Genomic DNA, 144,179 nt, shown 5'->3' on the forward strand with positions numbered 1-144,179 from the left:
GAGAGGAGGTTGCAGTCTCTGCCTACCCCTCCAAACGCTGGCATATCCCATTAAAGCAGTGGTTCTCAACCTGTGGGTCCCCAGATGTTGTTGGACTACAACTCCCATCATCCCTGAGCTCTGGCCTTGCTAGCTAGGGGTGATGGGAGTTGTAGTCCCAAAACATAAGAGGACCCACACGTTGAGAAAGGCTGTGTTAAAGGGATCTGGTGGGAGTAGTCATGTCTGCGTGCCGAAGCAGGGTCAGGGCCAAAGGCACTCCCCCAGATGGTGGTCTTCGTGGGGGTCACCCTATTTGATGTAAGTCTTAGGGACCCCCCCCCCCCACCTGGATTGACTATGTGGGTGGGCTGGAAGTATTTTGATTTTCCCATGCTCAAGCCAAACCTCTTTCATCTGTATTCAATAAAGTTGTGGCCTGTTTGATTCAAACCAGTCTTATTGGTCTCTTATTTATGTGGGTTGGGGTATGGGGAGCACAATGCTTGGACCTGCAAGTGCTTTAGTGCTTATAGGTTGTCCTCTAGCACCATTTTTGCCCCTCAAAGATGGTAAATTTAAGTTTCCACTGACATACACCTGTTCTGGATGTTGTTTTGACTTTAATGAGTTTGAGGAGGTTTATATCTCTGTACTGAGCAACCTCTATCACTTTGACATTTACTTTTTTTCTCTTTTATAAATGTCTTATAAAAAGAGAATCATTCAGCATCTGTTACTATTTCTACCAACATCTGTCTCAGTCAGACATTGTTAAATATATGAATAATATATTAAAATTCAGTATACTTTTCGGGGGAATTTTCTGAAGTCACAGCTTGATTACTCATGCTATAGTGAGAATCTGATAGTGGTTCATTAACTCATTTAGAGACCTATACATTGTACCATTGTCACATCTTTGCTATTTTCCTACAAGTAGCTCCTGAATGACAAATGTAGCATGTAAATCACAAAATGTTATAGCTGGGACCCAATTTCGTAGGCCATTTCCATGGAATTGGCATGTGTCCCATCTCTCAGCAGAGTGCAGATTCTGTTATCCATGGACCCAAGTGATGAGCCTATTTAGAATCATCTAACTATTACCCCAGCTGCATTGGGAACTGCTGGGAGAAAACAGGTGTTGCACACAACCCCAATCTTTGATTCCAGGGGTTTCAAGCACTTACTCATGGTTTGTGTTTCCTTTGGAATGATGGAAAGTGGAGACTGTAGTGTCTTTATGATATATGGTTTACATACTTACCGTATTTTTTGCTCTATAAGACGCACCAGACTACAAGACACACCTAGTTTTTGGAGGAGGAAAACAAGAAAAAAAATATTCTGAATCTCAGAAGCCAGAACAGCAAGAGGGATTGCTGGGCAGTGAAAGCAGCAATCCCTCTTGCTGTTCTGGCTTCTGGGATAGCTGCACAGCCTGCATTCACTCCATAAGATGCACACACATTTCCCCTTACTTTTTAGGAGGGAAAAAGTGAGTCTTATAGGGCAAAAAATACGGTGTATATACAAATAGTCTGTGAGTTAGTGGTAGGGCCCCTACCCATTTCTTGTCTGGCATGGCACTTCCTTTGTTCCCTTAATGGCTCATTATCCAGGCTATCACCTCACCAGAAGGGTAGCCTGGCTATTCCAAGAAGCAGAAGGGGGCCAAGGCATTCAGCCTAATTCCCCCAAAAACTCATAACAGTTTCTACATGGATAATATATTGTTGAAGAGACCCTATAGAATCTATTTCCTAGGGAAACATATTTGCTAAGCAAAAGAAGCAAAAGAAAAGCAAACATCTTTTAATTTGTTAGTCCTAATTGCTTTAACATATTTCACACACAATATTGCACTAACCCCCTCTGCTCACAATAGAACCAACAAAACCTGCTTGTTGGGAGGTGAATGTTGGGAGTTGTAGTTAACAATACCAACCCCCTCTCTTATCCTGCAAGGTTATATAGACATTTCAGATATGTGCCCTAAAAATGTAGCGTTTTAGTAATGCATCATTAAGGCTAAGAAATGAGTAAGTGTACTGATGGAACTGAAGTCTGTAGCAAACTCTGCATGCTCCAAATCTAGAATTGCTTTTAGAATTTCTCTTTGTTTAGAAATGCCAGAAGAATGTTATGGAAGGCAAAGAAGCAATAAAAGGACAGAATGGGGTAAAACACCCCATTTCAATTGTTAAACTGCAGTGATGTGGCATTTGACAAGGTAGGTTTTATGCTAAATCAGGGATTTGGAACTGCAGGTCTCTGATTTCCCATCATCTCTGACTATTGACCAGACTTGTTGGTGTTGATGGGAGTTAGGAGTCCAACAACATCTGAAGGACCACATGTTTCCCATCCCTGTGCTAAACAGTAATAGAGACCCAATCTATGATATATATTTTTCAGAATATCTGGAAAAAGCATTTGCTCTGAATTAAACTGAAGTATGAAAGCTATTTCATCTGATGTAGTTAAATAAAGGAGCAATTAGGAGAGTGAAGGCAGACCTCCATTCATAGCCTGAGTTATGTAACTCTCAATCTAGCAGGATCTATGGTCAAAGATTTCATCATTTTAGAGCACCAAAATGAAATATTGATTGACTAGCATTAGCATTATGTGGTAAATTTCTAAAGGCTATAGTTGATGAGAAATGGGGGGCACTTTGTGCTTATTGCTCTCATTGTTGAATTTTTTCCCTAGCATCCTTGCAGTTTTAATTTACAAGAGTTTCATTTTTGTAATCTTGTTGGCAGCACTGAATGAAATACCATGGGATAATATGGTGCAAAATGTCCCTTCATTTTTCTTTTCTCTCTTTACAAAGTATCCTTTCTCTCCCCCCCCCCCTTCATTAAATCTGTGGGTCTTGCAGATTTTTTCTGTCTGTGGAAGCAAGATTGACAGCTAAGATCCAAGGTCCTGGGTGCATCACAAAATATACACATTGGATTTAAAATGTATCACCTTGTGGGGCCAGTCCTTTTTAGCTATGCAGGGGATCTACTGCCCAGTGACAAGACAAGGCTAAATTATCTTTCTCAAACAACCAGTTGCAGCATGTAGGAATCTGGAAATGGGACAAGTATCTAATGCATTTGTCTCTTGGAAGAAAATCAAACGCTACACATTCTATATTGTTTACATGAATCCTTAGAGTTTTCTAATATGATTTTTTTTAAAGTTAAAAACCATGCAGAAAAAGGATTCAAGTGCACCAGTTGAAATCTATCTGAAGCTAAATTCAGCATTCCCATACCCAAAAAGTGATTTTTATTGCGTTGTTTATTAAACCTTGACTTGTCTATACATACTGCCAACCACAATTCCAGCTACTAATACTAGAAAGTTATGATTATATACATTTCTCTCATTTGCTTCAAGACTGGATTAGCTGATCCATGTGCTGATTTTAAGATGATAGACACCAGACACAAGGCTTACTCTGAACAGGAAAGGTAATCATTCCAATAACTATTATATGTGATGTATTTCAAAGCTGTTTGGCTTCTGTCAAGACATGTTAGAAGAGAATGTTTTGTCGCTATAATGAATAGTTTTCTTTATACATTTGACCTTTTTGTCCTAGTGTGTCCTTCAGGATCTGTGTCTTTATTGAAACTTCTATAAAATAATTATGGGCTCCCAGCTCATTTGATTTTAACTACTTTTCTACTCTGGTGAAAGATTTACTACTGCCAACTCTAGCACTTTCCAGAAGCAAATTACCTAGTTCTTCACAAATAATAATAAAAAAGCTACAACAGAAGTATAAAACTGAATCCATAAATAAACATTTGTTGATCCAGTCTAAGTTATTACCACCCGATGATAGACAAGCTGAAGATGCAGAAGAGAGGAACTAGATGGGCATCTTGTTTGCTACCAAGTGCTATTCAGCCTCAGCACTATAGGAAAAGATTGTAGCTCAGTGACAAAACATCTGCTTTGCATACAAAAGGTCTGATGTTCAGGTTAAAATTGCAGCACCCCCAGTAAAGCTGTGAGTGATCTCTGTCTGAAATTCTAGATAGCTGCTGACAATAAGTGTCGAAAATACCGAACTAGATGGACCAGTGTTCTGTCTCAGGATAAGGCTGCTTCCTTATAGGAATTTATGTTGTTGTTATATTTCCACTAGATTACCACCACGCAGCCCAGAGTGGAGGATTTTTAGTGCCATGTGACAATATAGGACTTGCATGATTGCCATGGTAAGGGAAGGGAGGAGAACAAAAAGCTGCTCCATGGCCCATGGCTGATGACAGCCATGTCCAATATTGCCCACTTTGGGAATTGAGAGTAACCAAAAAGGGAAAGGAGGTGTGGAACTCTCTCTGTGGGAGGGCTGAACCCTCCAGTGCTCCTGTCAGGCTTTGGAGAAATGGCTTCCTCCCTTCCTTTAGCTGTGGATGAGCAGAGCAAAGCGAAAATAGTCTTACCAGTTAGAGATATTTAATGTTCACAGCGAAAGAACAAAGACTCCATTCTCAGAGGAAAGGTGCTCCTAATTAAGGTTTCCACCCACTCCCTCCCCCGAGCCACCCCCATCACTTCCTGGTCTGGTAACCTGATCTCGCAACCATTTGGTCTTCTGTGTAGCTACCTTATCTGCTCTCCTTGACCTTGGACTGAGCCCTGGGACACTTTCCAGCGAAAGGGAGTCTGTTAATTCTCTCTCCTCCTGTTCTTCTTCTCCTAGCTGTTCCCCACTCAGTTCTGCCCAGCTGTTGTCTTCCAAACTATGTCACTCTGCAAACCACTGCTCCAAATCTATACTGCTCCACTGCTCCTGGGCAGGATTCTGGTCAGGAGCAGGGGGAGGGGGAGGCCCCACCATTCCTCAACAGAGTAGCTCTCCTCAGCCTGGTCTCTGACAGCTCCTATCTCTGATAAAAATGAAATATGGCCAAGGATTATGGAAGGTTAAAGGGCAACCCAACCTCTTACTGTATGCTTCCTGTCACCTGCATCTACATATGCAGAGGCTCATGGGAGGGCAATGTGTGCTCAACGCTACACACAAGGGAGAGACCATATTGGGCACTTGCTTTCGATTTCACATGGTTTCATCCTTTTTCCTGTGCAGGTTTGTATTTATCATGAGAAACTACAGGGAACTGTCGACTTTCACTGCTTCCTTTATAATACGTTGGGCAATTGGTCCCTCTAGTGCAACATTATCTGCACCGATTGGCAACATCCAAGATTTCAGAGGCAGGTCTCTCCCAGCATGGACAAATACAAGGCAAATTTAAATTGCATAGAAAGCAAAGCTAGCCATTAGTGTCTCTGTGAGCTTGAGAATGCAAGTTGCTGTTTTTTGATTCCTGTGTGAGCCAGATATAATCCATCATAGCTAAATATAAGGGCCTAATGTTCTCCCTTGAAAGGTCCTTCAAAAATTGACCGCACATAGGTATACAATTATTTTAATGTAAAAGGCAGTACCTTTTGTATCACCCCCGAATACACTGCATATTTGTACTTTATGAAAGCATGACAGAGAAGGCAAATAACCATTTTTTGTTATTTTTTATAAAGAAAAGGAACTGTGGTGAAGTACCATACGTCATTAAAATATGTACAGTTATTGAATATGTGTATTTCAGCAGAGCTTATTTTCTTAAAGCTTTCAGTTTAAACCTCTCAACTCAATGTTCCTGGTGTGTTATCTTTGATGAGCCCATGAAACTTCTTTCTCATTCCCTGGGGTTTCTTGTTACATCTCACAATTTAAGATTGGAACAATGAACAACTTAGAGAACCAACAAGTTAGAGAACCAAAAATTGATAGATTTGTCAATCACGAAGAGGGGAAAAAGGCTACAGCTCCAAACGGCTTAATTGAGGGTTTTTGTTTTGTTTTTTAAGCTGAAGGTTGAGTATCAGAGGTGGACATCCTAGAGCTCCAGAAGATGCCAAAACAAGCATTTATGTGGTGCTGGTTCTGTCTCAGTGGATAACTGTCATTATATGGAAGCAATTTGCTTGGATACAGTGAGAATGTTTGGCTTTAGGTAAATTGTTGGGCAAGGTTCATCACTTCACTGAGATATATGCACTAGAAATAAAATTAGCAACTCTAGAGCACTTAATAAGACTGGATAGCATCCAAATAGCTACTCTAAATATTCCCATGGAATTGTATGTACCCAGCTGGATTCTTTGAGCAGCAGGCACTCGTGCTATATTGCAAGCTATTCCTGAAACTGTTGGTGGCAAGGAAAAATAGGTATATAAGAGAATTCCTGGATGCAAAGACCCAAGTTGGGTAAGTACTCTTTGGTGAGAGAACCCCAACAGAGATTTAAATGTAGAGATTGAAATAAGCAGCGAAGTAAAGTGTGGAAACATAGATCTTTAAAATATGCCCTTTTAAGTTCCTTCCAAAGTTTCCCTCTTCCCTTAGCATAGTAAAAGCCCACACATTTGATAAGTTAGAAATAGTTTACTAACAAACTCTCCAAAGGTCAAATTCATGTGCTTTTCCATACAGTATTCAGAAAAGGTTGCACACACAGTAAAATTTGGCTTTAGCTTCAGTGGTGAGTTCCTAAATTATTGGTATGGGAACACATGCAACTGTAGGAACCATGAAGTGTGATCTGCATCAACATGCTCAAAACCTCTTTACATGTTGAGCTTCTTTGGTAGGCAGTGGCTGGATCAAAGAAGCATTTTAGTTAAATGTGTTGTAAACTTTGTATAAGAAATCATATTGGCAAAAATGGAACTCCACAGCACCATCTGGTGTCACAGTGTTATAATGCACATACTACACATATAAAGCACTTTTTCTTCACCAGTGTAACTGACTCCTAGGAGGAGAACAAAGGCTTGATTACCAAGTCCCTCCCAAGGTGAGGTAAACCTGGCAGGATCTTAACCTATGGTCTTAACCCCTTCATTCATTAATTAGACTTAAGCATGTTGGTTTTATTTGGCTGGTTATCCCACAGAAACTATTTTGCTCAAATGTCATTTAATTATGTACAATGGAAGGCTAACCTTTGAGAATCAATAGATTCAAATAACTTCCAATGTGAAACTGCCACCTATGCATGGAAACCTCTGGTATGTTAAGAGAGCATTGCTGTCGCCTTGGCACTCCATAGACATTGGAATACATGTAGCAAGACCTCCCCTGTTCTGCACTATGGTAGCATCAAGGCTCCAAGATGCTTAGAGAGTGGTGGGATTACTGCCTGCCCTATGTGGCAGAGATTCGGAGGTTGCACTAGCCCTCTCTATTCCTGCCCAAAGAGGTTTATGGTATATATTTCAGATTCTAAGTCTATGTCAGGCTTTTGACAGACTTGAATTTATATATTTAGGAGTAAAAGGTAAAGGACCCCTGGACGGTTAAGTCCAGTCAAAGGCGACTATGGGGTTGTGGCACTCATCTTGCTTTCACTCCGAGGGAGCCAGCGTTTGTCCACAGACAGTTTTCCGGGTCATGTGGCCAGCATGAATAAACTGCTTCTGGCACAATGGAACACCGTGATGAGTGCCAGAGAGCATGGAAACACTGTTTACCTTCCTGCCGCAGCGGTACCTATTTATCTACTTGCATTGGTGTGCTTTTGAACTGCTAGGTTGGCAGTAGGTCGCACAGAGCAACGGGAGCTCACCCCGTTGTGGGGATTTGAACCACCAACCTTCCGATTGGCAAGCCCAAGAGGCTCAGTGGTTTAGACCACAGCGCCACCCGTGTCCCTATGTTTAGGAGTGCAACACAGTGGTCCCATTTTCCCATGCTTTATCCTTAAATAACAGTTCAGCAAAGTACATGGCAGCAGGTTGACAAGAAACTGAGGGGCGAACTTCTGTATCTACCCTTTCAACTATAAGAAATAGATTCTAATTATGCTCAAAGGGAGCTCTATTCATAACCAATCATCACATTCTCAGAATAGTCTTCCTACTTCTTCACCTCTTCCCTTTCCCCCCTCAACTACTGGATGCTGTTAAAGACACACTGCTTAAAACTAAAACTCAAGGTTAACAGAATACAACGCAAAAGAAGAGTGACTTTGTGCACCAGGTTGATATGATTTTCTGATATTCTTGTGGCCACCACTCCCTACATCCTTGCAGTGAAGGAATTCTTTACAACCAATGCAGGCAAAGTGAAAACTGTGGGTGGAAACACATTGAACAAACACTTGCTGAAACCTGCATGCTGTTTTGAAGTGGGAGCCTGAGAGATAGACATCAGATTAATTCTTTATTTAAAATTAGATTTTGTTATCAGCAACTTATTATAATACACTTGGAAATGTTAATTAATAAAAAGTGCATTTCTATTAGCAAGTTTGTTTTTTCCCTTTACCAAACACTATAGCTTGCAAAGTGAATGCATTAGGATTCATAAATACCACTGACTTCATGCATCTTAACTGTACTAATGGAAAAACATTAATAATTGTCATCTGCATTACTAAGATACCCAGTTAATCCATTTGCATAAATTCTGCCTCAGAGTGTTAGACATTTGTAAATCATTTGCCAAGTAATTTCAAATTAATGCACCATTCAGTTGATTTATGAATGCAAAATAACATTAAAACTTAAAATAACTATTTTAATCAGTCCTTTAGAAGGAAAAAAGGCAAATAAAGCATAAGCTCAACCAGTATATATAATCTAGATTTCCCAGTCACAAGTGGGCAAGTGGTGATTGGAACAGCTCATACTTTGTGAGATTCCATGAACTACAAATGATATCTCTTGTATTTCCCGTATGGGGAAAATGCAGAAGTGTGACTCTTGCTTTCCATACTTCTTTCTTTCTTTCTTTCTTTCTTTCTTTCTTTCTTTCTTTCTTTCTTTCTTTCTTTCTTTCTTATTTGAACACTGCATGGATTCCAAGAAGCATATTTGACCAGCAATGGAAGTTATTCCGTTGGTGATTTTCCTAGTAAGGCTGGGCAGATGTCTGCTATTGATGGTTTAGGTTCAAGACATCCCACTGCAGAGCATACTGTTAGCTTAGATGACTAATTGAATCACTTGCCTATAATACTTTATTAAAGGAGGCAAGTGCTCTTCAGCAATCTGCTGGGTTGTTGTATCACAGGTATCACAAAGTAAATGACAGTAGAATCCTGACTTTTTGGGGTTTCTGGCTCTGCTATCTGTTAGTTCCTAGGAATTTTAAAGGTACATTGTGATGATTCAGATGGTAGATGGATCATCTCAGTGGTATCTTTGCTGATGTTTCCTTTGATTGTTACATTTTTTCTCAAACGTTAATGTATATTTCTTTGCAGACAGACTCTCGTGATTATTGTGGCAGAAGTCATATTCATCATGTTAAGTGAGTTATGGGGAAACGTCTCTCAGTTCCATTAAATGTATAGATTAATATGGGCAGTCTATATGTGCAAATACATATTTAAATGAGATAGATGACTATAAACCATGTGCAAAGGGCAGAGAGGATGTGAAACTATTGAGTTGTAGATGATGTGAATTGTCCTCCAAACTCTGACAGTATCATACCTCTTTAAACAGCCATAGCTTCCCTCAAATAATCCTGGGATTTGTAGTTTGTTAAGGATTATGAGAGTTGTTAAGTGAGAAACATTTCCCTCTAAGAGCTACAATGACAGAATTCTCTGGGAAGAGGAATTGACTGTTAAACCACTCTGATAATTGTAGCTCTGTGAGGGAAATATGGGTGTCCTAACAACTCCCATGCTCTTAATAATCTGCAATTCCCAGGGTTTTGGAGGGTAGTCAAGACTGATTCTCCTTTAAATGTCTAGTTCTGATGGAGTCTTAGTATCTTGGCTACTGTGATGGCTTCCAGAACCCAATTTTGTTGTCTGTCTGTTAGTCCGCAAACCACAGGGATATAATTGAAAAGTAATTTAACTATAAATGCCATGTTAAATCAAACCGTCTCCTTTATTTTTTGACCTGGCTACAAAGGGACTACAAAGTGGTGCCCCACAAGACGAATGCCTCGCAAGACGAAAAACCCGCTAGACAAAAGGGTTTTCCGTTTTTGAACTGCTTCGCAAGACGATTTTCCCTATGGGCTTGCTTTGCAAGACGAAAACGTCTTGCGAGTGTTCCGATTTTTCCCCGCTTCCCCCACCTTTTTCTAAGCCGCTAATCCGCTAATCCACTAAGCCTTTAATAGCCACTAAACCTTTAATAGCCGCTAAGCCTTTAATAGCCACTAAACCGCTAATAGCGCTAATCCGCTAATCCGCTAATAGGGTTGCTTCGCAAGACGAAAAAACCGCTAGACGAAGAGACTCGCGGAACGGATTAATTTCATCTTGCGAGGCACCACTGTATCCTTCTGATGGACTGCCATGGGCATTGGATTAGTCTCTGTGATGACAGAAACCTACTTCATCAAGTTTAGTGAATGTTCTAGTTCTGGAAAAAAATATGCTCAAAGCATTTCAGATCTTAGATTTGAGAAATTTCATCTATGTCTGTTAACTGTATTCAAATTAACTCGGCCCACGTGGTTTTGTTTTCACATATGCAACATTCCCTTCCTTTGAAGAAATATGAAAGTTAATCAATGTATATTGGTTTCCTACAGTGATTTAATCAAGTGGAAAAAATGCTCTTAGCTTGCCAGAATTTGAAGAGGCAGAAGCTGCCTTTTGCCCATTATGTTTTAAATTCACAATGCTGTAAAAATGATTCAAAATGAGAGCTATTTAGTCTGTTGAAGTTTATCCATTTTAATACATCATTTCCTTCTAATTGCTTCTTGATTACATTTCTGCATTTGCTTCAACAAGCTTGCCCATTAGGCCATTTCAAAAGTGTATGGTGTTTTTTTTAAAAGTGCTTCTTAAATATCATTTTTGTATTAGTTGCTTTCATATTTTAAAATATTTCACCACTCTTGCAGCTTCAGTTTTCTCACTGAGTCAAAATTAAAATATTTAGGTTCACATGTATTTTTCATTTCAGTGTTAATCTAGCTACATTTTACGCTTTCATCAAGTCTATGAAATATATTTGAAAACCAGGTCTGCTCTTACCCCTTAGAGAGCCAAGGCAGATGCCTAGGGCAGACACATTATAAAGAATGCTAGCTTTGGTCTTCAAATGTTTGATCATTTGTCTGAATTTCCAAATGTTTGGCTCTATAAAGTCAAATGTATGTTGTTTGTCAGGAGGCCTTACATCTAAAAAAGAAGAAAGAAATTACATAAAAAGTATATTTTTCAGACAAAGTAACTGATCTACTAAAATGCTGTTTCTCCAATTTCTACACTGTTTGGAAATTGCTAACAAATTATACCATGGAAGTTACCGTATTTTAAATTTCAGTTGGCTCTTAACTGTTAATAAAGACTCTCCTCCCTGGAAGAGAGGGGAGTGGTTGTGGGCGGGAGAACGAGCTCCGCCCCTGGTAGGGGGCATTAGCCCCCTCCCCTCCTTACCTAGCTGGCGCCCACGCCCACTGGAGGTAGCCAACCAGGTGCCTCCGGGGGGCGTGTGTAGCAGCTTAATGCTGTGGTGCCAGCTCCGCCTCCTCCTCATTCATCGTCGTCCCTCAGCGAGTCACTTTGAGGCTCGGGTGGCGGTTAGGCATTGGATTCATGTGTTGTGCTGTGTCAAGGGCTAGGTGTGGCCATCGCCTATGCTATCTACCGTGGGTTATTCCGTTAAAGGAATCTGGCGGTCGTGTATTCTGTCCGATGCCTGCTTGGCGGGAGGCCATGGCATGACCCTCGGTGACATCAGGGGGTGAGCCTATAGTTGGATGAGCATCAACAGGCTCCACCTACTGTTGAATAAACCCACCACCTATAGTCATCCAATGCCTAAGCCAATACCTTTTCACTGCTGTAATCAATAAAGTTGTGGCCTTTTCTTGCCCATTAACCTTATATCACGTGTCCTTGTGTATTTATTTCACATAGCGGGGTCGGGCCCTCGATCCACAAAGACTCTCCTCCCTGGAAGAGAGGGGAGTGGTTGTGGGCGGGAGACCGAGCTCCGCCCCTGGTAGGGGGCATTAGCCCCCTCCCCTCCTTACCTGGCTGGCGCCCACGCCCACCGGAGGTAGCCAACCAGGTGCCTCCGGGGGGCGTGTGTAGCAGCTTAATGCTGTGGTGCCAGCTCCGCCTCCTCCTCATTCGTCGTCGTCCCTCAGCGAGTCACCCACCCTCCACTCCCATTTAGCTCAGGGTATAGGTTTTTGGCCTTGCTATGGACCTTAGGTTGGTCGCCCTGGTTGGCTGGGGGGCCTGGTAGGAATTTTTCCATTAGGCATTAGGCCTTCTGGTTTTTTTGCCTACCTCGTAGCAATCGTCACAACTTTTGTGGTATTGGTGGGTAGGTTAGGCATTGGATTCATGTGTTGTGCTGTGTCAAGGGCTAGGTGTGGCCATCGCCTATGCTATCTACCGTGGGTTATTCCGTTAAAGGAATCTGGCGGTCGTGTATTCCGTCCGATGCCTGCTTGGCGGGAGGCCATAGCACGACCCTCGGTGACATCAGGGGGTGAGCCTATAGTTGGATGAGCATCAATAGGCTCCACCTACTGTTGAATAAACCCACCACCTATAGTCATCCAATGCCTAAGCCAATACCTTTTCACTGCTGTGATCAATAAAGTTGTGGCCTTTTCTTGCCCATTAACCTTACATCACGTGTCCTTGTGTATTTATTTCACATAGCGGGGTCGGGCCCTTGATCCACAACTTGTGTGAAAAAAGATTTTTTTTTCATTCGTGAATACTACATTCATTTTGTGTGTGCATCAGAAAGCCAGACTGTGCTTACTACATTTATAATCATCAAAATGCCTGTTGCTCAGGTACAACACATGTTTTTGCATGCAACAGTTTCCACGTTCAGTCCCTAGCATCTCTAGGTAGGCCTGAGAATGTCTTCTGTTTAAAACCCTGGAAAATCTGGGTTGTATCCAATAAGATTTTCTTAGCATAGACATGTTTAATTTAATGGATCTAAGTTAATTTCATATAACCCTGTCATAATACATTTGCAAATGGGTGGTGATGGTTTCAGGATTGAGTTTTACAGGGGGGAAGTAGAAGAGCTGAGCACCACTCCTGTCTACCGCTTTTGTCCTTCGTATTTTTCTTCCTCACTGTTTTGGATTAGGGAAGTAGATGCCCATATCTGCCACTGATAATTTTGTTCCATTCCAAATAGATATTCACAGGAAAATGTTGAAGGGTCTAAGGCTGCCATCACTGTTGTTATTTCCTAACCTTTGTGACTTGATATATATATCAATACATGGGCTTTCATCTATGTTTTGTAAAGATGGCTTGTTTTGCAATGTACAGTATTTGTGTTTTTACTGTTTCAATTTGTTCTTGACATACAGCATTCTGACCTTTTGTACTATTATCTAAGAGGAGCTCCACAATTTTGTCAAGTGACTAATCTTATTCTTTCACCTCAAGCGAATAAATAACTACTGGTGACATTTGCTATTTTCGGACAATCATTTTAATCCCACAAGTATCTAACACACACACGCATATGTATATATGTTATGTGATACTGTTGGATAAAGAATTTCTTGTAATAGAACCATAATTTATTATTCATGCTGTATCGTAAAGAGAATTCAAGTTTCCATGGGCAAATTTAGGCTGTACAGTGGTACCTCGGGTTACAAGCACCTTGGGTTACAAACTCTTTAGGTTACAGACTCTGCTAACCTGGAGGTAGTACCTCGGGTTAAGAACTTTACCTCAGGATGAGAACGGAAATTGTGCAGTGGCGGTGCAGCAGCAGCGGGAGGCCCCATTAGTTAGTGGTACCTCAGGTTAAGAACGGTTTCAGGTTAAGAACAGACCTCTGGAACAAATTAAGGTCGTAACCAGAGGTATCACTGTATGTCCAGACTTTTTGTAGGCAAGTGAAATGTTCACCATATGGAGGGCTCCTCCAGATTACCAAACATTCATCCTGAATTCTGCCTTTTATGATCTAGTTGAGATTCCTTCATTGCAGGCGGCTGGACTAGATGACCATTAGTGTCCCACCAAACTCTACAATTCTATGAATATCCTGCACAAAGTCTTTATTGGGCATTTGTTTGTAGGGAGGTTATATGAGGAGATGAATGAGCATAAGCATTCATCCTGATTTGACAGATCCAGTACATTTGTGTGCAGCCTTGTCATCTTTGTTGTTTTAACAAGGTATAAGTTAGGGATGGGCCCAGCATACATTTTATTCAGCTCACTTGGGCGAAGCTCACATTTAAAAATGAATCTAGCCACTTTACCCTTTTCTGCCTGTACCAGTATGTGAACTGAAGCACAGTCATCCTTCAAAACTTACATTTCTCTGAATTTTGCAGTTCAATTCTCCAGCCCACTAGTGTGTGCAAGAATGCAGAGTATATAAACAGTGCATGAAAGGCACATATTAGTGAAAGTTTGTGTACGTTAGGGAAATCTGCACATTGTGTATATTAGGAGAAAAATGTGTACTAAAATGCTGATAAATTTTCACGAGGACTTTAAAAAAAAGAATTCACAAATTGGTGTGGGAGTCGGGTAAATGAGAAACCGAGAGTCAGATTCAACTACTGAAGTCTTGTAGCAGAAGCCACCTTAAAGACTTTAGCTAATGCAAAATGGGACTTTGCTCACTCCTCCTTCTGTGCCCCCTGCACTGCCCTCAAATCTGGAGATTCAGGAGATTTCCCCAAAACAGTGTGCAAGGAGAGGGGAGGGGAGAATTCTACCCTTAGAGAAACCGAAATTGATGCATTTGCCTATCCATCTATAATACCCTTCTTGATAAATATTAGTTCTTGGAAATAAACTTGTAATGAAACTGTATATGAAAGGTTGACACATAATGGAAATACAGAGTGACTTCATAGCCAAGAGATTCACTCTGAAAACAGAAATATATAGCCAACCATACATACCAGCTTTAAAATTGAAATGGTCTCTTATTGACCAGCAAAGCCTAGGGTTAAGCAAGTTTGCAGAATCGTAGCTCTCAGATATAATATAGAGCAGCTTGCAAACTGTGAATGCGTAGAAGTGAAACTACTTTATTGATTTTCATTATCCTAGTTGAAAGAAAAGTCAAAGATAAACAAAGTACGGTGAGTGACAGATACATTAGTGTGTGTGTGTGTGTGTGTGTGTGTGTTTTGCCTTCTTATTCTATCTTAAAGATGCCAGTACAGGATCACGAAGCTTCTTTGAAAAGCAAGGAAGAGAAACCAAACCTCAACATCTTTTCTGAGGTACTTGAAATTCAAGAATTAAGCAATTAAAGCCCAGACTGTGCAAACATATTTGTGTCATTGTACATTTTTTTTCATAACATGTGAACAGAGTGGAAGAAAAACTGAAATGTTTCTCCTGCTGGTGACATTAGGTACAATGGAATGAAAAAATAAACTGGCGTTGACTACTGTCATGATGTCAGTAACTAAATGACTTGATTTGACAATTGTAAGTATGTAATCTCTGACAGGTACACTCTCATTTCACTGCCAGGGCACTAAGTACTATAATAAACATGTCACCTGACATCAGGTTATTACTGATTGAAGACAACCCTTTGTGTGTATTCTTAACCATTCTCATTTAGTGAAACCTTTCTTCCTTTATCCATTTTTATGTACAGTCTATAATGAACAAACAGTCAGCAATGGAGTGTTAAGAGCTATTCCTGTTGCTTTGCAAAAAATCATAGAACAAACTTTCCTTGTTTTGTTTTGTTTTTCTTAAACAAAGGGAAAAGAAGGGCACCTGAATTAATAACAAGAAGCACAAAGTCAGTTCATTTTATTCATACGTGCAATCCATAGAGTCATGGGCAGCTGGATACAAATAAGCATATCTTGAGAACAGAAAATTTGAGGGAAATGAGTCTGCCTCAAATGGAGTTAGTTTTGGTTTGTGGATACATATTTGTTCTATGGTACCTGGGAAGATTTCTCAGGGGGTGTAGGATCATTTGGCTTTTCCCTTTCTGTGGGCAGAGAGAGGTTGTGCCTAATAGAGGTAAACCGAACATAACAAGCCTCCTTTGTGAGGCTATAGAAAGGTCAACTGACACTATCGTTCCAACCTTGGCAAGGGCAAAAAGGAGATCTAGTCCATGGGACTGTGCCAGGCCTGAATTATTTAAAACTGGGCTAGTCCATCTGGCTCCAATTTTAATCAGCTGATGTTAGTCCTAAATGATTTATAATTATTAATTATTATTATTAATTATCCACCTTTCACTCTAAAGGTCACCAGGTTTGTTACAGCATCTTTAGAAACTGAAAACAGTTTAAAACAACTTATAAGAAAGTGGGTCCTAAAATTATACACCTCAAGTGTAAAGACAAGGTTGGGACCATTCCATTCTACCAACCAATCCTCTTCAGAGGCATGTCCTACTCCATGTGTCACCACCAAGTCAAGTGAAACCTTTGTCTGCAGACAAATGGTGGCACCTACATTATGAAAGATGCATTGTCCCTTCTGTGGGTTCTTTTCAGAACCAGTTGATGGTGTCTCTCACCCCAAGCCTTTAAACTTGTCTTTTGAAACAAATCTGATACCTTCCCTGTTTTCATGTTGAGCAAGAGAGATAGGAAGCAATCCTGTTTCATCATTAGTCCCATAATTGTTTCCATTGCATCTGTTCTACACGAGAACCACTATTTAAGCCTCAGCTTGTTTTTTTCCCTCCCTGTCATTTTTTCCTGTTATGTTGAACCTTTTGGGTTGTAAGCTTGTGGGCAGTGGTGGCTTTCTTTTAATTTATTGGTTTTCATATAACCCAAATCTAAGAACCCTTTTGGCTGCTAACTGCTATTACTGATGTAACTAATGAATGAATGGATGAATGTGTTAAGTTTGGTGGTGATAGTGATTCCAAAAGTGGGTTATGAAACCACAGAGGGGACATGCTTTGGGGTATAGAGTGAAACATCAACATAGGCATACAAAGGAAAAGCAAAGCATATGATTTGTGATTGAAGGTTCCAATCGCTGCACAATTTGTGTTACCCTGATTGCTGTCTTGTTAATTCCAAACTTACTTATAGTATCAATATGCAAATGTGATTTTCCTTGCGTTTGCTTGGTAATGTAATATTAATAATGCAAGTCCTGTAAAGTTATTTATAATCTGCTTTACATTTCCACCCATTAGAAGCTAACTTTCATATGCAACACTTGTGTGGCATGACAGAACTGAAACAAATGATATGCGTTTGACTTCACTCAGCTTGACAGTAAAAAGTGGTGTTTCAATTAGATGTAGCCTAGGCATCAGGGGCATACTACTGCAGCAATATTACACTGTCAGAACAGAAGAATGATTTGCTTAGAACTGAAAACGTTTATTTTAGGTTTGTCTCTCCAGTCTTATAAGCACAAAGAATAGTTGAGGCTTTTAATGTACATATGAAGTTATAGGAAACATTTACTTGTACACAGTATGGGCAGTGAAAAAATATTTTTAATGTGTGGTACACTGGAGGGGGGTAGCCGTTTTTTGTCCAAGGGCTAAATTCAACATTTGCCACTTCCCGGCAGTGAATGTGGTCCCCACACACAGTCATATGCACATATCCAGTGCATATATATCCCCTACACAAAAAATTAACATCAATAACAGCAACAATACCTCCCATAAAAAACCCTAAGCCAGAGCTTTTCAAACTGTGTTGCGGCATGTTAGTGTGTTGACTGTCGTGTGTAGGTGTGTCATGCGAATGCTTCCTGCACTCCTCCTGGGGCTGGAAAGGGGTTAGTTTAATATCTGGCTTGCTAGTAAAACTGAAATACTGTGTTACGAAATGATGCATGTCTAAAAAATGTGTCACCAACATGAAAAGTCTGGAAAGCTCTGCCCTAAGCAATACCCCAGGACAAAAGTCTGTTCAACAGCCTTAGCTTTTGTAGCTAGAATCAGTCAGGCCCTGCCCTCCCAGGTCAGATGCGAAAAGGCCTGCAAAGCAGGGAGTGTGTCCTTCAAGCCTCATAGCCAAGATGGTCTGCCCAGGGCTGGTGGGAGTTGTAGTCCAAAACGAATACTCATCCTCAACAGAAATATTGGCTTCATGACTCAACAAGGAACAATTTGTTCTTTGTTACCCTTCCCATTTGTTCTCTTTCTCCATTTGCTTGTCACATTTTCCTAAGTCTTCCTTCCTCCTCCCCCGTATGTCACCAGTAGTGTCAACAAATAGGTTGCAAGCTCCTTGGAGCTTACCTGATTTCACTCTGTAAAGCACTCTGTATACTGATAGCATAACAACAAGAGCAACTTGAATAGCTCATGTTGGGAAGGCATAGAAGCCATCTGTGCAACAAAGGCACCAGGAATCAGTCTTACAATCTGTGTATGCTGGGGAGGTGATGAAAATAATTGAGAATAACAACTTGGGGAAACTGAGACATGTTACTGGCAGATGTGAAGGGACCTTGAATTTCTTTCCAGCACAACCAATGAATTGCTAGTGGATTTAACCATATGTTAGTTTAGCACTGGGTCATATTTGCTGAGACACACTGAATTTAGCTGATTTGCTCTAGAATGAAAGTAACTTCATATGTCCCTTCTACTCCCACAAAAGAGCTGTCTGGTCTTTGACCGCGATAATGATTGATTGATTTCCCACAAGAGAGTTCTGGGGTCAGGTGGGGGTCTGGATTTTGAACTATCTCACCTGAGAATGACCCACAAGACATTCCAATTAGTTGCACCTGCCTCCTTGATGTTAGCCAACTATTTGGAGTAACTGGACCATGCCTCCCAGGTTTATGAAGTGGTCTGTACCTCATCTTCCAGCTTCTTGTATTGAAAGAGGATAAATGCTAAGAGTAGGGTTTTTTAGCTGTCTACTCATAGCTGTCTGAAAGATGTATGATACCTGGCTTGCAGACATTTGTTTTGCCACTTTCCCAGTAAAATGACTCATGCATTCTCCATGTAGGCAGGCACTGTTTAGGCAAGGCTTCTAACAGAGTGCAATCCCTGTGGAGATCCATTGGGTGTGCAAGGAAATGAAAAAAACCCCCAACCATTCTAATAAAATTGTCAATACTAACTTTCAGTGTCATGAATACTCCTCACAGCTGCTTTGACATCCGGGTTCTTTTATTCAGTTAATCAAGCAGGTGGGACCTGGCAGGTTCGAGGTTAGGGAAGCCTTGTAGATTGGATCAGAATATGGATTATAGTCCAAATTCCTGTTCTAGGTTTCTTTGCGAATTTTTGATTTTGTCCAGACATCAGAGCAGAAGAGGCTCACCTGGCAGGGTAGAGTTGCTACATTCCTGTTCCTATAGGTGGGTTGCTGCTGCTTACCATGAGGGACAGGAGTGAGACAGTGGAGAGGTCAGCAGGGTCAAACACACTGGCAAGAACTCTGGATTGATTCAGCTGGTACATTTGCACCATGCCAAGCTCCCCACAACTTGTCCCCTCTTTCTTTCCCTCCTGGAAAGCAGTAACAAATTCACCTGCCAGCCCAGTCCTATCTGCTTCCATATCAGAATATATGGTATTTATTCACAGCAGTTTTTCACATGTGCAGCACATTCCCAGTATGGATTTTCTACTTCTGCCTTCTTGCCCTTCCACAGTTAGGTTATATCATAGTATTGCAAAAATGCGGAGCTGTTTCTAGCCTACATTCTCTGAATTCACATTTATTTCCTGAAGCGTTACTCAGCAGCCAGCTTTTTATATTGTGTTCTGTGTCCATGGGGCAACTGACGTTGTTCCTGTCAGCAACCAAAAACACTGGTCATTTGAAGGCTTAAAATTTATCGTCATTGATACATTGATGGCAGTCACCCAGATTTTTATTTTGGCACCCCCCTTTTTATTTAGTGATAAAGCTGTATCCTACTTTGATTAACAATGCCATTTGGAAAAACATTCTAGTTATTTTCCATTGACTTCACCTGACAGACTAGTTCTAGAAAGCAAGTATGAAGTTTTCTTCCAAGAAATACCATTTTTAAACTAAGCATCGGCAAGTGCACAGATGCAGGACAAAATTTATTGGGGGGTGGGAATGTAAGATTATTGTGTGTGCTGATTCATGTTATATCAAAGTTGATAAGAGGAGTCAGAAGCAGGATGTTTTAAGGTAGGAATTTATGATGCTATATATTTCTAGTATAAATCTGTTAGTTGTATTATAGTCAGGAAAATACAAATCTCAGGAAAGATTTATCTATTCATGCCAGGCATTAGAAAAAAAAAGTTGCCTTTGCATAGTTATTAAGCTAAAATTTGAAACAACTAGATAGGTGCACTAAGACAATGCTGAACATGTGAAATACTTTTTATTCCAAGTTTCTAATTTGAGACGCAAGCTTGAAATTTTATAATGTTGCATGTTAGGGATCCTGGGAGATTGAGCTACATCTTGTGACAGGAAACCTCTTGTGACAGGAAACCTCTTTGAGGTTTTTTCTACAGTCAAGCCGTATGTAAATTTTATGAAATAAATAGGAAAGCAGAGCACTGTGCCAGAAATTGAGAGTTGTGTGAACTGGGGAACAATATTTTATACCTCAGAAGAAGATAATGTTCCCAAGACCAGCCTTCAACAACCTGGTTCCTTCCACATGTTTTGGAATTTGCAACTCTCATCAGTCCCTGCCAGCATGGCCAATAGCAAGGGAGGATCATCATCATCATCATTTTAAATTTGTATACCGTCTTTCTATCTTACATACTCAAGGCGGTTTACAAGCTGATATATCTAAACTATAATCAATAAAACAATGGCAAGCCACAGTAGGTAAATCAATACAATACACATTGAGAAGCAGAGACTAGAGGGTAGAGCAAGGCAGGTGGAAAGAGGCCTTGCTTGATGGAATCTCTCCCCTTACAATTCTTCCTTCAGGACCAGCTCCCTTATGAGTAGTCCTAGGGTCCCATCCTAGGACGGGAGCTGTAGTGAGAAAAATCTGGAGTATATCAGGTTGGAGAAGGCTGAAGTAGGCTTTAGTCATTTTCAGGTATTTATTAGTGTGGAACAGGCTTCCTCAACCTCAGCCCTCTAGATCTTTTTGGCCTACAACTCCCATGATCCCTAGCTAGCATGGCCAGTGGTCGGGGATGATGGGAATTGTAGTTTCAAAACATCTGGAGGGCCAAGGTTGAGGAAGCCTGGTGTAGAACAAGAGTCTATGAAGGAAGCTGCTCAATGCAGCACTTAGGTTGGATATGGTCTATTTTGTGGTCATGTTGATACTATACATTTTAAATGCCATTATACCACTTTAAACAATCTTTACTTGCTCAAAACAATATGGGAGCTAGGGTGTTGAGAGTTGTTAAGGGACCCCCATTACTCTCACACAGAGCTACAATTCTCATAGTTCCTTGTGAAGAGACCTAGACTGTTAAGGCACTCTATAAACTGTAGCTCTGTGAAGGGAATTGGGAGTCTCTTTAAAATTCCCAGGAGTCAGGTCCCTTAACAAACTACAGTTCCCATAATTATTTGGGGGAACCCATGACTGTTTAAAGTGGTATGATACTGCTTTAAAGATATGGTGCAAATGTGGCACCTCTCTATTTCAGCATTTGCCCACCTTAGGGGCAGGAGTCAGGGAATTGGGACATTCTGAAATAGGGATGAGAAGCAGAATGAAGCCATTTCAGAGAGAAGGGGGAAGTGCTTATAATTGTAAAAGATGTAGACGTCTTCTTCCTCTCCCCCCCAACCCATTATAAACATCACTCCCAAACCACTTTGGGCAGCGAATATAATAACTACCCCAATTCACTACAAACAAATGGGTTGGCTAATTGGGACATCTCTTTTGATCTTCTTCTAAACTAGAGTCCAGTCACTAGTGCATGTAAGTACCGTCTATTTGGAGAGCTTTCAATGCACATTATAATGAGCATGCCAAGCTTCAGCTAGACCTGCACCCATAGTGTTCATCACCATTGTTATCATCATCAGTACTAATTATATTTTATTATATTAATTACATGCATGCCAAAATGGCTTCCGGGTGGTTTACACATATAAAGTCAATTGTAACAACATACATGATTGAAATACACAATAAAGCAATTGCATCAAAGCATTAAAAAGAGCCATAATTAAAACCTACCAGCATCCTAAATAGCTGAGTAGAACATATGCAAATTGCAAGGTATTATTAGTGACAGAGCACTTCTTCATTTGAGGACACGTTATTATTTGTGATTGGCACCTAGTGAGCATTTTACTCACTTCTCCCCTACCTGTAACTCGCCTGTAATCAGTGTGATGGCACTTTAGGACCCCTGATAGCACCATGACTTTACTTCAGAAGCTTGCCATTTATCTTGTGTTTTTAAAGTCCATTAACTGCATTTATATGGAAACACAATGTATTCAGTACCCAGGACAAATTGCAAGGGGATGATTCAAGCTGGTTTCTTTAACAGCAGAAAGGGCAATTTGTCTCCGTGACCTTATAAAACAAACAAGTTGCTGTTTTTCGCTTCTTAAAGAAAAAGAAAAAATCCCATTTGTTTCTGCCGAAAACAAGGAAAAGTAGTGGGAGGAACTCTTGATCTTTTAAGATTTTTACTCTTTAACTATTCTAAATTTTGAAAATATTACCCAAATCAAATTCGCCTCTCCCAATATTTTTAGTGGGGTGTGGGTGGGGTAGAACTCATAATCAAAACTTTCAGAATAAAAATGATAATGTATCTATATGCTGTATGTGTATGTCTCACTTTGTCATCTTTTTATGACTTCATTGTTATGGTTTTAATTTTCTCCTTTTCTTGCTTCAGATTATAAATATTTTGAAATTTGTTTTGTTTTTATTCTGTTATAAGACTATTTGGGCAAGGTTTGTCACCTTATGTGTAAAAACAGTGCATTTGGTGAATATTTGGAAACAACAGGGTCTTGACCTAACCCACTGACAAAACACAATTGGATTGCCCTTAATCAGTTGCCCCTATTCACTGGAAATGTACGTGAAGAGTGCTTTATCAGGGATAATCCATTTGCCAGCATGGTTCTTTGTACTGCAGAAACCCTGTTCATCATGCCTGGCTCCTGATAGCATGGAAATTGACATGTGAACAGCTGTTCACTTGTAGACTTTGCCAATGTAGATGTGTATGCCAATGTATGGCTATCTATAGAGGGGGTCAGCCACATATTCCCATTCCCTCAAAATTGTATAAAGCACACTTCCTGTGATTAAAGACTGATGGCACCTCCCTTGTTCTGAATCAAGTCCAGCTTCATGATTCACTAGACTCTATCTTTTGTAGAAATATGTAGTGGAAAGAGCTATCAGCACATGCAAAAGCCATTGGTTACATCTAGTGACCAGGGATGGCCCATCCCGCTTCACTGCCCGGGGTGAAACAGGAAAGTGCCATCAGTCTGCTACTGCCCTCCCCACTGGGAAACCTCTGTAGACCCACTAAAATCACTAGCCCTAAGTCATCACCATTAATTTAAATGGATTTACACTGAGTAAAAGTCAGTTGACTACAACATCATCATTATTGTCACCACTGATGTGTAATGCCCAGTGCTTTTTTTCTTTAAAAAAATGTTTAGAGGTACTATCATTTTCCTACTCATATTGAAATACTGCCCCTCAATGAAGCCAAACTTAGATTCAAAAATATTTAGGGGTATGCGTACCCTTGCGTACCCCCAGAAAATAGCACTGGTAATGTCTAATGTAAAATATTCAAAATACATTTTAAACAATATTCCATCAATATCAAAGAACATTTAATAACGAGTATTATGACATTAGGAGATCATTTTCAACACAAATAAATTGGATTACAAATCACAAAGTCGCCATCTTCTATTACCTTTTAAAGTGAGCCAACTTATTGAAATAGGAGTTATGCTTTAATTAAAAGTAAAATGAAATGTAGATATTCATGACTTTGATTCAGAGAAGACTTGTGCAGATACTTAATTAGAACTCAGCGAGCATTCTTAACTTTTGTAAAATAGACCTGAAAACAATTAACATCGAAGTATTATGAGATGGACTTTCCTAGGTGAATATTAGAGTACAGATCTTCAAGGTTAGGTTTTCCAGCCTAAATTCAAATTAAGGTGGTAACAGAATCAGAAGCCTACAAATATGGCGTTGTGTCATACCTTTGTTGATCTACAATGCATTTGGAATTAGATTCAATTCCTTATTAAATGTTTGGTGTCTTTGGATATTGGTTGACATAATACTTAACAGTAATCTGGAATTGGGAGGGGACAGGGTCAGCCACCACCACCATCATCATCATCATCATCATCATCATCCCTTCTTCCCAAAGGAACCTAGGTCAACAAACATACTTACAAAACAGAAAAACAATTTAAATCCATCAAAAAATATTTAGAAAACCTAAAAACATTTAAAAGCAGAAACATACCCTCACAGTGGATAATTTTAAGGTTCCTATGACCAGTATCAGGCATCAGATGCCTGGGTGCTGCTGAAATTTGAGAGCCTAAAGTCCACCATTGGCCCTAATTAAACACTATACAGTACTATCTGTGCTCAAGTGTTGCAGAACTGGCCATGAGTAGTCAAGTATTGGAACAAGGGCAAAGATTCAGGAAGAGTTGAGTATATCTCATTTAGGACTTTTCTGCATGGTTAACTCAAGGAAGTGTCGATTTGAAATTGCTGCAGAAATGACACGAGAGCACATTTGATTCTTTTGCTATGTTTCTGACTCCTGTCAGGAGGCAAAGGAATCTTTCAATTCTCCCAATTCTCTTCTTCTCTGACACATACTTATTCTGATATGCTATATCTATGATTTGGCTTAGTGGAAGGCAAGTTCTCTTGGGGAAATTTCACTGTTAAGACAAACTCCCTGCTTCCAGTTTCTACTGACAAAATTGATTTCCGATGGGAAGTCTTACATGGGTGGGTGAAATATTGCCCATGGGCCACTTTCCCCCTTGCTTTGTCTTGGAGAAGTTTAGGTGTTGGGCTAGAGTAAGCTCTAAAGAGAAACCAAATAATTATAAGAGACTGCATGCTGAATAGTATTTTGCTTGCCATGGAAATTGATTCAGGGGAGAATGAGACCCTAAGGGGTCTATTGCAGGAGCTTGTTAGAGAGTAGTTTTTTCCTCTTGTGAAAGAGAGACAGAAGGAGCCTGCCATTACACATCTTGGAATAAAAACTGATATGGCAGGAAATGCCTGTAGGTTATGTGGAGAGAATTAGAATGCAGGGGTTAAGAAGATGGTAGTAAATTGGTAGGCCATTTGAACAGGGTTCTTGGAACTTGCAGCCCTTCGTGTCTGGTTTGAGGGTTTGATGCAATACTGTTGGGTGACCATATGCTTGTATGAATATATTCTGCACTTAAAAACAATCCCAACATAAGAAGATCCTGCTGAATCAGGCCAATGGCCTATCTAGTCCAGAATCCTGTGGCTAGCCAGATGTCTGTCGGAAACCCTCACACAGAATCCGAGCATAAGAGCACTCCACATTCCTGTAGCCTCCAGCAACTAGTATTCAGAAGCATTGCTATGTACAGCTGTGGTGACAGAGCGTAGCCATCATGGCTACTGCCACTGGTAGCCTTATCCTCCATGAATTTGCCCAATCCACTTTTAATGCCACCCAGATTGATGGCCATCATGGCCTCCTGTGGGAGAGAGTTCAATCATTTAATGTGCACTCTGTGAAAACTACTTCAACTTTTGTTTCCTGAATCTTGCAACATGCAATAGCAATGGGTATCCATCAGTTCTAGTGTTACAAGAGAGATGTGGGGTTAAAAAAAACCTTTTCTCTATCCACTTTTTCAATTCCATACATAAATTTATAATCACTTCCTGTTGAAAGCAGATACTTGATTCTAGATGGGTGTGTTTAGTTACTACCTGAAAGGTCACATGAGAGCTACATAAGACTCTCATCAACTCAATGTAAAGTGGTACAATGTTGTCTGGACTGAATTATGAAGAAGGAATATTGCTTTTATGCCTTCAGGAGGTCCTTGGCTGGCGTTATTGGCTGGCCATTTCAGTGGAAGTGTTGACTAGATCTGCAAAGGATATGCTGTCCTAATAGGTTAGCACTTGCTAGTGCAAATTTCAAGTCAAAGGTAACAGTGAGAGGACAATTCTGGTAAAGGAAAGGAGGCTAGGCTGCTTGATGCAAATGGAAGAAGAGAAAACTAATTATAGAACAAGATTTTCAGGATGAGATGGCAGACCCGTAGGGAACTCTTGGTGTTTAGACTTAAAACTTTCAGCAGAAACTGAAATGAATACTGAATCCCTGTATCACTTTAACCTGGATATATTCACAGAGAGACTCTGTAATAAGAAAATATTTATTACAAGGAACACATGCTTTATAGGAAAGATCCTAGTTCTGTATAACTCAGTTGGAGATGCCTTGAACTTTGCTTGTTTCTGCATCTCAGTGGGAGATACAAAAAAAAAAAGAAAAGTCTCCTCTTCCAAGATGAGGATGAAGATGAAAAGAATAAGAAAAGAGGTCAGCAACCCTAAGAGATTACCCAAAGGAATGTTGGCATAGGTTAGGTCAGAAAGGGCAGGCCAGGAAACTTGGAGGTTCCTCTATCTACCCTTTCTAATGCAGACACATTAGCCTCCAGTGCAAGTTGCGCTGCATCCCAACATTCCAGAAGAAAGAAACCTCAATATTTGTGGTGTTACTTCTTACGATTGGGTTTCTTTTCTGTTTCCAGGTATCTTCTCATCTTCATTTTCCACTATGCATTTTTGGATTTTAAGTTTTAATAGCACCTATTGCTACTGATCTATGATTGAGTGCAACCATTTCCTTCTGTGTGCCTTTTATATACTTAGACCATTGTCAATAGGGGTTGGAAGAATCTTACTTCCAGCATCTGTATTCTAAGAAGCTTTGGCTCCTAATGTGCAAAACAGAAATAAGTTTTGTAATGATTTCTGACAAATAGTCCCTACATTCGTACAGCAAGGGATAATAAATTTCCCCTTTTCTACTGAAGCCTCAGAACATATCTATATGTTTTCCTACAGAGTCACATTTACGACAAAGCACACCCTTCTTTCTGGGTGATGGGATCTATAATTATCCCCAAAGTGAGAGCAGAGGTTATATATTTGCTTCCATTTCTTTTTCTTCCTACCCAATTCATGCCATTTCCCTATCAAGCCTCTTTCAACTGAGGTCTTAAGCTCCTGCAGACTAAGTGGCATTTCTTTCTTTCAAACCCAGTTTATGTCATGGTTTGATGACCTTAGCCCAGTTGTACCGATATTTCCCTCTCATTATCTACCTGACAGCTGCCTTTGCTGCTAGGTCCAGATTTTAACCTAGGTGGCAAATTACAAGACTAAAATTAGATTGTAAAGGTTCTTTGCAGTCCAGATGAATTTGCTGCAGTTTCACATACTTGACCAAGAACTAGGGAGAGGCAGTTATTTTATTCCTTTGTTTGGTTTGCATCGCTTCCAAAACAGGGCCCTTTGAGACCCTATATAGATTCTGGATCAAAATCATCACTACCCTGGACATATTCTGATTCTCAATTTGATAATGCTAATGTTACAATGCAGATGAACCCGAAAATTACTTACATAGCTCCAGATCCCACAAATCAACATTTGATCCACAGTGCCCCAAAGCATGAAAGGTAAAACCACATACTTGCCTTACTAGAAAAGGCAGAAAACCAAATCTGAAGAATGTGATCCCTGACCAAACACTAAACACAGATAAACAAACTGAAGTATAGCTCATAGAATCATAGATTTGTAGAGTTGGAAGGGATCTCAAGGGTCATCTAGTCCAACTCCCTGCAATGCAGGAATCTCAACTAAAGCATTCACGACATATGGCCATACAACCTCTGCTTTAAAATCTCCAGCGAGGGAGAGCCCACCACCACCCGAGAGAGACCATTCCACTGTCTAACAGCTCTTACTGTCAGAAAGTTCTTCCTGGTGTTCAGTCAGAATCTCCTTTCTTGTAACTTGAAACCATTGGTCCAGATCCCAGGCTCTGGGGCAGGAGAAAACAAGCTTGTTCCCTCTTCCATGTGACAGCCCTTTAGATATTTGAAGATGGCTATCATATCTCCTATCAGTCTCCTCTTTCCCAGACTAAACATACCAACTCCCTGAACTCTTCCTCATAAGGCTTGCTTCCCAGAAACAAGAATCTCAGGGTCTCAAATGCCGTTGATGCCCCGTGTCATACCAAAATTCAGCACCTGCCTCTCACCTTCTATTATGGATCATAGTTGTGATTCCCCCTAGGTTCTGTGCCCAGGGCAACCAAACCAGTCATACTCCCCTAAATGCACCATTTTGATACTCCAAAATCATCACTTGGGGGAGAAATGAGAGTCTGTCTCCATGGGAAGATTATTTATCATATATGATTATTTTCTGTATTGTTGCATATTACTTGCCTGCTGCAGGACAGTAAAGTGCCATCTGCTATCAATCTATAAGTCTTTCAAGGGAGACAGGCTCATTGAATTTCTTCAAAGTCCACATGCATAATTTCTAACTCTATCTGGTTTGTATTCTCAGCAGTAGGGAAGGGGAAAGTTTGCCAATGAGGATCACAGTTAGCATTCAAATGTCATTTAGAGAAGATGGCAGTGATTTCCTGTGTGGCTAAAGCTAGTTTTATTTACTATAAACAGAAAGCTGAGCTGAATGACTTTCAGGACTAGTGCGATAAACATGGTCTTAGTGGTAATAAGCCTTTATCAGCTAATTGCATTATAACTAAATAAACACAGAAATATTATTCACATATTGACAAAAATGGTGTAAATATGTTGGAGAATGTATTAGCTCAGATTACATGGGAAAATGAATCCTACATGTGCCCTTTAAGGAGAAGGCATTCCAGGATATGCCATACTTGCAGAATATCAGAAGCAAGGTGACATGTGAAAACTTGGATTTTTAAAAAGTCATTGTAAGCATATATGTACAAATTTCTACCACTACATTTGCGTGATTTTAGTCCATTTAATAACACATCACTTGAAATCTAACATGGAGGAAACAGAACTATTTATTTTTTGAAGCATGTTTCTATAAAGATGCACATGGGTGGGTGTGGGTGTGGGTGTGGGTGTGTGGGTGTGGGTGTGGGTGTGGGTGTGGGTGTTTTAATCCTGGTACACTGACGTCTTATAGCCTCAAGCCAAAACAAACAACACCAACACTAACAAGAATTGCAATGCAAATCTAAACATTCTTACTCTAAGTAATCAGCACAATTCTTACCATATCTACTCATTTTTAACGACTATGGGATTCACTGAGGCTTAGGACTGCAACCTTCATCAACCTATGTTCAAAGACACAGCACTGGCAGAAACCTTAACCTTTTGTACCATATTTTTCCTAGGACTGATTCTAAGACCCAGAATAAATCACTGCATAATAAACAGAAAAAAGCATCCACTCTCTTTCAATAGTGATAGAAAGGAATGTGCGTACAGGCTGATCAAGCTCAGTGTCTCAGAATACCTACAATAATCTTCCAGTTCTGCTCCATCGTGGTGTTACCACTAGAAGGGTTGCTTTCTTCTTCCATTCTTTTGTTTGTGGCTTTTTGCGCTTCGAGGCCTCCAAGACCCTCCCCTGTAAATAACTTTACATGGATACATATTTTAGTTTAAGTTATTGGGCAAAATTTTAGGCCCCTATTTTATTGATTACAGCAAAGTGAGTGGTATTGGCTTAGGCATTGGCAACAGACTATAACTCTCTGACTGGTAGTCTGAAAGGGTAAACACCAAACGAGGGACATCGATGAAGACCAACCGAAGCTCACCCTGGGGTTCCTGTGGTCCTGGCATGGTCCTAGCCCCTCAAGCGGACTTCGGACGAGATCCAAGACTCCCAGATTCCTTTACCGGAATACCCTATTCCTGGAGGGGCAGGTGATGACTGCACCTCCTCTCCCCCACATTTCAATAAGCCAATGCCTAACAGCCATACCTTACAAAGTTGTGACAATTGCTGAGGGGGTAGGCGAAAACCAAGTGGCTATAGCCAATCTGCCAAATGGAAAAATTCCTACCCAGCCCATGTTCCAAAACAGGCAACCCAATGCAAAGCAAGGCCAAAGCAGCAACACCTAACATTAAGGAGGGAGGACGAGTGCCCAGCAGTGCGAAGCAAGTGCCCCAAATTATGTCACGCTGTCGCTTTTATAGACCCCGGGAATCATGCTGCCTCACCTAATTGGTCCAAACAGCCTGGCGTGATCTCGTTGCCAAAATGCTAAGTCTTAGGCTACACCCCTAAATAATTAACCCTGCAGGGGTGTCCTAGGGGCCCGCACGCAACCAGGACCCTCAATAAGGAGGATCCCATTTATCTCTCAAGTCCTTATCCATGCTCTGGTCAACACTCAGACTCTTCTATGTGCTGTTTTCTCTCCCAATGGTCTTCTTAGTTAACGCAGGATTCATTGACTAGACTCAATTTTCTCTTCCATTGGGTAAGCCCATCAGTCTCCTTTTCAGTCCCTATGATTCTAAGCAGGACCAGCCCAAGACATTTTGCTGCCTGAGAAAAAGAACAAGATATTGAGTCAATGTGCCCTCTTTTTTCATGACATATCCTCTTTTTCAAGGGTAAAATTTGAGTCAAATTGCATTTATTTGCTTTGAATGGCCATCATAGCGTCCTCTTTTTTGCTCTGCAAAATATGGCAACCCTAATGTTCAGAAACTAACCAATCTGGCAATTGAATCCTTTTTTTACACTGGCTAAAGGGAACAGTATCCTCAAATCCACCTAAGAGCAGCAATCTAGCACAAAGGGTACAGGCCAGGCCATGTAGCACACACAGCTCTATTCCTCACCCCTCAGCATTTGCTGCCAGAGGTGCCTGACTCCTCTGTCTTACAGTAGGGCCATCCATGATTCTTAGAGCTTTGAAGATAGAAGGTACCACCACAAATAATATCCCTAACATAGGGAGCCTCATTTGCCACACCATTAATTTTTTAACCCAGTGTGTGACTCACAGGAAAGACAGCTGCTATTCAGAAAAATAAAATTATGTTGGATGTGAGCCAGCCTAGAGGAACACTCTGGTTTGTGAGCCCCATCATTCCTTTATTCTATTGCTCTAAACAAGTCAATTTACTATAATTCAGTGCTGCTACCCTCTCCCACTTACATCCTTGAGTGTTCATGCATTGTGTGGTTTCCTGCACCTAGAACAGTTTGTCTTTCTTTTTGTTGATCAAGTCACTTCCTTCATGTTCTTTCCATTCCTTTCAGAATACATTATTATGGGAACAGACAAAGGAAATCTGGGACTACTTACTAAAACGTTAGAAAAGAACTGGAGTGGATATGTTTTAGTCAATAATTTTATAACAGAGAGTGACTATGTAAAAGCATTCATAAGAACTTGGTGTGTCAGACCATTTCCTTCAACAAATTAGAAGATATGGGAAAGGTAAAAGAGGAAGAAAAGGGGAACTGCAGCTCTAGCTTTGTGTGTGTGTCAACTTGAAGAAGGGCAGGCTGTTCTTGCTATTTTGAAGGCCAAATAACTCCGCTCAACAACAAATAGCAATCAGAATGTATTATTTTGTATGATGTATCACAATTCCGGACTTATGAAAAGAGTGTTATTAAAAATGTATGCAGCAACTGTGCATCTTTCAATTAAGATTTAACTAAGCCAAGTCTTCACAAGTTAGGAGACATTAGGCAGAAATGTGAAGTATCATTTGTAAAAACCAATCCGCAAAACAAAACAAAGGCATCTTTGCACTTAGTCCCCTGGTGAGGAAAAAGAATGGCTAGCTGAGTAAATTGGTGAGCCCAGTTAAAGAAAAATCAGAGTAAGACGATATACAATTATATTCCAAGACTTTTTATTCTGCATTCAACTTGGCAGCCACTTCCCCACCCAGAATACAATGTGAGTTAAACTGGTTTCTGCCACATAGCTGTTATTGTTTTTACTGACAGACCAAGTACGGTTTTATGGCTGCTGGTGAAGGAGGTTTTATTTATGCTACAATGACCTGCTGGTCCTCCTGGTTAAAGATTGGTTGTCACAGCTGTATAGGCTGGCTGATGCAGTATATGTCCAACAGAAATGAAGAGAATCCTCAGGTAAGCACCCTTAAGCAAGTGCTAAGGTGAAGGAAAACTTCTTCAGATCTGCCCCATCAAAGTTATGAGATTAGAAGGGCCTTCCTGGCTCATTCATGCAAAGCTGTGAGACTCATGTGGTGGTGGTGAGGGCTTTGAAGGGGCATATATAGGACAAAGGTGAACTACTAAGCCAGGGGGGCTCTATCCTCCCCAAAAATGCTGCAAAAGAAGGAAAACACTTTCATCTATGTTCAATTTCAATAAAGTTCTTGTTCATTCAAACTCAAGCTATAAGCCCCATCTCTACACTTGGGAGTCAAAACCTTCTTGTTATATATGATAGTTTGCATCTATTAGCTTACATACACACACACTGAAATAAATGAGTATATTAATTCCTAACTTTCTTTGAAACAATGACAATTGAAAACCATTGGAATGGAGAAACTTTAGACTCGGACCTCAATTATGCCTTAGATCACTGCTCTGGAAGCAGCTTGAACATCAAGATCACTGGGAAATGAGTTTAAACGCACACACACACCCCAATAATTTTTATTGTTTTTTAAACAAATACAAGAATCATTAAACACTTATCCAGCAATACATCTAGTGACATTTGTTCCATCCATTGACTTTAGACTAGTGGCGTAGCGTGGGGGGTGCCAGGGGTGCCGGCCGCACCGGTCGCAACATGGGCGGGGCGCGCGCTTGCACTAGCAGCTCTCTGCCCCTACTAAAATCCACGGGTTAGGGAGCCCACACTCGCTCGGCTTGGCGAGGAGGTCGCGGAAGGGGGAGAGCGAAGCCTTCTGCCGCGGGCAAAAAAAGGAGTGGAAGCCGGGCGGGCGGGCTGGCTGGCTGGCGGGGGTCTGGCTGCGCCTGCTGCTGCCAGGCTTTGACAGCTTGGCGAAGTGGAGGGAGAGGAGCTTTATGGTAATTGCGGCTCTCTCCCCACTGGCCGCCTGACTAGTGAGCCGAGCCGAGCAGGGAGTCTGGCGAGGGGGCGGGAAGAGACTTTTCCACCTCGCCTGGTCAAAAAGGAGAGCGGAGTCTCCTCAGGGCGCTCTCAGGCAGGGCAGGGCAAGGCAAGCAGAGCGAGGAGGAGAGAGGGGGGAAGGGGGGGAAGCAGCCAGGAAACGCTGCGGTGTGGAGGAGGAATCAATTAAGGAGAGAAAGCAAAAAGCCTTGGAGAAGGGGAAAAAAAGAAAGAAAAGAGGCAGCTCCAGGAGAGCGCGGGGGAAAGAGAAGCCTCGCTGCTGCTGCTGCTTGGGAGAGTAAATTACTGTACTTGCCTTGCTCCGGGTTAGGGGGCGCAAATTAATTGCCTTGCCCCGGGTTAGGGGGCACAAATTACTTGCCTTGCCCCGGGTGCTGATAACCCACGCTACGCCGCTGCTTTAGACATAAGCTTACACATGCAGTGTTCAAGTATATTACGTAACGTAACTTTTCCACTGAGAAGTGGTTGGCATTGCAAGATATTTTCCAAGAAATGTGGACACTGAGGTTTCCACAGAATCCGATATCCTCATTAGGGATCACAGGAGTCCTGCGAGCTATGTTTCCCTTGCCTCATGGCACTTGAAATGTAGATGTACATGCTTTTGACAGTGCCCCAGGAACTTAGAAATGTATCCTAATGTCTGTATAGTAAGACTATTCCCTAGGGATTCTGGTAATGGGATGCTGCTGAAACAACCTTGTAGGGCTGCATGATCCCTCTATAAAGTCAATGCATTGTAAGGTTTGATTAGAAATGTTTGCACAGTAGTAGGGTGGGTGGACATTGCTAGGTGACCCCATTGCAGCTAAACATGGCACTTAGATTGTTTGGCTCCAGTCTGAAGGCTTGGAAAGGTGGAAGATGTGCATGCTCATTCCAAGCCCCTGCTTTGAAATCTGATGCTGCCAATAGCTTGAATCAGTTCGTGCCTATGACCTTAGTCAAACGTGTGCAAATATATGCCTTCATAGCCTGTAGATTTTTTTTAAGTACAACAACTTTTGTTTTGCAGAGAACTTAATGAACTGTTGTACCTTTGTCTTGTACTTTTCATCGACACATCTGCATTAAGTTTAATGACTCGCTCAGCTGTGCTTCTCTTTGGAGTATTTCTTTATGACTTTTCAAAGTACAAACTTCTCGTTGCTTGACTGATTAACCCATTATGCTGCCGCTTAGCGAGGTTATTATCTAATTCCAGAGGGCTGATGTCTATTGAGTTTTTAACAGATGGAAAACAATAGGATATAGGAAACAAATATAGATGAACTACAGGGTAATCTGCTCTTTACTCTTTCATGCCGGATGTTTCTACTTCCTAGAATAAATTGGAAGCAAAAGCTAGTCTTCCCATGGTGCGCGCATAATGAAGTTCTCCAGAGATGCAAGGATGAAGTAGCACTCCCACTAAGGTGGCGCATCTTGCATTTGCTTAAAAAAAGCCTTCTCTGTTAAAAGCACACAGGGCACTGGTATGCAGGGACGTCTTTCTGTCAGTCTATCTATTGCCTATCAATCATCTATCCATCTATCTATCTATCTATCTATCTATCTATCTATCTATTTATCATCTATCTATCTAATCTATCATCTATCCAATCTTTTACTTCAGCTTTCCCCACCATTTGATGTTCAGTTCCTTGGATTTATTTATTTTTTTCTTTCCAGGGTAGGAAGTAGGGAAAATAAGACAGGAACTGCCATTGAATTTCTCTGAAATAGAAGTTTTGCTTGGTCAAAATACTGAAGAAATATCAAGGGAAACAAAAAGAATTACCTCTACCCCCGCCCCCCCAAAAAAAACCACTAGTGGAATTTGTTAGAAGATGTATTCCCCTAAGCTTCCAACATTTGCTACAAAGTTCTGTCTACAGTGAAATTGGATATTTTCAAACTTCTGCTTGGAAGAAACATGTAAGAAGATTTGATCATCCAATTAAAAATATTATAGCACTGCTGGTCACTTGACCTCCAATTGGTTGCATTGGTAAGGGGTGAGGCAGGGCTGTGAAGTGCAAATGCACCAGTGGAGCCAATTTCTTGTTCCATACCAACCTCACCATCACCTTTCCCCTTGTCCTCTGTCTGCTGGCTCATTAATTCAAATAGGTCTACACTGAGTAAAAGTAAGTTGAGTACCACTCAATGCATTTTACAGTCCATACCAATACTTTATTTCTGTGGCAGTAAATCTTAGGGTTGGGCTATGGGTTCATCTATAACACAACAAATTCTGAAAAGGAAAAATAAAATAAAAAGTGTTGCATAGCATAACCTTCCAACTTCTTTGTGCTTTTTTTAATTGTTAGGACTTATTTTAGTAACTAACCTCTGTATTATGCAAATACTTAATTCATTAGATTATAGTGCTTATTCTATTTGGTTATTCCTGTTCTTGCATTGTTAATAATTCTGTTTAAAGGATAAAATGAACAAATTGTCCTTAAAAATGCTTATTTGCAGTTTTTGTTTTTTTAAAAAAAGTCCTCTGACTGTTTCAACTATTTTACTAAAACATTGGAGGAGGAGGGATTTTTAGAGTTTCTAAATGAACTGGCTAAACGAAGATCATGATGAGAGATTTTGTTAACCAGGGTGAGCTAAATCTCCCTTCATAATTCTCATTTAGAATTTTTTTTTCATTATTTAAATGTCTAAGCTGGTTTAAAATTAATTTACTGAAAAAGTCAAATCTATTTTGTCTAAATCCCTTCTGCATGTGATCAGCATTCCAAGGGCCAGAAATGAACAGTTAAGTGGAACAGGCGATTTGTACTCAAGGTCAAATGGCATTTCATTTGTTTTTGTATTTACAGTCATGTTAAAATGAGTAGAGCAATCCTAAAGCACACATAGCTAATGGTTTCTACTGAATGCTACATTACACATTTAAATGCTTTCTTAAACAAGTGATTAAATGAAAATGACATCTAAATGAAATACGAGAGAGAGAGAGAGAGAGAGAGAGAGAGAGAGAGAGAGAGAGATATCCACCTGCTTGATCAAAAGCCTTTCCTGGATAAGGTGCCATCATGGGTACTGTAGCTGATGTTGGTTTTAGTTTACCTGCACAAGTTGACAAGCTCAGTATATTTCAGCTTTCTTCATTGTGAGATGCACACAATAAGAAAAGCAAGAGACGATCCATTAGTTTAGATCCAAACTTTGCTCCTGAACGTGATCAGGACCAGGGACCAGTGGACAATACCACTAGTGGCCAAGGGGGCTTTTTGCCCACTTCCCCTCCTGTAACTCACTGGGCTGCTACACCCAATTCTTCTTGAGGGTTGGCAGATCCCCTCACCCAGAAGTATCTATTTGCTGGATCAAAAGCCTTTCGTGGATAAAAGTGCCATCCACACAGAAGGTGTCATTCTGGCTTTGCTGTTCCTGGGGGCTTAATGTTGTTTCTAAACATCATTTTGAAGTTATCTTGCAAAAGCTTTGGAATGGAAGCTCAGTCTGGCTTTGAAAACTGAGATTGAATGGATAATACTTTGCCTTATCAATGCTCAACTTTCTTTTAAAATGGAAATCTCAGCAAAATACCTTTAAGTGCCCATCTCCAAGATCCAAGCTGTGATGCAGGTATGCCTTCATATTACAGTGCCCTGTTTTCATCGAAACTTATGAAAACATACACAGTGAGATATAGCTGAGCAATAGCAAGGCGCAGCATATGGAAAGCCATGTTTTTGTCATCTTATGCATGAAAGCATTTGATAGACTGTCAGTTAACCTGGCTGTGGAGGCTGCTGTCTTTAACATGCACAAGTGATGTACATACATGATCACTTGGCTGTGACTACACACCGTAACCATCTGTTAGGATGGCATACTTCCTGCTTGCAAGATGATGCACTAATTTAACTTGATCACAGGTGCCAACTGAGCTGCTTGGCAGCTATAGACCCTTCAGATAGCAGAATGTTCAAGGCAAATTACTGTAAATGTGTAACACTTCACCTGAGTCGGAAATGAAGCTCAAAACTTGCGTGCACTCAACTTGAGTGGCTGGGGAAAGAGTCAAGGGAGGAAGACGGGATAATTTCACTTTGAGACTAAAAGGCTGGCAAACAAATTCATAGCAAAGATTTTAATAAACCAATTTACTCAGAGGTGAGAGTTAATATGTGAAGAACTGGTGCTCTTTATTGAAACAGGGTGGAAATTATCCTGCTAAACCTGTTTATTTGACTTCAAAGGAAAATGGGACAATTAGAAATAAAAGCAGGAAAGCAAGTACCAAGTAGACTGATGAGTGCATAATTGTAGGAGATGATGGAGTAATGTAAGGCAATTAAACTAGAAGTGATTTTGGGGGGCGGGGATGAACCCACCTAATAAACCAAAAGGCAGCTATCCTTCAAAATTTGCACTTCTACAAATGTGATAATGTATTTTTCCAACAAAATGATTTATAGAAAAATGTAGATATTGTGTGAAATTGTTCATAAAAATGCACACATCTGCGAGAATAGCAGTAAAAATGCAAAAATGCTTGCAGAATGGTATATTATAATAATAATAATAATAATAAATTTTATTTATATCCCGCCCTCCCCAGCCAAGCCGGGCTCAGGGCGGCTAACAACAGTCAAATAAACAATCAAATAATAACACATTCTAAAAATATTTCATTATAAAAATTAGTTAAAATCAAATAGATGGCAACCGATTAAACAAAATTCTGTGCAGGTTGCCAGAGGAGGGAGTCAGGCTGCGCCCTGACCAAAGGCCTGGCGGAACAACTCTGTCTTGCAGGCCCTGCGGAAGGATGTCAGGTCCCGCAGGGCCCTAGTCTCTTGTGACAGAGCGTTCCACCAGGTTGGAGCTGCAGCCGAGAAGGCCCTGGCTCTAGTTGAGGCCAGCCTAACCTCTCTGAGGCCTGGGACCTTGAGGGTGTTATTAGGAGAATGCACACTAAAATGCTGATGAATTTCCACAAGGATGGCATAAAAATGCGAACGGATGTGAAAATGTGAACCCGAGTTAAAATTGGAAAAGTTAGACTGAGAGGAATGGAAGTTGTCAGATTCACCCACCTCCCGAATCAATTCAAGCCCTGTTTAGGTGTTGTTCATGAACAGAGAAAGGCAGCGTGACTAGGGAGGTGCACAGTAGCCCTGTTCTTGAGCAAGGAGGTCAGGTTAGGCCTTCTAAACACATTCAGGTTTACAAGCTTAGAACCCTGCTCACTGTAAAATCTTGCTAATATTAAAAGCAGTTGGCTGCAACATCTGGAGAGTCACAAATTAGCACCCCCCCCCCACACACTGTAGAGAATACATGGTGGTATTCAAGTTTTACTCAGAGTAAACCCATTGTAATTAATGAACATGAATAAGTTAGGTCCATTAATTTCATCAGGTTCACTCTGAATTAAACTTAGTTGAATACCACCCACAGCCTAGAAAAAAAGCATTTTAAAATTAAGTAAAAATGGTTTTTGATTAGGTAAAACAGGTCAATTTAAGATGGTGCCAAGCTCTTCAGAATGGTTGAGTTTTAATTAATACACAACACCAGAACACTGCCACAAGAGAATGCAATTGGAAATTTGAGTAGAAGCATCTTGAAAGGAAATATTTGTGCTCCACATTATTTGTGGAATTACCTTGTTTAGAAACAAAATATTTTGCATACAGGGTATTTTATCAGCATCCTCAGAACTGATTCAGCACTACATTTAGTTCTTCTGGAGTGATTTTTCTTTTCTTTTCTTTTCTACTGCTTATAGACAACATGCATATATTCATTGCTGACCTTGTCATTTTACTGAGAAAGAGCCCTTCCCCATAAATCTAGTTAAGGTGTTCCATGGGAATCATCATGGAGATATATGATACTGCACAAATATTGCTCAATTGCAGCAGAAGCCAATTGACATCAAGGAGATAAAGCTGCTCAGTGGGTCAATTGGCAGCTTGTGACTGATCCATCAACCTGAAAGCTTATGGAAATTAGACATGAAACACCAATTGTGTGACACTGAAGTAATGCCTTACTTTATTTAGAATCTGTCTGTGTCTAAAGGCCCAGTCCTCATGAGTTATTCTGTAATGGTGTACAATGGCTTGTGGGATCCTGCATACATTTTCCAGCACCCAACCCCTTGGCTTACATTGAGGGTAGCCATCAGTGCCAGATTGCCAAGCCTGACTTTCCCTCTTGATAGAACACTGCTATGCTATGCAAGCATTGATCCATGGCATGGAAAGTTGAAGGGATGTGGGAGGTTGGGTTCTTTCTAGCTACCTGCCTTTCCTGCTCATAGGATATATGGATAATTATGCAAAGGACTGGCAATGATTGAAGTTGTATATTGCTTGTCAAACAGTGTAGAGGTAGCCATTCTACCCCTGCATGTGAGGCACCCACTTGAATTTTAGAGAAACCTTTGGCAATGAGTTTTGGGTCTGGCTCCTCACACAATAATGCACAAGGTCAGTGCCTCATACAATATTTTGTACTAGGGGAATGATGTCAGAGTACAGCTGCAAATCTTGCTCCCTTTTCAATTCACAGAAGCAATGACTGGAAAAGAATTTGGTCACCACTTCCATCTGTAATTTTACTGATAATCTATTTTTATTTTCTTATGCCTTTGAACAGTCCCATTTCATTCAGGGGTAGTCAACACGGTGATCTTTGGATGTTGTTGGAATACAACTCCCATAATCCTTCACTATTCAGCATGCTAGCTGGGGCTGATGGGAGTTGTAGTCCAATGACATTTGGAGGGCACCACATTGACTATCGGGGGACGCGGGTGGCGCTGTGGGTAAAACCTCAGTGCCTAGGACTTGCCGATCATATGGTCGGCGATTTGAATCCCCGCGGCGGGGTGAGCTCCCGTCGTCGGTCCCAGCTCCTGCCCACCTAGCAGTTCGAAAGCACCCTTAAGTGCAAGTAGATAAATAGGTACCGCTTTATAGCGGGAAGGTAAACGGCGTTTCCGTGTGCTGCGCTGGTGCAGGCTCGCCAGAGCAGCTTCGTCACGCTGGCCACGTGAACTGGAAGTGTCTCCGGACAGCGCTGGCTCCCGGTCTCTTAAGCGAGATCGGTGCGCAACCCCAGAGTTGGACACGACTGGCCTGTATGGGCAGGGGTATCTTTACATTTTTACCTTTACATTGACTATCACTGCTACACAGAAAATATGAGGAATTTAAGAATCTACTTTGGAAACTTTCCTAATGAGACATAGTAGCTGGAACAATTTAAATGCCCATGCCTGTCTTCCTATGGTTTCACATGTTATACCTTCTTTTGATGGCAATAAAAATAGCATTCTCCGATGGTGTATTGAAACATTATGCCTCTAAGAAAAAATATTCAAATGAATTATGCAAAGCTCCATTTAAAATTGACAGAAACTGAAATACAGATGTGGATATATTTTGTTTATAAAAACTCTTTGGATGATAGATGTTGCTTCAAGGAATGTATTTTCTTACCATGGAATAGATAAACCAAATTTAATGAAGCTTGGAAAATTAAAAGAGGAGGAAGGAAAATCTTATTTTGCATTTCTTTTCCTCCTGTAGTTGATGGATATGACACAAATTTCACAAAAACTAAGTTATTCTTTTTAAAAAAATCAAAAGTTTTCAAAAATAAACATGCAAGTAGAAACTGGATAATTAAGTACAATTGTGAAAGAAAATGAACAGTGTCTTTCATTGGTCTTTCTTCTAGTCAGAGTGGCAGCTACACTACCTCTGATTCAGAACTTCACATTATCTAATTCAGGGCCATACTACCATTAGAATTGGGCAGCTGCCTTAGGCAGCAGATTATGAGTTTCTGGTAAGGACAACAACGTGTTCATTATTCAAGAGCCAGTGTGGTGTAGTGGTTAAGAGCGGTAGTCTCGTAATCTGGGGAACCGGGTTTGTGTCTCTGCTCCTCCACATGCAGCTGCTGGGTGACCTTGGGCCAGTCACACTTCTCTGAAGTCTCTCAGCCCCACTCACCTCACAGAGTGTTTGTTGTGGGGGAGGAAGGGAAAGGAGAATGTTAGCCGCTTTGAGACTCCTTAAAGGGAGTGAAAGGCGGGATATCAAATCCAAACTCCTCCTCCTCCTCCTCCTCCTCCTCCTCCTCCTCCTCCTCCTCCTCCTCTTCTTCTTCTTCTTCTTCTTCTTCTTCTTCTTCTTCTTCTATTTGTTGTTACTGTATTTTATGCTGGCATGGGAAAGCATATCTGCGATTTTCAGGGGTCATAATAAATTGAATAGTTAGTACTATATACCTTAACTTGGCAGTGGTATAACGTTTACTGCTTCACCTTGGACAGCAAGCTGCATAGATTGGCCCTTGGTGATACTGTTTATTACCAATACCAATCTGGTGTGCCTTGCTGCATTTCAGTTCTAAAAGAATGTTGACAAACCAGATTGGATGAAACTGGAAACTTTGCACTGACTAGTAAAAGTAAGAGATAAGTCATATGCTCACTTCTACAACATTTAAAAGAAAATCGAATTGTATTTTAAAATGGAAACTGACCAATGGAAAATGTAACTTGAAAAAAGAGACATTGTGCATACCTTTGTAAACCAAGAAATCTTTAATAAAAAAAGAAAAAAAGAGACAAGTTTTCCCTCATAAAAAACAAAAAACAAATGGATCCACAGTTGTGGCTGAAACTATTTATCCTGTCAACAAGCAGCAAAATTCAGGAAACCATTTTGCTGAATGCAATCTCGCATAGGGTGCAGGTGGGAGCACAACCAAATATTCTCCTTTTTCATGTAGGAGCTTTAAAAAAGGAAATTGAGAAATCTATCAGAAAAATCTTTTCTGGGAAATATTACCCTAGCCCTATTTTATTCCCACTCTTTCACATAAATTGCCTTCTAGAAGGCATGTGTGGAATAAGTCAGAGAATTAACTTTACATATGGTCTAGCAAAAGTATTGTGGAAACCAAGAAGGGACTTATTCTGGCCCCCACTCACACATTTCCTCTCCCAAGCTCAGCAATACAGTAGTTTGTAAAATCAATTTCCAGCTGCTCAAGTGAGTGGAGTCCCCAGCCTGGCATGCCTACTTTGCAGCTGATGCTTGGGCCAATTAACATACCACCCTTATAGAATACCATAAACATGTAAGGTAAAGGGACCCCTGACCATTAGGTCCAGTTGTGGCTGACTCTGGGGTTGCGGCGCTCATCTCGCTTTATTGGCCGAGGGAGCCAGCGTACAGTTTCCAGGTCATGTGGCCAGCATGACTAAGCTGCTTCTGGTGAACCAGAGCAGCGCACAGAAACGCTGTTTACCTTCCTGCCGGAGTGGTACTTATTTATCTACTTGCACTTTGACATGCTTTCGAACTGCTAGGTTGGCAGGAGCAGGGACCGAGCAACAGGAGCTCACCCCGTCACGGGGATTCAAACCGCCGACCTTCTGATCGGCAAGCCCTAGGCTCTGTGGTTTAGACCACGGCGCCACCTGCGTCCCAAGAAATAAACATATTAGACAACTAACAAAACAAAACAAAAAACCACCTCTTTCAATTTTGACCATCAGGGCAACAGATGCCTGTGTCAGAAAAAAAGGCTGGACGGGGACTTGTCAAGGGATGTTTTAAAAATAGGCACAGATTATAATACAGTACTCAGTCTTAAAAGGTTTATATGAACTGAAGACAGATTCTGCTGTTTTTCTGCCTTCTCCAGCAGGATGTTTCATTTTTGCACACTTTTGTTGCAGTTTTGCAGCACTTGGATTCAATAATATGTACATTGCTTTCTGGAAGTAGCCACAACTTCACTGTCTCAAGTATTCGAGAGTGAGTTTAGGCTAAAAAGAGAAGATGAGATAAGTTAAGTGCAGTTTCATATTCTACCAGTCTCAGTTTTTGCTCTGAGATCCCCAGACTGTCACAGATCAATAGTTCTTATTTAAGAATTGCATTGTTTTAGACTGTAGTGTCTTCAACTGATTGTGCTGTTCCTGTAGTGTAATGCATAACAACTCGAAATTGTGGGTCTGTGAAATAAGGGTGGATTGACAGGGACATATCCATAACTTCACTTCTGAAAATGTTACCTTTGGATTATTATTTTTTTCATTTGATGATTTGTGATTTGTTCTTTTTTAAATAAAGCACTGTTAGGAAAATTACAGCCCAGTAATTCCTGGTAAAACTTTGGAAAATTGCATGCACAGCCTATTTAAAAAGTCTTACCAATTTAAATGGCAATCCTAACCACACTTACCTCGAAGAAAGCCCCATTAAATTCAACAGGGCATACAACTGAGTAGATATGGTTAGGATTGCATGGTAAGTATAGTTTGAAAAATACAAACCATTATATTCTCTATTTTGAAAAGATGGTTTAATTCTATCCACAATAGATCAGAAATGAAGTACTTAAGATTCAGTCAAATCTCACTAAAGGTCTACAGTCCATAGAAGGACACAGGGTGTCTGGGTATTAAGCCACCTCTCATTTCAATTACCCACAGTGCTCGAATGTAAATTGCTCTGGGCATAGTACATCATTTAAAGGGTGGGTGGTCCATAGGTTCCTGTTTCAGACTGTAGTGTTGCTGCCCCCTCCTACCAACAGGTAAGCCCAGCTGGGGACCAAAAATATAGGTAGATGCTCAGCAGAAAGCACTTTGCTGCTGTTCCTCAAAACTAGATTAACATGCCCATCATCAGTTCACAGATGAAATATGGTAGTACTTTACTGAACTATCAAGGAAAAAAATGATATATGAATTTGGCTTAGGGTTCACTTTCCCCCTTACAATTTAGGCATGCTCCTCAAGTCTTTAAAAACTGAGCTACTTTGTCACTATGGAGATATGTCCTGCTATGAGAAATATAGGAGGGGACCTAGATTAGTGGTCACACACATATTTTCATGTAGGAGATCACAGATGCAAACTGTACTACGTCCAGTTAAAGGTTTCCAGTGGCTGGTTTGGGAAAGAGCTTTGTGGAGCTGCTGCCAGTCATAGCAGGCCTAATTCAGTATAAGACACTTCCATAGTCAAACTCTGTCACTTGTGCCCTGTTCTCATAGCCAATACTGAGAGGAAAAGGATGACCAATGTGTTTACTTCAATGTTCCTCCTCCAAATCATTGCGACTGGAGTGCACTGGGAAAACAATCAACTGTGATTAAAATGAAAGAACTTCCCCCACCACCTCTCTATGGTTACCAGACGTCCCCATTTCCCGGGGACAGTCCCCAGATTTACAAATCTGTCCCTGGACAAAATCCGTCCCTAGAATGTCCCCGGATTTCATTGAATGTCCCAGGATTTATATTTTAAGTGTTGTAGATTTATTAGTAGGGAATGAATGTTGCGTGATTGGTTCAATGGCACAAGACACATCATATGGGGACTTCATGTGAGGCAAAATGGCGGGCGCCATGGCAGTGAGCAGCTCCTGAAGCCAGCCAGAGCCAACTGCGCTACCAGGCTGGCTTCGGGCTGCTGAGACTGCCGCTGCCACTGCCACTGCCTGGGGGGAACCAGGGACGCCCGGAGGGAGAAGGAGGAGAGAGAAAGAGGAAGGAGAAAAAAGAGGGAAGCCCCAACTTGCTACGCTGCTGCTGCTGCTGCCGCCGCTAAGGAGGAGAGGTAGGAGAGCACCAGGAGGGCAAGGACACGTGGCCAAGCCCAGGCCCAACCAGAGCCTACTCCACAGTGGCTAGCGCTCCAAGAGAGCAGGTTGGGGCCCAGAGGAAGGCTGTGTGACAGAGGAGACCACAGAAGAGAAGATATTACTTCTTTTTAATAACTTTTTAAAAATAACTCCCCCCCCTCTTTTTAAAAAAAACCAAAAACGTGTCCTCGGATTCTTTGGGGAAAAAACTGGTAACCTTACTCTACACCTTTGCTGTCTCTTCTGCGCCACCTCCCTTCTTGAACTCTGGATGTTTCCCCAGTCAGCTTGGTTTTGTTTCTCAGAAAATCAAGTGGAGGGGGCAGCTATGCATTTGCCTTTATAGGAAAACCAAGGCAACCATGTTGCTTGGAAGACTGGACATCCCTTGCTCTGCTACAGCATGCCCTGTTAACAGTGCAATCCAACTTGGTGATGCGAAATATTACCCCAAATCATTCCAATTCAGCTCCTTTGGGGGGTACACAGAGAGCCAATGCACACCGCTAATGTTGCAGTGTCCACAGGTGTATGACTGTAGAATGCTTGCTGAAACATTCTGTGTGCCACAGGTCTGTCCTGTGGTCATCACAAAACAGTGAAGTTAACCTACTTTTAAAACTCTTTCTTAAAATGACATTGTCTTAGAACATTCAATATGGCACAAGAGCATTCTTAGTGACTTATCTGGCTTACATACTATGGGGCATTCTGAGCCAACTAATCAAGTTCCTTAATTCAAGGTGAACCTCTATTGCTTCCATGACAGTGGAGAACTAATTATTGCATTTTTATATTAATGGAAGCAAATGTATTTATATTCACTGATGAAGTTTGGAAGGTTAAAGCCGTCTTAGCTAAGATATATAATGTAGTAAAAATACAACGTAAAAAATTATTAGTGAATTAATTCCATGCAGAATTTTTCACAGCATGTATTGGAAGGTTGGTATTCTTTTACATGCTGAATTAGTATGGACCCATGTACTTACACAGACTAATTGATAAATTTCACTTTAATTGACATTGGGACAACAAAGAATCTGTCTTTCTGGACAATGTTGGCAGTCTCATATCCGAATGACCTCCAGCATTAGGTAGAGGTTTTGAAACTATGGTATGAATTTATTACTTTCTTCAACTTTTAGTCAAAAAGACAAGGTGAACAATGAAGTTAAAAGCCATAAATTATACATAATTTCCAAAAGGAAAAAGGGGGCATACTGCTGCCTCACTTCAGTGTGATTCATTATGATTCAGTGTGATTCTGCAAATGTATGCAATGTTTATGAATATAGACTGCTTATAGAATTATATAATGGAATTGTAAACATGAGTTAAAAGGTATTATTTGAATTTTGAAGTGTGAAACCAGTTCTTGCCATGTTACATTTTCTTTAGTACAATTTGGACATTTGGATTAAAATAGACTTCACCAATGCCACTTCTAGCACAGTACCATGAAGTTTTCCATTTTTGTAATCTTTCAACTGTGCTGTCTCCTCTTTCCCCCTTGGATAAATCTGTTTAGCACAGAGGTGCTGAGCTTTCTCCGACTCGTGCTCATTCTGTCGTCCTAAGTAGCTTTCCTTGTGACCAATCATGTGGGGTCTTTTTGGCTCACTTACTGTCAACTGCTCAGTTTTCATAATCAGAGCATGAGGGCAATGTGTCTCGAGTTCTCTGAGAATTAATTGTCTAGTCATGCATGGGCTTCCATTTTAAGGGGATTATAAAGCAGACCTATGAAAATCCCCACAATGCTCTGCTTTGCAAGTCAGAGTAGTAAGTCAGTCCCAGTCTGTTAATGTCTACAAATTACTCAGTCTTCTCTGAAATGCCGTCCACAGAAAACATTCTCCTTTATTTAAGAAGGTTGTTGCTGCAGTAGTGAGGTAACCAGAGTCATCCTTATAGTACACTGGGCCATCTCCAAAAATACTAATGTGCTGCATCCTACCCATAGGGAATTTAGCCAAGTAACTCACATTAATCATCATTCTTTTTCAAAATAAAAAAAATTCCTTCCAGTAGCACCTTAAAGACCAACTAAGTTAGTTCTTGGTATGAGCTTTCGTGTCCATGCACACTTCTTCAGATACACTGAAACAGAAGTTGCCAGATCCTTCTATATAGTGAGAAGGTGGGGAGGGGTGTTACTCAGAAGGGTGGTGGGAATGGGAGATAGGCAGATAGCTGAGAGAGAATTTTTTTTTTTTTTTTGACTATGGCAGACCAACACGGCTACCTATCTACTACTGGAACCATGGAAGGCATTCTTTTTCAGTAACACTGACTTGGAGTTGAACATTTTAGGCATGTACAAAACACAGCATTGAGAATTGTTGAATTGTGGCCGTTGTGATACATATGATGTAGTCTTGAACTTGGATTCAGGACTACTGCATAGACAGGAACAAGCTACAACCTCTGTACAAAGTACTGGCATATAGAAGTGATTCTGAAAGCACTCAGATTTGATCCATAATGTTTGAATCAGCCCACTGATGAGGCAAAAAATAGCTGTCCTGATAAGGACCCGGACAAAATGAAGGTATGCTTTGAAGAAACACGGTGATGCTTCTATGTTATTTCACTCAGATGAAGATGAGTGGGAAGTAATATGGAGTCTCTCCAGAAACTGTGAATATTTGAAGTGTTGTAGGCTTTGTATGCATCAAAGTGTGACCCACTGGACTTTGTATAGCTAGAGATATCAACCTTATAGAATCATAGAACTATAGAGTTGGAAGGGACCATGAGGGTCATCTAGTCCAACCCCTGCAATGCAGGAATCTCAACATTAGCATCCATGACAGTTGGTCATCCAACCTCTGCTTAAAAACCTCCAACGAAGGAAAGTCCACAACCTCATGAGGGAGTCCTTTCCACTGTTGAACAGCTCTTACTGTCAGAGGGTTCTTCCTGGTGTTCAGTCAGAATCTCCTTTCTTGTAATTTGAATCAATTGGTTTGGGTTCTACCCTTCAGAGCAGGAGAAAACAAGCCTGTTCCATCTTCCATGTGACAGCCCTTTAGATATTTGAAGATGGCTAGCATATCTCCTCTCAGTCTCCTATTTTCCAACCTAAACATGCCAGCTCCTTCAACCATTCCTCATAAGGTTTGCTTCTCAATATCCTTCTTTTGTTCTGTGATGCCCAGAATTGGACACAGTGGTCTGACAAGGCAGAATAAAACACCACTGTTTAATTATCTGTTCTAGGATGTTTCTTGGTATTGATGTCCAGCTTACTGGCTGGTAGTTACCCGGGTCTTCTTCCCCTGCCCCTTTTTGAAGATGGGGACTACATTTACCTGCCTCCAGTCTGCAGGGACTTCACCTGTTCTCCAAGAATTTTCAAAGATTATAGACAGAGGGTCTGAGGTTGTATCCACAAACTCCTTTAACTTCCTTGTGTACTGCTCATCAGGCCCTGGATTTTTGAATTCATGTAAAGTAATGAGGTGTTCCCTTACTACCTCTTTACCTATCGTAGGCTGCAGCTCCCTTCTTGTATCATTTATTTTGTTATCACCAGGTTGGCCATTGATTTCCTTTTGGGTGAAAACAGGAACAAAGTAGGTGTTGAGCAGTTCTGCCTTTTGTCTGTCACCCAATAATATTTCTCTGTCTTCTCCACTTAGAGGTCCTACTACTTGTTTATTCTCCTTCTTGCTTCAAACATAGCCAAATAAACCTTTTTAAATTATTTTTAACCAATCTTGCAAGCCTGAGCTCATTCTGAGCTTTGACCCACCTGACATTCACCCTGCAACTGTTGGTTACTTATGTATACTCCTCCTTCCTGATTTCCCCGTTCTTTCACTTCTTATACAGTGCATTTCTTCTTAAATCACAGCTCATCTGCAAGTTCCTTATGCAGCCACACTGGTTTATTTAGTTGCTCGCCTCCCACTTTTCTTTCTTGTTGGAATTGTCTGTCTTTGTGCCTTCAATATTTCACCTTTAAGTAACTTCTATCCATCTTGAACTCCTTCTCTTTGAGTATTTCTGACCGTGGTATCTCAACCAGTATTTCCTTAAGCTTTCTGAAGTTGGAATTCTTAAAGCCCAGAGTGCATCTCCGGTTAAATTCAGCTTTCCCTTGCCTCTGTATCTTGAAACCCAGAAGGACATGATCACTTTCTCCTGTTTCCCAGTACTTCCACTTCATCAATCAATTCTTCCTTGCTGGTGAGAACTAGGTCCCAGTTTGGTCCCTTGTTGCTTCTTCCCACCTTCTGGCAAAGGAAATAGGCATATTAAATAGGCAAAGTAAAAGAAGTATTTTCTCATAAATTATGGCTTCTTGATATACCTGGTGATGTACTTTGCTTGGTGGGAAAGTAGGAGGAAATGGAAAATAAGTTTATGGAGTTGGAAGCAAAGCAACATCCAGTACCAAGTTTCTTCTACACCCAAACAACAAACCTGTTCCAGGCACATCTGAAATCAACTAAACATCTCCTTGTTTACAATAATCTGAAATTACATAATTAGGTTTTGAGTTCAGAAACATTTGATTTTGAGTGGCTGCTTAACTTCCATTGCCTTCAATAGAGCTTAATTAAATGCTTGATTGGTTTTTTCTAAAATCAAGCTGTCCTGAATAAGGGTTGCTTATACCATTGGAACATGACTACAAGAGAGATTTTCCCCAGTCTAGTGCTTGCATTACATCACCCATCATCCCTGACCATTCACATTGCTAACTGGGGCTTTAATTGAAAATGTTTGGAGGGCACAACATTGGAGAATGATGTAGACATCTACATGCAGACTTTTAGAGGCCTTGTAATACTATATGGTTTTTTTTAAAAAAATGCACATAAATGTAGACAATGAAATCTAAAATAAAATATTTATAGCAGAATATTTAGAAATGTGTTATAGATAAAATATCTGCACATTTAATGTCTACACTTGTGTCATTAACCTGTTGATCAGTGGGGACTAAAATATTTTCAGTTTTCGGCACATTATTAACCTCGGGGTTTTACATCTTTGTTTAATCCAAATACATAAAAAGCTCATAAAGTCCAATAAATAAAACTAGGAACCTCAATTTCCAATTATTCTTCAGCCTTTTGAAGCCATATTGGTCAGACGTTCTGCAGTAAATGTTAAACAGTTGGCCTTCACACACTGTCCTTTTGGTTAACACTGGGCAGCTGCCTTTTATTGGAAAGGTTATTTGCATTTTAATACATCAGAATAAAATCATTTCAACTTACATCAAAACAGCTATTTTCCAAAGGTCTTTTCTTTGGAAAATAAATGCTCCTCTAATAATATGTACTAACAGAAAATTTCAACATTAACTTTGCTTTCAATCTGAACAAACTTTGACAGAGAAATATATTGCTAAATTAATGGGATTTTGGATTTCCTTCTGGAAAGCAAGCTAACTGTTCATAACTGCTAACTGTTCATATGTATGTGTATTTCTTATGTGGAAGAGGTAGTGCAAGAGGTGTAGTGAATGTTTGGTTGCTCCTCATTAATGCGTTTTGATAGATCTATCCTCCATTAATTTGTGTAACCTAGAACACAATTATTCACTCTCATCATATGAAAATTGAGTCAGCAAGCCTCGTCTGGCTATAGCATAGTTTCTCAAATTGTGGAAAGTGCCCTAGAGGTAGTAGACAATTGTGGGGTAAAAGACATGTTGGAATCACACACTCTAACCAAGACTTAGCTTACATTTCTTCTTCTTATTATTATTATCTGACAAATATTTGAAAATGTTCATTTTGGAGCTCTTCCTGAACAGTTGGATAATTTAATTCCTTCCCTGGAGAATCTTTCGTGAAATAGCCACTCCTGTTTCTCCATCCATGAATGTTGGATGCATCTGTGGGTTCAGTTTTAATATTGTTTATTATTTTAAGGTTGTTAAAGGAAGCAGTGGACTAAGGTCCCTGTGTCTTCTAGCTCTCCTTAGTGTCCCGCTCGTTGAGAGCATGAGGCTCATAGGAGAAGCATAAAGCTGTGAAGGCAAGGCAAAGCAAAGCAGAGAGCAAACAAGAATAGGACCATGGACAGCTCCAGTGATGCCTTGCTAACTGAAGCACCTTTTCCCTAAGCCATCTGCTGGAAGGTTACCTCTGTAGGGAACTATAGCCAAGTCAGGAATGTGGTAGAGAAGATGATTGGTATCAAAAGCCTTGGTGAAGTCAATAAGAAGGAGAAAGATTACACTCTTCTAGCCCCTTTCTTGACAGTGGTCATCAATCAGGGTGACCAAGGCCAGTTCTGCCCCATAACTGTACCTGAACCCATACTGGAATGGGTCCAAATAACCAGTATTGTCCAAGAATGATGGTATCTTCCCTGATCACTGGCAAAACTAGCTGGAGTCCAAGAGAATCTGGAGGGGCAGATTGTGAAATTGCCTGTTATAGGAAAGCAAGTAATTTAATACTTTACAGCGTCATACTTTGTAATTCAACTGAAACAGCAAGTATGAATTTGTTGACTCTGCCTATAGGAACTCTACTGCTTTTACTGTTTTGAAAGCAGTAAAATGGAAACAATTTTAATAATGCCAAAGTCAACATGAAAACCTAAAGCATTATCATCACTGAATCATAATGCAGGTAGGTAATTTTGCTTTACTTTTGTTTGATATTTACACTGTACTGTCCAACCAATTTAAAAGTGTGCTGAAGGTGGACCATAAGTGTCATCAGCCCTGATCCAGGTAGCATGAGGTCAATGAGATTGCATTATATTTGTAGGCTGTGAACTATTGGCTAATATATCCTCTGTCATTGTGATGAATCTAGTTGCTTTCCACTGGCACTTATGAATTTCCTTCCTGTACCACCTGCACAGAGCTTAAATGTTATGGGCTATTTATTCCACATAGAACCATATTCCCTTGTGGGCAGCAGTTTTGGGGCCATATGTCAGTGGTGGACACACACAGAGGCAACAAATGAGTGGGATCAGAGACAAAACTAGGCAGAGCAATGAGTGTGTCTCCTTTGTACAGTAGGCTACATATAACACACACACACACACACACACACACACACACACACATCTCTACCCTCTACTCAAGGAAGTAGGAAGCATTTTCACAGTTCCATGACACATCCCAACTAGGAAAAAGCACTGAAGGAGAGCATATTGCTGGATTTATGAAGGACATGGTCTGGAGAATTCTTGAAGGCTGGATGAAGAAGCATCAAGGGCTATATTATGAAGCTTCTAGCATTTGTTAGATGAGGGATTGGCTAATATTAAAAAATACAGATTTATTGGATTTAGAAGGACATGATAATAGATTTGGATAGCATGCATATTTATTGTATCAGAAGGCAAAAGTACATAAAAGTTTCCATGTAATAAGAAATGTGATTTTTAAAGTGTGGGGAAAATATAAAGGCTTGTTAGAACAAAAAAGACCATGGTGGCTTTCCCCACTGGAAGCAATATCCTTGAAAAAAATAAATATGAATCCTAATTGGGCAACATACAGAGAACTGTTAAAAGAAAAGGATAACCAATTAAAATTGAAGAAATTTCAGAAATAAGAGGGTTAAAATAAGAGGAAAGGTAACAATCTGCTTACAATATTTCCAGTTGAATGATACAGTATATTCAAAGAGGATTAAAAGGAAGGATTTAATTATGAAATTTCAAATTTCCAGAGAAAAATAATAGAAAATGACAATAAATTATTATCAAAAATGTACAATATATTGTTGGAATGGGATACTAAGGATGAAGAGGTCAAGTGTGTTACGACAAAATGGGCAATAGATGTGGGAGATAATATGATGGTAGACTGGGAATGATTATGGAAGAATGATATAAAATTTACAGCATGTACATTACTTAAAGGGAATTATATGAAAATGATGTATAGGTGGTATTTAACACCAGTTAAATTGGCAAAAATGTATAAAACAAGAGGAAATAAGTGTTGGAAATGTAAAGAAATGGAAGGTATGTTTTATCACATGTGGTGGCAATGTAAGGTTATATAAAAAAAATGGGAAATGATATATAACGAATTGGGGAAAAAATGTTTAAAATAACCTTTGTTAAACAACCAGAATCTTTCTTATTAGGAATTAGAGGAACTGATCTACCAAAAAAATACAAAACTGTTTATGTATGCAACAACAGCCGTGCAAATATTGCTAGCCCAGCACTGGAAAGGAGGTAAACATAAAGGTACCCGTGCCCGTACTGGCCAGTCGTGGCCGACTCTAGGGTTGCGCACCCATCTCACTTAAGAGGCTGGGAGCCAGTGCTGTCTGGAGACACTTCCGGGTCACGTGGCCAGTGTGACAAGCTGCATCTGGCGAGCCAGCACAGCACACGGAAATGCCGTTTACCTTCCCGCTAGTAAGCGGTCCCTATTTATCTACTTGCACCCGAGGGTGCTTTCAAACTGCTAGGTTGGCAGGTGCTGGGTCCGAGCAACGGGAGCGCACCCCGCCGCGGGGATTCGAACCGCCGACCTGACGATTGGCAAGTCCTGAGGTTTTACCCACAGCGCCACCCGCGAAGTCTCTACTAAAGAAGACTGGCAAATTAAACTAATGGAATATGCAGAAATGGCTAAATTAACTGGGAAACTTACAAATCAAGACAATAACAAATATAAAAACAATGGGAAATATTTATTGCATATATACAAAAGCAATGTAAGGAAGTTAATACATTAAAAGGATTTTTTTTAAAAAAACAACAACAACAATACTTGTAATGTTATGGAGAAAGTTTAAATAAGGAAGTAATTAGAGATAAAGATTTTTTGTTGACGTGCACAAATGAAAATAACACAAAGGAACCAGGGGAGGGAGTGGAGGGAAGTCAGGGGATTCGATGAATCCCAAAATATGGATTAATACTAAGAGTGAATATAGATGTTTTAATTGTTTTATTTTGTGTAGTTTCCCCCTTTTCTTCTTTCTCTCTCTTTTTTTCTTTTTCAATGTCATGATTGTTTATTGAGAAAATTAATAAAAAAAGATTTATTTTTTTAAAAAAGAGAAACATCAACTGCCTGAAGTTTCCCCACTCCTGATTTATATAGTGAGAGAATTAAGACAAAATGTTATTAAATTCATGCTACCAGGCATAAAAGAACAGCCAACAAAGGTCTCTTTCCTGTGACTAATTCTTGGAACATCCCACTCAGCTTCACTAGCAGCTGGCTGATATTGTCAAATGTCACATAGATGGGCAGGTTGTCAGTGCATTTGGAACTGCAACGTGTGGGAGATGTAGCTGCCTTACATCTGACAACCATGCTTGCTTTACTTCCTTGCCCCATTTCAAATATCTGGCACCAGCCAGGTTAGGGAGCAATTTAGCTGTAGACATCAATTATACTGAATCATCTCACAGAGATTGGAATCAGTGGTGCAAGTGGTTATCTTGAAAATGCTTCTGTAATAAGTGATAAATATATAATCTGTTTTCTTACAGCCTGAAGAAGGCATTGCCTGCTGATTCTTTCAAGAACTCTGTTTCAAGAACTCTATTCAAAAGTGTTCTATATGTGAAAATCTCCTTTGTCTTTTTTTGAAAACATGTGTTTTAGTTAAGATTCTTTCTTTTCCCCCAGGACAATTTAATTTGTTCATTTGCATGGGAAGGACCAAAGAGAAAATGTGCCAATAACTGGCTTGTACTAGGAAGAATTTTTGAGAATACCAGGGTTAGAGGGCGACTAGGCGTTGGATTGCTATATTTAATATATAGTATTAAGTATAGTATTAAATACTATATTTCATATATAGATGATGTCATTGAAAGTAGCTTTCCACTCCTCCCTTTTTAAACACAGTTTAAAAGAAGTATTGACCGTATATACTTTCCATGATACTGTAGGGCACAGGAACAACAAAGTACTTGGCACCAGGAGGGGGTTCTAAAGTGCCTGCTGTTGCCCACTGTTAATGTGCAGGAATACCTGGAACAGAACTGACAAGAGATTAAATGACCAGCAGTAATGTTAACTCCAATATGTGTGGAAGAAAATCTGAATTATTTCTATTACTTTTTTTCATCACTTTGTCTGAGACAAGATATCTCAAAGCACCTTACAAATCTATAGAAGGTAGAACAACCTGATAATCCAAACCAAATACTCTAGGGAAAATGCAATGAAACCAAATTCCTAAAAGTGCCAATCCAACAATAACTATAAAAAGAATGAATACGAACCAATCACAAAAGTAGGCAGAAAGCATACCATAGCATAGACAAATGAGAATGCCTTAACCTGGCACCTGGAAGTTGGCAACCATTGTTTCAGGTGTGTTTCCCTAGGGAAATCATTCCACAAATGGGGGAACCACCACTTGGAAAGCTTGTTTTCAGATTGCCACCCTCTGCAACCTCCCTCAGAGGAGGTACATGGAGAAGGGCCTCTGATGATAATCACAAGGTCCAGGAGGCTTTGGAAGGAAGACTGATTTGTCAGTAGTGTTTTGACTTCCTTCCACTGCATTCTCTTCCTGTGCCAGATTACCACGGAAACAATGCTAGCATTAGCATTATTTCCATGGTGAGCTGGCACAGGAAGATGAACATAGTGGAAGGAAATCGGAACACAGCCAAGACATGAAAGACTCACTGGCCACTTGTAGCTGGCAAAACTTCTTTTAAACTTTTCATTTAAGGAAAGAAAAAACTAATCTAGGCCTCCTTGTCTTTAGGGTAAGATAAAGATGCCCCCCCCTCTTAGAAATTATCTTGCCCTAAGAAAAACGAATAGAATGATTCTGTGAAAAGGGAGAGGGAACTTGGCTTTCGTCTCATTTGATGTTTTATTTCTTTTGCTGGTCTACTCTTTTCTGTGACGCCTGATTGATTTCTTGTTATTATTGCTATTGCCCCTGAACTATTAACTAGTCCCTTTTTAAACCATGGTATCATTGAGAAATTGATCTTTAGCTGTAAACTAATAAATCTCCCCAGGTATAGGTCAATATCATAATAATGGGATAGTTACCATCACATTTGGCTCACTGTCTGCTGTGGCAAAATTACGTAACTTATGTAATGGGAAGGGTTTGGATCAAGCAGTTCCAAGGCTTCCCTCGGTCTGCCTCTGAACCGCCCCCCCCTTTCTTCTACTGCCATCAGAAGGATATTGATGCTGGGTGAGCTTTCCACCACCAGGGGCAGATGTCCTTTTGCAGGTGAAGATAGAGCCCCTGAACTGCCCTTCCAGATTGCTTAGGATTGCTTCCTTAATTGCTGCCATTTGTTTTATCATGTAAAGTTGCTTTATGTCATATTTTCCCCCGTTTCATTTCCTGAGTTTTGCTTTCAGTTCGTAAGAAGAAAATGTGTTCTGATCATTTGAATAAGTATCATGTGCATGTTTTCTCTGTGAAAGGACATATGTTGTGTCACTTTCAAATGCTATAATAGTTGTGTTTTTAATTCAAAGATAAAATGCATGAGTAGTGCACTAACAACATCAAATCACTTAAGAGGGGTTACATTAGTAAGCTGTCCATGCCCTACTGGAGTGGCTGTGGTGGGCACTCAGCCAAATGCATTTGATGTCAAAGGCAAAGCACACCCTACTGTGCCTGATTGCTGTCATCATATCCTTCATACCTACCCTGCTGTTTATTCTAGAGTGACCAGTCTCATTTCAAACAAATTGGGCAGGGGCTTCTGTCACATTTCTCCTGATTCTGCTCTTTGTGATATCACTGTTGCATTTCCTCTGGCTATTCACCAAACATTTCCTTTTGCATTGCCTAAAACAGGTCAGCTGAACAGGTGGTCACAGTCTTGCTCTTAAAGCAGGCCCTCTTTAGAAATTATGCCCATTTTTTTCCATTTTGCTGTTCTGTAGCTCTGCCAAGTTACAAAATCAAGGCAAATAGGAACCACTACATTATGTCAAGTCTTGCAGCTACATGTCTGGGCATTTTTGCAAATGGCCATTCTGCCTTTCTATTTGGTTAGTGTACATTGTTCAAAGCATTGTGCAGGTATTTGATAAATGGCATATAGCAAAACAACACAATCAGTACTGTCTTATAAAATTATTCCTAATCACATATGCTTCTGGAGAAGGACAGAACACAAACTTAAAAGACAGCTAGAAGTATCAACCCAATTTGGCATTGTGATTACTAACGGCTTATTAAACAACTTTTATGGACAGGAATATAAACTAGAAATTTCTAACCACTTTTTATAGGGAATTTCTGGTTAATATGTCCATGCCATACCCCCTCATATATGGAAGTGATGTTTCATTGATGTTTAGAATTAGGGACCAAATGATTTTTCAGTGTTTTCGCTGTAATGCTGTTTTTATAGAGTTATAGAATTGTAGAGTTGTAAGGAATCCCGTGGATCATCTAGTTCAGCATTTCTCAACCTTGGGTCCCCAGATGTTCTTGAACTACAACTCCCATAATCTCTGACCACTGGTCATGCTGGCTAGGAATGATGGGATTTGTAGTCCAAAAACATCTGGGGACCCAAGGTTGAGAAAGGCTGATCTAGTCCAACACCCTGCAGTGCAGGAATCTCATCTTGATCATGCATGGTCATTCAACCTCTTCTTACAAACCTCCAAGGAAGGAGAGTCTACCAAATCCCAAGGGAGTCCATTCCACTGTCAAAACAGCTCTTGCTGTTAGAAAGTTCTTCCTGATGTTTAGCTGGAATCTTCTCTGTTGTAACTTGAAGCCATTGGTTCGGGTCCTAGTCTCCAAAGCAGAATAAAAGAAGCTTGCTCCATGTGACAGCCACGTGACATCCATGTGACAGTTTCAATGTCAAGCTCACCAGCTTGCCCTGCATCCTTCCCTCTCACAGTGCAGGCACAGTCCATGCCATCATGTCATCAATGTGCTCATTTTTATAATGTTGATCACTTTTTATCTTTGGCCATTTTCTGAGACTAGGCTGATTAGCACCAACTCTTAAATACCAATATGTACAATCAGCATTCCCCACCCCCAGCCAATGCATGATTGCTATTAGTATGAAGTGGGTACCATATCTATACAGGTGTATGTGCATGGGGCTCCCTCCATGGGGACAGGAACTCTGACTGACTGGGTTCTTGGCACCCTATTCTAGCCAGCACAATTTTTGGAAGCTCCTTCATATGCTAACATGAGCTGTACTGTGATTCAGGTTTCCAAGTTATGGGGTTACTATAAGACTACTATAATTGTTGTTGTTTTGTTGTTTAGCCATTTAGTTGTGTCCGACTCTTCGTGACCCCATGGACCAGAGCATGCCAAGCACTCCTGTCTTCCACTGCCTCCCGCAGGTTGGTCAAACGCATGTTGGTAGCTTCGAGAACACCGTCCAACCATCTCGTCCTCTATCATCCCCTTCTCCTTGTGCCCTCCATCTTTCCCAACATCAGGATCTTTTCCAGGGAGTCTTCTCTTCTCATGAGGAGGCCAAATATTGGAGCCTCAGCTTCAGGATTTGTCCTTCCAGTGAGCACTCAGGGCTGATTTCCTTCGGAATGGATAGGTTTGATCTTCTTGCAGTCCATGGGACTCTCAAGAGTCACCTCCAGCACCATAATTCAAAAGCATCAATTCTTTGGCAATTAGCCTTCTTTATGATCCAGCTATAATTGTAGACCTGACCAAATGTAGTATTGCCAGCTAAGATTTATCGGTGTCTATTGCATTACACATTTATGTAGCTTTTTTAGCTTGAGTTTTGCTATTCAAAGAGAATGTAGCAAGATCTAGGAGCAGTCAGATTAGAAAGGTGATGACTGCCTAAGACTCTTAAGAACAACAGATTCTGGGATGAAACCATTAGCCAATTGACCAGGCTTCTGTACTACAGCAGCATGGAAGCATCAAGTGGACAATAATCACCATAATATCCAAACAACACACACACAGCAATTTTTTGGCAATAACAGCATGTAAAAGTAAATGAAATAAGATAGATGAAATGGGAGCATGAGTGCAGCAGTTCCAATTTTGTTAATTAGCATGTAGTCATGCTTCAGTGATGCTGCAATTATGCTACCTCATCCTCCTGTATCCCTATTGTGCAAATGCTGCAATTAGGCTCCTAAGAAGCTTATAAAATGGTGCATGATATGTGCCACCTACAGAGATGTCATTACAATGGTGTCGAATTAACAGTATGCTTTTTCAAATTTATAATTATTTGCTTCTGCAGAAGAGCTATTTGGGAACCTATTACTAGTCTTGTGGAAGTTAACTTAATAATTTCCTTTGTATTACTTTAAACACCTGCCACTGAGATTCATATTATGAAATGCATCTCGTTATAACATTTTATTGTAAGAAACATAGCGTCTATTTGAGATGCAGTAATGCAACTTTTAACAGAGCGTCTGATTAAACCAATGATGCTTACTTCATTCCTTCACCAAAACCTCCATGAGAAGGATTAGGTACTCTTTTTTAAAAGTAAGCATCATGATAACCTAAAGACTGGAAGACACTGTAGAGAGAGAATTTTAAAGGTCACTGCCATTTCTAGTTTGGCAATTTCCCCATTTTATTGCATTTTGTTTTATTATCTCAACATCCTAGTCGTCTTATTTCTCAGAAAATATAAGAGATGTCACAATGTACATCAATGATGAACTAGCTACATTAGTTCTGAAAAATAGATGTTACAAGATTACTTTTGATGTTGATGATAGCTTGTCCTTCACCCTAAGATCCCAGGGTGGATTACAAAATTTAAAAGACAATGTTAAAAAACTATGCAAAACAACTTACAATTACAGAAATAAGGTGGTTTCTAAGAATATAGAACGCAGGTGTCAAAGCCAGGGTAAAGAGGTGTGTCTTCAAAATGGACTCAAAGATGTATTATGAAGATGTCCAATGCACCTCTGTGGGGATCAAGTTCTAGAACAGGCAGGGGCTGCCAAAGAGATTGGTGGAACAAACAAGAGTGGCTGGCATGCTGTGGAAGTGTGTAGCTGACCTGATGGTAGTATGGCTACTGCTTACTGGGTCATTACAGGGCAGGAACAGGGGTTCCAACTTTAATAAAATATGGGGGGTAAGCGCCTCCCACATAATCAATCACATGACATGGTGCACACACACCATTTGAATGGCAATGCCCATCAACTGGGGGGGCAGCCCCCTCAAATATTTTATTGGTGGGGCCAAGACCCCTCAGCCCCTAGGAGTTGGCTCCTATGGGTAGGAAGGTAGCAAGGACAGGGCTGTGTGAGTACACTGTCATAGCACCGACCTCCCAATGTACTCCAGCTTCCCAGTAAATGGCAGTGATGCCACTGTTGAAAAGCCATCATGAGGTAATTTACCCCATGCACCTTTTTCAGAACAGCATAAGTAGGCAGCTAGGGAGGCTGCAGAGAGCTTGAGATTTAAAAAATGGAAATAAAAGCACACAAGCCACCCAAAACAATGATAAGATAAGCCTTTCTCCACTTCCACCAAAATTCTAAAGAAATTCTATCATGTCCTGAGAAAGAGCCAGAAAGCTGGAATTCTCTTTAAGTATAGCTAGAGAAAACTTTATTTTTTGTAGGAGAGGTTTCAGTACAGCCCTACTGGGGGGTAATTAGGCAGGGACAAAGACCTTGCACTAAGTTGCTAAGTTGGTCACTAGCAAGCATCTATACCTGCCTGGGCATTTTTTAATTTTTTAAAAGGGTATGGAAAAGTGGTAGCAGATTAGTGGAGTCAAGATGGAGCAGTTGATTTAAGATGGGCCACATCCAGCAAGTTTCTTTGTGGACACAGATTAATTTCTTACCTTGTACAGATCTACTTCTATAACCAAAAAGTTTTGAAGGGTTGTATGCAATTTAACTTGAATTCTTCTCCCAAACTCCCAACTCCAGAACCTTTTTTGTAAAAAAAACCAGCTGGCTGTCTGATTTTCTATTAGGCACATGCATCATTGCACACAGGTGTTTCGGTTTGTAATTCTTAGCTAACTAGGGGGGAAAGAATTGCCATGGAAACAAGAGCAAGATAGGCCCACCCACTGTGAACACATTCAGTCATACTTGCTGACTCTTAGGTTATAATTTAGAGAACCAACTGTATAATCCATCAAAGTTGTTCATATATCCACTACTGTAAATGAGGCTTTCAGCGCTAGCTGCGTTTTTCCCCTCACATGTAATTGTGCTTTGAGGCCTAAATAGATGGAGTCAGATGGTTAGAAAGGCTTTAAGGCTTCTTCCCATCAGTGCTGGCTCCAGCTTTTATTTTATTTTATATTTTATTTAAATTTTCCCCAAGCATGTAAAACTGAATGTGCACAAGTGAAATGTGTGTTAAGTTCCAGGATTACTGTAACTCAATTAATTATTGCTACTCCCAACACGCATGAATGTGTGTGACCCTGCTTTCCAGGAGATCACTGCCTTGTGCTTCTGCATACATCAAGGATCCGATTAGGATTTCTAAATGGACACATAGTCAGGAAGACAAATATATGAAAGTGTGCATAGTAGTAGAGTCTATTGCATTCTACTAGCATTCTTTTATCATGCCTGCACAGCCTCACAGTGTGAAAGTTGCATAAGAAAACCATGTACCGTATTTTTCACCCTATAGGACACACTTTTTCCCCTCCAAAAATGAAGGGGAAATGTGTGCGCGTCCTATGGGGCGAATGCAGGCTTCTGAAGAGCCCCACCGCCAGCCCCACAAGCTTGGGGGACAGCGGGGAGGCAAAACGCCACCCGCTGTTCCCCGACGTGGTTTGGAGGCTGGTGGTGGGGAGAAGCCCGCTTCTCCCTGCCGCCAGCCCCACAAGCTCAGGGGACAGCGGGGAGGCGCAGCGCACCATCCCAGTGTCTCCCAACATGATTTGGAGGCTGGCGGCGGGCTTCCCCCTCGCCCAGCCCCGCAAGATCCCAGAGTGATGCCGAAGCTGCACGCAGCTTCGGGATCACTCTGGGACCCGTTCTGGGGGCTGGGGATGGGGAAGCTCAGGCTTCCCCCTCTCCCAGCCCCGCATGCTCCCAGAGCGGGCTTCGTGCAGCTCTCCGCAAGCTGTGGGAGCCCGGTGTGACTTCGAACTGGCCTCCAACAGCTTGCGGAGAGCTGCCTGTTCAGGGGGCTGGGGTGGGGGATGCTCGGACTTTCCCTGCCCCAGCCCCGTGCCTGGGGAAAAAAATAATTTCCCCCCTTTATTCCCCCCCCAATCTAGGTGCGTCCTATGGGCCAGTGCGTCCTATAGGGCGAAAAATACGGTACATCAAAGCAAGTCCCTAAAATGGGTTATGTGTAAGCTTAGGTATGTAAAGATGAAATAGTGGAAGACAAGAGCCAGGTGTGAATTGGGTCCACTGGCCATCTTCCACCCCACCTGCTCTGTAACCAGAACTGAAGGGGGAAGTAAGGGCAACTAACCATATAAGTTAATACAGAATGGTAAGACACACACCATGTAGCTGTTCACTTATAGTGCAAAATCATCTTACATTAGTTTCCACTATTCTTAAAAAAAAGGAAAATAATCACCTAAAGAGAAAATGTATTGCAAAATATATACAAATTGGCAAGGAATGAGGATTCCATTTTTTTTTTTGGTACCCTAACAAAGTGAAAGGCTAGTTCCAGTGAATTTATGTTTCATTACTAAAGCATTTTCATTTATTTTTCTTTAAAAAGCAGTTGACATCATGCATCATGAGAATTGTGGGCTATCCAATATGCATAGTTTTTTTCCTTTAGTTTCCCTTATTCCTTAGTTTCATTGTCAAGCAAAAAGTAATATTTGTCCTCATAATTTTTAGTGTTGGGCAACTGCTGACAATTAGAAGAAGGAAAGTCATTGGGCTGAACCCTGAATTCTAAACTACTCTTAAGTAATTGTAAGCCTTTCTTGGAGAATTTTGTTTAAACCTTTGGAATCAGTGGAGTGTTAAAGTATTGTCCTGAGTGCCAACGTAGGTGGTTGGGGGGCATAGGGGGAGATCATTTCTACTGCAGAAAAATAGCAGGGGTCAGCTGAATAACCTCTAATCTATCGTAAGTGAAGCTTGCACTAGCGAGTAGCCCTTTTGGGGCAGAAATATAATGGTAATTCAGGGTGCAGGGAGAGTTCCTTGCCTTCACACTGAAAGGATCATATCAGAGGTCATGCACCTTCCCCTGCCCGAAAAAAACCAACAGTGGTGGAGGATCATATACCTTATTAATTCTTACTGATGCTCACTTTTAAGGAATTTCTGCTGCCAATGCAATAGAAAATATGCAAATAAAATGATTTTTTTAAAAAAAATTATTAAGTGATGGCTCAGTTCACTATAGAAAATCAAAGTCAAGCAAGCATGGAAAACAAATTAAAACTCAGCAAAAGAAAGAGAGTTTGATAATGCACATATCCACTTATAACAGTAATGCTTTATTAGTGAAAGTGTTCACTGAGACCTTATTTGAAACTTGGTAAAAACTGGAACTAATGTTTATTGCTGAAGACAGAGAAGAATAGCTATCTCATTACTGATAACAAAGAGCTAATTAAATTGTTTCCACTACAAAATTGTCTTGAGAAAAATGAGCAGAAAGGCCCAGAAGCCTGTTTTTAGAGGTACTTCTTTCAAAGTGACAAATTAAAAAGCACAACAAGAATGACTAATCAATGTAATAAAACAACAGCTGCAATCCTAAGCATATGCATTTGGGAGTAAATACACAGACATTACTAGTACTTACTTTTGAGTAGACATGGGGTGAATCTCTTTGCAAACCTTGGAAGCTGAAAGCTAACTACACTGATGACTCCAACACGACCTCTTCTGAATGGGGTTGCACTCTGCTTTAAATGGCTTGTAGGTCATCTGGTGGCAATCTGAGATTCAGCATTGTCACAGGAAAACCAGGTGGCTCAGTAATATTGGCTGACTTTTACTGCTTCTGCCTAGTTTACCAGCCATGCCCATTACTGGATGGGGATAACCTGGCCATAGCAATCCATACCCTGCTACCCTTCTGATTGGATTACTGTAACACAGATTATGAATGGGAATTTAAACCTGGTTCCATATTGGTCTCGGTCCAATACTGCAACACACTAACAAAGGAGCTGACAACTCAGAGAGGGATAAAGCCTGTTATTTGGTCGTGACAAGTCCATAGCTTCTGACTCCTGGTTCATCTCAAACTATTACCTATGGCCCAGCTCCTTGTTTTGGCCCAGTTTTGTCTTGTTTTTCTTCTTCTAGATCCATTTGTGCACAAAACATTTGATGTTGTATCCAGTAGTGTCACTCAGCTGATGCTAAAGCTTCCATCAGCAGAATGGAGTGATAACCAATTTTGGGTTATCCTCCATCTAACCTATTGAAATCTCCTGAAGGTGATTGAGTGACCCTTCAGAGCAGGTCTAGTTGGGCTGCAGGTGGCTTCAAGGTGGTGAAACCATTCCACTGATGTAAGGTTTATCATGAACTGAGCAACACCATTGTATACAAGCCAATGGTCACATACAAGGTCACTTACGCAAGGAATGTGGTATGGCCTCTTCTGCCATAAGTAGTCAGGAACTGCTGTAGGAAATGGTTTTTTTCCCTTCCTCATCCTTTTTCTATTCTTCGAACTAGCAAAGGTTACATATGCCTTTTGAACAGTTAGAGAGTGGAAGAGCCTTTAAATCCACTCTTACATATTATATACAGTGTTCTCCTTTCTATAAAGGCCATTGAATATGTGCCATTTATCGTCTGACCTATAACTATCTTCTTTCGCAGCTTCTTTTTTATCTGAAGGTATAAAATGTTTTTGCTTAAGCATCTGTCATGCTTTGAAATATGTTAATTTAATATAAGGCTCTATTGCGACTTAACAGTATTAGCTGATGCTGAAATTGTTCTTTCCTAAGTGTCAGCGTGGTTGGCTCCATAAATCAACTGCACTGAAATTCTGTTGAGAAGGAGCAGTTTGTCTTACTGAAAAATGAACTTGCATTGGCTTATATTTTCCAGCATTAGCCATGCATTCCTGTGACATATGTCAAAGTTAGTCAGTATTTTGGAAACTGTCTGCAATGGTTAAGATGTTAAATAGCAATGAATGGGTAATCTGTGAGTGTGATGATGGAACCTGCCCTTTGGGAAATCAATATTAATATATATGAAATTTCTCTATATTACTTTTATTGAAATAGCACATTCTTATTCAAGACTGCCACTTTCCAAAGAAGAGACTGATATGAAATGGAAACCTACAGTAAATGATGACTTTAAAAATACAGCACAATGATTGTCACAGACAGGAGGCTTCTCTGGTTGGCTCCACTTGGCTGTCAGTCTCAGAAGCTGTCAGGGTGACATTTAAAATCTAAAGGCTGAGACAAAGCCAGATCTATTTTTACGCTAACCTGTCCTTTCTTAGGTAGAAGGATGATGAAATAAGAACAGGGGACACAGAACTGGGGGAAAGGCTGACCACAACTTTATTGGGTACAGATTATCAGGAGGAAGGCAAGGATTTGTTTCTGAGAACCTACATACTGTTGCAAGTGCTTGGCCCAGTCTGCCTGTTGGGTAGATGTTGGGAAGGGGGGAAATAACAACTGCATTCCTACAACTGAGGTGAAGATGTGACATCAGACCCTGAGGTGGACTGGCCCATGTCCCAAGATGGGGGTTTCTTTCAGTGAGGGACTGGAGAGCCTACCCCTATTCAAATGTCAGCTGTGGATCCTGCTTGGAAGAAGGACAGCTTAGCTTGTTGTACGGGATATTTTGGGGGAAATGAAATTGCTGTCCCCCGGGATGCAGCTCTGCTGCCACCATGGACACAGGTAGTGGCAATACAGGAAAGAATGAAAACATCCCACAAACCTGAATGTGAATAATGAAAACAAATATTCTCATTGGTTTAACATACTTCATTAACTCATATCCATTAGTTTAATGGCTATCCAAATTTGAGGGGATTTTTCCTCCCAGAGGGCCACATTCAGATGCTACTTGGCCATGAAAGGTTGGACCAGAGCCAGAGTCACTCTATATACTCTTTCACATGCATATTCATTTCATTTCGTCTCTTTCTCTACTTATCTCTTTCTTACCTTCTCTCTTTCTCATTGCTCTTTTCATCTCCCACTTCCTCCTCTCCCTAGCTGCCTCTACTGGAGAGTCAGTGTGGTGTAGTGGTTAACAGCGGCAGACTCATAATCTGGGGAACCGGGTTCACGTCTCCGCTCCTCCACATGCAGCTGCTGGGTGACCTTGGGCCAGTCACACTTCTCTGAAGTCTCTCAGCCCCACTCACCTCACAGAGTGTTTGTTGTGGGGGAGGAAGGGAAAGGAGATGGTTAGCCACTTTGAGACTCATTAGGGTAGTGATAAAGCAGGATATCAAATTCAAACTCTTCTTCTTCTACTCTTCAACCTACCCACCCCTCAGTAATTAGGCTTTGCTTATTGTTCTTTCTGGCAAAGATGAGAACTCTCTCTCTCTCTCTGTCAACACACACACACTTTCAAAGAAGCTTGCTTTTAAGCCTAATTGTTGCACCAGTGGATGGAGGGGTAGAAAATATAGGCCAGATGGGGAGACCCTGGAGACCACACTTGGGATCACCATCTCTGAACTAAACGCATGAGAGAGAGAAAATGAAACACTGAAAGTGGACTGAATAGCAAAAGAAAAAGAAACAACCTGTCTACTCTTAGCTAGTGGGCTGTGTTTGTACTGCTGGGACAAAAGCTGAGGGCAGGGTCTGTATTGTGGAGATGAGCAGAAGTTAATATAAACTAGTCTTACTCAACATAGTTGACTTTTAAATTTACCACAGTCATATGGGCCATAGCATGTTCTGGTCAGTATTAGCTACCAAGGTTTCATTGGAGGGCAAGGGCTTACACATTTATTTATTGAATTTTTGGACTATGTATGTGCAAATAGAGCACCTTTCTTTTTTGCACAATAAATATATATTCTGATAAATATAGTTACAGTCATGCTAAAAGAAATGTAAAATAGCATTTTAATTCTTTCTCAAATTCTACATAGAAGGTGAGAAGAAATTACTTTTAAGATTCCTGTCTTAAAGATTATATAAGCCCTTGTGATTTATATCCTTTTAGAAAATAAAAAGGTGGTACTTTCTGCCATTGCAGAAGATGCCATCAACATACTATCAACTTGTTTACCTGTCATCCAGGCAGAATCATATGACATCCCTGGCCTCACTGTCATCCTGCCCTGCCCCCTTCACCATTGTGATATGCAGCATCAACACTGCCACCATTCCTGATGGTCATTATCCTCAAATTAAGATGACTAGTTGTCTTACTCAGTAGAAGGCACATTCATAGATTCATATGGCTAGAAAGTGAAACTACAACTGGGATAAATCTTATTTTAAAATTATTCATTTGTTTATTTGTTACATTTATATCCTCCTTTTCATCTATGGAGCTCCAGGTAGCATATATGGTTCTATTCCTCCCCATTTTACCCTCACAGCCACCCTGTAAGGTGGGTTAGGCTGAGAGACTGTTACTGCCCCAAGGTCATCCAGTGATTTTCATGACTGACATAGTATTTGAACGCTGATATCCCATCTAACACCATACCCACTATACCACACTTGCAGAAATTGCAAAAACACAAAATAAACTAATTATGAAAGGAATTCAGCTTCTGTTTTGAATGTTTTAGTTTGTTTTTAATGCTCCCTCCCCCTTGAGGTTTGGAAGTGAAGTGTAGCCTAAGCTTTTCATTATTAAACATTTTGTTCCTTGCATACAATGGTAAAGAAACAAACCAACCAACCAACCAACCAAACAAACAAACAAACAAACGGAATGGCCTGTAACATATTAGTCTCAATGAAGGCTATAAATGAGGGGAGATGGAGGGGAAGGGGTCTTAATGAGAGTGCTGTTCACAAGTGATATCCCCTGCCTAGACACAATGGATGGTTTAATAAGGAAGATAATCAACCCCATCCCTTTTCTTTCTCAAATTTGGCTTTAATGTTCCAGCTCTGCTGTTCTTTTCGATACACTGTAGAACCTAGCATATGATTCTGCTAGAGCGTATTAGCACAGCATTCATCCCAGTGTGAGCCAGATAGAACATTCTGGTGCGAATGCATCAGTCCACATAAGTACCCATAAGACTCACATGAAAGGCTTCCATTGCAATCTGAAACATAACTGTGTCCAATTCACTTTTACTATCTGTTTTGCATCCATTTCAAATCTTGCTGAGGAAAAATAATAATTACCCCAGTATATTTCTTCTTTATGTCCTCCCATAGCATGCTGTAAAAAAACAGAAGCAAAAAGAAAACAAAACATCTTTACTGGGCTCTTAAGGATGATATATGCTCTAGAGGAGATGGTGGAAATTTCTGGTCTCATGTCCTCAGTGAAGCACCAACTTTCCAGATGGATGCAGGGTCACTGCAGAATTCTGCCAAATGCACAGTTCTGCTGGAAACTGGAAAGTTCATACTGCCTGATAGCTGTTTTGAGGCTGAGAAAAAGTCATTAAATGGCCTCTCCTAGGGATTGAGGGTTGTACATGTTGCACAAGGCTGAACAAAAATAGCCTCTCAAAATTCTCCACCCTGTCTGTGGGTGACATATGGGAGGCATTCCACACCATATTTTGGAGAGCTGAAATTCTCCAACATTTCATGAGGAATTTGAATGGAAGGGTGGAAGCAAAAATTTGTCAGCAGAGGCTCTTCTGGATGAGTTTGACTTGACTCTAATTTTGAGCTGGCAATTTTCCATCCTTGAGAATTTGGCCATTCAAAATCTCATCCAATTACAGTTATGAGTAGACACCCACTGGGCTCTCTCCTCTCCATCACACTCCTGAAGACCCAGAACCCCTGGGTATTGAAGTTCTGAAGCAGGGAACCTGCTATATGTGCATAGTCTTTCCTCACAGCTTAAACCCTGTAGCAGTGCCCCAAATGACAAGGGGAACCTACACACCTACAATAGGGTCCCCTCTTCAGACCTTCAGCCTATGAGGTAGATGGTGGTGGGACTATGCTGGTGGGAGTGTGATAGAGGGGCCATTGGGCGCAGCCCCACCTTCCCAGTCTATGCAATTGTAATAATGTGGACCATAATGCCTGAAGAGAGCCCATTTAGTATAGTTAATTCTATCCGTTTTTTTCTTGTTGTTGTTCATGGGTTACGTTTACATTTTTTAAATGTTAGCTTGATTAATTTTTTTTAAAAAGGCGAACAACTTTGCTTCTGCTGCTCTGCCTGGTATTAAATTTGAATAAAAACAACCACAAAATGTAATAGCGGCTTAAAAATAACTCAGGACAAAGAAAGGACAAATAGCAATTAAAGCCATTTCACCTCCAGTGCTCTGCGTAAGTAAATAATAAAGGTTGCATCTAATAGAGTGAAGCAAAGGCAGAGAGGTCTGTTTGTACCATTCCACATAATGGGAAATCGGTCTTTTTTCTCAGACTGATTGCCCAAATAACATGCTGCCATTAAAAATGAACTGCAAAAACAAAACACACAAGCTTTTATGAAAATGTACTTAAGAGATTTGTGGCTATATCAGGCAAAGCACGCAATGCTATAAAGGTGCGCTTCAACCAAGGCACAGAGACAGATATATAATTAATTTAAAAGGCAGCTTAAATTGTGCCTGCCTCATTATATGCCTGCCTCTGCCCAACAACATAAATTCTATGTTTTTTTGCAGTCAAGGAGAAGGATGATCTGAATATGTTATTGCTTCACAAAGCAACTGTTGACAATGCATATTCTCCACATTCTCCATAAAGAGTGTTTGCCATCATGTTTACTGATGATAAAACTTCTGGATTCCAAGGAAATTTTAATAGCATGGAAACTGTTTCTCCAGGAGAGCAGGCATGGAAAGGTTGTGTGGAAATTAAATAATAAACTTCTGAAAAATGAATAAACATCTTGCTTCTCTTTCACTTGCTTTGTCTTAACATTTGAACAATTTGGATATTCAACCAAAAAATTCATATTTAGTCTGTGGAGTGCTGCAGAAACACGTGAAGCTCTCTCTCCTTCTCTGAGGTAGCTTCCAGTTGTTACAAGGGTCTGGGTGGATATTGTGTATGTCTATTGCTCACGGGACGCCCACCACCCACCTCCTAAAGAGAGACAGGATCTTTGCCCCAGATGCAACAGACATTTTTCTAAGTGTGTCTGAGCAACCCAAGCAAAATAACACAAACCAAGATTTGATTTATTGAAATTAAAAATAAAAACATATAAATCACACAATGCAACGTTTTTACTATGCACAGGCATATATAAAATGGCAGATGCATTTGATTCTAGTTCTAACACACCTATTCTAAGCTGAAGAATTTAAGATGCCTGATGCTAGGAGAAGGAAAACGGGAGGGTTGGGAGTATGACATGTGCCATACAAATGCCCAGAACATAGATTCTTAAGTTACACCTTTTTCTGACTCATATTGAGGAACGCTTTGCCACTGGGTGGATGCAAATGTGTGGAAGAGCTCTTAACCAGAAGCAGCCAGAAGCAGGAGTGGAGTGTATCATGCCCGCAAGGTTCTCTCTTTCTCTCTCTCAGTTTCAAACCTGAAGCATCACAAACCTCTATCCAAAGTGTCATGGCTTTAAATGCAATGAATTGTGTATTTGTGACAGGTGCAGTGAAGCTCAAAATAGTTAATTAACATTTGAAGCTAACTACTTTCATATACTTTCCTCTCTAATAGTGGCGTATAAGTGAGGGAGGGTTTTTTAGTGATGGCAAATGAAAGGTGATCCACGGTGAGACCATTTTCATTACTTTCCTGGGAAAGAAGCGAGGGGGCTGAGCTTTTATCTTCCTACCCCTGGGCAGATGTGTTGCCCACCTTTCAGCTGTCTTAACACCCTTTGAGGGGGGAGGGGATTGATCTAATATATAATTGGCAGAAATTCACCTCTAGCCAGGGAAACATTTAGACAACGTGACTAGCTAGGAATCCTTCTAGGCCTGCATTTTGAAGTCCTTCTGTTGGAGTTGTGAATTTACCATTCCCCTGTTGTTCTACAGCATTTTAAGCCAGAAGCAGTAACTGGCATCCCACATAATTGGATCCTGTTAAGCTGGATGGTATGATTGTGCATGGTACTCAGGGCTGTCTTAAGCATATGTGGCAACGGGGTGCAAAGATCCGCCCGGTGCCCCTCTCCCCAGGTTGCCCAGTCCCAGGCACACAGGAGGGCAGAGCCAGCCAGCCGGCCACCTCAACGTCTCGCTGGCTCAGTCACTCCTGAATTCACAGCACAGAGCCGCCCGCAGCAGAAGAGCCTGCCGCGGCACTCTGACCGATGGGCGGGCTCTTCCTTGGACTCAACTCTCTGGCCCTGGACTCTCAGCCTGGCACCCCTGAGAGCCCGGCGCCCTGCACCCCTAGCACCTATGGGTAAGTCAGCCCTGATGGTACTGCTCCTTTGCAACCTCTTGCCTGCATACAAACCACACACAAAGGAGCAGTGACCGGGACCGTGCAGGATTAGACTCTCCTCCTACCAGCTGGAAAGCAGGAAGATCCAATCCTGCATGGTGTGAAACAGCACCTGCACTCCATAGGAATGATTCCTCTGCTCAGCAGCTGTTGACTGGCAGCATTCTTCCTGGATGGCAGGGAGTCAGGAAGGAAGCCTTCCTGGGCCTAGCTTCTCCTGAGAAGATACAACCTCAGGTCAGGTAGGTCTTGACCTTTTTGTGCACATTTTACACATTGCTTGCTTCTCCTTGGATCACTCTGGACTATCCAACTCAACTTTCAGCAGTCTGTGACTGTACGCAACTCATCCCATACCTAAGTCCAATTTGAATAGGTTCCAATTTGGCTCAGGCCTCAGCTGAATCTGATACATAGCCCTCACATATCTGATACCTTTCTTTGGTCATTACTCTCAAACATCCTTCAAATGATAGTTTTCAGAGCACAAGTAAAGTTTTTTATATTATATTATTTTAAATTATAATTGTAACAACAAATATTGCTTGTAATGTCTTTTTCACTGTCTGGTGTGCAGAATGACCTATTTTTAAAATCTTGTTCATCCTCAAAAGAATACTTTGCAGTAGTTTTGGGTCAAGGTAGTGCTTTGTCTGAAGCTTCCCAGTAAAATTTATGCATAGGCAGCTATTTCCTTTCTATGGCCAACATTCTCAACATTCATTTCCAATCATTTGTTTTGTAAAAAAAGAAATTTTCAGCACTAGATTCATCATTGGTATTATGCCTTCTTCTAAACCTCAGTCTGATGACCTTCATATTAGTTCCTATCATTTATTCATATTGAAAAGAAAAAGAGAAACTCATTAACAAAGTTCACAATAGTTTGTTCTTGGTTGCTCAGAATGGAAGCGATCACAATCAATTATCTTTGCCCCATCAGCCTGAAAATGCCATGTGAGGTTTCTGTTTAAGAGACACGAGTCCCAAAGCCCTTTGTTGCATGAAACCTGATGGTTCTATGGTTCTTTGGATCCTAGCCAATGTGTTTAATTGTGTCAGCTATCCCTGCAAGCCATTTAATTTGGAATAGTTCCAGTAGCTTCTCTAACACCTGCATATCAAAATTGTATTAGTAGTTTCTGTAGCACACAGTATTTTTTTCTTAGGGTACTTCTAGACTCATTCTTCTCTCACTGTAAGCAGCATATCTCCACATTTCAGCAGGCTCATGCACATATCTTCTCTCATGTCAATTGCTGCTCATTTTTATGAGAGAATGAGTGGGAATTCCTCATTTAAACAACTAATATAGAAACACCATGCATATCTATTGTTATAGATTCTGTAGTTGGAATCCCTAATCTAGAATTTATGTAGAGTTGTCATATTTCAAAAAGTAAAAACCAGGGGAAAGTTGAGTTGTTGTTTTTTCAAAAACAATTTTTCAATTGACTTGCCTAAAGTGGTGCCTTTCAGAAATTCCCTCTGGATGTCAATTCCACCTTTGAAAACCCAGTAATGTCTGGGAAAATCCAGACGTATGGCAGCCCTAGTTTGCCTTCCACCACAAAAATAAGTTTCAATGCTGCACTGGAAACAGTCATAAAACAGATACTTTGCATTTTTGCCTACATTTATTTTGTAACACATTACTCTTTTACAAACTAGCAATGTGGCCCTGTCTTCTTTTTGTCATTAAAACAGTTCAGTAACTTTTCTGTCTCTGATCCCAGAGAAGGATCCTAAGCAACTTGCTTGCTCTTCATCATGGAGCTTAGTCTCTACTGCTACTGGCTCCATCTCTGACAGAAAAGCTGTGTTCTCAGGTTACACATTCCTGCTGAGAGAGATCTGCAGGTTTTCAGGATAAGACATCCATTAGCCTAAAGACTGAAATTGAAACATCCAACCTTTTCTGCAATATTTAATGAAACCTCCTGTGTATAATGCAAATTTCTCTTTGCAAATGCAAACCTTTACATAAGTTGCTTTTCTTTTACCTCAGTGCACATAAACATTGCACTTTATGCATATTAAACTTACATCTTTAACATTTATTCCATAGTTAACATTAAAATGTATGTCCAGGCACTCAGTGGTAGTCAACTAATGTTTACTCAGAGCAGACCCATTGAAATTTTTGGACCTATTAGTTTTGGCCATTCATTTCAATAGATCTACTTTAAGTAATAGTTTCTTGAATGGCAACCACTCTCTCTACGAACACATTTAATGTTACCTTGGAAAGTCTACAACTAATAGCTGCTTCACACATTTTCTCCCTACCCCCTGTGTATTCTTTCATTTCTAAAGTGTAATAAATCTGTTTCTTCTGGCATGAGTAACATGGGTTCAGAACCAATGGATTCACTTTGTGTAGAAAACCGTTCTGGGTAGTGGACCTCAGTCAAGGGATGGTGTGCATAAGCACCCAATTTTCATCTCTGATTTGAACATGAGCAGCAATAGCAGCTTGTGGGGTGGGGTAGAGCTGTAGAGGCAACTTTTTGACACTGACAACGCTGGAGCAGGGCAGTGGTGAGGTCAGAGCTCTGCAGTTTTACCAACAGGTCTGCTGTCACCAATCTGTTACTTCCACCAACACACCGTTGTTGCCCTTGCCTCACTGCCAGCCTGCTACAGTCCTGCCCAGCTAATCATCAGTGACACCAATGTCAGGAGGGTGGCTCTATAGTTGCCCCACTACAAATCCCACTACTGGTGAGAACTCCTTTCCAACCTGGCAGAAATTATTATTCCAGTAATTTGAGGGATGGAGCTCTGCCCAAACCCTCTTTTATGGGCTTCAGGAAGCAAAGCTTACTAATCACTGGATGTGTAGCTTATGGCTACTAGTATACTGCTTATGGGGACGCAGGTGGCACTGTGGGTTAAACCACAGAGCCTAGGACTTGCCGATCAGAAGGTCAGCGGTTCGAATCCCCGCGAGAGGGTGAGCTCCCATTGTTCAGTCCCAGCTCCTGCTCACCTAGCAGTTCGAAAGCACATCAAAGTGCAAGTAGATAAATAGGTACCACTCCGGCGGGAAGGTAAATGGTGTTTCCGTGCACTGCTCTGGTTCACCAGAAGCGGCTTGGTCATGCTGGCCACATGACCCGGAAGCTGTACGCCAGCTCCCTCGGCCAATAAAGTGAGATGAGTGCCGCAACCCCAGAGTCGGCCACGACTGGACCTAATGGTCAGGGGTCCCTTTACCTTTACCTTTATACTGCTTATGATATCCAGGATTGGGATGCCCATGCCTCTGGATATTAGCCACTGAGGAACATGGAGCAGAAGAGTGCTACTGCATCCATGTTTCATTTGTGAGCTTCTCAGAAGCATCTGGTTGTGTAAACAGGATGCTTAACTAGACAGGCCTTTGTCCTGATTCATCAGGACTTATGTTCTTAAGTTAGATAGCTTATTGTAAGGAAATGTAGCAGGCAGAGAGAGGGGGAAGAAAGCAAGAAAACATTCTTCAAAATTTTAGTAAGTCTCATAATTAGAAGTATAAAGAAAACTTATCGGTTTCCAAAAAGGTTCATTATTATTGTTATTGTTACATTTGGCAGCAAAGTATGCTGTATGAAGAAGCTTATGTGAAACAAGATCTGGAGAAAAAATGCATCAAAGTGTTTTAAACAAGAAAACATCAAATAAAATCAATACGGGGGATTATTAGAACACTGTACAAGTGAGTCTGAGTCATGGCAATTATTTTGATGTTTGCCACTTATTTTATTGAGCAACCTAGTTGTCACTTCTGGCTTACCCCAAAGAAACCCAACTCAGTGGCCAAACAGTCATTAAAAGCTTACCTGCTGTGTTTCTAGTCAACAAAAAGTGGTTTCCCTGGATGAAGTTACACCTGAAGCTTTAAAAGGATGTTCTGTAAATAAGATCTGCCTGGTTCTGATTCTCTGATCTTCATTACAGTTGAGCAGCACATGCTTAGGGTAAAACAAGACTGTCCCCCATTATGTATTCTTGAAACAGCTTGCCTAGAATCAACAGCACAGGGGACTGACATTTCATTACTGATGAAAGGAGTAAGTGTTCATGCATTACCGCTGATTTGAACAGTCAGCTCCTAATTCACTGCTCTTCCATCGATGGATCTCAGAGGGGGGCAAAAACTAAAATCTATCTGAACTAAGTCCAAGTAAATTATATTTCTAATTGTAATGATTTCTGAACATATACATGTACAGAGATAGCTTTCTGAAATTCTTTACGTGCACAGTAGCACACATGCAGTTAACTGATTAAATGTGACAGGTAAGCCTGGAATCCACTAATACAGTTACTTTACCAATTTACACTAATTTACTGATGATGTTTCCCCCCCTGAACTAAATTAATGGAGACTCTGGGCTACTAACCTTGACATCACTCACAATCAAATTAACTTTGATTCTGAGACGATCATGAACTGTTTGCATTCCCAAATTTTCAGTGTTGCATCACACTTGCAAAACATATTCAATTATCTATATTGGGGAAAGTGTTTGTGCTTACTTATTTATGCATGGAATTCAGAGAGTTGCAGAATTATAGAATCATGGAGAAGACATGAACCTGAACTTGCTTCTCCATCCATGGTGGCATCTAGGAACATCTAGCTTGCCATTGCTAAAAATCCTTAGCATGATTTCAATGGGTTGTTTCAGAATGTTTCAGATTTTTGTGTGTTTGTAAATCTATACCTATCATGTCATCAAGTATGTCCTAGTTCTCATATTTTGTGAATGTAAAAAAATAGGGCCTCTGCAAATATCCATGGATTGAAAATTCCAAAGCTACACATAAATATAAAAATAAAAATGCAGAAAGGTATCTGAGATATGTGGAACATTCAACAGTATTTTTTTAAGCAAGGAAAAAAATAGAGTTGGTGTATCAGGTTGTGTACAGCATTGACATTTTTCTTCTAAAACCCATGACTTTATATATTTTTATCATGGCACATGCTTCTGCATGGGAAAGATTATGAGTTTTTAATTCATCTGTTTCAAACCTAATGTGAATATGTTTCTTCCATTATGGCTCATTTGGTTTAGGATGTGCTTCCTAAAAGGAAACCAAAGAAGATAAGAAGGGCCTGATGGATCATGATCTCACCATGCCCAACCAGATGTCTATGAAAAGGCAGCAAGCAGGAACTGAGCACAAACATACTCTCCCCTCCTGTGGTTTCCAGCAACTGGCATTTCGAAGCATAGCTCTTGTGACTAGTAGCCACTGATAATGTCCCAAGTGCTGACCAAGCAAAATGGACATACCTTTTACCTTATGAGTCAGCCCAAAACTATTTATCTGGAGAAATAAAGGTAAGCAGAAAATGACTAAGCAAAAGGTGAAGAAGTTGCACTCTATGAGAGGGTTTAACATTTGAAGTATTTATTTGAAATACATCTATTTCTTGGTGCGCCTGTCTCTTTTTCTGATTTCTTAAATCAAATATTTGCAATGGCTGAAACAGTTATACTCTGTGTTTGTGAATGCAATCCAGTAAGGCACTGGAGTGTATTTATAGATTCAACTTCCTCCTCTGAAATACTGTATGCCTATATGAAATAGTTATCTCCCATTATCCCTACTTTTGTGTGGTTTGCATGTGACAATTACTACATTTCACAGATCTCCAGAGAGGAGAGTTTTAATAATGTTGTTTGAAGCTCCTTTGAGACTGCATTCTTCTTTGCTATTTTCCCCTAGAAAGATAACTGTTTCCCTTTATTATATTTAAAGGTGGTTGTAGCTGATTTTATTTTTTTTAATATAACTACTCCTCTATTATATGCATTGTTTCTGCAGTGCTGTAAGTCTGGAAGATTAGATTATAGAGATAACTGCTGGCAGTTTGAATGGGGGTAAAGAGAGAGGTTGAACTCTCCTTACATGTGATAGGAACTATAATGTGTATTCTTTGTAAAGGATCTGATCAGCACTTGCACCATAAATATTTTACAGGATGGAGGTGGACTTCCAAACAGCCTCCCACAATGGCTGCTATTTGTGTCTATAGTCAGGAGCCAGGAGACCAAATGAGGAAGACTCTGAGGGATTGCCCTCTGAGGGATTCCAACAACTGGCCCTCTGAGGGATTCCAACATCTGGCTGTTTTGAAAGCCCTCTACGGGATTCCAACAACTGGCTTCTTTGCCAGACATTTCTAGTGTTCCTCATTTCTAGGCATTTCTAGTTCCTCAAGGATTTATGTATCCAGTGATTCAACAAAAGAGACAGCTGGAACATCTGATCACTGAAGAAACAATTATAAACACATTTTCTCCCCTAGTTCCTTCTTAGCGAAGCAAGCCAGAAAGCACATCATTAAGGACCTGGCCGAGGAAGCCCCCACTTAGTGAGAGACCAACATTCTGATTATCTCTTTCACCATATTTATTGTAAATTACCTCAAGAACAGGTAGCAGATAAGGTAACAATATTTTACATAAGTAATATCTGTTGATCTGCATCTAGCAATGTCTAGAACTATATATTTCTCCAATATTAGCATCAATTTGCAATGTTAATAACTCTATATTTTGCCTATATTAGCATCAGCTACTTTTAAACCCATTTTAAGAGAAAGTTGAATGGACCTGTTGTTTCTTTCAATATATGTCAATATATTGACATATCTATATATCACCTATATTGTGTTTGTATGTATGTGTATCTCTATATCTATCTATCTATCTATATCTATCTATCTATCTATCTATCTATCTATCATCTATCTATCTATCTATCTATCTATCTATCTATCTATATGTCTGTCTATATCTATCTATCTATCATCTATCTATCTATCTATCTATCTATCTATCTATCTATCTATCTATCTATCATCTATCTATCTATCTATCTATCTATCTATATCTATCACCTACCTACACACACACACACACACACACACACACACACACACACACACACATTCCAGTACTGCTGTTCTTGCAAATGTTATGTAGATTTAAAAAACAACAACCCACATGCATTTCACTTGATTTGCTCTGCAGGTGTATTATCACTGCACCAATCTTCCGTTGGATTAAATGGGGGAAATGCACATAGCTCACTACTCAGGGCTGGCTACAACTCAGTTTTGAAATAAGCATTTATCCAATGTTTTTCCTATCCTCCTATTGTAAGTGAAGTGCTCCTTAGTCTTACAGTTATGCCAAATGAAAGCTATTTTTTTAATTATGATTTGCATTTCTGATACATTTCAATATCGGCAGAGCATAAACAGAAATAATAACAAAAATAGTAGGAAAAATAATCTCTGAAATAATATCGGATAAAATTTTGAAATTCATAAAAGAATAGAAAACAAAATAAATAAATAAATAAAATTTTGTGACCTCCCATTCTCTCCTTCCATGGTTCCTTTTATCTCCTTTTTTTGCAGGCTGTTCTAGTCTACATTTTAAAAAAATCCAGGAGAAAACAATGCCTCCATCTGGAGACCAGAAGGGACACCTGCTATGCCAATGTATTGCCAGAGACTTCCCAAGTCCTCCCATGCTACACATGATTTGGCAACATGCAGAAAGCCTTTTAGCTACTAATGGGCCATCCTGTGGGGCACCTGAAGCATAAGTAATTAAGCTTCTGTTACTAATCCAAAACTACAACACCAATGCCAGAAAGAGTATTAAGAAATCTCTGAGTTTTCCTAATATTATTTCTGGCATGGGCGTTTGAAATTTGAAAAGCTGATGTTTGATGGGGTTTTTTTTTCAGGGGCGGGGTTATCTTAGAAACTTGCTTCGGCTCTTTGGTTGTTGAACTCCTTGGTTCTGTGTAACAAACCATATGCCCATTAAAATTGATGGAGTGAAATTTTACAGCAACTCAGTATAAACCCAAGGGTGGGAAACATCTGGCTCATGGGCCAATCATGACCTACCAGAGAGTTCAGTTTGGCCCATGAGGCCATTTTCTCCAAACCATACCCACCTGCCCATCAACTGACATCACTGGTGACATCAGCTGATGGGCGGGAGGACAGAATTTAATCCTGCATGGGCTGTGCACCCTGCTCTGAGCAGCGGAAAGGATTGCATAGCCATGGCAGAAGAAGCTAATCTTCACTTATCAGCTGAGAGGCAGAGGTTAAAGCCCTTTGCTCTTTGAAGCTAAAGTGGCATTAAAAGTGGGGTAGAGGGGCCTCAGAGAGAGGTTTGGCAGAGAGTGTCATAATGATGCCATGTGACTAACAGGTGGATAGCTCTTCCTAGTCAAATTTGGCCCATGAGGCTGATCCTGATAAGGATCTAGCGTATGGTACAAAAAAGTTTCCCCACCCCTTATGCAAGCCAGTAGTGTCCATGTGTCATTCAAATGTTGATATTGATATCAACTTGGTATCAATTTATTATCCAACTAAACAGTTCCTCCAGCAAAGGAACTGTTGCCCAAGGGAATTCCATCTCTGCTATCCACGAGCCCCTGTGTGACCCCTAAATCTGTTTCAGAGGTCTCCCCAACCCTTTGGAGCAGATTTATGAGCTGCCCAGGTGATGCACATGGAGCTGAGAGGGCAGGGAAGTCTACTGCACAATTACAACTACTTGTCCTAGTGAAAATGTTTAGATTGATAGTGCCCTATGTAAGTATAATTAATTCAAAAAGTGTGTTACAGGAAGGACTGTAGTTGTCAGGTGTGAAGAGGGCCCCTTCACAGATATAGTAATTTAGAGAAACTGAATAGGGATAGGGCACTCTCTTAGGCTTTTTCCTTTTATTTCCTTCCCCCTGCCCACCTCAAAGTTCTCCTCGTTTTTCTGCTACACCTCTTGTTGTGGGTGTTGTTATTTTGCCTACATAATGAGAACTGAGGTCACAAGGAGAATTGAGGTCACTGTTGATATTGCAGTAGGTGTACCTTGTGAGACTTGGCACTTAAACCGCTTAAAGGTTTTATTTACAGTTAAGCAGTATTCAGATTTTGTTAAATAAATAAATCCATACTAATGAAATAGGCTCCCAAAGCCTGCATCATATCAGAATATTAATTCTATCTGCCTGTCACTTCATTGAAAATATGACTTTGGGGAACAGTATAACAATGATGGATGAGGTCTCAATAACACAAAGACCAGTAAATACATAGAGTGAAGTCTCATGGATTTTCCCATCTCAGAGATTCAATCCCTGAGAAAGAATGATTGAGCAAGGACCTCTAAAAGCCACTTTCATTGATACATTATGTTGTTCCAGCCACATTATGACCCTTATCATATGTGCCCCTTCAAGGATGTTTGTGCCTTTCTCCTGTTGTTGGTGTATATGTGAGACAGAAATGCAGTTTAAAGAAATGTGTGTTGTTCTATAATAAATTGAGGACCATGAAGGAGGGTAGATTTACTCCCACCAAATTTCAATTGTCCTCTGATTTCTGTTTCAGCAGTGATCAGAAAGTGTACTAGCTTAAAAACATGTTTACATTTGTCATCACCCCCCACTATTTTTCATAGAGTTGGGTTTTTTGGGATAGTGGGGAGAGACCTTAAAAATGTTAATTTCTCTTGCCTTATATAGAGAAGACTCCAGCCATTAATATTCTGAAAGTTAGGAAACCTTACTGCTATTACTACTGGGGGAAAAAGAAGTATTATGCTGCAAGAACCCAGGTTTGCAGAGTATTAGAGAAGGAAAAAGAAAATTGCAGCAAAAGAGAAGGAGCTGCATTGTAAGCTCCCACCACATCTACTTTGAGCTGGTTCTGCCTTTCTGAGGACACACACACACATTTCATTCCTACAGGATCTATACCAAGAGAGTGTGTGAGAGGGGCCTCTTTCCCACATTAATTGTACAAAAGAGGTTTCCACTCGTTCAAGAGGCAGAGGGGCTACACTGCTGCTCCTGTCCCTAAGATCACGTGGTTTCTTGGTCCTGTTCCTTAAATGTTCATGAACTATGTGCATACATCTTTATTTGGGAAGCCTACATGCGAAGACCTCTGCACTCACACATTCTGGAGCTCCAATAATGCAGCACCCCTGAATGAATGTGAATCTACAGATTTACATGTGTAGGCTTCCATGGTGTAGATGTCTATGCCTAACATATGAACATTTGGGGAAGGGAAATGAAAGTATCCAAAAAGGTGGTGGGCAGCTACACAGCTCTCTTGTCCCTCAGTCACACAGACATCCTTTCGTATAAATTACATGGATAACAGAGAAGGTGGGGAGATACATAGATGATGGTAGGGACCAACTCATTTATTTGTAGGATTTTTTGGCCAAAGGTGGATGAACCTACTTGAAGAAAATCTTTGCAAATGTCTCCTGAGTCCTACACCATCTGATCACTTGCCAATCTGAGGCCCTTTCTGACATTCCCTTTGCAGTGTCAGAACTGTAGTTGTACACACTGGTTCCACTGCCTACACTACTTTCCAGGAGTATTTCTGGGCAGCCCACCTTCTCCTTTACATGGAGTGTAACCCTATCTAAAGGCAGGTAGAACAGTCTACACTACATCAAACCCCATCCCTCAGGTATCCCTTGATGTAATTCATAGGCTGATAACATTTCTTAAAATCATAAACATCCAGTGTCTCATTTTGTGTGCTGTATGCCTACTGAGGTTATGTATCATGAATATCCCAAGGCCAGTAATTTCAGGCTATGTCATTGAGAAACTATGATAAACTGTCATTTGTCATCCTTTTAAGCACCACTGGGGATAGTGGCTCAAGCAGGATTGATAACTGTATTTATATAGGTCTATTCAAATCTCAATTAATCCTTATGACACTTAGCATTTATTCAGTTATTGAAAGTGAATGGGTTTAATTTCTCTGTGGTAAAAAAGAATAAGAAGATAGACTTGTATTGAGATATATTGATTGGTTGTCATCAGTTTTAAGATGTGCATCTTTTAATCTAGCCAACATTTAACATCATTACCAGAAGAGGTTGATGTTTATAATGATTAGCTAGCATTAGCATGTGTCCTTTATCTGCCACTTAAACTGTTCATAAAATAGACCATCTGAGAGGCAGACAGCTTAAGCAACATACTGTTGGATTTGGGGTGAAATTCTCATATGCTGAATTCTGACAGGCTGACTCAAAATTATGCAGCACAGTCTGTACACAGGATGGGATCCCTGTGCAGAGCATAATGAACCACTAAGACCTGCTGGTCTGTTTAGTGTCAAGCACACTGCAGTGTGGCCAGCCATTATATACATTTGACTGTGAAAAGGACCTCCCAAATGCAGTAACAACTATATTTGGACCTCATAAATCAGAGCAGTTGTTAATGAGACAGGATCTCTTGGAAAAAGAAGGTCACAGGGTCCCCAACCTCAGTAGAGTATTTAATAACCTCTCTGATGGCAGCTGTCCAATCCATGTCAGTTAGGTCGAGGAGGAGGAAAGAGGAATATGGTGAGCAGGCAGACTTTCACACATGTAGCTATGATGCAGTATATATGATGCATTAAATTGTTATGATAAAGCTGACTTGTTACATAAATTCAAGATGCCAATCTTGTGGAACTCTGTTTTCTCATAAGTCAGGAACAGTGAAATTCAAAATTCCAACTGTATAATCTTTAACATCTTAAAATATGAACATGGGTAGGTGTACAGCCAACCAGACTGAAGGTTTATGTTAGGAAAAATAGCTTTGGAAGGAGACTCAAGCATTATTAAATAGATAAGGCAGATTTGAAGCCACTTCAGCTCTAGGTAAGAAATGAGAAATTTTGAGGCCAATTGAACATTAAATTTGCCAGATGTATCACAATTATAGAAACATCTGTGGTAGATAACATAGGAAAGATATTCTCTGAACATGAATTATACTGAATAGTCTTTAAAAGTTCTCATTTCTTGCACTAATATATGCATTTGAAATATCCAGTGGCTAAACATCAAACATATATTTTAGACTGTTTGGCTCCAAAATACCCTGAAAGCAGGGGTAAGGCAAGAAGTAAGAGTAATGAAACAATTGAGAATATACCCTTCTCTCCGTGTTGTCTGTTAAGTGGGCAGAGGAGACATTTACGATGGCAATAAGAAATGAATGCTTCGAACAAACAGCTACATGGCTGAGCCTTTAATGACTTTGCTGTTGTGAGGAACCTTAAAAAATGCCTCAGAAGAGTAGCGATGAATGCTACATTTTGACACAAACTGCTGTCTGCATTTTTTCCCACAGAGTTGAAGACATTAGAGTTGAATTTTCAGTTTCAAATATTTTTGAAGCAAAGACTGTTCCCGGGGGATGCACAAACCGTTCCCAAACTCTTCGCCTTCCATCTTTTGTTGCTGTTGTTTTATGCTTTCCTACAATCAATGTTTTCCGAATCTGCTACTGTTTTGACACCATTATTCATTTTTTAAAAAGAAAATAGACTTTCTCTTCCCTTCACTTTGTCATCCCAGCTACTTAAAAATCATTAGCCCTTGTCATGTGCTCTACACCAAAGGGGCAGCTAGAATACAAGGAGACTGCAAATGTGTGTTTAGCCCTGCACCCAAGGTCATTCAGCTCCTTCAGTGTTAAGGGATACATTTTTTGAGGACTAAACCTTTTCTATCTGCACTGTGACCTGGAGTCTCCCCCTCCCCGGGTTCTGAATGGTACAGGTAGCCCTACATGGATAGAAGAGCCTTCCTTTTTCACAAGTTATCATTCCGTATCTGAGAGGAGCAAGGGTGCCAACTTGAATAAAATATTGTGTGGGCCCAGAAACACGGTATAATACTACAACTCCATTCTGGTGGGTGTTTAATGAATGCTCCTGTCACAGGTTAGCCCTCATTTGTAGGTGAAAAGTCTTTATGTTGGAACTTGAGAGCCACTGCCCCCCTCCAAAAAAAGCAAGAGTGCCTCCAATTCCCCCAAAGCTATAAAGGTTAAACCCAGTTAGGATGGCCTTTTGAAAAGCATACCTGAACAAAACAGGGGTGGTTCTTTCAATAGTCAGCCTTTTTATTATTAAAAATATTCTCTTCTCTGTTAATAAAACCAGATGGCTCAGAAAGGTCAAAAGTAAATAAGAATGGATAAAAGCTGATAGTCCAGTAAGAAAGGATGGATAAAAGTCCATGGTCCATACAAATATAATGAATTGATTCATTTCCCTTCTCTTAGTTCCCAACCTAGTATTAAAACCAGCAGACAGAGCACTTGACACGTATGTCTGCGTCTCTCATCCCGCAGTCACATAGTTTTAAACTCTTCTTGATCTTAAAGACCTTGGGTTTATTTGGATACTGTATCTCGTCAGGAACTCTAGCATGTCAAGAAGATCAGGCAGAGTTGGTTATTTCAACACAGGCTCCAATATAAAAACTGTCTCTCAGAACATATCCTTGGAGTGCAGATAGAGCAGTTTGTTGTTCATCAAATTTGCTTCACTGGCTACAGGCTTCAAAATGGCTTTGCCAGCACTCCCATCAAGAAGACTCAGAAAATCAAACTGTGGTGAAAAGAAGTTACACACACACACACACACACACACACACACACACACACACACAGAGCAACATAGAAGATCTGCAAAATACACACACATATAAATGTAGTATTATGAGGGATTTTTTGGTAGGGTGTCAGTTTGCATTTCTTTGTACAGAAAGTATTGATCTGATGTTTAGAAATCTTTCCTATTCTGATTGGTTCAGCAGTGTTCGAGAAGGTTTCTTTCTATGTGAAAGAAACAGGCAGAAAGTTCTTGTTTGGGTTATTCCTTCTGGGAAGCTGAGTACAGCTGGTTTAAACTGGTTCTATTATCCTTTCTGTCATGGTCATGCTGACTGTAATAGTCAGGCCAGGAGTTGCCTGGGTTTCACACACTTTCTCTTTCTATCTCTTTGTTCTAGTGTGGTGTTCTATATGCTAATGTTTAGTCTTATTATACGTCATTGTTAAGTTTAGGTGAAGTCTGATGCAACTGGATTTCTTATGGACTGTGCCAATCCTGAATGTATTGGATTTGTGACCGTTATGCTCATTTGCCTTCAGTAGCTGTAAAGCTCTGCTGGATGAAGTACAATTGCCTCTGGTCTATTTTTGGGGGGAACTTGGCAACATGTTTAAGTCCCCCCCCCCCCTCTGGACAACAGGGGAGTTGGTTGGCTGTGTGCATAAGACCACAGTTAATTCTTGGATCTAGCTTGGATACGATTTCTGGAAAAGCCAGGCTAGCTTCCTGGTGAGGTAATAGCCTCTAACTATGACCCATTAAGGTAATAGAGGAAGTGGTTCTGTGCCATATGGAAAATGGGTAGTAATTTGAAAGACTTGCTGATAGTTAAAAAGACCAAGGCAAGGTTGGTAGTTGAGTTGTGTAAGGTAGAAGCTAGAAGCAAGGCTGCAGGCTGGGTAGCTAGGAGACAGAACTATGCCTGATTTCTGCTGGAATCCAAAGCAGTGGCTATCAGAGAAGCATGGCTCTCTTGGGGTGTTAATTCTGTAGGCTTAGGTTGTATATATGTGTAAATAAACCATATATCATAAAGACATCACAGTCTCTGCTGTCCCCCATTCTGAGGTAGCTGAACCCCAGATAAGTGTCTGGAAGCCCTGGAATCTGACACCATTTGGAGATTGGAGTGATATGCAACAATAATTAGCCAAATCAAAATATAACCCAGGGAAGGAAATTCCATAAAGCAATAGGAAACAACTGTCTCCCATTACCTGGACATGTTTACAAGTGCCACCTGTGGCCCCGCAGCAAAGTATTAGAAGGAAGTATTCTTCTGTGCTATGAAAACCTGGGTCATGTGAACCTTACATGTACACCATGAGCCTACTGATTCAGCAGTCACCCCAGTCTGCATGCCAAGTCTAAAGGATAATCATAATATAATAATAATTTATTATTTATACCCCACCCATCTGGCTGGGTTTCCCCAGCCACTCTGGGTGGCTCCCAACAGAATATTAAAAACACAATACAGCATTAAACATTTAAAACTTCCCTAAACAGGGCTGCCTTCAGATGTCTTTTAAAAGTAAGATCTCAAATCTTGGCAAGATAGGGTGACCCAAGAGAGCCTTTAACCCAATAATGCACCAGATATTTACCCCACCAAATGTTAAATTTCTCATTCCTTTCCATACTAAAATCCAGTTAAACCAATCAAAAGGCCACTCCAAACATAGGACTCCTGGCAGTATGGAGTAGGCAAAGAAGTGCCAAGGCCAATCAGGAGCTCCCCACAAAATTCTTAATCCGCCCCCAAACAGGCAACAAGCAAAGACCATAATACAGGAGGAGGATAGATGGCACAATGAGAGGAGAGGAATGACTGAGGGTGGAGCCAGCTCATTGTGGTGTGTGAATCTTCCTCGACTCCTCCAAAGGGCCAAACCATCCTGAACCTTCTTCCTGGGTAAGCTGGGGTGCAGCAAATACACTCCCACTCAAGGATGGGAGTAGCATTCCTTAAGGTGCCAATTGGGACATCAGTCATAGATCTGTGGTCTGTTGCACTCATTAGTGATTTAGTTTGCCTTCTGGTTTACTCCTAACTTTCTCTTCATATTCACTTATTTATCTGAATCTAGTGGTTCAACAGAGGGGTTAGTTCAAACTTAATTATATGCTATGGAATCTACATTTTGCTAAATATGGTATCAATTAGGTTCTCAAGCAATGTTAATATCACACCATTATTCAAATAAAATTTTCCTCAGCAGGTATAGAGTTTAAATATTGTTTTCATAATTTAAGAGGTAGACAAGGCTGGGTTTTTTTAATTATTATAGAGATTAAGGTACTACAAATTATGAACTATTCATTAAAATGTGAAACTTAAATATGTATTGAAGAGAAGTAACAAATTCACAAAATGCCTTTTGTTGAAGGAGGAACAGCATATCAGGCAGCAGTGATTTGTAGGGTATGGTTAGAAACATGTAGATAAATTATCAGTAACAGAATAACTTATCAGTTGGGATGGATCCGTTTATTTCTTATCTATATCAGTTTCACAAATATTCATCCATAACCCTGTTCCATCCCATTTTGGTATTAATCAATTATCATGATGATGAAAATGTACAAAAATCCACATTTCATATAAATATAAATACCTATTTTGAATGTGTTTTTTTTCCTTACAAAACATACATTTATAAATGTATTTTGCCTTGAAAGTCACATTTTGAAATGCCCTTTGAGATATTTTTGGAAAAGTAAGAACTGCATGGTAAAATTCAGTGAAATGTGAAACCTGAAGGATAATTATGTTTCGATCCACATGTGTTTGTGAGATGCTGATTGTGACAAGCAGGATCTGGCTCTCCCCTGCTGGTGACCCGGCAACTATCAGCCAATCAGAAGAGTGTGTGTGGAATTTAAGTTAGATGCTGACAGTTTAATGGTGAGATAGGTACTTGTTGTTTGGGTAAGCAGATGAAGTCTTTGACTGTCTGAGTGGGCTCAGATAGGGATTATCTGTCATTGGGATGGATAAAGATTTGGTCTCCGTTAGAGATTGGGGTTGCCTGTGGACAGATAAGGTTCTGATTATCTGTGTGTAGTTGCCTAGACCTGGCAAAATGGTTTTGATTCTCTGAGGGGAAGTTAAATCCTAAAAGGGGGTTATGGGTTTTACTGGTTAGAAGACTAATAGCCATTTTAGGTGGGTAAAGTCTACCCGAGACTTGGTTCAGTAAAGATTGCCATTTAAAGATTCTCTGGAAATACAGTTTGTATAATAAGTTTTCTGCCTCACATGTGAAACCATCGAGTGTAAAACCTTCATGGAGGGTAATTAAATATACATACAGTTTTGTCCCAGAAGTGTGTCCTCATACTTTTAAACTCTGGGTGGGATGTGAGTGGATACAAAGCAGCTTTACCAGAAGTATATATTGCTGATTATTAAACACCCGGGCCACATCTACCAGTTTTTCCTTGATTTTTGGCTCAGTTTCTGAGGTCACAACTGAGCAAAGGTGTACTGACAATTGGGCCTTTTTTTCTGTAAGGAGTAAATTATTGTGGGTATTTTGCACTTGTCAATTTTTTAATGAAAACCTGTTTCTTACGCACACATGGAAGAGAGTTCCAGTGTGAAAGAAAGAAAGAAAGAAAGAAAGAAAGAAAGAAAGAAAGAAAAGTTTTCCTATGCTTTGCCTACAGAGAGCAAAATGAAGTGGTTCACTTGATTCTAAGGGAAGGATGTGGCATGTGTCGTGTTGAGGAATGAACTGCTAACAGTTCATAGGAATAATTTCCTTAATTTAAACCCTTTTTAAAAAAAGAACTCATGTCAAACTAAAACTTTCTTTTTGCCAGAAATGATGAGTTCCCTCTCCATAGAAAAATCACAAATAGGATTCAGCTGCAGCTAGACTCAGTGGGGAGCCGCCACTTTCATTCTGTGCCCTAGAGAGTTGAAAGAACTCTGAAATCACGTCGCTGCAGGCAAATGTAGAGATGGGCTATTTATTTTACAAAAATAATAAGCAGTAGGTTCTCTTTTTTATTTTTTTAAAAGGATGACTTTCCAATGAACCTGGAGGCAAAGCATGTGCACACTATTTAATTCTGCTTCCTCTTTAAATTACTCTGAATTTGTTCAGCCCATGTTCCATCAGTAAGTCACCTGTTGCTCCATGGTGGGAAAGTTAGGGAACATTAGTAATGGTGCTGGCTCAGGGCAATGGGCCATCAGCATTTTATTTCTAGCTGTGCTTAGGTCTAAACATTTCCTGTGTTTTAGTAACAGAGCCATGGCCTGAGTGTTGAGTAATAAAGTACTGCATTCTTTTGCTTAAAATTCCTTAAGAAGATGTGCTATAACCTGACACTGTACTGCATAATATATACTGAAATTGAACCTATGTAGAAGCTTAAGTAAGACTTTAAGATTCAAACTAGGGAATACACAACCTGATTGGTTAACCTAGAAGTTATGCCTGTTATTTTTGCTCTTTATATTATTTAAATATACTAGTGAGAGTTCAACAGGGCTGTAACCACTCATACTGTTTTCTGAAATCCTCTGGAGAGCCAGAGGATTCTGTTGCTGGGTCTGTTGGAGTATCCTGGTGTGATCGGATTGCCAGAAACCCATGGTATATGCATATTTAACATCTGTGCACGTTTAGTAAGCTGAAAGGGAGAATGGCCAAAGGGTAGGAAACTGCCTGCATGCTACCAATTCTTCACAGTAGGTTATAATGCGATGACCTTCTCTAAGAAGTACACTTACCGCTTAGCGATTTTAACCATCATTTAATGTGAAAAGGCTATAATCAGACAAGTGCCATGGTCAGAAGCCTGTAAAGCAGACTATGCATTCAGAAATAACCTCTGATTGGTCCTTGGCTACTGCAGAAGAGGCATGTTTGAAATGCTTGACCCCCTGAAGAGCAATTTTAATGGATTGAGACAACTTTGTCTTTCATTTCTGTTAATGTATCTGAAGCACAGGGCAGGAATCTTACCCTCATTCCAGAGAAAGTCTTCAAACTCTGACCTGCCTAATTTATCTATTTATTTTATGTTTGCCTTTCATCAAATGGGGTGGGAGTTTTCTTTTAAAAAAAAGACACCCTGAAATTAGTTCTAATGCTTCCATAGAAGGTTGATTTCAAAAAGCTTAAGGAAAATTGGATGAGATCCCATAGTTAGTAATACTCAAAGAAAAGGGAGTCCAAGGTGGATGGGAGTTTCTTAAAGGTGATATATTGAAGGCACAATTTCAGACAATTCCAACAAGAAATAAAAGTAGGAGGTACCTAAGGAAACCATTGTGGCTGGATAAGGAGCTTACAGATGAGCCGAGATGTACTGTACAAATGGCATGTATAAGAAAAGGAAGAAAGGATAAATCACAAATGAAGAGTATATACAGTAAAAAAAAAAACCCACTGGGACCTAATTTGAATAATAGAGTGCTTGGTATCTGGTGGGTGGGGCTTGTGGGTGGCCCCTCCCTTCAGTTTGTGTTCCATTATGTTCAGTTAAGAATGTCAGTTAAGAGGGACCAACTCTTGCTTCTTGCCTCAGACTTGCCTCATGTTGTAGTATTTAGTTTCTCTCATCATCTTACTTTGTTACAGTTTTCTTTATTATTAAAGCTTAGTTTACATTTACGTGAGCCACTTATTTTTTTCTCAAAAGGAAAGGCGTGGAATATCCTAAACTTGGGTGAGTGAGGGGATATTCCCAGTTTGCCAGGAGAATTGGTTTTGTTAATCACTTCCCACTTCCACAATGTGTACAAGTACCCAACAGTTCATCCTGGAAAAAAGTGACAACTAGGGTGCCATAGGGTCCTGTCCTGAGTCTGTTGTTTTTCAATGTATTCATAAACGACTTGGATGATGGAACTGAGGGGATGCTTATCAAATTTACAGATGACACCAAACTGGGAACGGTATCCAATGCTGCAGAATACAGAATCAGGATTCAAGATTACTTTAACAGATTGGAGAACTGGGCCAAAACCAACAACATGAATTTCAATAGGGGCAAGTGTAAGGTTCTGCACTTAGGCAGGAAGAACCAACTGCACAAATATAAGATGGGGGAATCCTGGCTTGCTAATAGTGCATGTGAAAAGGATTTAGGGCTCTTAGTAGACCACAAGCTTAACATGGGTCAAGAAAGTGATTCAGCAATGTGGGGGTGGAAATACAATGCTCTTCTAAGTTGCAATAACAGTAATGTCCCAATCAAGGGAAATCATAGTACAGTTCTGCTCTATTCGGCCTTGGTCAGACCACACCTGGAATACTGTGTCCTCTTCTTGGCACCACAAGAAGTATAAGTATATTGACAAGCTGGAATGTGTGCAGAGGAGAGCAGTCCAGATGATCAAGGGTTGAGAAACCAAGCCACCTTAGGACCTTTGGAGGTTTGGAGGTTTAAAGCAGACACTGGATGGTCACCTGTCATGAATGCTTTAGTTGAGATTCCTGCATTGCAAAGAGTTGGACTAGATGACCCTAGAGGTACCTTCCAACTCTAAATCCTATGATTCTTCATCATCATCATCAAAGTTGTTTGTGTCTGTCTCTGTACATATCCTCACCAAATTTGTTACAATAGTTCCTGAGACCGAGGAACAGATTTTTGTGTATGTTTGGATATCATCTGATGCTATTTTGAATCAAGATGGCTGGCTGAATTTTTCAAAACTTCCTTGATTTTAATCACTGGTCTCAAAATTGCACTGATCTTTCTTTCTTTCTTTCTTTCTTTCTTTCTTTCTTTCAATCCCCTAACAATGTCAGACACTTTCTGTTAGTATTCACATAAAGCAGGTCTAAAATATCTAGATAACTACAAACTGACTGGCCACAAATAATTATTCCCTTTTTCTATCTGAAATTTAGAGTCTGCACAAAAAGATGCATTTAAAAAATACACTTGGTCATGTTGTAAACAGGTGAATAAGGATATAGTACTTGTTCCTTGAAAAATAAATTTGATGTTTTATATTCCCAGAAATAAATTGGACTAAAAATAATGTTTGTGTGGTATGTTACATGACAGGTTTGTAAAGGAGAAATTTCAAATCACTGCAGTCTACGATCCATGGTTAGCACTAGCAGAGCACTTTGGGATGCAGTCCCAATATCAATGGCTTACAGGAACTCCTGGAAAACTCTCAAAGCAACTTCAGTGATGGCAATTAGGCTGTGACCCAGCTCCTTCATCTTCAGTTGTTAGAGTGCTGTACGAATAACATGACCCAAAACTTTATAGTAACACTTTCATCTGCATTCTGGAGCATTTAATTAAATTTTCAATTAATCATTATTTGAATGTTGGGCCTCCTGCTGCTGCAATATATTTGATTAAGAATTAGGCCATGTGTAAGCCTACATTAGTAAACCCAAATTAAGCTTTTCATAAAAGCTAATTTGCCAATCACTGCTTTCAGACCAACAAAACACAAGAGGGATTTTTATTTTATTTCTTGCAGATTATGTGTCTCTATTTAGGACCTTTCTTCCATTTTGATTATCTATAATTCTGTTAAATTTATATTATATTGCTGCAGCTTTTCTGAAAAGTACCATTCATTTTCAAATGATAGGAGGCTAACCTTTTAATGCTATACAATTATTGAGTTTCTGTATCACTGGATGTGGTCAGTGGCTATTTCATTGTGTACTCACCCCATAAGAGACCAATAGTGCAGTAAGATTATTTTAGACACTGGATTTAAGGGTCTTACATGAGGTGTTTGTGTGCAGGAGGGAAGGGGACCTAGGAGGTAATTCACTTCACTTCTGAAGAAGTGTGCATGCACTTGAAAGCTTATACCCAGAACAAACTTAATTGGTCTCTAAGGTGCTACTGGACATTTTTTTATTTTTATATATATTCCAAATGTGGTAAGTCCTGTGTTTGTGGACCTTCATGCTCATTTAGTTTAGTGTGGCCCTGGCCTTTTGTCCAAAAAGCTCTGCCTTGATGACACCACAAGGTAACAGCACTTGGAAGTACTCACAAATGCCATCTTGGCAATGTGTGCTCATTAAGGCTGATGGGCAACCACAGCAGAAAATATGGTACCAGCTGATGCACTATCACTCTAGCTCTATTTTGTGACAGCTTTCAATGAGAAATCAATCAAGGCTAAGATACTGGAAAAAATCAGAGTGTCTTGGAATTCTAAACTATTACAATGATCGAACTCTTAATCCTGCGTACAATACTGGTAACCCTTGCTCACTTATTTTAACCAATTCTGATTACAATAAGCACAGAAAACATTAAACATATTACAAAGCAGCAAGATAAAAAGACGACTAAGGATCTTGATTCACATTCTCCTTTTATGCTTAAAACAAAGTGATCTCCCTTTGTGCTTAAATTAAGTGTATTGTTGCCATAGTAGGTGAGAATACATGCCCATTAGTTGATGAATAATGGTATTATATGACATATAAATAAAAAACATATTAGCTCCTTTAAAAAAGAATCACAGAATGGCACTAAATCCTCTGAAGAAATCATCTTGGAAAGTTCCTGGAACACGTGACCTGATTTGTTTGTTTGATACATCTTTTCTGAGAGACATTTATTGCTCTAGATTCCTCTCTCTAAAGAAGTGAAGTGGATGACCACTAGGGAGAGGTCATTTTCTATGGGGGCACTCTAGTTGTACTATGACTTCTTCAGTGGGGCTCGACTAGCAACATATGGTAAGGTCTTTTTGGTGCCACATGAAAACCATTTCAGTCTCTTATACCTTTACAAATTATGCCTTTACAAATTATGCATTTTAGTCTATGGAACAAATGGCTTTCAGCTGGGTTTTATCATTGTAAAATAAATTTATGCTGCTTGTGTTGACTTTATGCATATAATTGATAGGCTTATTGCTGCAATGTATCTAGTTTTTGTTTTTGTTTAAAAAAGTGAACTTCCCAGAGACTGTGGTTAATGGGCAGACTCTAAATGTAAAAAATAGGATAAAATAATTGATTGATTCTCCCACAAGATGCTCAGTTTCTGAGCTTTACTGAAGATTATCAGCCACTTAAAAGAGGGAATTTCTGACAGAGGAGTTGCTTAGTCAACACTTATATGTCATAAGTCTTAAAATGAAACAGACACTACCACTTGCATGGAAAGTAAAATATCGTGTATAGTATATATCCTTTTTTATTTATTTTTTAAAAGGAGGAGGAGTACTCTTCTAGTAAAAGTCTAGAAGGGATTCTGAATACATTTTAGTAAGTAGTTTTGGAGATCGTTATGATTATTTCTCTGATGGGACAAATTAAATACCAACATATGCATTCATTTTGTAGTTGTTTTGGAAGCATAGTGGTATGAAAAATGGGCATAAAGAAAACCAGAAACTAGGAGACAGTTCATATGCTATAGCATATAACTGTGCTCACCCATGAAACATTTTCCACAATACAGTTCAGTGCAGATGTCTTAAGTTATTGCTTTACCATAGGATGACTACAGGCAGAGATGTGCAAATGTGACCATTTTGTGGTGCTTATCATCTTTCCAATCAGAAGTTCAATTTCTCACATTTCCAGTTCAGTTTGTGGTAGGGGGTTTTAAGTCATCATGAAAATTCACCAGCACTTTAGTGCAATTTTTCCTAATTCAATTTTGACTAATGTACACATTTTTGCAAAACAGTTCCGCCTAATGTAATGCATTTCTGTATGTTTTTTCATTATCATGTTAGCTTTATGCAGTTTACCCTAGAACATACATTTTTGTACACATAACATGGCTGGATAACTGTACTGCAACAGTTGGAGAAATGTGAATTTCAGAAGATGGCAATGTTGCAGTTTTCATATTGTTTCGGAAAGTGTGAATTAGATAGGTTCACCTCGAAATGACAACTGAATCAAATTTCTCCTTCCTTTTCTGGCTACAGATTCCCCATCCCTGCTCTACCACATGAATTGACTTTTTCAAGGGAGGGTGTCCACTTGCACATCACACAAAAAGAGGAAACACACCACAAAAAAGAGAACAAAAGCAGTCATGGATTTACGTATATAACATTTGCACACCCTATTTTTTATGTACTGTATAGATGTATATGTAGAAATATTAGGTGAGAGCTAGCTAAGTCATTCTCAGAGCAGACCTGTCCTGATCCACCAGCCATAAGGTGAGCTCATGGGAGTGGTTTGGTTCAGGGATACCAAAGGATGTCCCAAATGCCAGAGTGATAAGTTCTGGGGCTTTATTATAAGAAAAAGTAAACTTACAGTAAGTCAGACTGCAAGGCCCCACTGCTATGAAAGATGTGGGACAGACACTGCAACATTGAAAGGTCAGCCTGACTAGTCCACACTCAGGCAAATGTTTATACATTCTTTAAACACAAAACAGCATGTGTCCGTTTACCCAGAGTCTCCCATCACACCTGGCTGGTGCAAGCATAGGAGGCAGGCATCTATGACTTGCAGATAGCTCCCCTCTCTGCACCAAGAGCCCAGCACCCCAGGCCTCACTGATATGCTCATTGGCTTGCTTTCCTTCTGTGCTTATCTCCATGCAAGTCCAATACACCTATGAGCTCATTCCCACAACAATTAAAAAAAATAATCTTGAGGTGTTCTTGACCACCAAGATGGCATTTGCAAGCCTCCAGGAACATTTCACCTTTGGTTCAACACACAGAACCATTGCTTTTAATGGGTCTACTCTGAGTATAATGATCATTGGATGTCACCCAATTGCTGTAACTTATGTAGAAATATGCTACAACTGTAAGAAAAACTGTGTCTAGGTGTCCTGTGTGTCTTCTGTCCTGGGCATCTACAAGACCCCTGTTCTCCCTTATGATTATTTAACTTCAAAATAGTCTTAAACCAGGCAGCCCTTCAAGTAGAGGACTCTCTTATCTAAATAATACACATGACCACTCTAACTAGGAGCCACTGTTGCTTTTATGCAGACATTCTGCAGCAGAGTACTGGTCCACAATTCAAGCTCATAATATGATGTAGCAACAGCACACAGTATCCTCACAGGGAAGCAATTTTGGAGTTGCAAACGATAAAGTGACTTTAGTTTATAGCCTTCAAAATATACAATCTACAGTGTGTGTATTCAGCCTGCGTCAGTGCTGAGAAGGTCTTTTCTCTCTCGTTTAATTCATGAAAGTGGGTCAAGATTCCTTTTGTTTGGAGATATTTATGTTAGCAGGCAAGTGAGCAAGCAGAGTAAATTCATATTCCATTAGTCGGATGAATTTGAGCAGTGCCACCTCAAGATAAAGTGTAAACAGGTGTAGGATAGGGCTTTGTGACCTGCTCCATGAGCTGAAAAGATCACCTTCGGGGAAGATAATGCACTTCCTTGTGCTCATTTAATCCTGATCCTCTTTAGAGCTCAGGCTAACAGCTTTGTTGAATTATTACAAGCACATTCTCAGGTAGAAAAGGAATATTTTAGGAGCCAAGCTGGGATATCAAACTCCTAACAAAAGGGCTTTTTTCCCTGCCTAATAGCAAACAAATAACAGTAATCAAATCTGCTGGAATCTAAAAGCACATCAGTACCATTTCTTGAAGGAAGAATAAAAGACAAAGTGGCATTCACTAAACAGAAGAGAGGCAAGTGAGAAATATCTGAGTATCTGGTCCACATTCCTTGAATGGTTTGATTGTTAATCTAGATCTGCAAAGAGATATAACTGCTGCTACATCTCTTAAGGGGTCAAAATTAGGGGTGAAGGAGGAAATAATTCAGTCAGATTTTTGCAGTGGACCAACCCAATCTTATGATCTTGAACTCTATGGTCTAGAATTGGGGACAAGAGTCCTGCAGAATGCTACAGCACAGGTGCCCGGGTGTCAAAGAGCATTCCCTCAACAATACTCCATGGACTCAACCACATAGGTAAGACTGGAACAACTGCAGTACACAGCCTCCAATACCTATCCAACACAGACAACACAGGAAACCACAGGTCAGTGGTATCAAAAGCTTATGAGAGATCAAGTTAGAGTAACAGGGTTGCACTCCCCTGCCCCTCTCCTGATACAGGTAATGCAACAGGGTGACCAAGACTGATTTGGTCCTGAAGCCAGATGGAAATGCTAATGCTCAAGACTGAACCTGTCTGTACACAAAGCATGTGCTCTACCATTGAGCTAAGTCTCTCCCCCCCCCCACTCAGAAACTTACAACAATTACCCTCCCATTTGTTCTCCCTGTGTACTAAGGCATCTAAAGTGATCAGTCTTCCTAATGAATAATGACTATGACCTAGGAAGTATGCAAGAACTACTTAGGATCAGGTGCTTCCCTTTGTAAAAAGTTATCTATGGTTGTATAGAGGACCCTATTTTTAAATGTAAACGAAAGATGCTTACTTGAGTTCAGCTGTTCTTGCACTTCATTCAGAAATTTGTATGTTTGTGCCCTTTTTTAAAAAAAAATATGTTTGTTTGTTTGGGCTTCGAATGGCTATATAATCATTTTACTTTAACCCAAGCAATGTGAAAAATTGTTTTTAACATTTGATGTTGATCTAAATGATTTCTTTAAAAGTGCTTGCCCTTCTAGTCTATAGGGACAATAGCATTTTTAAAATGTACTATTAACCACACAGAATAGAAGTTCTAAAAGTATTATTGTCCATAGAGTTGAAGGATAATAAATAATAATAATAAATTTTATTTATATCCCGCCCTCCCCAGCCGAAGCCGGGCTCAGGGCGGCTAACAACACTAAAATAGTGCCACATTATAAAAACATCTATGGGATGGGAACATATTGCATCTCCAGGGAAGCCTATGAGCACAGGCATTTTGCTTTTTAGCATAAAAGACTGTTTTCTCTTGCAAGGCTGAAACATCCTTCTGTAGATTGCTGGTTGATATCCATCACAGCAGAACACATGGCCAAGATACGGGCCAAGAGTTTTCATCTGGAAGCACTGTGACAGGTATTATTATGAATAACTAAGCTGTCTGTTCAACTCTTCAGCATCACGTTGGAAGTCAGAAGATGGCAGTCTTCACTCGTCAAAAACTCTGCAGAGCTAACAACTGTTCTTGAGGATGGAAACTTAAACTATATCGGCAGCTTACTCTGTATATTTAGTGGCTGAATTTTAATTTGAAGTGTGGAAAATGTTAATTAAATTCCTTGGGCTTTGAAATAAGTAATGGCAAATGGCTGCTAGTGTTTTACTACTTTGAACAGAACAAATAGTTGGTAGCATTATATTTGTTGCCCTCCCTTCCTATTGCAAAATAAGGACCTTGGAAGATGAGAAACTCAAGGAAGAGGCATACTGTAAGCAGAGCAGAGCAACCCACTTTCAATATTTTGAAGGACAAACTAAAACCACCACCACTCCAATAATCTTGTAAAAGCCCTGTGCATACACCCCAAATCTGCTCTGGGGGGTCATGAGAACCCCCAGAATGGCATACAGAAGGAAAATTGAGATCATTTTGTCTGGCAAGAAGAAATGCCTACACTGATGCAAGTATGGTCACATCAGAACTTACTGGCAGGTACTAGAGGCATTGAGCAAGATTCATAGCTTCAGTGAATAAGGATGGACTCCCCACTTCTCACTAGAGACTCTCTTAGAGTGTCTTGGGCTGCTATTTCAAGGCTCAGGCAGCTCAAATAATATTTAGAGAAAACAAGAATGATTTTTTTAATCAAACGTGCAGAAGCATGAATGCATAATAATCCTAATGCTGAATATGGATGCACCTCTCAGGGCCACTGTTCTGTTTCTTTCTTATTGACCTTGTCCAAATGACCTACAGCAAAAATCTCTATTTCAGTTTATTTTGGCTGAAGCCCATATATGGCCACAATCCAGTGATGTAAACTCCACTTCTGCATCAACTTGGATGTAGATAAGGTCATCTTCCCTCTCTCCTTCGCTCAAACTCATGCACTTTTTAAAAATCCAGCATGACAGAAACTGTTTCACTGTGAAATGCTGGAGGCTCGCCTGGCGCCTTTGTTGTATATCTTTAGGCAAAACGTTCCTCTTCCCGCAGGCCTTTGGCTAATTCCACAATCTATGCCCTTTTAGACTCTGTGATGGTGGTGGTAGTTATTGTTTTGGATGTTGTTATGGTATATATTTTTGTGTTTTTACATTGTAAACTGCCCACTGACCCTCCGATGAAGAGTGTTATTAAATTCAACAAATGGATAAAAATTAACCCTATTTGCAAAGTGGCTGGTTTGTCAAAAATGTTCCTGTGAAAGAAGCTGCGTTGACATTAAGCCACACCCACTTTCACATATGGCCCTAGAGGGTTGGCCGTGAGTCAGTTTGGCACTTGCAGTAAAATAGTTTAGCCACTCCTGCACAAATGGAAAGAACAGTGCAACCTGTTTGTGCCTGTCAATACTGAAATAAGCATTTTAAAAGGAAACCCCCCACAAGCATTTGACATTTATTAATATTCTCTTTCTCTTTTAATATTTTCTTTCATGTTTCACATATTTATAACATTTTATACACCACAGCTCTCAGCAGAAAACACTTTCAAATGCAGAAAGTCATAGAATTTTGCTGTGTCTTTTTACATTTGCATTATTAATGTAATTTCCTTTAACTGCTGAAGGCTGCAATCCTATATCCTCCTACTTGGGAGTATCCATTGAGTAGGCATGCATAGGATTACTCAGTTAATATACAATGGGATTTGTGATAGCTTGAGGGGGTAAGGATGAAGCTTTGGTGGCCCTTGTCTCTCTCGCTCTGTTGTGGCTACCCTATGCAGTACAGTGCCAGGTGTGGCCAAAGCGATTGTGCTACCCTAAAACTGTCTCTGATTCCAAGCAGAGCAGATAACATGACAAAATTGACTAGAGGGTGTGAGACAGAAGAACCCAGCAATGTGGTAAATTCAATATGTGCCCATTTACAAATGTGAGCTTTATTATTTACAGAGTAGTTAGTTAGACAAACTAAGTACATTGGCAATATAAAATGCTTGTTTTTAAGAAGGTTGTTATATATAGCCATTGGGACTTCTATGGAAAAAACTTCAAAAAACATTGCTTAGATAACTTAAATATTTCTTTAGAAATGATATCCACAATTCCATGGGAAAATATTTGGCACCATTATGCTATCGCTTATTTGTATTCATTTTGCAGCTCTTTTATTAATGTCTAGTGACATAGTCGATAGAGAAATTTTATGCTACTGTTCTCTGGTTAAAAGGAAATGTTCATTTTTCCTTTAAAAAACTACTTTATTTTTTTCATGTTATTCATCTTCTGCTTGTGATTTGGCTGGAATGCTAAAGTAAATGTTTAGCAGAAAGGCATAGAAATAAGGAAATTGAAATTATTTCAATTACTTAGCTCAACTGCAACCCAAACTAACCTTTATAATTATTTGAGAGGAGAGATGCAACCCCACATCAGAAAAAAAACCCTGCAATTGCAAGAACATTTGATTTTGCATGCCAATGGATTCTTTTGAAGCAAACACTGTAACATCCCAAAATAGCTGAACATGACTGTAGTGATGACATTTTCTCATATTTAAATATGAAAGGATGAGATCCATCTCATTTCACATATAGTTTTGTTCTCTCCAGAATCATTTAGATAAAGAAATTTGTTAATAATTTAATCTTATGGTAGTATTTTCTGCATTTCAGATGAATTCTTTCTCCTCATACCCAAGGATAAAAGAAACTGACAAATAAGAAGAGTTAATCATGGCCACAACTTTCTTTGAAGAAATAATGTGGTTAGCAGCTTCAACGTTATATAGGATGGCATGGTTCAGGCCCCAGTGAAGTTGATGGCCTCCTGGTTTATAAAAGAAGGGGGATCAGGCTTCAGTTTTGGCATTGTTGTTGACTTCTCTGATCACCATCTCCAGTTAAACTGCTTGTCATTGGTGTGGACAGCAGTTAGCCACTTGTTGGTGGGATAGGGTTGGGAATTTTACCCACATGTACAATTTTGGTGCTGTGCTTTGGTTGATAACTGTTGGACCTAGATTTCACTGTACGCAGTGATAACATTGGGTTGTATCCATAAGGATACAACATTGGGTTGTATCCATAAGGATACAACTGCCAACCTAGCAGTTCAAAAGCACACCAGTGCAAGTAGATAAATAGGTACTGCTGCAGCGGAAAGGTAAACAGTGTTTCTGTGCACTCTGGTTTCTGTCACAGTATTCCATTGCACTAGAAGTGGTTTAGTCATGCTGGCCACATGACCCAGAAAGCTGTCTGTGGACAAACACCAGTTCCTTCAGCCTGAAGCAAGGTGAGTGCCGCAATCCCATAGTCATCTTTGACTAGACTTAACCGTCCAGGGGTCCTTTACCTTTTCACCTGTATCCATAGCTGGAAGGTGGTGCTCATCCTACTTCCCACTGGGAAGTCACTTTACTGCCCCAGCCTTGTGTCAAACTGTGAAATGAAACCCATCCAAGTTGTGGCCATTTTAAATTCACAACCACCCTTTGTAATCATTGCTTCCACACAACTTCTGTTATGCACGGAAGTGTTCAGTTTCTGTTAATTGGTTCTCGTGGGAAACTTGCAGATTCTAGCTTCACCAATTAACTTAAGCTGGTGTCAATTTACTCTTGGCAGAAAGCCCAGGTCTGCTTGACCTAGAAACTACTCACTCTGATTGGTTAACGACCAGCACTCAACTCTGTTATCTGGGAATGCTAGCACAGTTTGGTGTGAGGTGTGTTAGGAGTTAGAAGTGCTGTGTATGGTTTTGAGAGAGAAAGAGAGAGGATTTATTTGCTTTGATTTGTATGCAGAAACTCTGCTGGTTTTATTTTTCCTTTTTTAATAAATCCTGTAAATAGTTATTCTGAGTCTAGCTGAGTAGTCATTACTGCCGCAACTAGCTTCTTCGCTGTGCAGGAAAACTCTGCTACGTTTGGGCTAAAGCCAATAGGGCTATGCCTGACACTTCAAAGTTGCATGAGGTTATGGGCATTGTGCTGCCAGCCTGAGTTGCGGTGGTGTCAGCATTAACGGCGTTGGTTCCAGTAGTTCCAGAAGTTGTTGTTCCTGGCTGGTTCCTGACTGTGGTGAGCTGGTGACGCAGCGGACAGAAGGACAACAGCTGCAGCGTGTGAGTGCTGGGTGCTGTGGTTCCTGTTTTCTCTCTCGGTGGTCGTGAGTAGCTGGTTCCGGGTTCCAGGGACATCGCTCTCAAGATGGCCTCACAACCAGTTCAGATGGCTTTTGAGCATCTGAATGACTCCAATTACTTGCTGTGGTCGGAACGCATGCAGGCAGTGCTGCAGAGGGATCGTCTCTGGCAAGTGGTGAGTAAGTTTCCTACGAAGCCTGATGATGAAGACCTCGATAAAGACCAAAGAGCAAGGGCCACAATTGTCTTGGGGCTGGAAGATTCCCAGTTGCCGTATGTGAGGGGAATCAAGACAGCTAGAGGTGTGTGGCAAGCACTTAAAGAACTCCATGTGCGTGAGACAGCGGTTTCCAAGCTGTTCATTCGCAAGGCATTGTACAAGGCAATGTTACAGCCTGGGGTTACAATGCAGGAACACCTACACAGTTTACAGTTAAAGTTTGCTGCGCTACAGGAAAGAGACTGTGCATTAGACCAGCAGGAGAAGGTGGCTATTATTTTGAGTTCTCTCCCGGAAAGCTGGGATAATTTAGTTTTGTCTCTAGAAGGCATACAGGAGCCTGATTTATCAGTCAGTTACGTTACTGGGCGTTTGATTGAAGAATGGCAGAAGAGGCAAGAAAGGTCGTTGGCTGCAGAGGCTTCTACAGGTGGGCGGTTTGGAAGGAGTTCTCATGCCGTGCCAGAGGTGAAGCAAAAGCAGCGTACCGGTGAGGAGTCAGCGTTTGCTGTTAGGCGTTGTTTCCGATGTGGGTCTTCAGCGCATCTAAAACGACAATGTCCGGAGTTGGTCAAGTCTCAGTTGCCGGTGCAGGAGCAGAGACGAGATCAGCAGCAGCAGCGGAAAAAGAAATTCTTCAAACGAAAACAGTCGGCTCAGCTGGTGACCGGCGAGGTCAAGAGTGCTGATGAGAAACAAGCGGTCTGGGTGGTCGATTCGGGAGCGTCTCGCCACATCGTGAATTCAGATGAATTGTTTGTTTCCAAGAACTCAGCACAGCGCAGCCAGGTGGCTCTAGCAGACGGAAGTACTTCCGAAGTGATTTCGGGGGGTGCAGTTTTTGTTCCTTGTCTTCGTGAATGCCTGCAAAATGTACTTTGTGTGCCGTCATTAAGGAGCAATCTGATGTCTGTAGATTGTTTGCTAAAAGCTGGGTTTAAAGTGTATTTTGAAGGAGACAGTTGCATTATTAAGAAGGCTGGTGAGATTTTAGGCACTGCTAAGTCAGAGGGAGGCTTGTTTTGGCTTAAAGCAGGATCTCAAGTTGCAGCAGTAGTCAGTAAATCTCAGCCTGCAGTGAATAACAAAGCTATACATGACAACTGTGTGCACTTATTGCATAGGAAAATGGGGCATGCTTGCTGGAAAAGTGTACTAAAAATGTCTGAATTGGCTGATGGGGGTAATTTAAAGAGTTGTAACAAGTACCTTGATTGTAATGTCTGTAAAAAGGTTAAAACCCACAGAGTCTCTTACCCCAGAAGTGACAGAGTTAGTGAGTCACCGCTACAGCTGGTTCACATGGACGTAATTGGTCCATTTGCTGTAAGCAGGGGTGGATCGCGTTTTTCACTAACAATTGTGGATGACGCCACGCGTTATTCTTGGGTTTTTCCCATGAAAAATAAGGGTGACGTGTTCACTAAGTTTAAAGGCTGGGTGGCATCTGTGGAAAGATTTCTGTCCATTAAACTCAAAAGGATTCAGACGGACAGAGGTGGCGAATTTATGTCAAATGCCTTTAAAGATTGGTTACAAAAGCGTGGCATTGGGCATAGAAAAACGAACGTTTTTTCCCCAGAGGAGAATGGCGTTGCGGAGCGGAAAAACAGATCTTTACAAGATATGATGTTTGCCATGCTTGATGATGCTGATTTACCCATGTCTTATTGGGGGGAGAGCATGCTCACCGCGTGTTATCTCCAAAACAGGCTCTTTCATCAAACAATAGGTACAACCCCATACTTTAAATTGTTTCAGAAAAAACCTAAAATTGACCATTTGCATGTGTTTGGATCAAAAGCCTGGGTATTAATTCCGAAACAAATGAGGAAAAAGGGAGATCCTAAGACCAAACAGCTAGTGTTTGTGGGTTACCAGGAGCTGGGAAAAGGTTTCCGCTTTGCTGAAGGGTCAAATGGCATTGTGATCTCCAGGAATGCCAGTTTTTGTGAACATAGTGGCTGGGAGAGACTACATGCCAATACTGAGGTTTGGTTTGAACCTTCCCAGGAGCTTCATGACTCTGAAGGTAGACACAGAGAATCAGAGTCTGAGGGGGAGGAAAGTTCAGATAAGAGCTCTCAAGAAAGTGGAGTTAGCCAGAGACCAGTTGCTAAGCAACAAAAGAGAGGTCGTAGTTCTGAGGAGGAAAGTGGGTCAGAAGAAAAATTTTCTCCCAGAAGATCTAAAAGACAAAACAAAGGAGTGCCTCCAGTGTGTTTTTCCCCAGATACTGCAAATGTGTTTAGTGTAAGTGCAGAGCCCAAGAGTTTTCAGGAGGTGTTAAAGTTACCAAAAGAGGAGGCAGAGCGCTGGAAACAGGCAATGGAGGAAGAGATGTCCTCTCTGAATGAGCACAAGGTTTTTACACCAGTAGCAGCGCCTGAGGGGGCAAAGATTGTAGGCTGCAGGTGGGTGTACAAAAGACTTAGGCCCGGTTAGGACATATCTAGGGTTGGAAGTGTGCTGGGCCCAAGATGGCAGCTGCCTAATTAGTCAGCAGAACAAAGTTAAACAACTACTGACTACATACAGGATGCAGGATTGCAAAGGGGCAGTGGTGCCTATGGATCCAGGTTTCATAAAAAACACTTCATATAGATGAGAGTCCTGAATTTGAACACCCTGATGTATATCACTCTGTAATTGGAAGTTTATTGTATCTAGCACAGTGGTCCAGACCTGATATTAGCTATGCAGTAGGCATATTAAGTAGATTGGTCTCAAAACCCACACTAAATGCCTGGAAAGGGGTAAAACAAGTTCTGAGATACCTCAAACAGACAATTGGCTATATGTTACAATTAAATTCTTCCGAGGATGAAATGTTGAGTTGCTACTGTGATAGTGACTGGGGAAATTTGCCGGATAGAAAATCTGTCACAGGACTAGTCATAATGGTCGGTGGAGCTTTAATCAGCTGGCGGTCACGCAAGCAAGACGTTGTAAGTGTGTCATCAACGGAATCAGAGTACGCCGCATTGAGTGAATTGTGCAACGAGGTGATTTATTTCAAGCATTTGTTAACAGATTTAAATGTAAATTGTGGAGAACCAGTACAAGTTTACATTGATAATCAAGCTTGTATAACCTTAAGTAAAACAGAGGGCTTCAAATCGCGTTCCAAACATATCTCTGTAAAATACCAAAATGTACGTTGCTGTGTACAAGACAATATAATCACCTGTACTTATGTATCAAGTGAAGAAAATGTAGCAGATGTGTTAACTAAACCATTGGCAAAGATAAAGAACAAGCGAATGTGCAAGGGTTTAGGTTTGCTGGAAAAATGATCTCCTACATAGGTGTATTTGGTGTTAATTGTTCAGCAGAATCTGTGAGGGGGTGTTCAGTTTCTGTTAATTGGTTCTCGTGGGAAACTTGCAGATTCTAGCTTCACCAATTAACTTAAGCTGGTGTCAATTTACTCTTGGCAGAAAGCCCAGGTCTGCTTGACCTAGAAACTACTCACTCTGATTGGTTAACGACCAGCACTCAACTCTGTTATCTGGGAATGCTAGCACAGTTTGGTGTGAGGTGTGTTAGGAGTTAGAAGTGCTGTGTATGGTTTTGAGAGAGAAAGAGAGAGGATTTATTTGCTTTGATTTGTATGCAGAAACTCTGCTGGTTTTATTTTTCCTTTTTTAATAAATCCTGTAAATAGTTATTCTGAGTCTAGCTGAGTAGTCATTACTGCCGCAACTAGCTTCTTCGCTGTGCAGGAAAACTCTGCTACGTTTGGGCTAAAGCCAATAGGGCTATGCCTGACACTTCAAAGTTCCATGAGGAAGTGCAATGAATTTGTATGCTAATTATGTGCCTGTTGTATGACAAAGTACTTTCTTTGTTTTTTCCTGAATCTATTGCTAATCAATAGATTCAGTGGGTTACCTTAAGTTATAGGGGCATGGTCTTCTCTCTCCACCTCCTAAACACAATTGTAATTTTTTATAAACTTCTATCTGCCTGAAGTTCCCAGTCAGTTGTATTTTTCTTAAATTAATAACCACAAATACTTTCACTTTTTACTTGTAAATAAGGCACACCATCCTCCAGATCATTTTTCCAGTTATATATTGTTTTTGAGATGGGGTGGCAATGAATCTCAAATGTAGCCATACCACAGATTTGTACAATTATGCTGTATGTTATCCTTTATATTCTAGCATATTGTGTATAGAGGAAGAGGAGGAATACTTCCAATAAGTGTACATACAATTATGCTGCATGTTTTCCTTTCTGTTCCAGAATATTGTATATGTGGCTGAGCATTTATGTGGCTATCAATACGTTATTCACATTAGCCCTTCTCTTTCCTCAGGGTGATGTCTGTCTAATTATTGCATCTGTAGGTATCTCTATAATACTGAGAAAGTAAAATTAAATTTTGTCCATCAACAGCTACTGCAAATGATAATGATTGCTGAGTGCAGTAGCTGAAACTTTTCAGTTAATGGTACTCTTCAGGAGATCACACTCAAAAATAGTACCAAAAAAGCTTTAAATGGGCTCCCAATATGCTCCCAATGATAGTGCATATGAGTGGGTGGCGCAACCTTGCTTTCAATCACCACTTCTGCATTATAAGCTGCAGGAGTTTCAGGCCCCCTGCTGTATCTCCAGCTGCTAAGGTGATTCTCATTTCTGCATCTGGACACAGCAAGTGCGCTGCCTCTTGATTTTATTTTTTTAAAATATTGTAAGCTTAATAGACTGGAGGGCAATTCAAAAAAGAGGCTACAGGTCAAATTCTCAGCTGGCGTAAACTGTTGTGGCATTACTGACAGAATTAAGCTCTTTGACTCTAGCTAGTATTTTAATAGGCTTCAAAGGCAGATATCGAGTCACACTATTTGACAAGACTTGAGGATCTTACATCTGGAAGATTGTATTTTGATACCACTGTTCCAGACTCATGGCTATTTACACCCCCCAGTAAAATAATCTCTGACTGTGCTATGTATTGATGAAAGAAACAACTCGTATTTGATAACACACAACTTTTGATCCTTCTTAGTGCAGATTTCATGCCTGCCTCACACACAGAAAGTCTCAGAAGGGGAATGAGATTTCTACATGGTATTCTACAACGTCTTCAAAATGTATGTGATATTTTGTACTTCAAAATACATGCCTTAAAATTTCCCTTTGTTGTGGATGCCACTGACTGATTTGTGAATTTTAAAAACTTAGAATCCAGCACATCAATTTAGGGGGGAGAGTGTACAGTCATGTAGACTGCGATATTTATTCAGGTGGCCATGTGTGAATATTAGTACAGTTATAGAACAGTCCATATTTTCCTGTCTCCCCCCTTTTTTTTTGCATTTTTAGTCCATAAGGGATGCATGGGGTGTTAGAAGAGGGGTAGTACCTCTAGTGTTCACACATTATGCCCCTTCTGAGGTAGTTCATCCACCTGCACTCAGCTCTCACCTGTGGCTTCTAGATGTTGTCAGCATTCAGCAACAGTCACACCACAGGAATGGCTTTTACTGGCTGCTTAAACCAGGAGAGGGTAGCCAATGGGTCTCAAACACTTGGTTAGGGACTTCTCCTGCATGTGGAGACAAGCTCTAGAAAATTGAGCAGATGAGACAAATGGTACACCTACTCAAAAAATCTTTTGAATTAGAGCTTGAACATCACTAAGTAACTTCGGCGAGACTTGGGATGCTGCTGCTGAAAAGCATCTCACCAATTTCAATGGCACTTTGAAAGGATAGGTAAAGGTAAAGGTACCCCTGCCCGTACGGGCCAGTCGTGTCTGACTCTAGGGTTGTGCGCCCATCTCACTTAAGAGGCCGGGGGCCAGCGCTGTCCGGAGACACTTCCAGGTCACGTGGCCAGCATAACGAAGCTGCTCTGGCGAGCCGGCACCAGCGTAGCACACGGAAATGCCGTTTACCTTCCCGCTAGAAAGCGGTACCTATTTATCTACTTGCACTTAAGGGTGCTTTCGAACTGCTAGGTAGGCAGGAGCTGGGACCGAAAGACGGGAGCTCACTCTGCCATGGGGATTCGAACCGCCGACCATGCGATCGGCATGCCCTAGGCACTGAGGTTTTACCCACAGCGCCACCCGCGTCCCTCTTTGAAAGGATACAACAGCCAAAATTGAGGTTTCTGCACATGTTGTAGAGGGAAGTGAGGGGCAGATGGGGCTCATCAACCTGGGGAAGCAGCCCATCTAGGAGAAGGAAAACTCTGTTCCTAGACCTCAGCTGCATTGTGGAACATCTTTGGGAGAAGAAAAGACTAAGGAGTAAACCCTACACAAATCCAGAGTGGAATCCCTAAGACAGTTGGATGGTGTTCTATATGCCTCCTTCCGGCAACTCCTGCAGCCAAGCTGGTGCCAAACATATTGCTCTGCTTTCCTTTGGACCACATCAGCAAGGCCAAGAGGGGGGTCTGGGCAGTCCAAGCCCTCTGTGCACACTGCCCAGGCTTGCAGCCAGTTACATACTGCTAACACGATGGTTTGACTTTACCCCTGGAGGCACACTCCTTTTTTCTCTTGAGACACACAGATACCAACAAGTACATAAGCATAATTCCATTTTTTACCTGAGGGACTTGAAAACATTCTAGGCCATCTCTGGTGTGGGAGATGGGAACAGCCATGGAGGAAGCTGTCTGGGGAAACCAACTGACCTCAGGAGTCTATACAACCCCGAGGTAACCAGCCCTGGTAAGCAGACTTTTCAAAAGTTCCTATGATGAAGCCTTTCTGTAGGTTAAACTGAGCTTAATTGTCTGACTCTCTGAGAAAATATGGGCTATTGATCCCTGATCATTGATTAACTATCAGCCAGGCATTATTTTATTTTTTAAAGTTATATACATAATTGCCTGTCAATTTCAAAGTCATGTAGATCTTGTTCCAGATCTTTATCGTTTTGACATGGATGAGGCTCAACTGGCACTCTTCAGCTCATACCGCTGTGTTAAAGGTGAGAGGGAAACATTTGCCCCATAGTTTAATCACCCATAAATAATGCTGATTAGGCCATCAGAGTTGTTTGGCTGGTTGAGCACAGTAGCACACTGTGAAGCACCAAATTTAATGCTATCATGCCTCAGTTGTGCCTGTAATAGGAACACAGAGCCAAATGACTCTTTCAGATTTTAAAATGCACAGGCTGTCTAAAATGTGTAGGCTGTCTATGCAACAGTCTTACAGCTTGTGTGTGTGTGTGGGGGGTGCTCCTGTGGCTTTTCAACTGGGGCATCAGAAGGAATGTTTGTTTCTAGCCTAATTATAGTGACAGAAAAAGAGCTGTACACTACTTGGGCTTAAAGTGGAGCAAATTCCCCTTCATTCTTCTATAAAAGGAAAAAAACATGAACAATTACTGGAGGTGAGCAGTGTACAGTCTGAAGTATCATGTAGGTTTTTGTGCACTTATAATGATTTGTGCTCATGATGTTATTGGGGTAGTTATTCACCTTACTTTCAGTACTGTTTGCACCTGCAGATCTTTTAGGACAGCCATACTGTTAGAAAATGCCCCGGGGTGTCGGCAGCCCCCCATTCCTCTGGGCATCCTCTGGTGAGCATGGTTCTGGGAAAGCTTCTCCCTTCTTTTCCAGACACCCCAGTGACACAAATCATAATGATTTATGCACACTATTCTCCTGGCATCGTACAGCAATAAGCAGGAGACTCTGTAGTTCTATTCTATGTTTTATCTACAGACTTTACACAGAGAAAGCATGATGGCGACTGTTCTCTTTCAGCCCCGAGACAACCAACAGAAGTGAAAGTACATTCTAAAAGTACACGTGCAGTGGAGGATATGAGATGGTCTTTCTGTTCTCACACTCTCTCAGATGGTCATGTGAATTATACCAATCACAAAATGCAGCCTTGGTGGACTGATTTACTAACATATACTGCTTCAACCCCAATGCATATCCTGTGGCACCCTACTGGAATCCTATAACTTTCATAGCAAAAATGTTCTTGGTGCATTGGTGTGTCTTTCTTTCATTGTGGTATTCTGCAAGAGTGTCATCAACAGTGAAGTGACGTTAGGGAAGCATCACACAACTAATAAGGGAAGGTGTTTTGTTTTTAAAAGTATTCTTCTCCTGGGTGAGTCAGATCCAGATAATGGGTGTGGGTGGATAAGGGGGAAATAAATGGTATTTCTTAAGGTGGAGATGGGTAAGTCATGTTAAGGGGAATTCAGAGATCCAATAAGGCTTTCCAACTCCATCATTGTCTCCCCCCCCCCTTGTTTAATGAGATTCTTATTGGACAAAGTTATTTGAAAGCATCAAATATTCATGTGCACCATATTTAGGACAATTACATTCTAGCAGGCTAAAAACCTTGATAAATCAGCTCTAAGAATGGACATCATTGTTTATTTTATCACATGTTGATTTTTGTGAAATGGAATCCTATTTCCTGGCAGGATCTATTATGTAGTGGACTTTTAAGCATGTTAATATTTATTCTCGCAACAATTCTGTAATATAAGGTGAAGATCCAGCAACTGGTTACTCAATGAGCTTCGTGGTTGAGCAGGTATTTGACCACCTCTCCCAGGTCAGGTTCATAATTTTATCCACAACACCATCCTAGCAATCTAAAGATGAGTTTTTAAGTCCATGTTCTGCTGAGGGCAGGCCACAAAAATTAAGTGTGCAGTGAGATCCCATGGGAAAGAATCATTGCTCTAGAGTCTACCAGATAAAGTGCATCTATTTGTTACCAAAAAAGAGAGAAAGTAACCGCAGCATAATAATCAGCAGCAAGCAAAAGGCAAAACTCAGAAGCTAAGTGAAGCTATTGCAGTATTGTATATTGTGTTCTAGTTTTATCACTGTTATTATATAATAGAGTCTCTATTATTTTCTGTGTTGTTTTGAATTTAGCAATATTTCATGCTGTTCCCATGAAAGGAAGAAAGTTATATGCCATTAAAAATTTCACCAACAATTGTACGGGAAAATTGACCAATTACTGAGCTAACTCAAAATGCGCTTTTACAATTATTTTTAATGGCTTTTACCCCATCTATTTCTGGAAAGTGTCAATCAGTTTCTGCAGATCTGCCTTGTATCTGTCTCGGGCATATTATTTTACATACCTTAAAACAGACACATACACACAGCACATATTTATTTTACATCTCAGGTTTCTGAGTCCATAATTGTTCTTTTTCTTACTCTAAAGATATAAACTCACCCTATTTGAAGATGAGCCATGACTTACATGAATAAATGAAAATCTCACAATGTTGCTTGACACTTTATAATGCTTAATCTGTTTGACGAAATGTCAGTGACCTTCACACGTGGCCTGTTTTCCTGTACTTCAGCTCTAAAGCAAAATGTCAAATACTAGAGTACTTTCGGAGCTACCTCTGGTGAAGAATTTTAAATAGAATTGATTGATTGAGCTTATGGAGGCCCTAGCATGTTTCCTAATGAAGCATCCCTAAATCAGGAGTTGGAATAATATATTCTAATATAAGCTTACTCTTCAAGTTTGTTTTGAAAGATATTCTGTTAAAGACCAGAGGATGAGAAACTGCTGAGGTTTCACAATGGAAAACAAATGCAGTGTTTATGTGAATGTGCTAGGTGTTCTGTAGTTTACAAGTGAGAAAAGGAAGAACTCTAACAACAACCCATCTCTCTTCAAGAAACCCCTCACTTTGGGGTTTAAACAGTATTTTAAAATACTTAGTTGTGACAGATTAATTAATATTCATTAATGTTTATGACAAGGTCATCAGCATGTCTCTTTCTGACAATGAAGAAGCCAAAGTAGACATGACAAGCCAAATCAGAAATGATGGCATCAAACTGGCATAATTAAACTTGGATCTGATGTGCTCTCATCAAAATCAATGGAGTAGAAGGGTCCTTTTTTAGGCAGCAAAAGAGGCCTCGGTCCCCTCCACCAACTGCTTAATAGGGCAGGTTTTCTGCCAGGGCATATACCTAACTGCATATAGAGGAAGATTCATTAAGTGAGCTCATGAAAAATGTCATGTGCCAGAGCCCTCCCAAACCTGGAATTAACACTACTTTTTCCATGCAATCGTTTTCTCCAAGCTTGGCTCACTTTCAGTATCGGAACCCACCTGGAAGCAAAAGTAATATTGGGGGTCAAACTGAGGAAAGGTAGGTTGCAAGTTGGAGGAAGGATTCTGAACTCCCTACTAAGACAACCCTCTTGCTCTTAAAGAAGGACTCACCCCTGCTTTCTCTATCAGTTCAGCAGCTCCAACTTCCAGTGCACAGGTCTGCCAGCATCGTGCCTAAATTAGGCAGATTTTAGCTCCAGTAGGGGCATTGTGAAGAAGATGACCATGTTCCGACAATACAGCTCCAGAGCACCTTGGAGAGCTATGCATGCAAAGCCCTGTAGGAATCAGCTGTATCGACTGGCTATTTTCTAGGGACAAAGATAGTCAGTCCAGTGCCCCTTCTGCTCTCCTTCCCAAATAGCTACTTTGCTCTCTTAGCCAATTTTCTGTTCGCTTGTGCAGCCTCAGCTCAGTGGGAAGAAATGTACATGCAGCATCTGGATTCTGGAGCAGATCATTAAGCAAACAGTCTGTGAGCACCTAGAAAGGAATGCTGTGATCACCAATAGTCAGCATGGATTTCTGAAAAATAAGTCATGTCAGACTAACCTGATCTCGTTTTTTGACAGAATTACAAGCCTGGTAGATGAAGGGAACGCAGTGGATGTAGCCTACCTAGATTTCAGCAAGGCATTTGACAAGGTGCCCCATGATATTCTTGTAAAGAAGCTGGTAAAATGCGGACTTGACTATGCTACCACTCAGTGGATTTGTAACTGGCTGACTGACCAAACCCAAAGGGTGCTCATCAATGGTTCCTCTTCATCCTGGAGAAGAGTGACTAGTGGGGTGCCACAGGGTTCTGTCTTATTCAACATCTTTATCAACGACTTGGATGATGGACTCAAGGGCATCCTGATCAAATTTGCAGATGACACCAAACTGGGAGGGGTGGCTAACACCCCAGAGGACAGGATCACACTTCAAAACGACCTTGACAGATTAGAGAACTGGGCCAAAACAAACAAGATGAACTTTAACAGGGAGTATTGCACTTGGGCAAAAAAAAATGAGAGGCACAAATACAAGATGGGTGACACCTGGCTTGAGAGCAGTACATGTGAAATGGATCTAGGAGTCTTGGTTGACCACAAACTTGACATGAGCCAACAGTGTGACGCGGCAGCTAAAAAAGCCAATGCAATTCTGGGCTGCATCAATAGGAGTATAGCATCTAGATCAAGGGAAGTAATAGTGCCACTGTATTCTGCTCTGGTCAGACCTCACCTGGAGTACTGTGTCCAGTTCTGGGCACCACAGTTCAAGAAGGACACTGACAAACTGGAACGTGTCCAGAGGAGGGCAACCAAAATGGTCAAAGCCCTGGAAACGATGCCTTACGAGGAACGGCTAAGGGAGCTGAGCATGTTTAGCCTGGAGAAGATGAGGTTAAGGGGTGATATGATAGCCATGTTCAAATATATAAAAGGATGTCATATAGAGGAGGGAGAAAGGTTGTTTTCTGCTGCTCCAGAGAAGCGGACACGGAGCAATGGATCCAAACTACAAGAAAGAAGATTCCACCTAAACATTAGGAAGAACTTCCTGACAGTAAGAGCTGTTCGACAGTGGAATTTGCTGCCAAGGAGTGTGGTGGAGTCTCCTACTTTGGAGGTCTTTAAGCAGAGGCTTGACAACCATATGTCAGGAGTGCTCTGATGGTGTTTCCTGCTTGGCAGGGGGTTGGACTCGATGGCCCTTGTGGTCTATTCCAACTCTATGATTCTATGATTCTATCTATTGGCATGTTGGGTTTCATCACCCAGCCAGGGGGTCTGCAGTCTGCTCACATATATCTATAGCTAGTCCTAAGCTGGATCAACTAGTATAAGCAATACTGCTTTCATACATTTAGCCTTACCTGTTCTATTATAAACACTGGCTGCAAAAATCAAAATATGTTGTCCCCCCCCCACTTTAGAAAGCTTTTGTACCTTGAAGAGTATGAAACAGCAGACTTAAAAGAGTATTAGTATGGGGAGGGGGGAATCTTTGTATCAGGATGTACCATACAATATTTTTATAACATATAATTTTGCCCTGTCTTATTAATTATATTCAGATGTCTTCAGAGGACAAAGCAATTATAATAATAGATGGTGTAATTACATGTTCAGTGACTATATAATAAGACTGCAGCTCAGACAAATTTGAGCAATATACCCATTTCTACTCAGGATGGCGATACAATTGAGCTGCCTTTCCAGTAGTAAATCTGTCTCATAATTTTGGGATTCTGAATATATTACACTATACAATGTGCCCCCCAAAAACATTTTATGAAGTGGAGTGAGTTTTAGTGTGAAAGAGTCTGCCATGTGCCCTTTGGCACTTTATTTTCAATCTGGTTTGACTTATTACCCTTGAAGATCTCGTCACTTAAAAAATTATAATTTTATTCATTTATTTTATTTGACTTTTATGTGAAAGTTATAAAGAGCACGGACACATGATAGTATTGGGGCTTTACACAATCCAAGAACTTGTTAAAAGGGTTCAGCAAATTGCTGATTGGACATGGACACTTTTCTGACTCAGTGGATGAGAAAACTTTTAGAATAGCAGCAGATATCAATCATATTTCAAAGAAAAGGGATAGAGGGGTTGGCATTTTGTAAAAAAAGGGGGGGAAGGCTGCTCAAGAAATTCATAAGAGTATCAGGCCAATGACCCATCTAGTCCAGTATCCTGTTCTCACAGTGGCTAACCAGATGTCTGTGAGAAACCCTCAAGGAGGACCAAAACACTCTGTGTTTTCCAGCAACTGGTATTCAGAAGCAATACTCTCTCTGAGCATGCACTGGTAACCATTGGTAGCCTTCTCTTCCCTGAATTTGTCTAATCCTCTTTTAAAGCCATCCAAGATGGTGGCCATCTCTGCCTCCTGTGGAAGTTTAACAATGCACTCTGTGAAAAACTTCCTTTATCTGCCCTTAACTTTCAACATTCATCTTCTTGAATGCCCACAATTCATAGTGTTATGAGAAAGTGGGGAGAACTTCTTTCCTCTATCCAATTTCTCCATGTCATGCAATATTGTGTAAACTTTGGTCACATCGCCTCTTACCTTTTCTCTGAATTCACTGCAGCTGCTCACAGAGATTCAGGGAAATGGTGCATGTAGAAAGAGAGTGGCCTAGTGCCTGTTTTTCTCAAGTGTTTGTGAGCAGAGCCTATGGGGTGCATTCAGTAGCATCCCTGATGTTGAGCAAAGACTCTTTGACCTAAAGGGGCTTCCTAAAATGGACGGGGTGGGGAGCAATTTTTCATTATTCCCCATTCCCCCTACAGCACCTCATGCCACCTTCCATGCTGTTCCATATGGTTTCCAAATCCTCCGAAGCTGATTTTGGAAGCATGTGGAGAGTAACTTTTGGAGGGGGATGGAATAGGCAAAAATAGCCTTACTTGCATGTCAAGGCCCCAAGCCCTCCCCCATTTGTTGGATAACAAAACACATGGCAATTGTTTAATGCAAAGCCTTTTTTGACACAGCTAGGGATTCTACTGTTTGCAAGATGCCAACCGCAAGTTCAAAACTTATGTGTATATACAGCTTCCATGCCTGTAGGTTTTGTTCCAAACGGGATTTAAAATCTAGCAGAGGTTGGGAGTGGGGATAGCATATATACAATCCTTCTTCCATCCTCTTCATGTCTTCAGTTCAGTATCCCCACATTATAACGGTGTGAATGTGCATTGAATCAAATTAGATTTACAAGTGGTCATCTGATTGCTTCATCAATTGCCTTACTACACACTGAAATGTGATCTGAGTGAAGCAGTCAAATGACTATGTTGCCAGAGCCTAACTGCAATAGCCATTTATTTTATCCCTTAGATCAGCACACAAGAAAGGAGAATATCAATATCAAGGAAGCTGAACTTGTTAGAAAGATGTTGATTCCTTAGACACTAGACCTTTGGTATAAAGGTAAGAAGGATAATCAGTTTAAAGAGGGCATTTCCAAGGAAATAATTTGAGGATTGCACCATAGGTCATGTTGTTGCAGCAAAGGGAAGCTAAGTTTTTAACAAATATTTTTGTGAATTATGGAGAAACAGGTGAAGTCTGAGTATTCTTGTGCCCTTGTATTCCACAGCTGTAAATACCTACATATTAATGACCACCTCTTATGTTTCCTTTCTGTGTTTTTGCACCAAATTCCTTAAGAGGTGTCCCAGCAGGCAAGCTCCACATGGTTTTCAGATACATCTACAATTCTGCGGCATAACAATTGGAAGAAGGACTACATGATGTAGGATATGCCAATAAGGTCAGTTCAGACACTCTTTTTAAAAATTGCCTAGTAAAGCAGGACTTGTGTTTAGATAGGTAGAAATAACTCGGTGGAAAAAGATGGATTGCCTCTTTTGTCAATGTTAGAAGGAAGAAACTGTGGATCGTTCTACAGCAGAGGGGACTGAATGTGAAGAAGCTGAGCACCTTCCTTGGCTACAGAAGTCAGCACCTTTCTGCCCTCTCACTTTCAAACTAAAATAAAAATGTGGTGAGCTCAGATTAGATATCGATTACTGAAATAGCACCAGTTAAGATGCTTTATTTTCTGCTAGTCCAGCAAATTTATGATTCTTATTTCACTGAAATGATATTGGTTGAGTTAGACTGACTAGTCTTCAAACTCCTTGCCAAACTGCGATCGTCCATTACTTGTTCATAGCAGAGGTCGTAGTAAGTAGTGAAGAGTATTAATTTAATTCTATTTCTTTATCTTTTCTCAAGCCTGAAAAATTAACTGGCACTTAAAATCCTGAGGTAAGTCATTGACCACAGGCATTCCAATTACCTGAGGAATATGCCAGGAATATGAGGAATATTAAGAACAACAGAAAATAAGAAGAGCCCTTCTGGATCAGACCAAAGGCCTATTTAGTCTAGCATTCTGTTATCATTGGTCAACTGGATGCCTGTGGAAAGTTGAAAGAAAGAATCAGGAAAGGTAAAACCAGCAGTGGTCATTGGGGTGCTGAAAGCAGGGCAGTATTGCATACTTGACTTCCCAGTGTTGTAGGGTTTTCTTGGGGCAGGGTCTATTATAATGGAATCCCCAGAACTGCCCAGACAGACAGGAGTATGAGAACTCAAAACGTATTCAGTTTTTTGGGAATGAGGTCAACAGTGATTTTCAGGTATTTTGTTAAGTGTGGGGGATGGGTTTCACAGCTTAACACTCCAGAAGGCACACCCAAATATAGTGTTTCAAATATGCTGTCTGAGCCTCAGTGTGCATCTCTTCCAGGCCATGTCTGCACCATACATTTAAAGCACTTTTAAAATACCTTAACAGTTATACCTCTCCGCTCCCCAAGAATCCTAAGAACCTGTTAAGGGTGCTGAGAGTTAGGACACCTAACATAGGGAATTGTTCATTAGAACCATACTGGGAATCATTGTGGTTTCACTAACTATTAATTTTTGCATTATATTTTCACTTTCACATGACATAAAAACTTCTTCCAGAAATATAGCAGAATGCAGCTCAAGTTTAGTGCTCATTTTCATGTACTTTGCTTCCAGAAAAAAAAATCCATTTGCAAATAACGTGGAAATAAGTGCTAAAGTTGCACCAATTTTTTTTGCTATAGTTTGCTTTTACATTTTGTGAAAATTAAAATGCATATAATAATAAGAATTCAAATAAACAGGCAGCCTTGTTTAGGGAAGTTTTTAATGTCTGATGTTTTAATATATTTTTAATATTTTGTTGGAAGCCACCCAGAGTGGGCGGGGTACAAATAAAGTATTATTATTATTATTATTATTATTATTATTATTATTATTATTATTATTATTTACTGTTAGGAGAGAAAATAGAATAAACTGCTGTGTGAATGCAACCTATAACCAGAAAATAATAATTAAAAAATGTTAATGGCAAAATTACAGCAGTACTTCCCACCAGCCCCATACCACCTGAGGCAGCAGTGGAGGAGACATTTTTAGCCACAAGTTATTGGTGACCACATTCAGTCTTCCACTGGCTCTATGTCTTTCCACCTTCTTTTAAAAGAATATAAGAATGTTCTTGAAGAAAAATGGGCTTCTCATTCAAAGGAAGAGGGGAGCAGCAAGGAGTAAAAGCTACAGAAAGGGGAACAGATTGTCAAGAAAGGATTCCTACCACACAGTTCTAACTCACTTGGTACATCTGAAGAAGCTCAGTGCATCACCTTCCTCCTGAAAAACCCATAAATTAGTTTTACCTGTTCGCTTTGTAAGATACTGAGCTGTACAACACATGAGGTTATACTTTTCCTTCAGGACTGTGTTCCTGTGAACCATGAAAATTTGATGTTGTGAAGCAGTTAGTCACAGATGTGCAAGTACGTCTCATGTTGCTGTTTTTGTTGTGTGGTAGCTTGTGGGAGTCATCTTCTTCTTTGGTGATCACTCGTAGCTGAGTAATATTGCCTTCCATGAACACGGTCTTAACAGTGAGTCTGTAAGTGACTGTGGAGGCCAGTTCTGGATCCACACATCCTTCCACAGTGGGGACATAGGTTTCCTGGTGAGAGTTGATCATGGTAAGGGCTTGCCAAGCGTGCCATTCTCTTTCCTTTCATCCTGAGTTCAAGCATCTTCAAAGTCCATGACACCTTTGGTAAAGGCTGCTCTCCAGTTAGAGACTGCTCACAAGCCAGTATTTCCCAATTGTCAAAAGATTCCCTATTTTTTCTTTCATTCGTTATTTGTAACCGCTCCTATATGTACACTGTTAATATTTATTATGCTTTATGCATCATGGTACTATGCACTGAATATGTGTTAGAAATACTGGTTAGAATATGTATTGATAGCCCATAATGATCCAGTTGTTTCAGGTGTTTCATAGTTTGGCTTCTCACATATTGTAACACCAAACGATAAACTTATATAGATTTAATCAGTAAATTTAAACTGTGGTGAAATGTCACGGGTCCCTGCATACTAGGACAGAATTCACAGCATCATAAAGTTGGAAGGGACCCTGATGATCATCTAGTCCAACCCTCTGCAATCCAGGAATATGCAGCTGTCTCATATGGAGATCGAAACTGCAACCTTGGTGTTATCAGCACCATAGTCCAACCAACTGAGCTATTTATGCCTGCTGTGAAAATGGCAGCGAGAAGCTTACATGCATTCAGCTGCTATTTCTATGCTATTTCTACTAGCCCCTTGATATATCCACATGAGGAACAAGCTATGGAGCCACACTTCTGCTCTACTGTCACATGTCTAGACTAGTCTTGCCCTTAGTTGTCTACATGCTGAGCATAGCCATCTGGCATAGAACCCCAATGTATGAGCAGGTGTTCACACCTATGTGTTCCTCTTCCTATGTCCATGCTCAAATGAGTGGGTGTGGAGGGCAGAGCTGGCCTGGTCTTACAATACCAGGCGCACAACCTAATTCCTTGTTCTATGGGTGTGCCTCTGTCACAGATTTAACATCACTACTGTGGAGCAGAGTAGTCATTCCCCTCCCCCTTTAGCAAGTAGTGTTCTTTGAAGAAAGGCTGAATCGGGGCATTTATTCCCCACAGTTGCCAGAGAAAACATCTTCCTCTTAAAGGCAAACCATGAAGGAACAGCTAAATTTGCTCTCTCTCACAAGGACCTTAGTGTCACACTAATATGGATTTTGAAAGGCAGTTTAATTTTTTTTCATAACTTCAGTGTTTTTGCACCATCCTTTTAAAATATGTCAAGTTTGAAACAGCAATAACAAAAACCTAAGGAATCTGGTTTTGGGGGAAAGCTGGTTTGGGGATTATTTGTATGGAATATAGTTTTCACATTTCTCATTTGATTTTATGGTGCACTGCTGCTGATCCAGTTTCTAAGCAATACTATAACCTCATTGTTTACATATTGACTAAAGGGTGGACATCTCAAACTTCCTCTTTAGTGGAGACGGGAACCATATTCTCCTTGTATATATCACACACATACACCATTAACTAAAATTAAACTGTGAAATAGATCAACAGCTAGAGGTCTTGGCGCTCTGCTGGTGGCACCAGAATGTCTAGCAGTATTCAAGAGATGGCATAAAATCCATTTATGAATGGCAGTGGCTATGCACATAATTTCCCACCTCCTGCTGGACAGTGATGAAGGAGGATGGGGCCTTCCTGCCAAGTTTTCTATTCATGTTCACTTTCAAGTATGCAGTTCTGCCAATTTATTTAAGAATTTTAGCCTCTGCATTTGTTAGCCATAATGAGAACAGAAAGCTGGACTGGATGGGTCTTTGGTGTGATCCATTAGGGCTCTTCTTGTGTTTACTGTGAAGCTTTCCTAACCCATTACACCAAAATAATAAATGCCAGGGTTAGGCACAGTGCATTTTTGTTTTTAATAAGACTACATTGTTAGTGTTGAATAAATAAATGTGTGTTTTCACATTCCTTTTATTCCTAATTAATTACAAACTGATGGTACCACCTCATACCATACATCTCTTGACAGGTATAGCTGTGTAATCTAGTGTCCAGCAAATGTGAATTGAAAGGCTATGTTACCTAGGTAATTAAAATGTAAGTGTTTTAATTGACTGACATTTTGCAGAAATGGTAATAGATAGTGCACTGAGCCATCCTGAACGCCCACAAAAGGCTGGCTGTGTAAGAGGGTGGAAGTGCTATTGGTGGTGCCACTCAATCAGCAAAGATGGTGGAGCAACATGTTCAGCCCAGACCCCCCTCATGCCTGTGAAAAGCTCCACGGATGTAGAGCTGCCATCAGTGGTGTTTCCACCAGAGGTAGGGACCAGGAGGAATTCCAGGGGCATCAAGGCCTTGCTGGAGGTGGCCTTGGATCTACTACCTCCAAATACAATAAACAATGAAGAAGATGCTATATTTAAAAAGATATGCCCTCCCTGATAACTATTACATCAGGAACATAGGAAACATCCTTAGACTACATCAGACTATTTGTCCACCTAAGAACATAAGAAGAGCCTGCTGGATAAGACCAATGGCCCATCTAGTCCACCATCCTGTGGGATGCCTATGGGAAATCCACAAGCAGGACCTGAGCACAATAGTATTTTCTCCTCCAGTCGTTGCCAGCAACTGGTATCAGAAAGAAGTGCTGCTTCCAATTGTGTAAGCAGAGCTTAGCCTCTCTGGGCTCTTTCAGTTCACCTGTTATCTTACTTTGTTTTGTTTTTACTGGATATACCAGAAATAGTACCTACGACTCTCTGCATGCAACACCTGTGCTTTACCGCTGAGCTATGGTCCCTTCCTAAATATCACATTATTATCCATTCAAAGTCTTGTTCCACCTTTAAGGTAAATATTTCATATTTGAATCTAAGTAGTATACTATGTGAACAAAAATTGTATACTGTATGCATCATCAGTATATTGTATACACAACTGGCTGCTTATGCATACTATTAGACATGTGCAGCCCCTCCCATAAATACAACTTTGCGCTTGCAGCACAGCTGACAACATGTAGGGGTTGGCAGCAGGAAACTCCGCCAGTGAACAAGGGAGAGACATGGCAAGTGACTAGATCCATTTCCACGCGTGTGTCTTCGTTGGACAGAAAATTGTACTTCTTGTGTCATTTTCTATGCCTTTTGGTGGGATTCTTACTAAATGATCTCTTTTGTAACATGCTAAATGCTATGACGAAATGTGTGCCATGTAATCAGGTGTAGAGTACGTACATCACTTTAATCTGCAGGTAAATTCCTTTTTTTTTTTCTTTTGAGTGGAGATATACAATTATAAGCATCATTATTTTAGTTTGAAATTACATTGGTTTAATAAGACTGTTAGCATGTCACTACAGTGGAATTCATCAAGAATTTTAATGATAAGAATTGGAGATAACTTTAGAGCCTTACCTAATTCTGATTCAGTTCATCAACTTCCAGTATGTTTCCATGTGGCTTTTTCACAGAGCAGTAACACTGGAGAGTCTTAACCAGTTATCTCCAAGGTGATTCAACCATCCAGACAGGCAGAAATAACTGAAACATGGGGTCCCTTTTTCATGGAGTAAATCAAACTAACTTTGGAAGGGGCATTGTATTATATTACTGACAGACTAGATGGGCCTTTGTTTGTCAACAGTCAGAATCTTAACAAAATTCTCAACTACAGTAAGAGCCTATTGTACCTGCACCTCATTTTGCTGAAAAAGTGCTCTCTCTATATATTTCAACTCATTAATTACATATCCTAAATACATACTTGATGCAGTGTTGCTTTCTTTCTATGTTATTTGGTAATTTATGTGACATGCACAGACTTAAAAAAAGAAACCAAACAAAATGTTTTTAAAATATAATGAAGCCATCAAGTTTTACTTTCCTTTATTATTGTTGGCAGAAAGGTTCAGCATTGTTCCATTTCATGTTGGGGGGAAAGACACCTTAATAGGTCTCCCTTCATTCCCTTTGTTTCTCTTTTATGTCAGCTAAAAGGTATCTTGCACCGTAGTACCAGATATTTCCTTTGTTCACACTGACAGGGTTTTTTTGTGTTACAGGAAAATGACAGCGATAAACGGCTTTCTGACACTGGCGGCAGAAACAATGCTTTTGGGTAGATATGCTTGTCTTCCACACACAATGTGCTGTTTGAGACCTTTGTGGGGAATTGTTTTGAACCCAAAACAAAGCAAAAGAGGAAAGTGATGGGCTGTGGGAGGAAAACAGGTTAGTCATAATTGGCTTGACATAACCAGAGGCAATTCTGTGCTTTGTATGCATGTGTTTGTTATTTTTAGGGCTGAATTATGAGGGTCCTTAAACTTGAGTTTGTTTCAGTTTCCCTTCCTGATGACATCCTGTTTGTGCAAGTCCCCAGGTGTGTTTTCTCCAAATGCCATTGACCTTAGCTTTTTTAAGCTGCTGTAAGTTTGCAATACACATTTGGGGGTGGGGGTGGGGGTGGGAGTGATATCTCCCATTGTACTAGTAAAAGCAGACAAGATGCACTTCCCTATTTCAAAAGCAAGACAGACAAACAAACAAACCCCAATCCAAAACATATATCCTGTCAAAATGTGTATTTATTTATTGAAATTGCATCATGCTCTACCTTTCAAAGGTGTCCAGGGCAGCAAACACATCCACATTTTTTTTTATTAAAAAAAGCATTCTAAAATAGATATAACATTCTGAAAACAAATACAATTAAAAACATTATATCATCCAGTTATATCGGGGTTGCCAGTAACATGATTCTTCAGCCACCAAATGCCTGCATAAACAGGAATGTTCTCAAAATCCTCCTGACAGTTAATAATGATGTGGGCAAAAACACCTTACTAGGGAGGGCACAAATGGGGAACCACCAGTAAAAAGGCCCTGTCTGGGCTGCTGCTGGGGGTAGATGAGTGTTACTAACAATGTGAACAGTTACAACTTTCAAAGTCTCACAAAACCCAAATGCATTTTGACCGTTGTCTTTCTCTGTGGTCTCTGGTCTATGCAAGTTCCACAGAACAAATTGGTCAAGTGAGTGTGCTCATTAGCATTTGCCCATGTGTGGTAAAATCCAATTTCTATGCATGGTGTTAAGTTGAAAGCCAGAATTTGAAATGCTTTTTCCTGCACCCATATGATTATTTGAATAAAACACCATCTGAGGTCCTTCTTTGTGTGCCTCCGACATGAGAGTTCTGAAGGGTGGCAACATGAACACGGGCCTTTTCTGCAGTTATACACTTCATTATACACCTTTGGGCACCAGGGGAAAATGTTCCTCTTCAACAAGGCCTTTGACTGATTATATCTGATACCCTGTTAAATATGCTGTGAGAGAAGGGGGGGGCATTATTGGGGAGGGGTTCTTGTTTTTATTATTTATTTTGTGGGTTCTTTATATTGAACTTTCACATTTTGAACCGCCACGAGACCTATGGATGAAGGCAGTTTCCAAATTTAAGTAATTAATTAATAATAGAAACTGAATTTAGACCTTTGCTGCTGTATCACATTATCTAAGGACTGACTGAGAAATTTCGGAATAAAATCTCCTGCCCCAGTCCCACTCCAGAAAGAGATGTGCAGCATGGATCTATGCATGTTTACTTGACAGTAACACTCACTTGTTATTATGCTATATCATATTATAATATGTTATATTATGTTATATTATTTTTATATTATGGGGTCACGAAGAATTGGACATGACAAAATGACTAAACAGCAACAACAGCAACAATAACAACACTTGCTTGTGCTCTATGGGACTTAGGACCAGTCTTCGGAACCACAAGTTCACAGGCAGCACATGCATTAGAATTGTGGTGTGTGTTTAGATACATTGCATTGCATTTTGACACCATTTATTTTTAGTTTCTATCAATACTAAAATATAATGAGAGCCATTGCATACTGGAATTGTGAACATGTACATAATTCTACAGTTCAATGCAGATCAGTCATTCTAAAAGTTCAGCATGAGTTTAGAACTTTGTGGGATCTGTTTGTAAAAAAAATATCTTGATGCAAATTAAGATGCTCTATTTCACATTAATTTCTTCACATTTTATTAATTCAGGAAGTAATATTAAATATATGATGTGCTTCTTCAATATATGCTAGCTACGTATCTTGGTTTCAGCACACGCAACATGAGAACAAGATTGGATAAGCAGGTGTGCCGATGTCTGTTTATCTCACACAAAACGCTTTTCACAGACACTCAATAAGGCTTTATCTTCTTGCAAGATGGATAGGGAAGAAAATGCACATCACAATCTCCACATTGCAAAGTGATGAATCAGAACTCTGGACAAATCAATTTGTTGTTCTTGGCATTTGATCTATCTCACTTAACTGATGAGCGAGATCTGGCCTCTTTTAAAGGGCAAATTAGTGAGTGAGATACAACATCAAGTACTAAATGTACATGTCTAAATAATGTAAGACTTATCTCCATCTTCTCAGAGAAAATGAATTGAGGTGGGGGGGGGCATACCTATTTTTTGTCGTTGAATGAAAGAACTGTGCCAGTATCTTTAAAAATACTCTTAATAGAATCATTATTTTTACATTGATCCAATGGAATAAATTATGACTAGGGAGGGAAACCCCATCTTTCCCCCATCTACATCACTTTCTCATGTTTTTACTCATTGTTTCATTTCTTCATTGATATGTAATTTAATGTGACTTTTCTCGAAATGAATGTTTAAATTAAAGTGCATATTTACATGCATATTTTTATAGCTTTGAACAGTGGTTAATTTTTATCATTTCTGTATTTCATTTTTGTAAACAGCTTAGAGATGATTGATATACCGCTTAACTGCAATTGCTTAAATAAACCAAACAAAAACACACAAAATTGTTGGGCAGTTAAGCTCCAACCACGCAATAATCCATGACTTGGGGACCAGGTCATTTTATACAGAAACTTGCAAATACTGAATTCATCAAGCATCAGTTGGATGGACCCCAAAAGCAGACTGTTTAAGAGCATCACATAGATCTCTGTAAGAAGCAAGATATAAATGTAAAAAATAATTAGAGATAAGGCAACTTCATTAAATCAATGTTTTGACATTGGGTATACACTTGCATGGGAGTAAGTCCCATTAAATTTAATGGGGCTTACTTCTCAATATACATGTGTAGGATTATGCTGTAAATCAAATAAGTGGAAAGTGGAAGACTGGTATTTTCTAATCACATAAGAATTTGACAAAACAGCATTTAGTTTTTGAATATTTGCACACAAAGATCATATTGAAATAACTAGTTAATTAAAACAGAGAAGCAAAATATTTTTTAAGTTTGATTTCTTAAATGATTAAAATCTATAACCTGTATTTTTGATCAAGAGTAGTTCAAAGGCTACCCTATCATCACCCACCCTATACTCTTGATTGTAGTCTGTTCTAACTGCCTTTAATACATATTTGCAACCCACCTTGGGACCTCATGGTGAAGGACAGGTAAGGAATCTAAATAATAGTAATATAAATTGCTGTTGTTTTTTTCATCCATTTTCAATACACATGCTTTGGGCTGACACAGCACAATACTGAGGTATTAAAATAGCATTTATAATAGTTATAGCTTAAAGTTTGTATATCGTTAGAAAAAGAGAGAGACCATGCCACCAAATCTATTTCTCCGAAAGCTTTTAATGATGCGATTAAAACAGCAAGAACAAATATGGAAGTTGCCATGAATTTTCTAATGCTGTAATATATATGTATAACTCCCAAAATGTATTACCGCTGATGAGTAAATACTGAACACCATGTTGGTGAACATGTTCACGCTACATTTTTGAGATCCCATTACATAATCCAAAGTATTTGGATTTAGGGTAAATTAACCTCATTATTCGGAACGTGGGTGGCGCTGTGGTCTAAACCACAGAGCCTAGGGCTTGCCGACCAGAAGGTCGGTGGTTCGAATCCCCGTGACGGGGTGAGCTCCCTTTGCTCGGTCCCTGTTCCTGCCAACCTAGCAGTTCAAAAGCACATCAAAGTGCAAATAGATAAATAGGTACCGCTCTGGAGGAAAGGTAAATGGCATTTCCGTGCGCTGCTCTGGTTCGCCAGAAGTGGCTTAGTCATGCTGGCCACATGACTGTACGCCGGCTCCCTCGGCCAATAAAGCGAGATGAGCGCCGCAACCCCAGAGTTGTTTGCGACTGGACCTAATGGTCAGGGGTCCCTTTACCTTTTTAACCTCATTGTTAGCAATTTGGTATGTAACATTTCAAACACTGAATTTTCCCTTGGGTTGTTGTTCACAGGGGAATTCCCTTTATTGTGGCATTTGCCACTTATTTCTAAACTTTCTAGTATATGACAATTGGAGCAGAGACAGGTCATATTTCCATATTAATTCCTTCTCATTCAAGCCTTTTTATAGCAGTTCATCAGCGATATTGTTAAAACTTCTGCAAAGGATCACTGTATGTCTGCTTTATGCTATTTCTCTTGTACTAAGCTCTTCCCACAAAACAACTGTTTAGAAGGTAATACTGAGGGAATTAATAGTGGCATACGGTCATTGGGGAAAGAAATCAATGGGCCTCATAGGACCAAACTAGACATAAGATTAAATTTGTTTTCATTTTATTTATATGAGAATTTCTATCATGTCCTTGTAATGCATATGCATCACTCATGACAGCTTACCGCAAGTAATATCACAGTATCATCATAAAACCACGTTATTAAAAATACAACAGAGGCAAGGAGGTCAGATTAAAGACAAGTAACATATTATCTGACCACATTATCTGACTGGTAGGACAAAAGCCCACATTAAAGCATTTAATGTGTGTGAATTTTTCAAATAGCTGCCACAGAGTGGTGAGCTGGATTGGGAATCAACAAGTAGACAGTGGGAGTTTAAAACCTCACACCTTGCAATCAGCTTTGCTCTTTGCATTGACATCGATGGCAATGACATCTTACTTCTCAATGCAAAAGAGCAAAGTAGGGAGGTGATTTTTGTCAGAATCATGGGAGAAGGGGGGGTTAAACTACCCCTCTCTTTCCACTGTGATCTGTACATATCCTGTTAGCCTCAATGAAGAGAGCAGTCAGCCTTATAGAAAGATGTACATTAGCCATAATGCATTGGGCACTACATCTAGTTGGCCTATAGCCATAGCCTGCCATCAATATTGATTTTCATTAGGTTACAGGGAAGCCAAGATATATTTCACATTCAGTATTTATGCTCTGCAAAGGTTTTTGGACCCAAAGTATTTTGCCTAGGGAGTAATTGATATGGAGGTTCAACTAATGAAAGCCTAATTACCATGATATATCTTCAGATTCTGTAACTTCAGGTGTTGGGAGTATTAGAGGCTGATTAAAATCAGGAGTAACTCTTCGAGTCAGTAACTTACACTTAAAATCTTGGCTATAACTCCTGGAGTACCTGCTCCCTGCCTTGCAGGCCTGGGAATCTGGGTCCACAACTGACTGCAGCTACAGAAGCTGAGGTGGCTGACCAGACTCTTGCGTAAAGGGGTTGTGGGGGGGGGGGCGGTGTTCTGCTGCTGCTGTTATTATTGCTTCAATTGCTTTAAATTGTTTTTAACTTGTTTTTTATTTTTATTTGGAGGTTTTGTTGTTTTTTTGAATTAGGGAAGTAAATTGTGCCTGAGAAGAGAAGAGCAGGTAATCCCAATAACAAAGAGCCACTTCTGGCCAGTGTATAAATTTACCCATGGTGGATAGAGAGAAGTTTTCCTCCTCTTATAATACTAGAACCCATAACATTCAATGAAGCTGAATGTCAGAAGATTCAGCACAAGCAAAAGGAAGTGCTTCTTCACAACATATCGTTAAACTATGGAATCTGCTATCACAAGATGTAGTCATGTCTGCCAACAGAACTGTCTTTAATAGGGATTAGACTAGTATCAGAGGTGGCATGCATCTGAATGTCAATTGCAGGGTTTCCAATAGGCGTCTAGTTGGCCATTGTCAGAACTAGATGCTGGACTAGATGGACCTTTGTTCTGATCCAACAGGGTTCTTTTTACATTATTATAAACCACTGAGCCTCTTGGGCTTGCCAATCAGAAGGCTGGTGGTTCGAATCCCCATGACGGGGTGAACTCCCGTTGCTTGGTCCCAGCTCCCGTCAACCTAGCAGTTCGAAAGCATGCAAAAAAAGTGCAAGTAGATAAATAGGTACCGCTCCGGCGCAAGGTAAACGGCGTTTCCATGCGATGCTCTGGTTTTGGTCTTCCGTTGCTCCAGAAGCAGCTTAGTCATGCTGGCCACGTGACCCGGAAAAACTGTCTGCCGACAAACGCCGGCTCCCTCGGCCTGTAAAGGAAGATGAACACCGCAGCCCCAGAGTCATTTGCAACTGGACTTAACTATCAGGGGTCCTTTACCTTTTTATGTGTATACAATACTCAACTGGGTGGATTCAATATAAGGTAGCTGCCTAAGTCCCTTTGTTTAACTTTTGATATACACACTTGAGCAGTTGAGGCCACATAGTGATCCACCTCAAGACACTTTATTAACTGCACTATCTGACTCTGAATTCTCAGAATGTGATAGCTTTCCCTGAATCACCCCATGAATTCATGAATTCACCATGTATTTTGGGGTACACGCAAAGCCAAAGCATTCCCCTGCTATAAACAGGACTTCCAATGTGAGAGCAACATCAGCATGTTGCATAAATATAACACTGAGCCACCATTCCCAAAGCAAGAGCAGATGCCATATTTCAGAAGCTGAGGAGTCTTTTTCTTTTACTATCAATATGTGCAACCCAGATTTGCTGACAGACCCAGTTAATTGGTAGGTAACAAGAAGAGAGATTAGAAAATGACAGGTGGTAGAAGAGTACACATTACAGTATTAACCTATTCCGTTGGAATTGTTTTCAATACTCTTTTGTGAATCACATTTGTAATTATGAAAGAACACTACTCAAGAAGTCTCAATCACAGCTTTCATAAAAACATACTTAAATAGCTCCTTCCCATCCAGTGTGGTTGAAAGGTAGCTGCACTGATGAGACCTACAGTATAAGTATCATTGACCACTTGCTATCCTTTTGTGGATGTCCGTGAGGGCTAGAAGCTTACAAACACACACACACACGTTGTTTTAACAGTGGGTTTTCAAAAAGTTGCTTAATTTTTTTTTGAACTCTTTTCATATTAGGTTTAAAAATATAGAATCTTATCATTAAAGCATTAGACGGGATAACATTTTCTTACCTTATCATACCTTACAATCAGCCCCAGAAGGTAACTTATTTCTATTCTTGTTTTAGAGATGGCAAAAAGAGGGGGGAAATAGTGGATTATTAGCTCAAAATATCATCTAGTGAATGCATGATTTAAGTACCTTGGAATGGATCTCACTGGACCTCTGTTGGATAAGTATTCATATTTATTTTGCATACCCCCACCCCCCAAAATTTGTAAAAACCAATTTCATGACCCTGAGGAACTTTTAGACTTCCATTTTCTTGAACAGCAGATGCCAGCACCCCCATGGAAAACTGGGGAAAGCGGTTCTGCCACAGTTTACTATAAAATATTGGATGGAGGAGGTTGCTCGGAAAAATGCTTAGCATTTCATTGCCACCTTGAGTCGCTGTCTGGGGAAAATGTGAGATAGTTTTTAATATTATAAATATTAATATCTTAGGATGAGCCCCTGTAACATGGAATTTAATTTTGAAATCAAGTTAAAAATACAGCTCAGAAAAAAAAGGAAAAACACTACAGACCAATAATGCAAAAATATCACTAAGAAAGAGAAAGGGAGAAATAAACTCACTGATTACAGAGGACTTGTGGGACTTGTGGAATAAAGGTGCCTAAGGAGAACCTTGCTAACTATTGAGAGAGTTTGGATGTATGAGCTTTGTAGTCAAACCAGAGTAAGGATGAAAAACACACACCACCCATTCACATTTATAAGTGTATTCAAACATTCATAATAGGAGTTCCATAAACATGTCAAGAAGAGAAAGTATGCATGAGCACAGTATCCTTTCTCCCACCCCTGTTACCATGTGCATGCAAGGCTGAATGTACAGAGGTTACCCCACAGCAAACGTTGAAATCAAAGTGGTGAGGGAGGGATGTGAAGTTATCACACTCATGCATGCTTTACTCTCTTCACATGTTTATTTAAGCCCTATTATGAATGCCTGAGTAGGTTTTCTGTTTGAATGGAATGTGATCCGAAGCTTGAAGGCCTTCCATTCTGTCATCCATTAGTTTAGGATATTTCATGCTGCCTTTCAGACAAAGATCTCAGGGAGCCATATCTGTTTTCATTACAATCTCTTCAGCTAAGTTAGGTGAACTGATAGTGAACTGCTGGGGCTACTTCATGTGGTGGAGCAGAAATTTGAATACAAGACTCCCCTATCCAAATCCAACACTCAGCCTAAAATACTATAGCAGCTCTGAGCCACATGTAGGCAAATTAATACATGAGATTCTGCCATTTAATAATGGTGCAGAGAATATGCCATCCATAATTATGGGCCTGGCTTTTTCAGTTCTGTATTTTCATTTGACGAGGCTTATGAATGTGTGGCAGCAATAGAATAGGATGGGGCTTTAAGGAGCCTGAATGTTGTCAGATCCACTATTTGAAAGCTGGCAGCATCTGCATTTACTGGGTGGTATGCTTGTGGGGTTCTATCATCTAGTGTAAGTACATATTAAAGCTGTCTTATATCAAGACAGACTACCGTATTTTGCGCCCCATAGGACGCTCCGGCCCATAGGACGCACCTAGTTTTTTGGGGGGGAAATAAAGAAAAAAAATTTATTTCCCCCCCAGGTGCGGGGCTGGAAGAACCAGGTCGGGGAACAGTGGGAAGGCACGCTCTGCCTCCCCGCTGTCCCCCGAGCTTGTGGGGCTGGCAATGGGGAGAAGTGCGCTGATCCCGGGACTGCAGGCAGCTCTGCGCCGCCATCCGGAGCGGGGCGGGGCTTCGCCCCCGGCTCCCGGTGGCCGCACAGAGCTGTGCTGATCCCGGGACGGCAGGCAGCTCTGCGCCGCCATCCGGAGCGGGGCGGGACTTAGCGCCCCGCTCCGGATGGCGGCGCAGATCTGCCTGCAGTCCCGGGACTGCAGATGGCGGCGCAGATCTGGAGTGGGGCGGGACTTAGCGCCCCGCTCCGGATGGCGGCGCAGATCTGCCTGCAGTCCCGGGACTGCAGATGGCGGCGCAGATCTGGAGTGGGGCGGGACTTAGCTCCCCGCTCCGGATGGCGGCACAGATCTGCCTGCAGTCCCGGGACTGCAGATGGCGGCGCAGATCTGGAGTGGGGCGGGACTTAGCTCCCCGCTCCGGATGGCGGCGCAGATCTGCCTGCAGTCCCGGGACTGCAGGCAGCTCTGCACGGCCATCGGGAGCGGGGTGGGGCTCCCCATGGCCGCGCAGAGCTGTGCTGAGCCGGGGACTGCAGGCAGCTCTGTGCAACCCTCAGAGCCGGTCTCCCAAGGGTTGCGCAGAGCTTCCTGAAGCCTGGAGAGCGAGAGGGGTCAGTGCGCACGGACCCCTCTCGCTCTCCAGGCTTCAGCGAAAGCCTGCATTCGCCCCATAGGACGCACCCAAATTTCCCCTTCATTTTTGGAGGGGGAAAAGTGCGTCCTATAGGACGAAAAATACGGTATTTGTCCATCTGTCTCACTGTGGTCTACTGCTCTACTCAGATTGGCAGAAGTTCTCCAGAGTCTCAGAACTCTGCTAGCTGACCCTTTTGACTAGACATTACAGGAATTAGGCGAGGGACATTTTGCATGTAAAGCATGTGTCCTAATACTGAGCTAGGATTGCTTCCTTTCCTACATGAATGATACAGGACATGACAATCTTTGGATTCTTTCTGGCCCTCCTCTGTTGCATTGATATTTATCCCCTCTTTGTACCAATCAGCACTCAGTATGACTACTGTTCTATTACAGAAAAATTAAGTTTGACAATGCATATTATGTTCAAGATGAAAACAAATGCTCCCTCACATTTGCATGTTGAGGTCCCCAGGGCCACCCCAATAACTCACACATCACACAGAAATTTTGTTTAAGGTTTTTGGCATAATTTAGGCCACAACTTTATTAAAATACAAAAATGTGAGTGGTTGCTTAGGCATTGGTTGCAACTATCTGCCCCCCCCATGGGGGACAGACTGACATTCCGCACGCCTGCAAAAGTCAGAAAAGGGGAATACACTTGGGGGCAGCGATGGAGCGGGAACCTGCCCTCAGCCCTCCCCAAATGCAACCAGGGGCTCTTGCATGGCCCGAGCCCCTTGACAGGGTGGACAAAAGCAATAGTGAGTCCCTGTATTCCTTTAATGGAATCCCTTGCAGCAGCAGCATTAGAGGGGCAGGCACAACCAATCCATGCCCCTCAACCAAACAAACCATAAACCAATGCCTAACCGCAACCTTACAAGTTGTGATGATTTGCTACACTGTAGGCAAAAACCAAATGGCCCCAGCCAATCAGCCAGATGGACAAAATTCCTACCGGGCCCCTGCCCCAAAAGCAGACGACCCCATGACAGGCATAGCAAGGTGAAAGCGAACAACCCTAAATATAGGGAGGGGGGACCAGGAATCCGATACACGGGGCGAAAAGAGGAAGCTTTACGCCTTGTGCAGGGAGTTTTAGTATTTCTGGCTGTCAATCAACAAATGGCAACATTAACTTCTTTCCAACAACAAGGGAAGCCCAGTCACATCAGTGGCCAACAATCAATTAGCCCGCCCCCAACTTTGGAGTGTCCGGGCGGCCCCCACCGCAACACGTGCTCTCCATGAAGGAGAACACGCTTTGTGACTGCAACACAGAAATGCACTGAAACATTTCTTTCTTGTACCAAAATTAGGTATGCATTCTGCTTCTTTCATTGTTGTGCAAAAAATAAAAGTGTTTTTGTTGTTGTTGTTTTTTGCTTCTGCCTGTTTTCTCATACTTCATGGTTAACAAGGCATGCATGCTCACTCTTTTCCGTCACCGATTGTGACTCAACTTGTTGAGCGAAGAAGTTGAGAGTTCTGCAGAAGGTTACCTGCTGCGCTTGAGACAGTAGAATCCATTGGTTTGTTGATTTGGTGAGAATCTCAGCTACAGCAATTATTCCCAAGTTTGTGATCTTGACAAAATGGAACAAGAGGATGACATATGGCTAAGCCACAGGAGCTGAAGGAAATAAATATGAGTTAATAACTTGTGCTCACCATGAAGGATGATTGAAATGTGAAGTATCAGTGCTGCTGCTTCTACTCCTTCTGCTGTTGCTACTAAGATAAAAACATTGACTCAAAACACACACACACACACACGGTGCAAAAATGCTACATTAGGAATGCATACGACACCCGTGAATGCAATTTGAGGTTTTGCAAAATGAATTTATTTTTCTGTAATGGAAGTTGGTACCCTCTAACCTGCAGTGGACAAGATAGAAAACTAAGTTATTGATATAGAAATTGCTATATTTCAACCTTCTCATTAACACAGAATAGGCAGTGATATTGCAAAAACATACAGCTGCATTCCTACATGATGTCTCATGCTTGAACCCAGGACTTTGTACTCTTACAAAGCATCTTATAAGCATCATGGATGTCAATACAAAATGGCTTCTGTGGTCAGCAACAAAAGAAAGAGGTCCCCGTATTCTGTAACATTGAGTACTATCACAAAAAACACATTGCTTAAACCTATGAGTTTCGAAATAAGAAGTGCATATAATCAGCTTCAGCTTGCATTTGTGTGCATATGTTATAGTTGTACAAAATATGGAAACTGTTTGTAAACACAATAACATATTTACAATTCTTGATGATTCATCAATCATATGGTGAATATTTGAAAGTTTCATTGTTCAGCATTCCTCCCATTTGATTATCCACCTGCATATGCATCTCTATGTAGACTCTTCTTGCTAAATCATGTGACAAATGTGTTATAAAATGAACAATTTCCAAAGAGCTTTGCTCTTCTGTTTTTTTTTTTATAAATTTTTTATTGGTTTTACAAAATTTTTAAGACAATACAAACATATAAAAAGACATACAAACACGTATAATTTCATAACCTTTTTTTCCATAGACCGTGTTTCTCAGACTTCCCCATACCTCCCCTTTCTGCATCCCAATGTCCAAAAGTTTTTAGCAACTCTGAATATATCTGTCAGACCTCTGTCCTCTTAATCTTTCCTTCAATCTAGTCTTATATCGCTGTAACCCTTTCTTACTCAAACCTCGACATTCTAACATTCAGCAAGTTTATAATAGTCCTTAAGATAGATTTTAAAGAGCTTTGCTCTTCTGAGTCCAAGGTGTTAACCACATCCCTAGACTAGTCGCAGGTAAGAAGGTAGGCAGGTGGGGACAACTGAGGTTGGTGAGGCAATTCCCTATTCCTCCTAATGGACCAGCATCCACTGTACAACCAGGCTGTAGCCCAATGCCTTTCTTTCAGATTGTGCTTCAAGATTTTGATGGGCATTAAATGTTAAAAACAGGAAAGAAATCACTTGCATATAGGACATAAATGCTGTAATATAAATTGGACACAGTAAATATCTATACGCTAATACCTATGAAGGAAAAATAACCCCTAACGAGTCATTTACTTAGTTTCCCAATTTATGGGTGCAGGTTACAATTTCCCTGATACTCCTTTTTGTGAAAAATGTATTTGATATGTAGCTCATTAGCGGCAATTCATCATGTTGACGTCTGATTCTAAAGTATCCTATTCATTTTGAGAAGCAATGAGCTATATTCCATGCTCCATAATCAGAACTTTTAAAAAATGAAAGTTGGCTTAGTGGGCATCAATACCAGATAAAGGAAAGGGCAGCATTGTAAGCTGAGTTGCATTTCCTTTCAACCTCATCATAATGATATTTAAAATATTTCGAGGCCATCTTTGTGGGGAAAACATCTCTCATTGCAGCTTATGAAATAAAAACACAAACCCGCCACTCACTAAAAACCAGTAATCATGGGGGAGGGGGGGAGTTGTTGGCATCCATTTGTCTTGGGAGACAGTGGAGGAGTGTGCTTATGGAAAGGTTGCAGCACCTGTTGTAGCTGTAGAGACCGATGCAGGAGAGACATGTTTTGTTGCAGCTGGGGCAGATGAAGGCGTCCAGTTGTGCTCCTGCAGATGCACCATGGTGTTTCTTCTTTTTTTTCTTACCCAGTACTTATTCTTCCTCTGGTCACTGCTGTGGATACATGACCTGTTTGTTTCCAGGCACTGCAGTCGCCATTTAGCCCATGAGTATTAGACCCAAACAGAACAGGGTAGGGAACCTTTGGCCCTCCATAGGTTGCTTAAGTTACAACACCCATCAACCCTAACAAGCAGTACCAATGGACAGAGATAATAGGAGCTGCAGCTCAGACATATCTAGAGGTTCAAAAGTTCCCAAAACCTGCAATGCAAGATAATTAGGCAGCCATGCAATAAAACAACTCAAGAGATAGCTGCAGAAGGCAAATGGGCCCTGGTGGTTTTCCTAAAGGACTGTAACAACAGTCTCCAACAGACCCTGGGTTCATTCCAAAGATGTGGGGCCACTGCAGAAAACACACTGTCCCTAGGACCTGGAATCAATTTATCAATGGAATCTGAAAGCCTGCTCATGACAGAGCTAGACAGTACAATAAATAAAAAGATGCTACCATTATATAACTCTGCGCCCCTTCTCCCCAGTAGCATATTTCATAGCACCACATTGTGAGAGTGTCATGTCACATGCTGTGTTATACTACATGATCTTGGGAAGAACTGTGAAGCAGAAGCAACTGCCATGTTTCCGGTAACCTAATTTTATGGTTAGAATTACAGGCCATCGTGGTAGCTACTACAAAATTTTAATGAAAAACAGCATCATGAAAGGAAGGATTAATGAAAATGAGAGCAGGGGGATACAACTTCAGCGTAGAACCTTAAAGTGATTATTTGTAGATACTCAGAGTATCTCATTTTTACCATCCATCTTCATGGTGATAAGAACATATGAAGAACCCTGATAGATCATGCCAAATGCCTCTCTAGTCCAGCATCCTCCTCTCACAGTAGCAGAATACAGCGGTACTATGACTTCCCTTGATCTAGACATTATACTTCTGTGGATACATTCTTCTGATCTACCAAACTTGTAACTCTATCAATAAATGAAATGAGATTCATCTGATAGAACTTGTTTTTGAAAAACCCATCCTGGATCTTGATATTCAATGCATGTAAGTGCTGACAAACTGGCTGTTTAATTACCTGCTCTAGAACCTTTCCTGGTATCAACATCAAGCTGACCAGTCGGTAGTTGCCTGGGTCTTCTTCTTTTTTGCTTTTTGAAAATGGAGACCACATTCACCTGCCTCCAGTCTGCAGGCACCTCCCCTGTTGTCCAAGAATTATCAAAGATTATAGATTATAGGTTCTGAGATTGCATCCACAAGCTCCTTCAGTGCCATTGGGTGAAACTCATCAGTACATAGAGATTTAAATTCCTTTAAAGAAGTTAGGTGTTTCCTTACCACATCTTTTCCTATCTTGGGCTGCAGATAGGTTGATCACTGCTTTCTTTTGGTTGAAGACAGAGACAATGTGACCCTCTTGGGTCATTTGGTATGAGGAAAACACACGCTCACACTGATTTTAATAGTTTGAAAATGGTGTTGTGTTTATTCTAGTCCAAAAAATAGCTCTCTCCCCAATGTTTTCTGTTTCCCATAATAGTCTCACTAATGGAGGTGCTACATCTATATATAGCAGTCTTTGGGAATGTACCTGTGTCTAAGCCAGATGACAGTTTGTGGAATTCAATGTGCTGTATAGTCTATGAATGTTAGATACTCTCATAAACTGAGACACAACATGTGGATTTTAACAAATCCCTGTTCTGTGTATGAAACTCATAGAACTAGCATGGAAATACTTAGGTTTATCACTATTCATAAATTAAAAATAATCTTAGCTATATTTAAATATTTTTGTTTCTACTTTTGTAATCTGCTAATGAAATAAAATATGTATATTTCATATAATCAGGCTTTGCTTATTGGTCTTTCTGGCTAAGATGAGAACTCTCTCTTTCTCTCTTTCTCTCTCTCTCATCTTGCCTTAAAAATATATCATCCATCCGTATGCCCTTTTGAGATATAGCTTGATATTTAATAATTAATGCAAGGCTGCCATCAGCTCCCTCTTCAAAACATGTTTTACATTGGGATTTTACCTCTCCATCAGTGGTTATCAAAAGGTCATTAGCCTTATTGTACTTCAGCTATTTAAGTGTCCTTTTGAACTACATCCTTGAATTTCAGGTCAATTATTCATTGTGCTCAGTGAATGCATAAAATGTTTCAAAATTTGGTCTCTCCATCTTAGGTCAGCAATACAGCATAGTGCATTCCCATTAGATTTCAATAACATCAAGAGCTTTCTCAGACAAAAGATTTAAGCAAATACCACTTTCAGATGCAATCTAAAAGTATCCTAACTGTTGGGGGTTTTTTAGGAGGCATTATTCCTTCCAAAGAAACTTAAGGCAGAAAACAAAACAAGATGGAATATATATATTTACAGCTAAAAATTTCAGGGTTCCATAAACAACGTATTTTAATCACCAAATACCTGGAACAACAAGAAAGTTAAGAATAACCCAAATGTTAAAAATGAAGGGAAGAGACAACCTCCACCTGTACAGGAATTCCCTAAGTGGGGGACCACTACAGAGTTCAGTACCATCCAGAGAGTACACAGTGGTGGCATCGCTACTAAAGTTTCTGTTACTGATTGCAAGGCCCGTGATGGATAATGGGAGTTCCTGCTTCATGAAGGTACTTTTTTGTGGAAAAGAGAAACTGGCAGTTGTGCTGTGTATATGTTCCCCAAGGCCCAGGAGTGGGGAAACCTGGCCCATGGTCTCCATCTCTGAGCTCCAGCCATTGTGCAGCCATTTGGCTTTTAAAAGCTTCCATTGCTGGCAGTGATAGCTTTTTAAAAACACACACATACATAATTGCTGTATTTTCTGAGGGTGGAGGGAGAGTTAAGGTCTAGGTTCTGCCTTCTGAGCTTTCTCAGAAATTGCTAAGACTGGCACCATATTTGCCAAGAATTTGCTGAGAAAAACCTGAACTAATTATAAGGTGAGCTTAGGAAAATGTGTCCATCGTGAGTTCAGATAATAATGATTTGCATTTTAGAACCATATTCTAGGCTGAATGTCTTAAACAAAGGAGCTATCTAAAACTGCCATTTATTTACAAATTTCCTTGACAAGCTCCTGAAAAAATGAAAAAAATGAAAAAATGAAACATCTCTTTAAAATAATTCAATCGGAATTACTTGCTTGTGCTGAATAGGATTATAAAGCACATCAAACTGCTTTGCTTGGGAATTTAAATTGTATATTCAATGTCATTGTTAACTGTAAGTGGAAGATTTTATCCTCAAAATAGAATTATTGAAATTATAATAATGCAGTCTGGTCCAGGTGAATGGCCTTTTGTTGGTCTGTTGCTAAGGATACCATTTCAAGTAGAGGGGAACAATATTTTGGCATCTTTTCCAGTGTTTGAAATACTTGCCCAAAGAAATCAGAGGGTGGGGGAACTAACCAAAAACATAAATCAAAATAAGCATTTTTTTAGTAAGGGGTTTAGCTTGTTTGGGAAAGGAAGGAAGGAAGGAAGGAAGGAAGGAAGGAAGGAAGGAAGGAAGGAAATAGTCCACTCTGTACCTTGGTTAGTAAGTTTTAACATTTGTGAAAATCAGTTAAGTCCTTTGAAGCCTCACTGGTTCAATGGGAGGAATTTAAGCATACATATATCTTCGACTGAAAACTCAATAATTTCAAAGTAGTTTACTGTGATTGGGTTCTGTATCAATTTTAATGGTATCCGTGGTGCTGTGGGTTAAACCACAGAGCCTAGGACTTGCTGATCAGAAGGTCAGCAGTTTGAATCCCCACGACGGGGTGAGCTCCCGTTGCTCGGTCCCAGCTCCTGCCAACCTAGCAGTTCAAAAGCATGTCAAAGTGCAAGTAGATAAATAGGTACCGCTCTGGCGGGAAGGTAAATGGCGTTTCCGTGCGCTGCTCTGGTTCACCAGAAGCGGCTTAGTCATGCTGGCCAAATGACCCGGAAGCTGTACGCCGGGTCCCTCAGCCAATAAAGCGAGATCAGCGCCGCAACCCCAGAGTCGACCACGACTGGACCTCATGGTCAGGGGTCCCTTTACCTTTACCTAGTAGTACTGGTAGTAGTAGTAGTAGTATTTCTATTCTGCCCTTCCTCCTATAGAAACCCAGGTTGGTTCACATCACATTTACTGTGGTAAAACATGACAATCACAAAACAGCAATTAAAACATCTGAAACTACATATCTAAAACCAAAGTGCCCAGGGAAGCAGATAATGCTGCTAAAATTGTTGGACTTCAGCTTCAGTGTATGCCCTCAATGCCCAAGGAAACAGATGCTGCATCTTTAGTTGAGGCCAAAAAGATGCACTTTCCTGAGGAAGTTCCATAACTGAAGCACCACTACTAAGAAGGCCTATTATTTTGATCAAATCTCCAAGATTCCTGAATAAAGCAATCATATTTAGCAGCACAACCAAACATTTCTAGCATGTAGCTAGAAATCTCACAGGTACCCTTCTACAGAAATGGATTAATCATTTACAAACGCAGTGAACAAGTACAAGTACAGCAAGGACTTTTAAAAAGGAAAGGAATTCAAACTTTTAAAAGGGATGCTATAAAACCATGGTTATTATCTTTTATAGAGAGAGCGATATGTTCAAGCTTCTAACTACATTGCTTTTGCAGTGGACAGATCCAAAACAATGCTCCTGAGTTTGTTTGTGGATGGAAAAACAGCTGCCAGTTGGATTACAATCTTCTCTAGATGTTCCAAAGCATTTTCAGTATGCAAAAAAATGCGCACAAGAATTGGTATTTTACAAAATTTGTATTTTATAGTGTGAAGGCCACTTCCTGCAAGGCCTTTTCCACCTGGCCTAGGGGGCAGGGCCCACACTCACCAGCCCTACAAAAGAGGCTCCTCATGAGGCCGGAGGAACATTGCTGTGAGGCGTGAAGGCCGCTCACTGCAAGACCCTTTCCACCTGGAGGAACATCACCCAGCTATTGTTTTATTTATTTATTGACTTAATATGCTTTAAACCACTTTGAGATTTTTATTAAAAATATAAAGCGGTATAGAAATAAAATAAAATAAAATAAAATAAAATAAAATAAATAAAATAAAATAAAATAAAATAAAACTGAGTACGTATTATGTATCTTACTGGTGAATGCATTTAAAAGGCACATGCATTGCTCCTGTTTAACCTGTGGGGTCTAGATGAATTCTCAGAAGGGTGAGATACACCTGATACATTTAGCAGCCAAGCTGGAGTGATGCTCCACCTGCAGGAGCATAATTTTAAATACCAAGGCCCTTTTGGAGCGATAATGTGTCATACATTTTTATCATCTATTAGCCATATACTACATGAACTTCTAAGTTAGGGCACTTGTTAAACATTTATAAATGCAAGATAGGCTGCCAAATGCTACACTGTGGAAATAGAAGTGCACCTGCACAAACAGGCTGGAAGCATTATTAGTGTGTGAACTTGACCCTGGAGTACATGAAACAGCACCACTAATTTCTTTTTAAAAATGTGAAAAATGGCTGAAATGTCTGTTCAGTGATCTGAAATTTATTGATGGAAAAACACATCTGTTATTTTAATATTCATGACTGTTGCCATATAGATTACATGTCCATGGAGGTTATTTATCTCCAAAGATAAGAGATCCAGAAAAGGACATCAGGTTTTCCTTTATGGATTAGTATGACTTCATTTTTTCCCCAATATCAAAATTATATTCTATATAAAAAGCATTTGAATTGTTGAATTTTTGGCACAGATCATTGTTCCATTAAAGGGGAAAAAATAATTAATGTACATAAGCTTTGGATGAGAACACTTGTAAAAGTGATTTCCCCTTGACTTCATTGAGATTTGGCTTTGGCTTGTGATTCGAGGACCCGATCCCCGCTTGGGGAATAAAGACACGTGGACACAGTATGTAAGGTTAATGGGTAAGGGAAAGGCCACAACTTTATTGATTACAGCATGTGAGAAGGTATTGGCTTAGGCATTGGACCACAGAACATTAGACTCCACCCACTTGGAGAGGGGTGAGTCTGAGGAGGGGGTAACCACCAGTAGGGGGAGCATGTTGATGCTAATACTATAGGCTCTCTCCTGATGTCACCAAGGGTCGTGCCATGGCCTCCCACCACACGGGCATCGCACAGGATCCATAGCCGCTGGAATCCTTTAGTGGAATACCCAAAATTGTTGGGGAAGGCGATGGCCACAACTTGCCCCCCGAAACACCAACAACACATTCCAATGCCTAACCGCCACCCAAACCCAAAGGCTCGCCACCAATACCCTCACAGCTGCAACCAATCCCTAAGACTATTGGATATGTTAGCCAGCCATATGTCGTTTCCCCAATCTGAAAGATGAACGCCATCAACCCGGAATAGGGTCTGGTCACCAATCCGGATATCATCATGAGATATCACTACACCATCCATAAAACGCACTTTGCGCACTACCGCGCGATTCAAAAGTTTCCTGGATTTCTCGATGGCCATAATGTTATGCGCACCATTTCTCTTCAAGAGAGAGGACCAGAACAGGGTTGTTCTGGGAAATAAGGCAGCCAACTCGTCCAAGTCCTTTCTTATGTTCCACAACAAGTCTACACTCTTCCTGCTAGCCAGGTCGTTCTCCCCCAGCTGAATGATTAGAATGTGAGGGGGCCCCAACAGTGCAGCTTTTGACTTCAGCAGTGGCATGAGTTCCTGCCAGCGAATGCCCCTTCTTGACAACCAGGAAACTCGCACCCACGATGGTAGCCCCAGATTAGGCATGAAGCCGGAACTTGCTGACTGGAGGTGGGCCCAATGCACGATACTGTGGCCGCAAATCAACACTTGACTACCGAAGACAGCTAAGAATAAAGAAAGAAAAGAAAAGACGGGTAAGCGGAGTGTTCTCAGAATACTATCGGATGTAATTTTTGTAGGCATTAGATTTCCAGCAGCCCATCTCCCTGATCCTGTCTGCCTGGATGCCCATGTGTGCGGCCGTTGTGGCCGCACCAATCCTAAATGAATGTGCCGCGTAGTCTTTGGAAGGAAAACTGCAGGCATCTATAGCTTTGTGAAGTACCCTGGTGAACTGGTGCCTCATCAATCAGGATCCATCCTCATGAATAAAGAGCGGGCCAGGGCCAGGAAGTCTGAGTTAAAGGTAATGCCTGGTGTCCTTTACTGGGCATGGGCCCTTCTGGCGATCGGAGTGGGGGAGAATAGATGATTAGTACTGAAGGAGCTCAGACTAAAGTGGATAGCGCTCGAACGCCCCTGAAAATTAAAACAGAGAACTGGGGAGCCTCCCGGTACGCAATTAAAAGTGGATAAAACTAACAACAATACTAAAACAGCCAGCAGCTAAGCAAGCAAGATATCCCAACACACCTGCACGCCCCCAACTCCAAACCTCGTGGCAAGCACTTCCCTGGCTTTGGCTGACCGCAACGAAGATGACCCTGTTGACTCAAAGAAAATGTGTGTGCAATGGTGGGGATGGCTAGCGCGGCCGCATTTGAGCGGCAAGCCCCGCCCTCGCCGAGCTTCCCTATTGGGTGCCCAACTGGGGAGGGGTGTGGCACACCAGCCCTGGAGTTGAAGCAGGGGGCGGAACACCCCCTGCATGACGCAGGAATCATCTCCTGCTCACAACCCCTCCCCTCCGGGAGGAGGAGAGGCTTTTTAGTTTGCTGGGTTTTTTATTGTTGTTATGTTTTTAATTTGTGATTGTGAGACATTCTGGGGGCTGCATGAGACCATGAGACCAAAAGACAGCTGGTCCATAATTCCTAAAAGGGATTGGGTAAGTCAGAAATTTATTATTATTATTATTATTATTATTATTAGAGCTCAGGTAGCGACAAACAAGGGATGTGGGTGGCGCTGTTGTCTAAACCACTGAGCCTCTTGGGCTTGCCAATCAGAAGGTCAGCGGTTCAAATCCCTGCGACAGGGTGAACTCCTGTTGCTCGGTCCCAGCTCCTGTCAATCTAGCAGTTCGAAAGCATGCCAAAAAAAAGTGCAAGTAGATAAATAGGTACCTCTCCGGCAGAAAGATAAACAGTGTTTCCATGCGCTGCTCTGGTTTCGGTGTCCCATTGCACCAGAAACAGCTTAGTCATGCTGGCCACATGACCCGGAAAAACTGTCTGCGGGCAAACACTGGCTCCTCGGCCTGTAAAGGAAGATGAGCGCTGCAACCCCAGAGTCGTCTGCAGCTGGACTTAACTGTCAGGAGTCCTTTGCCTTTACCTTTTTTAGCAAGAAACAAACAAACAAAGAAATGCCAAGGATGTCTCCTTAAAACCAATGCAATCCACACTAGGGATGCAAGAAGGCATTCTTTTCTGTTTCACCCCATACTTATTACATGCACATGTGGCTCTGGCCAACTCCCAAGATAT

The 144,179-nt window shown here is 40.6% G+C and overlaps 2 long non-coding RNA genes across 8 annotated transcripts; one reads left to right on the forward strand and one right to left on the reverse strand.

The window, feature by feature from the left end:
* Positions 1 to 2,121: 2,121 nt before the first annotated feature.
* Positions 2,122 to 116,370, forward strand: LOC308590057. 7 transcript variants are annotated; one of them, XR_014009649.1, is made up of 6 exons: positions 2,122 to 2,215; positions 3,379 to 3,452; positions 5,875 to 6,014; positions 9,270 to 9,316; positions 51,232 to 51,340; positions 53,839 to 53,897. It is a non-coding gene; the product is annotated as an uncharacterized lncRNA (long non-coding RNA). The 7 variants fall into 7 exon arrangements; XR_014009650.1 differs by lacking the exons at positions 51,232 to 51,340; positions 53,839 to 53,897 and adding exons at positions 31,968 to 32,114; positions 34,771 to 35,386; XR_014009648.1 differs by lacking the exons at positions 51,232 to 51,340; positions 53,839 to 53,897 and adding an exon at positions 116,267 to 116,370.
* On the reverse strand, positions 48,599 to 54,659 carry LOC308590085. Its single transcript, XR_014009690.1, has 2 exons — positions 54,571 to 54,659; positions 48,599 to 48,965 (listed from the first exon to the last, which is right to left on the reverse strand). It is a non-coding gene; the product is annotated as an uncharacterized lncRNA (long non-coding RNA).
* Positions 116,371 to 144,179: the final 27,809 nt, after the last annotated feature.

Source organism: Podarcis bocagei, assembly GCF_964188305.1.
Source record: "Podarcis bocagei genome assembly, chromosome: 6".
In the NCBI taxonomy this organism is placed as follows: domain Eukaryota; kingdom Metazoa; phylum Chordata; class Lepidosauria; order Squamata; family Lacertidae; genus Podarcis; species Podarcis bocagei.